This window comes from Panthera pardus, unplaced genomic scaffold (assembly GCF_024362965.1).
Source record: "Panthera pardus isolate Hobbes unplaced genomic scaffold, ASM2436296v1 HiC_scaffold_16, whole genome shotgun sequence".
In the NCBI taxonomy this organism is placed as follows: Eukaryota; Metazoa; Chordata; class Mammalia; order Carnivora; family Felidae; genus Panthera; species Panthera pardus.
Window position 1 is genome coordinate 73,302,875 of NW_026526721.1, and position 142,363 is coordinate 73,445,237.

The following is a 142,363-nucleotide window of genomic DNA, read 5'->3' on the forward strand; positions in this document are numbered from 1 at the left end:
TGCTTTTCATTCAGCCCCCCCCCCATTCTTCTCTTCCAATCACAATTCAAACACTTCTTGGGAAAAGTCTCCCCTAACCCCCTAGACTGGATCAAGTCTCCAGGCCCTAAGTGCTCATGACACCCTATGTTTCCCTTCATATCACATCTCCCAATATCTAGCAGGAGCCTAGCAATAAATGTCTATTACGTGAATGAATTTCATTTTCTAGGTTTCCAGGGGGGTAAAAAGCCCCATTGCAAAATGAAAAGAGCACAGGAATGGGTGTCCAGAGATCTGCATTTCAGCCCCACTCCGTTCCAGTCAGCACTATGACGTTAGGCAAGGCTCTTCCCATTTGGGGACTTTGCGTGATACCAAGGAGACCAAGGGGTCTCTCAGGGCCCTCCCAGCTCAGCTCATGTTGCTGAGTGCATGGATTTTGGACTCCTCCTCCCCTGGGTCACATTGGACCCAGCAGTGACATGGTAGGAGTGGAGGGGACATGAATACCCCTAATGAAACAAACCTTCCTGTTCCCTCTTGTGCTTGACAGCGACTTTCACAACCAGAGCCAAGGGAATACTTGGTCACCTGCAGTTTAATTGTTGGTTCCATTACTTAAACAGTGACTGAAACTTTCCATTTCCTCTTGAAACAGCCAGAAAGTAGGCATAGCTCACCACAGCATGTTCCTAAGGCAAAATGCACAACCTATAGGTGGACGACTCAACATAGGCAGTCTTTAAAATAAAGCGTTTACCATTGTCGATGTCATGTTCAAGAATAAATAAGGACACGTCCCGCAAATCAGCTTTCGGATCTCCTTTCTGTCCTAGGATATATTCCTTCCCCCCGTGAACTTTTATTCCTTCTGACTTCCATTGTTAGATCTCCAGAATTAGAATGTCTAGCCTTCTTTTGCTCAGAACACAAAGTAATAATTATTGCCACTTTGTTTCCACAGAAGCAGCCCGTGTCTCCTATTTGCACACTTGATTTCTAAACATCATTTAAATGCAACAGCGAGAAAATAGAGTAATTCAGGAGCAGCAGATAGGAACCTGATTCCAGTCACTCTCTGGACAAGACATTTTCTCTCAACAATTCAGAGGCCCTTGAAATGTGCACTTAACCATACAACGTGTTTTGTGTGTCAGTGGCACAGTCTCTTTGTTGAGAATTAATTGTATGTGCTTTCACTCCTGTTGAAACTACCCTCTAAGAAGCCTGGCAGACTTCCAGGGACCCCGGCCCCTGGGACTGACACCCAAGTTCGGGACTTCTTAGTGACTCGGAATCTGAGAGCCGGACATTCACACAGTGTTCTTGCTTAAAGGTTCTCTTTGCTGTAAGCTACCCGAGAAGTCATCACAACGTACAGAGGACAATGAGCTCTTCACTTCCCGTGAAGTCACCCCACTGTCACTCCAAGGGCACCTTCTTTGCGTTTGTGCACATCAAAGAAGCTTGAGGGCAAGATCATAGCCCCCTGGCCCAGCCCTAGATTGCGAGCACACAGTGAGGTCAACAACAACAGAATGCTTTCCTGATTCATGGTAATTCATCTTCAAAGGACCAGTCCCCTCTCTGGAGGATCCTCAGGCATTTTAAGATGAGTTCCATCTAATCGGGCTCATAAAAGCCCTTCCAGCTTAATTAATTTGCTCCAGGTAACTTGTATAGAAAGCCTGAACACAAAAGAAAATTAAAATATGTCCCAAAGTGGTGGTGTTCTCCATCCCTTGTTGAACAGGGTAAAGAAATTTGGACATTTCTCTGAAAGTGATAGCCGTTTAGATTTTAATCAGAGCAGTAACTGAAGTACTTAACATCTCCACTGTGCACTCAGGAAAATGGAGAACAGTTTCTCGGTTGAACATCTCTGTCGCAAAATTTCTACAGGATCACGGTGGGGATGACAATCATCTGTGATGTTGCAACAGCTAGTCTCCTCCCAACACACACCAAACGCTGACAATATTCATCTCTCAAATCCGAATCGTTCTTGGCACTGTACAGATAGCTTTGACGTGGGTGGACACCAACACACAGACAGGTGACACAGTTAATCGGTGAGCTGGTTCCTAGTTGCCATCTGAGGGTACTTACTCCATTACCAGGTTGATTGATATTCATGTCCCTTGTGGTAAAGTGAGGCTTTTAGAGGGAAAAGAAGCACAAGACAATTAAGACGAACAACAACAACAAAGAGTCCGGTGTCTGTTCCCAAGCTTATTCTCTTTGAACATGGCTTTGGAAAATGGTTTAGTCAGCATCTTTCCTACTTCTCCCACCTCTAACATTTCAGGTGAGAGTCAGAGGGAATTTTAGAAGACTGGAAGTTCTTGGCTGGTGTTATAGCCCACCTTGGAACAGAAAGTCCCAGTACAGCCCAAGTTTCCCCCATCTCCTCTCCCTCTCTCTCCTTCTCTCCCTCTCTTTTTCTCTCTCCCTCTCTCTCTTTCTCTCCCCACCTCTCTCTCCTTCTTTCTTTCTCTCCCTCTCTCTCTCTCTTCCTCTTTCTCCCTCCCTCTCATTCTCCCTCTCTCTCTCTCTTTCCCTCTCTCTCCCTCCCTCCTCCTTCTCTCTGTTCTACCTCTCTCTCTCTCCTCCCACTCCCGCCCCCTCTCTCTCCCCATCTCCCTCTCTCCATCTCTCTCTCTTTCCTTCTCTCTCTCTCTTCCCCATACATACACAAGATCACTCAGCCAGAGGGAGTTTGGGGAGAAGACAGATAGGCCAGCAGACTTTTAGTGCCTTTCACATTTCCCTTTCAATGAACTTAAGTAAAACATCTGTCTTTTTCGGCATATGGCCCAGAGAGTCACCTGCTAATACTATGTATCTAGCAGGGGCTCTTTAGCTAAGGCAAAGTGCAAAGAGGCTGAAACGCACAGGTAATTTGTATTCCCGCAGAGATGGATCACTTGGTGATGCACTGAGTTTCCATCTGTGGCATGGAGGAGAGGAACACTTAAAACTTTAAGTGTTCTTTTTATAAAATAACATTGAAACAGAAAAACAAAGAGCTAAGCCCTAACAGCCTAAGTGATGCCAAAATAGTGCAAATCATTCAATGTTTTTCAAAATCCCTAAAAGTAATAGTCCACAGACACACCAACCCCTCCCACCTGCTTTCACGAAACCGCACCGATGGTGGAGAGGAAGCTGAAGGAGGGTCTGTCGAAGAAGATGTGCCAGTTAAAAGCCAAGGCAACCCCACAGGCACGTTGTACTGCCCACTTCGCCATGTCCAGGACCCTCTGACACCCAGACTCTCTCCGATTCTCTCCCTCCCCCACCCATCTCTTTTTTAAGCAGATTATTTAAAGAGATCTCAATAAGAAGAAAAATCCCTCTTCTTTCCAAGGTGGAAGGTAGGGGACAATTGTCCTCGAGAACACAGGCTTCACTGGGTTAGCTTGTGGTGGTTGTGATAAACTGTGAACACCCCCAAATGAATGACTTAAAAAAAAAAAAAAAAACCCTAATCAAGGGGAGGCGTCAGTCAGTAAACAAGCACTTTTTGTGCACCTGCGCGTCAGGGCCACGAACAAGAATAGAGCTTGGCCGCCATGGGGGCCCTAGGTGAAGCCCCCGCTCATTCACTTACTGTGCGCCCTGGGGCAGGTTTTCTCATCTTTGGAAGCATCCGATTCCTCATCAGTAAAATGGGGATAGTAACAGCACCTCCTTGGAAACGTTGTCGGGAGGACTGAATGAGGTCATTCACGTGAGCGCAGCTAGTCACACGTGGCCCAGGGTGAGTGCCTAATGCATGTTAATGCTGATCACTTATCTTTTATTATCTTCTTTGAGATAGCATACAGGATATGGGATGGGGGCCCATGGATGATGGATATCTCTAAGATTCACAGAATAATGAAGCTCATCCTGGCTCCCCTGAAATTTCAGGGCTCAATTAATTTCCGAACATCAAGCGTCACTGTCCTAGGGACTTCTGGGAAGAGCTTGAGGAGCAAGTGTTCACAGCGTCCACAACTTTTGAATAGAAATGAGTATCATCATGATGCCTCTGAGCAGATGTATTCTGTATCAGCCCCTACAGGGAAAGCTGCAGGTGTTTTCCGTGCTTGCCTTGTTGAATTGCTTTCTTGCTTTCTTTCTGGTTTTTTTTTTTTTTAATGTTTATTTATTTATTTATTTATTTTTGAGCTAGAGAAAGAGAGAGAGTACACAGGGGAGGGGCAGAGAGAGAAGCCAAAGCAGGCTCCATGCCGTCAGTGCAGAGTCTGACACGGGGCTCAATCCCACAAACTGGGAGATCATGACCTGAGCCGAAATCAAGAGTCTGATGCTTAACCGACTGAGCCACCCAGGCGCCACACCGTAGACAAAAAATTGCAATGTGATTGCCTTCTTTTAGTCACGTGGTCTGTGATAGAAAACTGGACTCTCCATACTTGGGAGGAGCCCCGGGGAGTGAGGTAAAGAAAGGTCTACCTGTGCCGGAGCAGTGAGAACTTTCTAAGGAGTTTGCCCCTTTTCCTCTCAAGTAGTCACAAGCAGGGTTCAAATCCTAGCTCTGCCACCTTCTGTGGAAACCTGAGCAGGCCGCTCATCCGCTCTGAGCTCATTTTCCATCTGAAAAATAGGGAGAGGAAAAAACAAATAAATACATAAATGTGCAAAAGGGACTAGAGGTAATAATACAAGGTAAGCACATGACACGTGCAAACATATGACACAAGGTATATGGCAGTGAGCACGTACTTCGTAAACAGTAGTGCTCATTATACAAATTGGAGCGGCGTGTGACCATTCCTGGGTCAGAGAGGACAGTTTCCTCGTGTGAACACTAACAGGTATTTGGCCAGCGTTAGCCCCCAAATGAGGAGACCTGGAGCACGGACCCACTTCCTCGCGGTGTGACTTTGCAAACGTCGCTTCCCCAGCCTGAGGGTCAGGCTTCTCGTATGAAAATGAAGGGGCCGGACAAATCATCTCAGACGCCTTGGAGCTCAGAGACTTGGACCGTGGGGTTCCAGTGTCTAGGATTATACTCCTGGGCGTGCTTCATAACAGTAACAGGATCAAAATACACGTAGCACTTCAATCTATGACCCAGCATCTCACTCTCGGGTACATGTCCAGCAGAAAAGCGTATACGGGTTCAACAGTGTATGCAGGAACCTTCACTATGGGGCTATTTGTCAGAGCCAGGAGCCAACAACAAACCAAACGTCGAGCCACAACATGATGGGGAAGTAACTGTGGGCTATTCTTCACAAAGTGGAATACAACACAGCGGAATACAACACAGCAACGGGGAACGAGCGAAGTATTGCTACATGCTAACAAAGGGAACGCAGAGCAAAGTATTGCTACATGCTAACAAAGGGAACGCGGCACAGAAATCCGAAGCGGGTGAAAGAAGTGGGACGTGAAAGAGTACACACTGTTTGATTCCATTTACATGAAGTTCAGAAACAGGCAAAAGTAATCCATGATGTTAGAAGCCCGGATCGCGGTTACCTCTGCATGACAATCGCAGCGGAGAGGAGCGGAGTTTCAGGGGGCCAGTGAGGCACCATTTATTGGCACAGGTGTGTTCACTTTGAAAACACAAAGAGCTACACATACACTTTGTGATTTGTGGGTGTGCGCATATGTATACATGTTATAGTTCAATAAGAAGTGTATGTAGAGTATGCACACAACCACATTTGGGGGCGTCTGGGTGGTTCAGATGGCTAAGTGTCTGACTCTTGATTTCAGCTCGGGTCATGATCTCATGGTTTGTGAGATCGAGCCCCGAATGGGGCTCTGTGCCGATAGCTATCAGCTGATAAGCTATCGGCACAGAGCCTGCTTGGGATTCTCTCTCTTCCCTTCTCTCTCTGTCTCTCCCCCTTCTCTCTCTCTTTCTCATGAATATGAGTAATATGAATAAATAAACTTAAAACACAAGGATCAAGAGTAGATGAGGAAGGAGATATAACCTGGGGCCAGAGTGTTTATATTTTAAGTCCTTGTATCCTAGGCTGAGCTTTATGGACTCTTTGACATAAGGCACAACAGGGAGCCACTGAAGGGTCTGTAAGCTGCTGAGATCTTCCAAAAGCACTTCCCATCATATCAACATGCTTTCTTTTATCTTCCAGTCTTACGGATGAACCGTGCTCTCCAGGCACAGACCAGCTCCTACACACCTACACGCAACCCCGTTCCCTCTCGCCTACCCAAGAACATGACCCCAGCCATGCTTCTTCTCTCTCCTGCATCATCAACACCTTCTCCTGATTGGGCCTTTGACCCTAGCACACAAATGTGCAATTATTTCTCCCGTCTGAAAAATAAAGGTGTGCTCAACCTCATTTTCCCCCATCACTTCCTCTGTATGGCAAAATTCCTAACAACATTGTAATGCTGGACACTTCTACTTCCCACCCTCCCATTCTCTATTAAACACGTTTCAGCTGAGCTTTCACCCCTCCCCAGAATTCCATCAAAGAAATGACCTCCACACAGCCCCACCCAGTAGCCAGTTCTCCAGTCTCCACCTTGCTTGACCTTTACACAGTAGTGACCTAGTCAATGACTCTCCTCAAAGCAACGCTCTTTACTTGGCTACCAGGGCACTCTGCTGGCTTTCCTCTTACCTTACACCCTGCTCTTTCCCAACCCTTGCTGCTTCCTCCTCTTTTCTGGAGTTCTTTATCTTGAAGTTGCCCCAAAGCTCAGTCTTTGGATCCCTTCTCTATCTACACTTATTATCCTGGTGATCTCATTCATTCCCATGCTTTTAAATTCTGTCCACAAGCTGATGACTCCCAGATTTATACATGTGATCTATGTTTCCCCTCTGATTTCCAGACACATAAATCCAATTGCTGCTGACATCTCCACTTGGACAGTTAGTAGGCATCTGAAACTGAGCTCATGATCTGTCCCTCCTCGTACAAGTCACCCTCATCTCAAAATGGCATCTCCGTCCTCCCAGGTCCCCCAGTCAGATGGTCATCCTGACTCTTTTCTCACAGAATACATCCAATCTATTAGCGTCACACTGCTGAATGGTGGGAAATAACAGGACAGAGAATGGTCATGTCCTGTGCAGCATTCTAAAGGACGGCTGAGCACAAGCCTAAACATGAAGGTTGGACCTCGACCATTGTTCTCTGAAACAGAGTGTGGCCTCTTGCACTATGTACTCAAATACCTCACACATACAAAAAAAAACCTCTTTAATATGAATGAAAAAAATAGAATAATTGGTAATGGATACCAATCATTCAGCCTTAGATGGAAAGGATTGTGCAGACCTTAGTGAAATTAAATGCTTCATTTTATTAGGGAATCTCTCCATTGGGACTCCTAGCCCAAGGTCCCCAGGCTCTGTACCACACACTGAATTTCCAACATGGACACACAGCTGTTTAGAAAAGAAACAGCACTTCCTATGACTAGTATAAAGCCTACTGGCTAACCCAGAGTGCTTGTCTGTCAAAAAAAGAGTCTAACAAAAACCAGATGATTTTACTCATATGCTCATAATGGAATCTAAAAAACAAAACAAAGAAACACACAAAAAGCAGAAATAGACCCAAAGCTGTGGAAAACAAACTGATCGTTGTCAAAGGAGAGGGGAGTGGAGGGATGAGCAAATGGGTGAAGGGGAGTAGGAGATACAGGCTTCCAGTTATGGAATGCATAAGTCACAGGGATGAAAGGTCCAGCATAGGGAATGTCGTCAATGACATTGTAATAAGGGTCCATGGTGACAGATGGTAGCCACGCTTGTGGTGAGCATAGCATAATGTACAGAGAAGTTGAATGACTACATTTTACACCTAAAACTAATGTAACACTGTGTGTCAACTATACTCAAACAAATTTTTGGAAAAACTTTTAACGGGTCTAAGGGGATCTTAGCAAATGCCTGGCATCGTGCGTCCATTCCCTCCTCTCATGTGCTCTAAGAAATTACTAATCCATCTTGCTACCCTTTCCCTTTCAACGTGGATTTGATTTCCGAATTACTTTCAACCCAGTAGCCCAAGGAGTCACTACCAATTGATCTATCACCTTTGGCAGACAAGTCGAAACCTAATGATCCTCTCTTGTCTGGTCCTTGACAAGTATTTGTGTAATCACATATACATACTCAAAAACAAAAAAAGAAATGAGAGCAGTAATGTTATGCCATGAAAGTTAGGCTCAAAACCCAGCCACCTCCGGGATAGGGGGTATTTCCACCCTCCACTCATCCCTCCCTCAAAACTATCCACATAGCATCTAATAGCTCATGTGACGATGAACAATCCCTGCCCTCTACCAAGGTATATTTCTGATAATCATATTGGTTTTTTTTTTATTTTTTTAACGTTTATTTATTTTTGAGACAGAGAGAGACAGAGCATGAACGGGGGAGGGTCAGAGAGCGGGAGACACAGAATCTGAAACAGGCTCCGGGCTCTGAGCTGTCAGCACAGAGCCCGACGCGGGGCTTGAACTCACGGACCTCGAGATCATGACCTGAGCCGAAGTCGGCCGCTTAACCGACTGAGCCACCCAGGCGCCCCTCTGATAATCATATGGTAAGTGGGTTATATTTTCTTATAATAACAATAGAATAACTGGAGGTTGTGTGTCTGATTAAGAAGTCGGCAGCAAATAAATCACAAAGATGATCCAACAATAGCCTCCTATAATTAATTAAGGTCTGAAACTTTAAAGTCCCTTAAAATGGGCCTCCATATACCATATATATGGATTAGTCAGTGTTTATGATGTGCTCACATACCACGTGAGAGCATCCAACTCTCCCGAATCACCAGTTAACCCACCTAAAATGAAGACAGGAACTTCAATAAATGGTAATTAACTTTTTAATTTAAAGAACTGTGTTTGCCTTCTTAGGAATTAAGAAGGCTTTAGGGGATGAGTTGGGTGATCCAGATTTCTTTGGAGAAGAAAAGAAGCTTCCAGGGGAAGTCTGAACCACGGTTTTCTCATTTTCCTAAACAGACCTCATTGGCCAATGTTTCTTGAAGGCGTCTTTGCGCCAGGCATTGTGCAGGGGGCTCCCGCAAACAAAATGCCTCAAACTCACTCCACTGACCTCAGAGCTGCACCTGTAGGACCATTCTTTCCAAAATAGCTGTTGTATTCTCCACGTATTTGAAGACTTTACTACAGAGTTTGATGGCATCCTAAGTGTCACCTTTTTGTTTCACTTATTTTCTCTCTTTTTTTAAATTAAGAAAGTTTTTTTGAATTTATTTTTGAGAGAGGGAGAGAGAGGGCAAGTGGGGAGGGGCTGAGAGAGAGGGAGACACAGAATCCGAAGCAGGCTCCAGGCTCTGAGCTGTCAGCACAGAGCCCGAGGCGGGGCTCGAACTCACGAACCGTGAGGTCATGACCTGAGCCGAAGTCGGATGCTTTAACCAACTAAGCCACCCAGGAGCCCCTTTCTCTCTTTAATATATAATGTTTTTACTAATTTTCCTTAATTTAAAGTAATCACACAGTAAAACAATCATCTGGAATCTCCAGGTAACTTTTACTAGTGCTTCTCAACCCAAACTGCACATCAGAATCACCCAGGGAAGCTTTAAAAAATCCTAATGCCTGGCAGCACCCCATACTACCTAAATGAGAATCTCTGGGGTGGGAGCAAGGCATCAGGATTTTAAAAGCCCCCGGGTGCTTCTCATGTGCCCGGGTCCCTACACGGAAGAAGGCAGGTGTCCTTTCTTCCCACTCCATAAATACCTGACCATGCCTGAAGCAGACCTCCTACTGCTGCTGGATTCAGTCAGCTCTGTTCTCTAGGAAGAGCCTCATTTTTCCCCAATAAAAGTGGTATTTTTTTGGCCTAGAGTTAGCAGGGAATACGGTAATCAGGCAACAAGAGAAAAGCCTTCGTGGATGTTGCCTATTCTGACTTCCAAGAACGGTCACATTCTGTTTGGGTTCCTTTTTCTCACCACGTGATGACAGGGGAGACTGTGTGGAGCTCACTCCACCCACATCAAGTCCTCAGTGCAAGGGGGCTCTGAAGAAGGTAGAAGGAGGTCCGTCCAGATTCCACCGCAAATTCCCTTATTTTACTTTGGCTGGGCTGCTGTAACAAAGTACCATAAACTGGGCGGCATAAGCCAACAAATTGATTCTCTCATAGTTTTTCTCTCATATGCTAGAAGTCTAAGAACAAGGTGTCAGCAGGGCCACACTGACCCAAATTCTCTAGGGGAGAACGCTTGTCTCCCCCAGCTTCTGAGGTTGCTGAGTCCAGGCTCTCTGGCCCACAGCCATGCACCCGCACCCCCATCAGGGGCCCTTTTCTCTCTGTGGGGCTGTGTCTTCACATGGCCTTCTTGTAAGGACAGCAGTCCTTGGATTTGGGGCCCACCCTCATCCAGTGTGACCTCATCTTAACTAACTACATCTGCAAAGACACTATTTTCTTTTTTTTTTTTTTTCAGTGTTTATTTATTTTTGAGACAAACTGAGCATGAGCAGGGGAGGGGCAGAGAGAGAGGGAGACACAGAATCTGAAGCGGCTCCAGGCTCTGAGCTGTCAGCACAGAGCCCAACAAGAGGCTCGAACCCACAAACTGTGAGATCATGACCTACGCTGAAGTCAGAAGCCTAACTGACTGAGCCACCCAGGCACCCCGACTCTATTTGCAAATGAGGTCACATTCCCAGGTTCCAGGAAGACATGGATTTGGGGGACCCACTGCTGAACCTAGTACACCTCATAAACTACTTGTGGGTATTTTCATCCCTAGGAGGCAGGCAGGAGAAACGTGTTATCCCAGTCTACCTGTAAATCTAGTTAGGCAATTAATCTGTCTCTAGAATATTGGAAAGGAAACCATCTGTGCATAGCAAAAGAAAACAATTTGGTTAATTAGGTTGGCCTTTTAAATGTTTTTAAGACAGACAAAAAAGGCAAGGATTATGCTTGTGTTTTTTTCACGTTTTGTTCCAATTTTTAGCCATTTTGCTAGTTACGGGCCTGTTTAGAAAGAGCAAACGTAATATTTACAGTGTAACCAACTCATTTTTTTTCTCCTAATGAAGCTTGACAGAGTATATCTCTCTCGCACAGGCACAGAGGAACTGAACTGCAAAGTCCTTTTATTGTTCAAATATAACATTGTAACTATTCATTTAGGTGGCCCCAGGAAGCTGGAAAGGAGCACAGGCGGATGGTCAGACTTGGTAGGAATTCCTGTGAGATAATCATTTAACACTATTTGCTTCTACTACAAGCAACCTTCTTCTGCAAAATCTGAGGCAGGCCAGGCCTATTGTCTATATTGCTCTTCAGCCACCCGCCCCAGGTGTATTTGCAAAATTAAACTGTGTTAGGCTTTGAGGAATGAAAGGCATTTATAAAATGCCAACAGTCCCCGAGGTCCCTGTGCTGACCTAGAGGTCTGGGTTTGGGAATTCACTACTCCCACCCCCATTTCTTCCTGTCATTTGAGCTGTCGCCTTGGAGATGTCACAGCCCATATGTGCTTCCTTCTGTGAAATGAGGCCCATGATCATTGGCTCTGGAACATCAGGGGAGCGGGAAGAGCAGCCCGGAGACGTTAACTTATTCTCACCCCCAAGTCGCACCAGCTCCATGCTCAGAAAGGCAGCCGGCAGATCAGGGATGGAAGATGGACAGCAGTGAAGAATCAAAAACAAGGATGCGGGCTCTGGAGTTGGACTGCCTGAGTTCAAATCTAATCTTAGATCCATTTTGGGGAAGCAGGGAGACACGTAACTCCTCGAAGCCTATTTGCTCATCTGTAAAAGGAGGATGACAGTGCCTGCTTCATAGAGTTGTGCGGAAATAATGTGATAGTGAACATAGCAAAGTGCCCAGCACATAGCGAGCACTGAGCAAACGCCACCAGTGTCTTAAGAGTACGTGAGCCAAAATTAAGTAGAAACATTCCCTAAACACAGATTCTTCACTGTTGGCTTTACTCAGCTGGCTCTGCCGTCAGATGTTTATTTCAGATCTGTGGCAAAGGAAAAGTGAGCCCTATGGGCAGAATGGTAGCTGGGCCCCAGAAAAGATAGAACAGAAGCACGTATCAGGTCTCAGAGGAAACTTCAGTTTGCCCCCCTCCCCCGGGCACCTTGGGGGTGTTTTCTGTTCTGCCTACCACACGAGTCGAAGTTAAGGAAGGACTCTGTGAAGGACTTGTAAATTATTAGATGTTTTCCAAGAAAGAACCTGGTAAATGGAAAAAATGAACACATGGTCATTGCTTCCCACTGTTATGATGACAGGGAAACATCCCAAGGAGGGAAGGAGCTCAAGAGAAGGTTGTGGTGCTTACAGGGATTAGTCTTAAAATGGACCTTAGGATCCACTGCCTGGGGTGGGTGTGGTGAGGTAAAGAAAATACAGTGCCTGGTGCACCGGCCCCCACCCCAGACCAACTGAATCACATTCTGTGGGGGTAGGCTGTGGTCTGGGGCAAAGAGGGGTGGGGGAGTGTTTGGGGGACTTGGGTGTTTTTTTTCTTTAGCTCCCTAGGGGGTTCAAAGGTTCTACAAGGTCAAGAGTTGCTGTTGGAAAGTCTTATGCAGAGCTGGACGCTGGGGCTTAGTCTGTTTTGTCTGAGCCTGAGTGGCCAGAGCTAAACTGGGGGAAGGGAGTTTGGGGAAGAAGCGAACAGAGGAAGGAAGAAGGGAAGTAGCTTGGTGGGAAGGAAGAAAGGATCTGAATCTGAAAGGCCCGCCAACGTTAATTGCTAAATTTGACCTTAGGAAAAGTTAAATTAATGTGTTGTGTCTTGTGCAGACGCTGTGCTTGGAACCTTGACAAGCGAGACATTATGCAATCGTGACATCATGCCAACCCTGTGAGGCAGGCATCCCTGCCCCATTTACCAGAGGAAGAAAGGGAGGCCCAGAGAGGTGACAAGGTTTGCCTAAAGGCATCTGGCGGCTGGCAGGCTGAGCTGGGATCCCAGAGCAGGTGTCCCGATTCCAAGACCTGACAGGAGCACTGGTGAGAAGACCCAGTTTGGATTTTCTTGGAATGTTGGCACCGACCCGGACTGGACTCATGTCCCGAGGAATAAAGAAGATGAGACAGACAGATCAATAAGTACACGAAACCAAAACACTGAAGACCCAAATACCTGGGAATGCCTCAGTTAGATAAAATAATCAGGATCTCCAGGCCTCCGAGATTCCCTTGCCCCTTGGCAGGAGGTGGGCGTGAACTTGTGCTGTTCTTGCACAAGACCCAGAACTACAAAGGCCGGAGCCACCCAAGGAGGTGCACACGGCCAGAAATACACCTGTGCGAAGGTCGTCAGGAGCTGAATCTCGCTGGCGAGACCTGCAATTCCCAGCAAGCAGCGCGACGGCGAAGCTGCCAGATAGGACTTGGAAACAAGAAGGAGAAATAGGCGCCACATGGGTTGGTGGGCGGGGCAGGGAGTGTGCACCACGCAGGGCGGCGTCCAGGGCCCCCCCTGCGGGCACGCAGCGGGTGTGACCACATCGCAACCCAGGGCACCCCAGCCCGTCCCTCCATGGTCACCTCCCCCTGCCTCACTCGGAGCATCCTGCGTCAGTGACCTACTTTCTATTTGTTACTTTATTATTTTTTAAATGAATTCTTCCCAAAAGGCACAAGAGTATAGTGAAGAATATAATTTGTGCCCACCACCAGGCTTTGTCAAATCCTAACATTCTTTTCCATACTTACTTCAGATGTATTTTTTATTTAGAGCACGAGTGGGGTAGGGGCAGAGAGAGAGGGAGAGAGAATTCCAAGCAGGCTCCTCACTGTCTGTCTGTGCAGAGCCAGACCTGGGGCTGGAACTCACAAACTTGGGAGGTCATGACTTGAGCTGAGCTGAGCTGACTGAGCCACCCAGGCGCCCCTGGATGTATTTTTTTTTTTTTTTTAAACAAAACTTCGAAAATACCTTTGAAGCCTCCATGTACCACTCCCTGATTTCTTTTCCCTTCTGTTGATCCCAAGGGAAACCACTCTTGGGAATTTGATGTTGATTATTCACATGCATGACTTTTCCTTTTACCACATGTAGACATCCATAAATAATTAGTGGTGTTTTCACATACTTTTAACTTAATCTTACTGGAATCATGCTATAAACTTAATAAAACCTATATAATATTAATAGATTGTGATAATAAATTTTAAAGAAAATAAAAGCTAAATAGATAAATACTATATGAAATATGGTTTTAAAATAAATATTAATAGAGATTAAATCAAACTGCTACTTGCTTTATTTTTTGCTAACACTAGGGATTCCTCTATGTTCATGTTAATTCATTTATTTTGATGCTATACAGTATCTCGTTGTATGAAAATACTATAATTTATGTATCCCTTTGATGGACAGGCAATTTTTCCACCTTTTCCCCCAATTTGTTCCAATTGGTTACTGTTGCAAACAATGGCAGAATGAGTATTCGTGCATCTGTGTGGGTTTGTCCTAGGAGTGGATGCGGCAGGGGAATGTACATCCTTCACTTCTTTTCAGCCTCTTTTGCCTGTTCCTTGCTGTCACCGGTATTTTCCCAGACAGGATAAGATCAGGAACAAAGGGCCACTCTGGAACTCCTGGAACCGAGGCTGGGATCCAGAAATACTACCTACTCCAGCAGAAACTGCTGGACATAAGCACTCAGTACATTGGAGTGTCCACTCTAAGCTAGGTGGGCTGTGTGTACAGGTCATCTGGGCCAGGGCCTCCAGCCCAGATGATCTTGAGGAGCTGAGGAAGTCAAGCTGCTCAACTCAGATTGAAGCCTGCAGCACCCCCATCTGTGTTTTGGGGCCCAACCTAAAACAGCTCCCCTATTTTTTTTTAATGTTTATTTATATTTGAGAAAGAGAGAGACAGAGACAGAGAGACAGAGCACGAATGGGGGAGGTGTAGAGAGAGAGGGAGACACAGAATCCGAAGCAGGCTCCAGGCTCCAAGCTGTCAGCACAGAGCCCAACGCGAGGCTCGAACTCACAGACTGTGAGATCATGACCTGAGCCGGAGTTGGACACTTAACTGACTGAGCCACCCAGGTACTCTTTCAGCTGCATTATTTTTACTTTTTCCCTTTTATTTATTTTTTCTTTTTTATTGTTTTTATTTATTTTTGAGACAGAAAGAGACAGAGCATGAGCAGGGGAGGGGCAGAGAGAGAGAGAGACACAGAATCCGAAGCAAGCTCCAGGCTCCGAGCTGTCAGCACAGAGTCCGACGCAGGGCTCGAACTCACAGACTGTGAGATCGTGACCTGAGCCGAAGTCGGACTCCCAACCGACTGAGCCACCCAGGCACCCCACTTTTTCCCTTTTAAATATTTAACTTCATTTTCCCCGACTGTCAAAGTAATATATACTCTTGACATAAACTTTACAATTTTTAGAAAAATGTTTTTACACTAATCGTAAAATTTCACTCATCAGACACATTCACTATTAACATTTTAGCCTATGTGTCTTGTTTTTTTCTAAGTATTGTCCCCTTGCCTGTATATTCTATTGTACTCTGATTTTTCACCTAATATAAATTTCTATATCGTTAATACATTATAAACATAATTTTAATTTATTCAGGTTATTTGATATTTTACATAGCGTTTTATTATCTACCTAGTCACTCCTTTATATTGGATACTCAGGTTATTCCTAATTTCCGTTTTCACAATTAAAACACAATGGGCATCTTCAGAGATAAATATTTGATGGACTTTTGGATCCTTAAGATTCTAAGAATCTTAGAAATCTAATTCTTAGAAGGCCAAAGGGCATTTTTAAAGCTTTTGATAGATATTACAAAACTGTTCTAGAAAGACAACTATATTACAGCCCCACTGACAGTGTTCAGAATGCCCAGCTGGCCTGCCTTTACCCAGTCAATTCATTGTGAGCTCTCCTTACACTGGGGCTCAGATGTGGAAGGAAAGGGAACCTTTAAATGCTGGCAGGTTTGGTGGAAAAGAACGTTGGGCATCCTCCCAAGCGGTGTGTATTAAGCTGCTTCCTTCCATGAGAACCGACAAGACAGCAAAATGGATGAATCATACTGTGGGAAAGTTATACTCCAGAACCAGGTCTCTTATATATAGTAGACAGTTGAAAGAGCCCACTGGGACAGTAGAAGAGGTACTATTTAAATTTCTTTAGTTTGAAAGCAACAACAACAATGAAAAGACTCTGGTTAACTTAAGCAAAACAAAAAAGAATTTATTGGAGGAGACTGAAGCCAAGGGGCTGTGTGTACTGTTGGGCAGGTTGTACACTGTACAACTCAGGCCATGGGGAATCATTCATTTTATCACCTATGTGAATGGCACTTGCTAGAATTGTACAGTGCACTGCCTACACAACCATATGCAGCAGCCCTGCTGGAATAGCTCATAAAACAGGATTGCTCAAAGTATCTGTGCTTAAGGACTGGGTTTATTATTGTTGTTGTTGTTACGAAAAGCCATTGTAGATCAATACTTGGGTAAATTAAATTAATATGAATTACTAGAAAAATGAAATGCCACTTGATGTCTCTACAGGGCCAATTACTACAAAAGTTCCTAAGTGCTCAGTTTCCGAATTTACCTCACTGTAGACATGTAACACGTAGTTTGGGAAACAGAACTGGTCCACAAACCATAGCATGATTACATTTGAGGAGTCCTGATGTAGATTAGACAAATGCAGAAAGGTGGGAGTGGAATGAGGAATCTAGAACAAGCAGACCCAAGACGTCAATCTCCTGTCCATCTCCCATTACAGTTTTCTCTCCTCCTGCCAGTACGATGAAACCTCGCTGCAGAATGGCTTTCTGCAGATGGCAGAACGTGCACCAACTAACAGCTCTTTCATCTTATGTCTTACAGCCTCAGCCGCCGGAGAAAGAATTATTGGTCCCAAATCCAAAAATTCCAGAGAGGGGGCTTCGTGGCCTAGCTGGGGTCTGGGGCTCACTCCTATAGCTAGAAGGTGTGTCACTTGTGGCCGGGGGGGGGGGGGGGGGGGGCGGGGAGGAGGGGGGGAGGACATGTAAGAAACCATGGGAACCATGGGAACCATGTGAATGTTGCTGGGAGCAGTTCTCAGAATAGGGGTACGGTACCCGAAATAAGTGAATGTGCCAGGTAGATAAAACAGTACACATTTCAATTATTAGGTATGCATTTTCCTTTATCTATATTCTAGTGCAGTCTTCCTCTGAAATATATTCCCCTTCCCATAAAAAGGGCTTATGAACAAATAAATGTGGGAAAAACTACAGGTTTCAGCACCCTCCCAGAAATTCAGAAGACAGACATATTAGCATATTAAAGGTTCTGAGAAGTCCTGCAAGAAGGAAACCTGTTTAACTGTGCTTAATCCAGTGTTGCCTGAGCTCATTTGATCACTCAAACCATTTTTAATGTAACATCCAGGAACATCCCACAGATTAGTCTTTCAAGAACACGTTCTGGGAAAGCCCTTCTAGGTGATGAGATGTTCCCCAGAAAGATGTGACTCAAATCCTTATAAAAAGAAAATAGGGGCATCTGGGTGGCTCAGTTGGTTGAGCCTCTGACTCTTGATTTCAGTTCAGGTCATGATCTCACGGTTTGTGAGTTCAAGCCCCAAGTCAGGCCCTGCACTGGCAGCATGGAGCCTGTTTGGGATTCTCTCCCTCCCTCCCTCTCTCCCTTCCCCCGCTCTTTCTCTGTCTCTCAAAATAAAGAAATAACCATTAAAACAAAACAAAACAAAACAAAAAAGTTTTAAACAAACCAGAGAGCCGGGTATTTACAGAAACTGGCAAATTATTTGCAAAGAGGCATTTTATAACACAAGTTAACCACCATCAAAGAGACCAGCTTCTAGGTTCAGAGTTTTATATGTTCAGCCTTATGAACATGGGGTACATCTCTGCAACTCCAAACCTTCCCTCTCTGGGACATTCCTTTCCCAAGGCCCTCTTCCTTTCCCAAGGCCCTCAGAACCCTTTGCATGTGATGTCTGGTACCCCGCCTCCTTCGAGGTAAGGCGTATCTTTATGCCATTAGGTGGCTGGCCATTGTGGTTTGCAAAACCAACTTAATAGCACGGGGCACCTGTTCTTCCCTGCGTGCTTTGTGATAAAAGGCCCCACTGGGGTGAGCAACACACTCGAGAGCCGCGTTAACAATACGCCACGTCTGGGGAAGCTTGGAGGTGGGGCCCATATTAGTAAGTATAATGAAGGCCTTCTCCTGTTTAAAGAGAGATTAGAATCTTATCCCAGATCATCCAGCTGGATTACAGGCACAACTAAAGGACAGAGTAAGCTGCCTGGGCAATCATCATCAGAGGACAGACTATAGGTTGGCCCCCAAGTCTGGAAACACAGGCAAATGTATCATCAATGGTTGATGGTATATTATAATGCTATTGATTGATACTACAGTATAATGCATGATAAAATAGAATCTATGTTTTCAGACTTTGTGGCCAAGTAGCCAAAGCCAGTATTTATATCATGCAGTGACCAAATGTCCGAAGGCACTGTTCTAAATGTTTCACCTGAATTAGCTAATTTAATTCTCAACAACCCTGTGAAATGGGTACGCTCAGTCATTCCCCTGGGAGTAGGTGAGGCAACAAGGCCCACGGGGAGTCAGTATCTGTCCCATTGGTGGGCAGTGGAGCTGAGTTTCGAGCCCAGAAAGCCTCACTCTAGACTGCAAACTGATACCCACCACACTGCAGCTGCCCCCTCCCCCCCACCCCCTATGCTTTGCTGAATAGCCATCAATTAGCAGGAACAATCACCAATCACTGCAACTAATAACTGTATTGTTCTTTGCTTTGGTCCTCATCACAAGCCATTATGGCAACCCAGGCAGAAATTATAGTTCCCGTTATAGATGAAGAAGCTGAGCCTTTACTGGGATCCCTACCTACCAAATGGCAGAACCGTGTCCTTGGACTTCAAGAGTCTCATGGGTTTAACTCATTTCTTGCATTGGGTCCTATGGTAGCCAACATCCAAGATGGCCGCCAATGATCCCTGCCTCTTGCATTGCCCTCTCCCACACTGAATGAGACTCACTTGTGTAACCACTAGGATACTGTGAAAATGATGATGACTTCTGAAGCTAAGTCATAAAAGATGTTGGAGATTCTGCTTCAATCTCTCTGGACCACTCACTCGGGAGGAAGTTGGCTGCTGCGTCATGAGGATGCTCCAGCAGCTGCCGAGAGGCACTCCAGCAAGGAAGTGAGCCTCCTGCCTGCACCAGGATGAATGGGCCAGCCATGTGAGTGAGCCCCCCTGGGGAAGTGGATCCCCCAACTTCAGCCAGCTGAGTGCAGCCCCAGATGACACCTTCACCGACGTTTCATGAGAGACCCGTGATGGTGAATTTTAGTGTCAATTTGACTAGCCTTGGGATGCCCAGATTAAGCATTATTTCTAGGCATGTCTATGAGAGTGTTTCTGGATGGGATTAGCATTTGGATTGGTGAGTTCAGTAAAATAGACTGCTCTCCGCAGTGTGGGTGGGCATCATCCAATCCATTAAGGGCCTGAACAGAACAAAAGGTAGAGGAAGGAGGAGTTTATCCCTTTTTTCCCTCTGCCTCACTGCTTCAACGGGGACATCTCATCTCATCTCCCGTCCTCAGACCGGGATTTATACCATTGGCTCCCCTGGTTCTCGAGCCTTTGGACTCAGACTGAACTACACCAGCAGACTTCCTGGGAATCCAGCCTATAGACAGCAGATAGTGGGACTTTTTAGCTTCCATGATTGTGTGAGACAATTCCTCATAATATACCACTTATTCATATACTATGCTATTCATTCTGTGCTATATTCATACAGTGTATGTTTGCCATGGTCCTGTTTCTCTGGAAAACCCTGACTAGCACAGACCTCAAGCCAAATCCACCTGGCTAAGTCACTCCTGAAGTCCTGACTCACAAAAACTATGAGATAAGAAATGTTTTTCACTGTTTCAAGCCATACTTAAGCCATTTTTTAACTGCTTTTTTTTTTTAAGTTTGGGAGAAATTTGTTTTGCAGTTATAGATAACTAATACAAGTTCCAACTCCAGAGTTCTTATCTGTTAAGGATCACTAACCAGCTGTGATCTTGAGAAAGTCTTTGAAGCACTCTCTTGGACTTGGTTTCCTCCCCTGCTAAATAATAATCTAGGAAAATTTCTCCGTCATTCTTAAGGTAACTAACCAACCATTACAACTGGGTTCAGGGAATACTGTAAAAATGAACTTCTGGCACAAGTAGGCCAATTCATGATAAACCTGCATCATATACTGTCTTTAAGGAACATTTCATTTGTGCATCTGATCTATCAACTCTAATTCAAGATCTGATTCAAGACTCGGCTAGCAATAGTCCACAAATCTCTTCAGTTCCCTGCTCCATGCTGTGTTATTCCAGAAATAGGTGGGCCTTTGCTCACACTGTGAGGTTCACTGAAAATGCCTTTCCTTACTCTCCACCTACCCAAGCCGATCCCTTGCCCAAGGCGCATCTCAAATGCCTCAGACACTGCGCCCTGGACCACCCACAGCAGGAGAAGCTGCAGGTGTCTCAGCAGTGGTGGGTTGGTAGATGTTTAACAACCAGTCTCTGGGGAGAAAAGGTCCAAGTAAAGGTCCTGATTTGCAGTCTTTCTTGATTTCTGTGGTATTGATGCTTCTCCTGTAGCTGACTAAAAGCTCCCAACACGGCACCCCTGAGCACAGAGTTGGGAAGAGATGGACACAGTTAGTCTACTCAGCCAGTACCGGCTGGCCCCAGGGCACCCCTGTGTTTTGGACACCTCACCTTCCCTGACTGCCCTCTTGATCATTTTGAAATGTCCCGGGACCTGTCCCCCTTCCCCATCCCCAGCATCTACCCCTGAGCCCAGACCTTCATCATTTCCTGCCCAGACTACTGGGACAGGCTCCTCCCTGTTCTCTCTACCTGCAGACCCTTCTCACTCCCATCCCTTCCACCTGCCACTACTGAGTGAGCATTTCTATATGTCACCTCATGGCCCCATGCTTCCTATCCTCAAAGTCCTTCAAACCCATGGTTTTCAATGGAAAGGTCAAAGATGTTGAATATACAAGCTCTCTATGACCTGACCTCTGTCTACCTCTCCATCACCACACTCTCTCTCTCTCTCTCTCTCTCTCTCTCTCTCTCTCTCTCTCTCACACACACACACACACACACATATACACACACACTTCTCTGATGAACCATGGTGCTCTTCATGCCCCCGATATTCTTACAGCCTAAAATGCCTTCTCCCCAGTCACAAATCCCACTCCCCGCTCTGGACTCATCCTCTTTCCCCAGACCCTGTGTCACCACAGGCATTTTATCGAGAAATCATGGGGGGAACCTACCATGGGAAATCATGGCCTGATTCTGTATACCTCTGACTTTCACTCCCCTCTCAAAGCTACAGGTTCCTGGAGGGCAGGGCCCTAGAGCAAGTCTCCTATTCTTTGGTGCCTGGCATGGTGTCCTGGCCTGATGGGACAGCCTCTCTGGGTCTGCAAAGGGGTGGCACTAGGAGGTCAATGAGGTGAAGCAGTGGGAATGGGCAGAGCCAAGGACCTCTCCTACCAAAGCCTAGGAAGGCTCCCAGCAGACAGAGGTACAGGTTTCTGAGGCCAGGGATTATAGAGGGAGGAGACTAAGAACTCTCTGTAGTGGCTGAGGCTCCCCAGATGCCACCACGGTTTTCTCTCTGTCTTCCTGGGTGGACTGAATGCTCCACTCTTCCTAGTTAAAACCCCATCTCTTAGGCTCTGTGTCTTTTCTGTTGCATTAAACTGAGTAATTATGGGCTTGCAGCAACCACTTGACCACATAGTAAAGGCTCTTGTCCATGCCTGACCCCAAGAGTGGAGGGCAGCCATCACCCTTTCCCCCAAAGCATTCAAACTTAGGTCATGGATCACATGGACAATGTCTTGGATTTCAGGTAGTTTCCTTTAAATAATTGCAAAAACAAAAAACAAAAAACCCCCCACCCTTGGTATGCCAGCTCTGCTCCAATTACTAAGAGACCAGTCTCTTTACAACAGCTGGTTTTCCATTGAAAAAGGGAAGTTAGGGGCGCCTGGGTGGCTCAGTCGGTTAAGCTGACTTCGGCTCAGGTCATGATCTCGCGGTCTGTGAGTTCGGGCCCCGCATCGGGCTCTGTGCTGCCAGCTCAGAGCCTGGAGCCTGTTTCGGATTCTGTGTCTCCCTCTCTCTGACCCTCCCCCGTTCATGCTCTGTCTCTCTCTGTCTCAAAAATAAATAAACGTTAAAAAAAAATTTAAAAAAGAAAAAGGGAAGTTAGTGACCAGATGATCCCTATTACCTCTGACACTGTGATTCTAAGCCAGTTCTCCCTCTCTGAACCTTAATTTTCTTATCTTCAAAATGGGAGTAATAATACCTACCCATCTCAGAAGGCTGTTGAAGAACAGATGAGATAATAGATATAAAAATACCATTGTAACTATAACTATTAGTTGTTATTTATGAGATTTAATTATTTTTTTTAATTTTTTTATCTATCTTGAGAAAGGAAAAGCATGTGCGAGCAGAGGAGGGGCAGAGAGAGACGAGAGAGAATCCCAGGCAGGCCCCGAGATGTCAGCACAGAGCCCAATGTGGGGCTCAAACTCTCGAACTGTGAGATCATGACCTGAAATGAAGAGTCAGACGCTCAACCAACTGAGCCACTCAGGCACCCCTGTGCTAAAAGTTCTCTATAAACATTCCTGGGTGATTTAACTATATTTCAACATGATTGTAGTCATCATGGAGGTGTTAATGTAGGAGAAACACAAGAATACATTAAAGTCCCCTAAGTGGGGACTCTTCACATCGCTGGGCAAACACAGAGGTGAGACATCTGCTGGGTGAGCTATGACAGACGCTGCAGACCAAGCCTGGTTCGTTACTGCATTTTTATTCCCCAAGATCTACACAAAGGACTGGCCATTAGAATCCAGGCATGCCTGTTTATTCTAAGGCTTGTCCTGAATGTTCAGCCAGGCTTTGAACAGAGCTGCTGAACAGAATTAAAGTAACTCATGCCTGTTTGCCTTTCCCAGGTAGAGCATAATGAGGTCACTCTAGTATTCCAGAACACCCTCTTTCCATCATGATCATTATTATGAGTGGTGCTGTTATGATTCAGCCCTTTGGAAGCAAGGTCAAGGTTCAGAAGTAAGCCAGGTCCCACTTTGATCTTCAAGATCATGGCCACACTCTGCCCAGCAACGTGCCCTTCATCCCCAGGTCTCCAAGCACAATAAGAGTCTAATTGGGAAATCTTTATAGTGTCCTTGAGAATTAGTAATCCTGGAGTGGTTGAAGCCAGGGACAACATGAATGACACCATGTCACTCCCCAGCCTTTGCCTGAAAATTCTTGCTGACCACTATCCCAAGCTGCCAACCAAAGAATGACACTCCCTTTAATTTTCTTTGTAGATTGGCAGAGAAGCTCTTGTTAGTAACTAGCCACTGACCCAAGCCTCCCTGGGATATTCCTTCCTTTTTTTGAAAGTATCTATTTATTTGTTTGTTTGCTTGCTTGTTTGTTTGTTTGTCTTTGAGAAAGAAATAGAGAGAGCATGAGCAGGGTAGGCGGGGAGAGAGAGGGAGAGAATCCCAAGCAGACTCTACACTGTCAGCACAGGGCTCAAACTCACCAACCATGAGATCATGACCTGAGCCGAAATCAAGACCAGGCCACTTAACCAACTGAGCTACCCAGGCAACCCTGGGGTATCCCTTCTTGAGTGACCTGGCCACCCAGGCCCTCCCGCTGAAATCCCCCACCACTCCGCACATGATATTGGGTGTATAGTTTCTGTTATAGTCATTCCAACTGACATTCAGAATAAAAAGTTGAATTCTAAGCAGCTCACTTTTTTTTATCAATGTACAGTTGCTTTATCATCAAAGATAGGCAGGAACAGATGGCCAGATGACCAACGTACAGGTGACTGTCCTATCTTGCAACAGTGTAAAAACCCCTACTGGTAGAAGATACTGGGTACAAAAGAGTGACCCTTCTCCCACCACCCCAAAAGCAAGAGTTAGATGAGGTCCCCAGTCCACGGACTAGCAAATCAGAAACATCTTCTTGGTATTAGGAAGTCAGCCCGTTAGAAAATAGGCAGGATAGGGGCACCTGGATGGCTCAGTCAGTAGAGTGTCCAACTCTTGATTTCAGCTCAGGTCATGATCTCATGGTTCATGAGATTGAGCCCCACATCAGGGTTCCTTGCTTACTCTCTCAAAATAAATAAGTAAACTTAAAAAAAAAGAGGCATAACAACAAAGCCCAATGGTGCCTCTGTGAAGGTACTAAATATCATTATTAATAAGGAAATATTGTTATTATTGTAAAAGCTTTGATATTTGTAAATCAATTTACAAATTTTTCAAAAAGTGCTCTTCTCATGGTTGACATTCTGCTAATCCAGCCATACAGATTGGTGAAATGTTGAATTGTTTCCTTATCTGTTAGTAAGCAGTCACTGAACCCAGCTTCCCTGCGGCATTCCTTCTCATGTCACCCTGGCCACCTAGGCTCTTCCTCTGGACACCCCCCTGAAACACACACCTGTCCAAGACCCAGCGATCAAAGAGTGAACACCTGGCCCAACAGGCGCCCCCCGGGATTTGTGCTAGGTCAGTGCTATGGCTAATGTCCATTCAGATGTGTGGGTGAATTTGCCACGCCTGTTGTTAAATATTTTAATACCTCCCCTGCCTAACTGCACTGAGATGTTCAGGATGGAACAGCCTTCAGGGTTTTTACGCTCTGCACCTCACACTCTGTTCTCTGGATCTGGGGCGGCCCCAGTGTGGGAACACAAGTCAGGTGGCTCCAGAAAGCCATAGGGCAAATGCTGAGTGCCTGGCCAGGCCCTTCTTTAACTGTGAGGGAGGAGTGGGAAATGTCCTCAGTGACTAGCACTTAAAAGTGGCCTTCCCCCTCAGCTGTGCCCCAAAGCCCCGGGTTGGGTGCCTCTTAAAAACCAGAAATAATAACACATAACTGCCACATGGGCAAGTCCCCAACCTGCCATCTGCATCAGTTTCCCTCTGTTCGGTCCAATGGAGGGAGATAATAACCTATCTTAGGCTTAATTAACATCTGGGCCCTGCTGCTGGGTGATTCCCAAACCCACGTCTCTCTGTAATTGCAAACCTTTATTTATTTGGGCACTTTGATGACTGCCACATACTGGGAACTATGGCCCCAACCCCACCCACAACCTCTTACTTGCCAGCTGCCCACCTCCCCTCCCCACCCCCAGCGGCCCTTCTGTTGCCTGTCTACCCACTAGCCCCCTAGTATCCCTTGCCCCTAATCCCTCTGTCCTGTGACATTCTGTGTTACAGCACACTCAGAATCTGGACTGCGGTCCCAGATCTGCCCATTACTTACTCCGCCACCAGGAGATGCCTGCACTTGGAGTGCCCAGCACTTTGCCTTGCATACAGTAGGTACTAAACACTTGTCAGCAGTCTTCCTTTCTACTCCATTCTACTCTTTCATCCCCAGATCTCTCATCTAAAAATTGAGTTACCGATGCTTCCCTGCCTGCCTACCTGAGTCGTTATGGGCATCAGGAAAGAAAGTGGCTGAGAATGTCCTCTATAAGTTATTTAAGTACCACCGAAACACAAGGGCAGGGGACAGGGTTGGATCGTGGCCAGACACGCCTCCCACGGGGACAGTTCGTGGTGGGGCCACCCCAGGCCAGGGTCTGGCCTGCTGTAGTGCAGATCCTGGGGAAATACTGGGTCTCCATCCTCAAGAAGTTAGGGGGAAACAGCCTCCCTGGAAGGAACTAGAGAAGGGCTGAGAAGACTCAGCTGCCATGTGGCCCGAAGCTGCCTCAGCCACACTCCCAACTCGCCTGAGACCCAACCCAAGCCTGCCCTTCAGGTCCCTCCAAGAGGACGGCAATGAAAATTCCTCACGCTTGTATCACACTTTGCCATAAAAAGTGGCTTATAGTCACGATGTTCTTTGAATTGCACAATACCATAAGGTAGCAGAATGATCCCTGTTTACAAACGAGGGCACTGGGCCTCAGAAAATTGAACTTCTTTGTGGTGTGTCACACAGGGAGCCTTACAGAATGGGGCACAAACACAGGAACAGGGTGCAAACCCCAAAATGGGGTGCGAACCCAGGCCCCCGAGTTGGAATCCTGCACTTCTCCCTCATGGTGGTTACCTCCAGAAAAGACATAACTTACTGCCTTTGTTTTCCTCTTTCTTTTCTTCCTTCCTTCTTTTCTTTCTTCCCTTTTTTCCCTTGATAATAGCACATTTATTTTAACAGGTTTAACAGATTTAACAGTTTGCAGGTTTATCCCTAAACTTACCAAAGAATAAAAACAAAGAAAGTAATGCCATATTCCATTAACACCTGTAACAGTAAATTTCCAGTAAAAAAAAAAAAACCAGTAAAAATCCTGTTAGGTACCAGGAGGCTTTTTTAAAGTACTGTTTTGAGGGGCAGCTGGGTGGCTCGGTCAGTTAAGCCTCCGACTTCGGCTCAAGTCATTATCTCATGGTTCGTGAGTTCAAGCCCCATGAGCTGTCAGCACAGAACCTGGAGCCTGCTTCAGATTCTGTGTCTCCCTCTCTTTCTGCCCATCCCCTGCTCCCACTCTCTCTCCCCCTCTCTCTCAAAAATAAATAAGCATTAAAAAAAACAGTTTTAAATACCATTTTGAATTAAAATATTTCTAAACTGCATTATACAGTTCTTTATTTTATTTAAAAAAATTTTTTAACGTTTATTCATTTTTTTGAGACAGAGAGAGACAGAGCATGAATGGGGGAAGGTCAGAGAGAGAGGGAGACACAGAATCTGAAACAGGCTCCAGGCTCTGAGTCATCAGCACAGAGCCTGACACGGGGCTCGAACTCACGGACTGTGAGATCATGACCTGAGCCGAAGTCGGACGCCCAACCGACTGAGCCACCCAGGCGCCCCTACAGTTCTTTATTTTAAAATTAAATTAGGGTATTGTAAATGTAACATGCTAATAAACCAAATCAACAGTTCCACCAGTACAGTGTAGTATAAACTATAAAGTAAAAGTTCCCCTATCCTGCCCACCCTCTGGGCCAGTATGCAGACGTGGCTGGCTGGTAAAGACGTTTCTGACAGGAGACAGTGGGACCTCTATCAGACCTCTGGCTGGGGCTCCGAATTCACTTCGGCCCTTCCCAGGACACACAGCGATCACAATCAGAGCTGTCCCTCTCCCTGGTGTCTGGGCTCGCTTGTGGGAAGAGCTGAGCCCTCGGTGGGAGAGAAGAACACAGACATCTCCCCGCAAGTGGCCAAAAGCAAGCGGAACAGGACCCTTCTGGCAGGGCTTCTGATCTGCCCCCTTCACACTGGGGAAGACTGAGCTCTGTGCAGCCTCACAGGGCGGTGTTGCCGGGAGACAAATCATAGAACTTTTCAAGAACCAGAGCTGCCCCTCCACCTGGGCTGTCTCTGGAGAAAGAAAGGTCTGCTCCCAAAGACAGCAGGAATTTGCAGACTCCTGAGGGAGGAGGCAGCCCACCTCAGACATTTCATTTAGTCTTGCGCGAATGTTTGCAGCATCTGTTTCTAAAAAGTTACTTGAATTCTGGGTCCTGAGCTATGCAAAGTGGCCCTTAGGACCAGGTGCCAACTGAATGATGCATGCCTTCACTAACCCTTATAAATAATGATACCCCCTTAATCCCCCCCAAGGTCTTAGCTCAAATAAACCTGGGCCTGTGGTCATAAGACGAAGAATCTGTTGCAGAGACCGTATACACGTCTTGCCCAAGCCCATTTCCCTCTGAGCACACCGCTAGACTGCATTGTCCAGCTGCTTTTGCAGTTACATGGAGCCGTGAGCTGAGCTGTGGCCAATGGAACGTGGTCAGAAGTTGTGTGTGTCACTTCTGGGCCCGCCCGTTAAAATCTCCAAAAGATCATGCACGCTCTTTCTCTATCCAATGGAGGATATTGTCCAGTAGAAGCAGAAGACCCAGAGAGAATTCTGAGGTACTGGGGTAGGGTCAGCAAACGTTTTCTGTAATGGGCCAGAGAGCAAATATTTTAGGCTTGTGGGCTATGTGGTCTTTGTTGCAACTATTCAACTGTGTTGTAATACAAACACGCCATAAACAATAGGTAAATGAATGAGCGAGATTGTGTTCCAATGAAACTTCATACACAAAAACAGTCAGCAGGCCCAATCTGGGCCACAATTCCTGCTCTAGAAAATGGTGGAGCCACAATGCAGACAGAGTCTAGGCCCCTGAATGACTGTTTAACAACCAAGGCTATTCATTCAGAACATTGCATGTGATAAACTCTTACGATGTGAAGCCAGTGAGAGTATGGGATTTGTTAAAGCAGCTAGCATTCTTTACCTTATTCAATTATACCCACCATATTCTATTATTTCTGGTTGCCAAGTTCATGGATCAGGAAATGGACAAATGAGAAAGAAAACCCAAATATTCTTCTGAATTGGCCTTTGAAGTACAGGGCTAGGGGTGCCTGGGTGGCTCAGTCAGTTGAGTGTCCGTCTCTTGATTTCAGCTCAATCAAGTTATGATCCCAGGGTCATGGGATCGAGCCCCATGTCAGGCTCCATGCTGAGCACGATGCCTGCTTAAAATTCTCTCTCTCCCTCTGACCCTTTCCCCTCTTCCCGTGCATGCTCTCTCTCTGTCTCTCTGTCTCGCTCTCCCTTTCTCTCTCTAAAATAAAAATTTAAAAAAATAGAAGTACAGGGTTGGGGAGAGGTTGCAAGTAGGAGATTTTCAAACACATCCTCCAACCACCTCCCCCCTCCAAAAAAAATATTCTAATAAACAATGCTTCTTCTAGAACCTAGATCAGGCAAGGTTTTATGATTCAGTCAGAGCTTTTGAGGAGACCACTTTGATGGTTGAAGAGGATGATCATCTCTTTTGTGAGGCCCTCTATGACTACCTCCCTCCCTTGAATGGATTGAGATGGGTTGGCTACCCCTTCTCTGTGTTTACTATACACATAAACTGTGTACATTTTTATGATGGATAGATACCACATATTTTGGTCTTTTCCACTGGATTCTAAGCTCCATGAGGGCAAGGACAGCTCTAGTTTCAGTCCTTACTTCCTTCTTGTTTCCCTCCCCCACCCCCCACCTCATACTCCCCCACCACACCCCCACAACCAGCACAGTGCTTGGCACACAGTAGGTGCATTATAAATGCACACGGTAGATACATTATAAATGTTTCTTCAGTGAGGGTGAGAACAGGAATGAATTAATGAAGACATGTGAAGGTTAAGGTCAAAATTACCTAGGTATTAGGTTGGGAAACTATATCATTTATCATCCAAACTAGGACACCTTGAAAGTGAAAGGTGGCTCTGCTATAATTATGTGATGACCTCAGCCATAACTGGGACCATCCTGAGCAAACCAGAATCGACGGCCATCCCGGCAGTAGGCTTCTTTGGATCACGGTCTCCAGCAATATAGAGTATTCTCAAAGGAAATTGGTGATTTCTGTTAGGTTAAGGACCTTTTAAGATTAAAAACAAACAAAAAGCAAAACTCAGAGTACAATGGAAAGGAAAGGGTGATGTGATTTGAAGTTTTTCTTGGCAGAAATCTGGGAGGATCAGCATAGCTCTCTCATTGCGCTATGAGTTTTCACTGATCATTTCACACTTATGCCAACCACAACAACTCGAGTTTACAGTACAGCTCATATTCACCCTTGAGCACAGTCCCAGGCATACCCACAGGAACAAACACACACACACACACACACACACACACGCACACACACACACACACACGCACGCACACACACACACCACGGTTCTATTAGGACAAGAGGATCCTAAGTATTCCCGTGTGTACTCTAGCTATATAGAGTGTGTTCAGTAAAAACCTAGAATCTCTACATTTCTACAAAACAGTCTAAAGAATTACTTTAAGAGGACTGTGTCCATTTCAGAAACATCTGTCTGAGAGGTGAATTAAATTACGATTGCAAATATTTGTGGGAAGGTTTTGGGAAAGGGTGTGTGTGTGTGAGTACATGCATGCGCCTGAATATAAAACACTAATCACAGTAGAAATAGTGATCTGGGCTGATAATCACATGCTGACAAAATGAACCCCATTACAAAGAACAAATACAAATCCCGCCAGAGAACACAAGAGGCTGCCATGCTCTCCTGCGACACCTGATGGAAGAGATTGGGTTGGAGACAGAGCCACATAGTACATGGGGATATCTAGAGCTTCAGACGGAAAGTTAGCCCATAATCTTTCCACATAAAGCATGCCATTTAGATACCCACCTACTGTTTCCTATTCTTAATAGATTACTTCTCGTTTTTGCCTGTTTTCCCTCCTTGGGTCCTGGAATATGCCTCATGGAAAATGTTCCTGCCCATGACACATTCACACTATGAGGGAGCCCCACTGAGCCTCATTCATCCCAACTGTGTTATTTCAATCTGAATATTCCAACAGCAACCACTCCTTTCCTGCACTACCCTTGACAAAGCATTCGCTCATCCAATTTTTAGATTTTCAGCCTCAAAAGAATCGGAGAGAAAGTTTAAATATTACTATCTCCATTTCACAGAAAGAACTGGCCCCAAAGGAGATTTGCACAAGGTCATAGAGCTACCGTACAGGAAAACCAGCGCTGGAACTGGATCTCAAGCCCAGTTCTCTCTGAGCCATACCTTACAGACTCACCCACAGGAATACTGCCTGTCATCCACCCTAGGCACCCAGTCCCACATCCATCAGTTAATACTGGACATTTGCTAAGACCTGGGTCAAAGGAATGGAATGGTGAAAATAACAGTGTAAGACTAAAACCTCTTTTGACTTCAGCAGTGTGAACATGTCCAAACACGTCTGACCAGCCACGGACTCTGGGAGCTTTCCTCATTGGCAACGACTGCTGTAGATATGAGGGGAAGGGCCTCTACACCTTGGCGTGTCTACGCATCTCTTTGAACAAGCAATGTCGTTTGGTCTAAGCACAAACAGGAGCACCTAATGTTGTGGTGCTCTTTTAAAGAGATGTGCTCCTCTACTGGAAACCAGGTGGTGAACAGTTTTCCCTGGGATTTGGGGGCACTGGGGGCAGGTGGGCAGGCAAAGGCTAAGATAAGTTTCTCTGCAGGGGCGCCTGGGTGGCTCAGGATGTTAAGTGGCCAACTCTTGATCTCGGCTCAGGTCACCATCTTACAGTTCACGAGTTGGAGCCCTGCATCAAGTTCCGCGCTGACAATGCAGAGTCTGCTTAGGATTCTCTCTCTGTCCCTCCCTCTCCGCTCCTCCCCCCTCCCCCCCCCACTTGTACTCTCTCTCTCTCTCTCTCTCTCAAAAATAAATAAACATTTTTTTAAAAAGACAAGTTTCTCTACAGAGGAGGCCGAGGGGAGGACAGACAACAGTCATAAATAAGGAACCAATGATGGTCTTGCAGATCTGTAAATGGTACCTGGGAATCATTTGCAAGCCTTGAACTGGAACACAGAACTGAGAGTGTGCTGATGCGGGACCCTGTGGCCCTACGCACCCTCCTTCCTTGAACTCACATGACCTTGGAAATACCACTTTCTCTTTCTCTGTGTAAGAGTTCAGCTGCAAGAGTGGAAACTTCAGGAATATGGCTTATGTCAGGAGGACATCTGTAGTGTGAGGAGAGGTACTCCCAGCACCACAATATTTCTTCCTGCCTCCTCCCATCATGGTGCCCCAAATACCCTTATTATTTGACGTTTTACTGCTCAAAGTCTTTAAGTGTTCAAGAGTCCCATATTAAAATGTCAGTTCCCTCAGAAGGCCATTTAGGTAAGAGACATCCACTGTAGGCTGAGGAACAATAGCTTGGGGGCAAAATTGCAAACCTTACCACTTGCAGAAAAGAAGGGAACGCTGCACTTCACAGACACACAACTGGCCCATGGTACCAAGGAAGGGGGCTCCCCATATGACTGTTGAGAGTTTCTGAAAGAGGGCAGTGTGGTGTCTTGGAAGGAGACTGGGGGAAAGTAGGAGCCTGAGTTCTAATCCTGGCTCTACTATCAGCAACCTGTGACACGTGGACAAGTCCCTTCCTTTTCCTGGGCCCCAGTCTCCTCATCTGCAAAAGGAAGGGACTGAGCTGGAGGAGTAGTGTTCTGTCTGGCTCTCAGACTTGCAGGGCTAAGGAGGGGAGGAGATCTTGGAGTGAGCCGGTGACCCCTTGAGTTGATTGTTGGCCAGTCCTGGAACAGAGGGGAGGGAGAATCCCCGAAAGGCAGCTAAGAAGAAATTGTCCTAGGAGGAGAATCTGGAATTGGGGTGGGTCCTGGAGCAGGAAGTAGCCTACCACAAGGGGGAGGTGGGGAAGCATGCCCCAGGTTATCAACTCCCTCTTATTCCCAGACTTGCTGCAAGTGGGTCCTGTTCTCCATTGTTAGGAGAGCAAACACTGATGCCAGGTGCCCTTATGGCCTTTGATCAGATGCCTGGGCTCTGCCAGGTTTCTCTTGACAGTGGCCGGGTTGCTTCCAAATGAACTTAACCCGAAAGACACAAGGAAAAGAGTAGAGGACTTGGATTCAGGAGACCTGTATTCTGGCCCCATCTTGCCGAGTGATCGATTTCAGGCAAGTCCTTTTATGATCCGTCACCTGGCCCTACTGGCCTTTAGATTCAATGTCAGTCCCCATTTTAGGACCCACTGTTGCCTCTAAGTTTTGGGGTAGTGAAAGGGCTGCCTCACAAGCAATCCCTGCTCTGCTTTAGCCAAGAAGACCTCCAAGTTAAACTCCAGTGGAGGGTCCAAGCCACAATGTGTCCTAAAGATGAGCCCTGTTTCCCAGAGCTCCAGATCAGGGGTTTCTTCTATTCTGTCTCACTAGGGAATGGAGGAAGGCAGAAACACACTTGACCTTAGCCTTTGCTCCTTCTTCAATTCAGGACATTAATGCTGAAAGTCTTGCTATCATATAATCGAACCTATCCACTTTACTCATGAGGATCCTGAGGCTAGTGGGGGGAAGTGACTTGAGTAGGTCAATGAGAAGGGATTCCAAGTCACTTCGAGGCCTGGATCTGAGGCTCTTCCTGCAGGCTTTCTGCTGTACCACATTATTTGGGCCTTCATTTGACTCAGATTAGAGGGATTGGGGCCATAACCTTGGGGCTGAGATGAGCAGGAATGGGACTCCAATTCCATCCAGAGCCGATTCCAAATAAACCATCCTTCTCCAAACCAGAACCACCCCTCCCTAGGAAGATCAGGGAAGTTCTAAGGAAAATCTTGGGTCAGTTGAACCCCAAACTTCCCTTTTTATAAACATATGTCCTTAAAAGCTTGACTCCTCTATCCAGGTAATAGCCTTGAGCTTTATCAGACCTATTCTCCTAGCCTGAAGTAGAATCACTCCTTTCCTCCTTAGCATTTCCTGAGTACTAACTAGGCACAAGGCTCTGTGCTGAGTTTGGTGAATCAGAGATGCCTAAAAACACATGCCTGTCCTTGGAGTATTCAGCCAACCAGGAAGGATACAGATGATTCATAATCGTGATGCAATGGAAAGAGCTCCCCCCCCCCCCCCGCCCCCACCAAACTAGACCTGCTCTTCTAGGGTGAGATCTTGCCAGACCCAATCTCAGAGTAGAAGCAAGAGGAGACCAGGTTCCTCTGGGGGCCACCACCCCACCCACCAGGAGCATTGTTGCCAGGAAGACATCACCCGCCCTCTCTACCTCCAGCATCATGCAGCTAGTAGATATTCATTCACACTTGGTGGCAGAAGGAGGCATGTTGATGAGTGGCATGGCAAATACTTATCCTCAAGCCTCTACCATGGATGGAATGTAGAGGTACAAAAGAAAGGGGGAATCAAAGAAAAATTCAACAGCCAGTTTCTGCCATCCCAAAACCAAAACTCTGGTTATAAGCCATTAACACTGGAGGAGCATGAAAAGAGCACGGGTTTCAGAGTCTGGACCCCTGGTTCTTCATCCCTCCTGTGTAACCTTGGGCATGACCTCACCCCTCTATGGCTCAGTCTGTTCATCTGTAAGTGGGGGACAGGGCCAGAGCATGCCCAGGGACTGCAGGATTGGTACTGACCGATGACTATGTGTTTGATTTGTCTGTCCCTTAAAGTTTGGGCTTTCTTCCCTTTTAGCTTTGATTTAAGGTCTGAGCTTGGCTTGCGGGCAGGGGGAGAAATGAAGACAGGATCAGGTGGGGAGCTGGGCAGTAGAAGAAGCCAGAGAGAAGTGATGCATTACAGGAGGAAATGACGCATTACAGGAGAGATGAAGAGGGGAAGCATCAGAGGACGCATCAGAAGGGCCACCCTCCATGCAGGTCAAAAACACGGACCATTGCTGGTGCCATTACACAGACCTAGAGAAGGGAAGGAATGGGTGCCAAGCTCCGGGGCCACCCAGTCATTCAAGCCACCAAAACAGTGGTTAGTCAGGGCTGCTCAAATTGGGTCACCTCAGAGCAGATGGGGGGGGGGGGGGGTTGGGAGGGTGGCCTGGCTGGCCTCAGGCACACTGTGGCCTGTGAACACTGATGAGCCAGCAGGAGCAGCAAAGGCCCCAGCGGACAATAAAGCCAGATCCAGATGTGGCCACGTGTGGAAAAACCTGGTGTCCAGAGTACAGAGTGCCCTGGCCCGCGTGGCCTCCTGGCCCTTCTGGAGCCCTGAGTAGTCTCCCGCGTGTCAGATGTGGCTCCCAGGTGCCCGGTCCACACACACTCCCAGCTCTGTCATGCATCGCTCGCCAGCAGATTCGAGGACCACTGATGCATACCACATGGAGGAAAGAGTTCTGCTTATTAGATTACTAAATCCTCCTAGAAACGAGGGCAACTTGCTCCTAATAGAATTTTTTACGTTTCTCGAGATCCTTGGTGACTCCTGTGAGGTTTTTCCATCTCTGGAGTGGTGCCAGGGGTGGATTCTACCAGCCAGTCCTCTCTCCTTTCAGGAGCAGGGCCCTTGAAAGCAACTCTGTCCCTGGGAGGGAACCGTGCTTTCTTAGTATAACAGGCCCTTCTAATTTGTTTAAAATCTGTCCTGCTGACTGTGGGGGCAGTGGGGGGGAGGTCTGCTTTCAGGAGGGGGGAGGACGCATGTGTGCAGAGTGGGTGTTCTCTGAAACTCTAATCGTTGAGAGGGTAGGTAATACTATTGTTTATTTTGCTGGGTCCTACCTCTCCCTCGCTCCCCATCAACACACAAAAGAAACCGTACAGATGAACAGGGGATGATGTTTTTGCAATTGAATGTCTCCTCTGCGGACAATGCCATCCTGCAACGGAGGCTCTTGCCACCCGGAAGTCACTTCGTTTTTCTCCAGGTCAATGGTGCATTGTTGGACACCGAGGATTTCTTAGGCTGGGGAAGAATGTGCCAAGCGTCTCACTGCATTTAAAGTGCCGTCAGGTGACGCAAAGGAGAAAGGCGAGCCTCGCCTTGCCAGGAGGAAAGAGGGTAAATGTGGCGAGTCAACCACACCTCAGGTGCTCTCTGGGACATGCGTTTCATCTAAGTACTTGGTTTTGCTTTGGTCACAACCCTCTTTTCTCTCCGAGTGTCAGGAGCAAATTAGTGTTCAGTTTTTGTTTTCTGCATTCAAACTTCTCTTCTTACACTAGTGATATCATCCCTGGAAGACCGAGATGTAAGAAGAGGCGAATCATGTATCACCTTCGCATCTCTTCTAGAATTACATCAGCCAGAGTGCTGTGGGGTGCAGTGGGGATAAAAGCCAAAAAGTAGAGGGGAGGAAGGAGGGAAGGGGAGGGCACCCAGAGGGAGGGAGGGAGGGAGCCAGTTCTTTTGCAGTTTTCTTATTTTCTCCTTCCTCCTTCCTCAGCCCCTAACCCCCCTTCCCTATTTATAAATCAGACAAGTGGAAAAATTAGACTTTAAGGAGACAGTTGCCTTATATTTATTGACGGCGTTGGTTTAAAGGTCATTTCTCTGAACTTTCCGGCCAGTCGCCATACCCCCATCAATCACAGGCAAAAGCCAACCCTGGCATTGTCACTAGCCACATAAATTGGTTAAGAATGAAGACACACAGACCCTGCGCCACCACCAAGTATTAGCCATATGGTCTTCACCCTGTTTAATGTTGCATCTGGTTCAAAGAGCAGAGGGACTTGGCAATGTGTGAAAATAATTTGAAATGTGAAATCTAGTCATGCAGGATAGTGATGGGCCACACAAGCTGCCTGCCAGTCAGCTGAGAGCTGTATGGAAGGCACACTGTGAGCATCTGGGGAGGGTGGGATCTGACTTTCCTGACCTCTCTCCACCTGGGGGTTTTAAATGTCATGCAGTGATGTGCATCTGAGGTTTGTGGGGAGAGGGGTAGGGACTCAAGCGAACCAAAATATAACAGATTCAAAGGCCTGGACCTTATCCTGATGCCCTTAAGAAGTGATTCTGAGTGTCTTTTAGTTATTTCCCACCCACCCACCCCTTTCTTTTCATTTCTAAAGCTGATCTTATGCCTGAACCACTCCTATCAATTAATAAGAAAGTCTTTCACCCTCCCTTCCTCTATGGTTTCAACAAATTCCACCCTCCTCAGGATCTCTGTGTCTAGCTGCTCAAGACAGAATTATGATTTGGGGCACCTGGGTGGCTCAGTCGGTTAAGCGTCCGACTTCGGTTCAGGTCATGATCTTGTGGTTCATGAGTTCAAGCCCCATGTCGGGCTCTGCACTGACAGCATGGAGCCTGGAGCCTGCTTCGGATTCTGTGTCTCCCTCTCTCTCTGCCCCTCCCCCGCTCGTACTCTGTCTCAAAAATGAATAAAACATTAAAAAAAAGAGACATAATTATGATGAAAACAAAGCAGCGGCCTCAGGACAGCAGGGAAGGCCAAGAGTGGGATCCATTTCTGCAACACAGGAAACAGAGCCCAAAGGGGCGAAGGGAAAACATAATTTGAGGAAGGCACAGTTTAGGCAGCTTCTTATTACAACTTCCAGCTGATCGGGTGTAGCCAAGCCAGAGACATCTGTTTGGAGTTTACAACAGAAACAAGCACACAGAAAGCCTGAAAAGCCGGAGACAAACACACACACAGCTCTGACAGTTCTTGTCTGCCTTGACCTCCACACCATTCCCCCTCTGGGTCACGCTGGGTTGTAGAAGGGAAGGAAATAGGTTCTTCCGCCGGCCTCCCCACCAGCCCCACCTGTGCCATGACTCATTCACGCCATGATCGGAACTTACCAACCTCCCTCCCTCTGTCCTTGATTTTCCTCCCAGGGAAAACAGTGACGGTCCCACTCCTCACAGAGCCCCATGGACACTTTCTTCAGGTCTCCAGTCGATCTTTAAAGTCCCTTGAGCTGTTTGTAAAGGAATAGGTGACCCACAGAAGAAGGTGGTAAAACCTCAGAAGACCCTGAAAGTCACTCCGTCCCTAAATAACTTCACAAGTCTGGGAACGAGGTCCAGAACTCACCTTGCATCTCCAAGAATTAACTCAGAGAGACCAGAAAAGGCCCACACCCCCACAACTCACTGAGTGAAGAATACGGGAGGATACACTCAAGGAGAAGGCCAGGGCTGTCACCAGCCATGGCACCCCCCATAGTGGAGGGCCACAAAGACCCCAGACTATCAAACAGTGGGTTCCCCTTCTCCAGTCACCTCCAAGCACTGCAAAGGCCGAACCCTGTCCTACCACACCATCCCAGAGATGGACAGATCCTCTATCAGCCCAAGGGCCCAGGCATTTTCAGCAGACGCTCACCTGTTCTGTTACATTGTCCTCTTTATTCTCTCGCCGCTGGATGTGCAAACAGAACCAGAGCAGGGCTACTCTTAAAAAATAACAAAATGTTTTATACACATTTCTGTATGTACAACTGAACAACATTTTACATGTCCCTTTTGCACAGCAAAAGATATAAACATTTAGCTCTGAGAACACAGTTATGTACAAAAAAAAATGTCAAAAATACTTCACAACAGTGCAAAATATTTTACACAGTATCATGGAGGGAGATCTTTTGAGCAGGAGTAAAGTGTGTGTTTTGAAAGGAAAACTCCTTTTTCAGATATTAGATGTCTTTAACTGTAAACAAAATGCAACTTTCTTTCATCCCCACCCCCCCCCAACACCCCTAAACAGTTATTTGAGGAATTTGGCAGAATTTCAAGGGTCTGAGTCTGAGGTAAACAACCCAAGCTCTCGCACCAAAAAGACTGGGGCAAGGAGGTGGCATTAGAGCCTCAAACATTGTGAGAGCAGATTTTTTTTTTTTTTTAATGACATGTCAAGGACAGCGCTAGGCGGCTCCCAGTTACTGTTATTCCGGCGGGTCGGTGGGGTGGAGAGGAAATTAACCCCTCCTCCTCAGGCCCCAGCTGCCCCACAAACAGGAAACTGGCCGGCAGGCACCTCTTGCCTGTGGGACTGCTAACCAGCGGGCCAGCTAACAAGCGGGCCCTTCCCTCACCCCTGCCTCTCTCTCCTTCCGTGCAGGGTTTGCCCCCTCGCATGACTCCACCCACAACCTCGGCCCTCTTCACCTCTTCAAACAGAGCCAAATGTGCCGAAGGAGAGGGGCAGGGTAACTCTGGGCCTCAAGTGTCCCATTTCCCCGCTTCTGGGGAGGGGGGCGGTGGGATGGGGGAGGGGGGGAGGAGAACTGCGGGTAAGGAGGTTGTCGAAAAGACCCGTGGGGAGTCACGGTGGGGCGCTAGGGGCACGCGCAGGAGGCTGCTGGGATCTCAGCCCTAGTGGGGCTCCTCTGGGCCCGCGCTGTCGTCAGGGCCCGACCGGTCCCCGGCGGTGGCCGAGGAGGCGTCCAGGCCCCCACCTTCGATGGAGCTCTCGCTGCCGGTGCTCTCGCCGGACAGCAGGCGCGTCACCCGCAAGTCGGCCTGCAGGCTGCGCACGTCGTTGCCGAAGCTGAGCTCGCCAAGGTCGTTAATAAGCTGCGACAGCTCGGCCTTCACGTCAGAGGCGCTGCCCAGCAGCAGAGGCGGCGGCCCAGCCCCGGGGCCCACCGAGTCCCCGCCACCCCCTAGCGCCTCCTCGCGGCCACTCTCCAGCGTGTCCAGCAAGTCCCCGCATTCCAAGTGCATGGCCACCACCAGCGCCCGCTGCGCCTCGGCCTCTTCCGCTGCCGGGTCCTCCTCCCCAGCACGGTCCTCTTCCTCCTCAGCACGGTCCTCTTCCTCCTCCTCTTCCTCCTCCAGGCAGCCCTCGGTGTGCTCCTCTTCCTCTTCTTCCTGCAGCTCCTGCTCCTGCTGTTCGCCGAGCAAGTCCTCGGTGATGGAGCCCAGCTTGGGCGCGCTGCGGCTGCGTTCCACCGGCGGCTTGTAGCAGCAGGGTCCATGCAGGAGCAGCTTGCGCAGCGGCACTAGCGGGATGGTGTGCGCGCCCACCAGCTCCTGCTGCTGGTGACGCGCATCGTCCCGCCGCTTGAGCCTTTTAAATTCCGCGAGTGCGTTGGCCGACGTCTGGTAGAGCAGCAGGGCCATGGCCTGCGCTTTCTCGGGCTTGGACACCAGCACCGCGTGGCAGCGCAGCATTACCGCCTTGTGCTTGAGCTCGTGCCGGTATACCCAGGCGAAGACCTTGGGCAGCCGAGCGTCCGCCACGCAATAGGTAACGCGGTGCAGCAGGTAGAGGTGGCCCGGGCGGCGCAGTGCGCGCTCCTCGGCGTGCACCATGCGGATGCCCTGCGCACTCACAGTCAGCTTCATCTTGGTGCCCTGACGGCCCGCCTCGCTCTTGCTCCAGATCTTGCCCACCGCTAGGTCAGTGCAGCCGTCGCCGCGCGCCTGGATGGTGGTGGCATTGCCCAGGTAGAGCACGGTGTAAGTGGGGTCCTCGCTGGTGATGTGCAGCTTCTTGCGCTTGGAGCGGAACATGCTGCCCACCCGGCTGAGCGCGCCTTCGGGGCACGCCCGCGCCAGCGAGCTGAGCGCGGAGTAGTGCAGGCTCACCGCGTAGCCCTTGGGCTTGGACGCCTGCCGTGGCGGCGCCTCGGCCAGCAGCTCGAACTTGTGCTTCTTCCACGGCAGCATCTCCGGAGGGCGCCCCCGCGCAGCTGGGCGGCGGCGGCGGAGCGCCGGGTGCGAGCCCAGCTGAGCCACCCGCCCCGGCCGGGCTCGGCCCGGGCAAGACAGAAAAATAAAACTCTGCTGAGAGTGGCCCAGTGGTAGAGAAGTGGGTAGAGAGTAGAATGCTCGGGGACCCCAACGAAGAGGGTATGGGTAAAAATTTTTAATGGAAAGAAAATATTCAGCTGCGAGGGGCGGGGGGGTGGGGGAGCGCGCACAGATTTACCCCAGCTCGGGCAAGGACCAGGACTAAGAGTCTTAGGCAAGCAAAAGGAAAGACGGAATGAGAGTAGAACGGGAAAAAAATGCGCGCGTGCAAAGAGAGGGGACCCCGGCCAAAGCAGCCGGGACGGGGCGAGAATATGCAGGAACTCCTGGGCGAACGTGGAACTCCCCCGCGCGCTCTCTCTCTCTCTCTCTCACGCACACACACACAATCCCCTGGGCTGAGACTAGAAGCTGCGGAAACTGGATGGCGAGTGTGCCCAGGGGCCAGTGCTCCCCCACCCCAAGGAGTGCGGAAGACCGAGAGTCCCTCGACTGGGCTGGTCCCAGAATCAGCTGCTTGCCCCAAGTGCAGTCAGACGCTACTCCCGCTGGCCGCGGTGGGCCCGGCGCAGCACTCCTGCTGTGGCTCACTGCATCTTCGCTCCGGCCGGACGCGGGGTACTCGGGCTCGGCCGGCTCACTGTCCCGGCTGGCTCGACCCGGGCAGCACGGGGCGCCGAGGGCGGCGCGCGCGCATGGTCGGCTCTGGGGACGGTCGCTACCTCATTTCTTCCCTCCGGGGGTGTCCGACTCCGCTCCCGAGGTCCCCTCGGACTGCTGTCCGCCCGTGCGGCGTGCCCGTCCCGTGCTGCGAGCGGTGTCCGGCTGGCCAGCCTCACATCCTTGCGGTCTGGGAGGAAGATCTCGGGTAAATATAGGCCGGCGCGAACCATTCGGCGCGCGGGGACAGGGGAGGAGCAGAGAAGAGGATGCGTTTCGGGCTCGGACGCCCGGCGGGTTCCTGGTCTCTTAAAGGGACCTGGCTGCAGCCATTTGCCAAGGGAAAGGGGAAACCGGTCCAATCCCGCAATTACATCTCAAATTTACCAACATCTCATTTATCTGCAGATATCGCCAAGACCTGGGGTTACCCCTCGGGAAAAGCAACTTGTATTCTGGCACTCCACCCCCAGGCTGAATTGCAACTCACTAAATAAACCTATGTCTACATCGAAACTTCTGGGGGAAGTGGTGGAAGGTGGAATTTAGAGTAATTTACTATGCAAAAAAGTTGGGGAAATAGTGGTTCTTTCCTTGTGTGGTAGCTCTCTGAGAATGACTGGGTGCTGTTTAATATTATATTTTTTTCACAATTTTATTTCGTTAAAGGAAATAGAAGCAAAGAAAACACTGAGACTTTTACTATTTGGAGCTCTTTCTGCACAGGCAAGCAGATAGTGAAAAACAAGATTGAACATAATGGGGTGGCTGGAGTGAACAATATGGTATATAGTGCATAAATAAAGTGCTTCCTGACCCCAATCCCTTGCAGTGGCTGCTCTTGCTCTCAGGCCTCAGAGGAGAGCAGCTTTCTGAGCTCTATACAATTTCTAAGTATGCTTATGTGTGTGGTTAGAACTCACTTTACTTTGGTAGGCCGGTCATTCAGTTTTATTACATCATTGACACAATTTGGATGAGAATTCCTGGTAAAAATTCAAATGACATTTTCTATTTCAGCATCTGATAACCAGGCACCCTCCACAAAGAATGACATTCACATTAGTATGCTTTTCTCTTGTGCCACCCAAACAGTGTAGTGTTAATCATCTGACCAGCTTGGCCCTTGGCTTGTAACTCATTTCTGGGCCCTCAAGAAAACCTGCTTGCCTCCATGGTCTGCTCAGTCAAAGCCAAAAAAAACCTTTAGGCTGGAATGTGTGATAAATGTCCAGACTGGTCCTGCATCTAACTCCCAAGTTGGTCCTGGAAGAGGACAGTGGACCCTCTTACCCCACAGGCCCAATCCACTGGGGATCTCAGATGTCTCTGGCTTCCATGTCAACACTGCTGATTTCAGAGCCACTGTAGCCCCTCCTGGAAATACTCTGGAGCTACCTTTGTTAACTTTTAACTTTTCTTTGAATTCTAACCCAATTTTCTCAGAGTCATTGGTGCTGAGTTTCAATGTAACTTTTCCGAGTACTTTTTGCTGCCAAGCCCTTAGCTGGGAGCAGACCCAGGTCCTGTCTCCAAGAAGCTCCCAGTCCAATAAAGGATGTAAAAATTCCACCCAGCTCTGGGCTTCCACTGAAACTGTGAGAGCACCCTGTATCCCCCAGTGCCTAGTACAAATAGGCACTACTTGATCATTGACCTAATGAATGAGACATACATGTGAGCCAGAAGGCAGAGCGGGCTAAATGCCCTGAGAAAGACTCAAAGTACTATGAGAAGCCGGAAGAAGAGAAGGTTTGTTATGAGTAGAAAAATCAGAAAAGGCTCCACAGAAGGTGGTGTTTGAAGAATGAACAGGATTGCTCCAAGCAGGGAAAAGTTGAAGGGCTTTCTGGGTATAGAGGACAGTGAAATTACAGAACATGAAAATGCATGCACATGGGCAGATTGGGATGGAGTTTAATGATTATAACAGTGAGTAAAGAAAGTTTCCTGATCCTGCTTTTGGGGCCCTCCTAGTCTCTGAGGGATGGAATGGCTTTTTCATGGCTGACTCGCCCCAGGGTGTCATTAGACCAGAGCTGTGATGCCTTACTCCTCAGCTATATTAATGGGCTAAGGGAGGGATACCAGGCCTGGTGCTGGAATGAACCAGTTAGGACTATAATAAGCCATTTAAGCCAAGGTTAATTCCTCTTCTGCTCAAAGTTCTGGAATATCTTGCAGTGGCAACGAAGTACACTGTATGTGCTCCAAACCAAAAATTCCGGTAAAAACACACCAAATTAACCTGGGTTAAGTGACCTTTAGCTGGTCCATAATCTCGAAGCCTAAACTCTGAAATAGTAGATGTCATGTTCAAGCAGATAACGCTTCCAGGTTGCTCGGAGGTCCAAGGGTCAGATGGGTTTAGGGAGGACAAGGAAGGACCAGTGGTGGGGTCTAAGGCTTGTCTCATCTCCTGCAAGGGGCCCACTGGGAGTCACATGTTAGCAGGGAGACCAGTGGGGCCCAATGAGGGGAAGGATCCCACTGGCAGGCCAGGCTTTTCAGAGGCAGCTAGAGCATCGTTTCTGGGCAGAGCTGCTCCTGCAGACTGGTCTCTGCCACACCTGGGCCTCCTTCTTAATAAGTTTGTTTTCAGCCTCGAGAGGACAGAAAGGTTCTAGGCAAACGTGAATACTCTGAGGTGTGAGTCACACTCGGTGCTGGTGCTCACAGACCCAGGAGGAGAAGGACCAGGCTGTCTCTTGCCGGTCTGGGCGTGGGCCAGCCTCTGGGGCCCGCCTCACCTTGTGAAGAAGCTGGCTACCCCCTCAGAAAGCACAGGTCACAACAGAGGCTGGGGGCTGGGTTTCTTCAGCGGGGAAAGCTGGTGGCACCATTTATGAGCCCACACCACAGTTCTGAGACACAGGACAGCTCCAGAAGCAAACATTAGCAGAGTCGGTTGGGAAACAGGTCAGAAACTACATCAGACCACAGACTGTACTGTTTTTGTGTGATGCTGCCCCATCTACTGGTACCAGGCAGAAGTGCCACTCGGTGGGATGGTTTCTCATAGAACCGGATAAGGCAGTGGTTGAATCAACACACGGCCAAGTCAGAGCTGGAAAGAAACCTGGCCTCTAATTTGACATCTGACAGTCAGACTTTGAGCTCATAGAAAGCTTTCAGGCTGGTTTTCTCCCACCTTAATTCTTATGTAATGATCCGCCCTCTCGGTTCTCCTCCCCTAACATCCCCCTAAATGAATGCTGGCTTCAGAGACAGCAAATGACTCATCTGGGAGCCTCCAAGTCATTCAACAAACATTTGTTGACAGTCTATGGTGGATGTGATGTATTTGCTAGGGATATTGCATTAAAGAAGACAAACAAGTCTTTGCCCTTATGGGATTTATATCCTACAGGGAGGCAGATAATAAGCAAACAAATAATAAAATATCAAACAGTGATAAGTCTCAGTGCAAAAAAAAAAAAAAAAAACAACCCAGCAGTGTTAGGAGCAGACAGTGATTGGTTTCAGACAGCATGGCCAGGGAAGGTGTCTCTGGGCAGAGATCTCAACTAGATGGAGTCAGCTATGCAGGAACATTCTAGCCTGTGTTGACCAATAAGGCAGTCCCAAGCCACATGTGGCTACTGAGCACTTGAAATGTAGTTGGTCCAAATTGAAATGTGATGCAGGTATGAAATACACACTGGGTTTTGAAGACTTAGGAAAAAAATAATATAAAATATCTCAATAATTGTATAGTAATTATATATTGAATGTTAATATTTTAGCTTGGTTGAGTTAAATACAATATATAGTTAAAATTAATTTTGGGGGCACCTGCGTGGCTCAGTCGGTTAAGCGTCTGACTTCAGCTCAGGTCACGATCTCGTGGTTTGTGAGTTTGGGCCCTGCGCCGGGCTCTGTGCTGACAGCTCAGAGCCTGGAGCCTGCTTCAGATTTGTGTCTCCCTCTCTCTCTCTCTCTCTGCCCCTCCCCCGCTCGTACTTGGTCTCTCTCTCTTTCTCTCTCTCTCTCTCAAAAATAAATAAAACATCAAAAAAAATTTTAATAAAATTAAATTAATTTTGCCTGTTTCCTTTTACCTCTTTAATGTGGGTACTAGAACACTTACAACTATGTATCTGGATGGCATTGTGCTAAGCTGATGTGCAGGCCTGAAGGCGGGGATGAGCTCAGCAGGTTGAAGGATCCTCCAGTTTCAAAAATCCTGCTGTGTGATTACAGCCTCTGACTCTTAAGCCCTCCTCATTTCTGACTCTTATTATATCAATTCTTTAACCTCCTCAAGACCTCCAGGATCTACAAGAGCATTCCTCACATAGTGGACTCACCCACTAGCTGCACCAGAATCCCCTGGGCCAATTTCTGGCTCCCTTAAATCAGAATCTCTGCTTAAACTCCTCTGTGATCGAATACATACTAAAGTTTGGAGAACCCTGCCCTGGCCCACTTCATTTCTCCCACTATCAGCTCCTTCGTGGCTTCTTATCCTCCCTTCGCCCCCTTCTAAGGGTCTTTCAAAGTGAAAGCAGAGGCCTCAAAACCTTTATGCTAAGTGAAAGAAGCCAGACAGAAGAGGTGATATATTGAAGGAGTTCATTTATATGAACTATAGGGAATTAGGTGAATCCATAGTGACAGAACACAGATTGGTGTTTGCCAGAGGCTGGGGAGAGAGAAGAATAGGGAACGACTGTTTAATGGATATGGGGCTTCCTTCTGGGGTGATGAAAATGTTTTGGAACTACATAGAGGTAGTGGTTGCACAACGTTGTGAACGCCCTAAGTATCACTTAATTGTTGACCTTAAAATGGTTAATCTTATGGTATATGCATCTCATCTCCATTTTTTTCTTTTTTTTTACAGCAGAGAGAGGATCAGAGTGATGTGTTGTGATGTGAGAAGGACCCACCCCTCCCTTGCTGGCTTTGAAGATGGAGGGAGGGGCCACAAGCCAAAGAGTGCAGGCAGCCTCTAGAAACTGGAAAAGGCCAGGACAAATCCTGCCCTAGAGCTTCCACAAAGGAGAGCCTATGACACCTTGGTTCCAGCCTGGTGAGACCTGCACTGGAGTTCTAGCCTGTAGAATTAGAAGTCCATGTTGATTTACACCAAGTTTATGGTTAATCTGTTACAGCAGCGATACACCTCCCAGCCCGCCATCTCTTCTCTTATCCTAATTCCGTTTCCTCCCCCGGTCTCCTCAGTGGGCACCCTCTGGCCTCACCACTCTTCCAAAGCTGCCCACTCCCCACCAGAGCCAAGCACAGCACCCGTGCTTCCTCAAGAAAACCATGGCAGTCAGGGCGATGTTAACCACGCGCCAGTCCCAACTAACCCGCTCACTGAGCGCATCCACACCTTCTCCCGCCCCTTTCCCCCAGGCTTGAAAGTCTCTCTTGAGACCTGTCCCCCTCAAACCCACCCTTCACACTGACGCCGAACCACACATCTGACCTGGTGACCCTTCTCATTATAACCGTTCAGTGGCTTCCCACCAACCACACGTTGCGGCCTCAGCTTCGCAGCGTAAGATGGGTATTTTCAGGTCTGGCACCTGCCCGCCTCATTCGCCACTTCTCCGGGCCTCCTTATTTCTGCTCCAGCCATGGAGGAGGGCCTGTGCTTCTCACCATGCTCACGAAGACAAAACTGTTTCTTGTCTTTGTGTCACTGCTTAAGTGATTCTAACAGGAACGACCTTCTCCTGTCCCCTCCCCTGGCTGATGCCTACTCATTTCTAAAGAGCCAGCTCAGCTACCATCTCATCCAGGAGAAGGGCCCGGCCTCCCTAACTCCTTCTTCACGCTCCTTATGTGTATCTCTACCTTTGCACTTGCCTTATCGTAATTTATTGTCTTTAACTCTGCCTCCTATACTGGACCGTGAGCTCTGGGAAGGCAGCAACTGTATTTGATTCATCCTCCTGTCCTCAGTTCCTAGCACAATGCCTGCCTCCAAGTCAGTATGTAGAATGAACAAACATTAACCGCATGTTTATTTTCACAGCAATCGGACTATCATATGCACAGGCTGTCAGAGCTGGAAGGGCCCTTCAGGACGATCTAGTCAACCCCCTCCCTGGGTTCACAGATGAGGAAACTGAGGTCCTGAGAGTGCATATACATGGCTATGCTGTTATTTAGCGGTGAAGCCAAGATTAGGACCCACGTGGCCTGAATCTCAATTCAGGGCACTTTCCTTCGGCTAACCATAAAGCTGGAGACTTTAAATACACAAGTGTATAGAACACATGTCCTGCTACTCTCCCCTTCTCTGAAGGGCTATGTTTTGGGGGCTCATGGCTTCATTTGGTAGACTGGGCAGGTGCAGCTCTCACCAACCAAACGCTTCTCCCTGTGACCTGACTAAGCTGCTGCTCACTGGATCCCTTAGTGGAAAGTCCCCTTGTTACTGGCTGTCACTGCCACCAAAGAGGTTAAAGTCAAGCAAGACTGTCATGGGATCTACACAGTGAGACTTTGGTCTCTCTAGCGGTCAAGATCACGCCCAGGTCCAGGAGAGTCTGGTGGCCCATTGGGCTCCTCCGCTCTGCCCAGTGGCCCTTAATCTCTCTGGGATTTTCACTTGGAAAACAATGAGAAATGTGGCAGTTCTTATTTTACAGAGAACAGCATAAAGAAGTACCGATGAAATTAAACGTGTATGTAAATGCTTGGAGGTTTTCACACTGAGAAAGGTTATTATGCAACCTGTGTTTTCCTTTGTCTCTTGTTTTTGAACTTCTCTCTGGGCATGTGGGCCTGGCACATCTTTAGCTAGGCTATGCAAATCAGCTGGCAAAGTGACAGCTATTCAGTCACAAATGTTAATGCACAGGCCTCTCCCCACTAGGTGCTGTGGAAATGCATACGGTCTCACCTTTAAGGAGCTTCTGAGTCCACTGATTCAGAAAGGTACTTTTGGTATGCTGTAGGAGGTGAAACATAGGTGCAAATAAGTGTGACCTGAGCTTTGTTAACACAAAGTACTGGGGGCTCAGAGGAAAAGGTAACTTCTAGTGAGGGGGGAGGGGTGGAATGGGCTCCATGCTCCACTGAAAGACAGGCAGGTTGCTTTGGGCAAAGACAGAAGACAGTCCAGAGGGAGAAAATGGCCCATGCAGAGGGTGGTTACTGCTGAGCTCTGAACGACTGGGCCCAAAGCAGGGAATTCAAGCATACTGAGCACCTACTATGTGTCAGACACTGTGCTAAATGTTTTGGATCCATCCAGATGTTTCATCCTCATAAGAGTGTTGTGAGGTCCATGATACGCTCTTCACTATACAGAGAAGAAGGACTGAGGCTGGGAGGAGTTAAGAAACTGGCCCAAGATCACCGAAGCCTGTGCTCTTGGTGTTCAAGTTGGCTCAGGGCCGGACTCTGGAGGGCCTTGAATGGCACTGTCTCCCAAGCTGTGGTGAGTCACGGGGCATCTGAGCAGGGACTTGCTGTGATGACAACCGGAGCTTAGACACCCATATCCTAGCCCTGAGTCACAGAGGGTCCCAGATGCTGCCCCTGTCTGGGCCCTGGCTTCCCAGTAGGTAACCTAAGCAAATTCCCTTCCAGTCCTGAGACTGCAGGAGGCTATATTGGTTTCCTAGAGCCGCCATAACAAATCGCCGTATACAGGGGGGTGAAAACAACAGAAACTTTTCCTCTCACAGTTTTGGAGGCCAGAAGAAAGGAGCATCGTTCCTTGCCTCTTCTTAGCTTCAGGCAGCCGCAATCCGTGCGTTCCTTCACTTACAGAATCTCTGCCTCCGTCTCATATGGCGCCCTCCCTCTGTGTTTTCTCTCTATGTGCCCAAATTTGTATCTTCTTATAAAAACACATGTTACTGCATTAGGATGCACCCTAATTCAGTATGACCTCATCTCCACTTAATTACATCCGTAAAGACCCTATTTCCAAATAAGGCCACATCCACAGGTATCTAGGGTTAGGACTGTAATCTATCTTTTTTTTTTTTTTTAATTTTTTCTTAACGTTTATTTTTGAGACAGAGAGAGACAGAGCGTGAACAGGGGAGGGGCAGAGAGAGAGGGAGACACAGAATCCGAAACAGGCTCCAGGCTCTGAGCGGTCAGCACAGAGCCCAACGCAGGGCTCAAACTCACGGACCGTGAGATCGTGACCTGAGCCCAAGTCGGCCGCTTAACCGACTGAGCCACCCAGGCGCCCCTGTAATCTATCTTTTTGAGACACACCATTCAACTGAAAACAGAGGCCATGGCAGGGCATTTCAGGAGTGAGAGAGAAACAGTAGACAAGTAGATTTCTCTGAACTCTGGAGGTCCCTGTGGCACACGCTTGCCTTGAAGCCCCTCCTTTCATGGACTGCGTGCTTATGATGTTCGCCACCCAGACAAAACCCAGGCAGAAAAGCAAAGGCAAGAGAAAGAAGTCAAAAGAAGGGAAACCTTGAGCCTTTCTCACCAGTACCACCAGAGACAGGAACCAGATGGGTTTGTCCCCTCTGAAGTTGGAGGGAGGAGAAATCGGTAACCCCTGCATGGTTAGCTTAAAAACAGAAACCTAGGACCCTAACACTTTCCATTGTGATAATAGCATTTGTAACTGACGGACGATGGCTGAATTTGCTAGTTGATGGTTCACAGTACCCTCACACTCACGTGACAAGGAGGGCAGGACAGAGTCTTTTCTCAGAGCTACGTGGTGAAGGCACTGCCCCGCTACTGCCAGTCTAGGCACCCTTTTTTTTTTTTTTTTAAGTTTATGTATTCATTTTTTTGTGTGTGTGTGAGAGAGAGAATGGGGATGGAGCAGAAAGAGAGAGGGAGAGAGAGAATCCCAAGCAGGTTCCATGCCTTTAGCACAGAGCCCGACACAGGGCTCAAACTCACAAACCATGACCTGAGCCGAAATCAAGTCAGATGCTTAATTGACTGAGCCACCCAGTCAATTTCTGAGGCCATCGCTGTTGCCCTGTTATTTCAAATACCAGGGTGACATAGAGTAGTGTGAAGGGGAAGGGAAACTCTCAGGGTAAGAACTCTGTTAAGCACCTTAGTAGTCATCTATTCCAACCCCCATTTTGAAGCATGAACCTGCTTTAGAACATCCTGGCACTTGGTTATCCATCCTGTGCTCGAATACCCTTGGTAGCAGAGAGCTCACTGCCTTATAAAGCTGTCCACTCCATCTTTGAATCACCCCGATTGTCAGAAAGTTCAAACAAATTGAAACTAAATTTGCAACTTTGTATTTTCTACCCATTTGTTCTAGTTCTGCTCGCCTTGTGTCTACTCAGAGCCATCTTCTCTCCCTTCCCGATGACAGTCCTTCGCATAAACAGAAATGGCCCCCCCACAGTCTTGGAGGCCCCTTTCCTGAGGCTAGTAACACTTCCTTCACCTTTTTCTCATTCCCTCACCATCCGAGTGGACATGCCAGCACTTCTTAGTGTACTTATCAAGTGATTTAAGGGGAGCGGTCACATTTAGAAACAAAAGTAAAATCCCAGTGGTCAGAAGGCCATCCTGGTAGAGTAGGGTCTAACTGGTGGTGTGGTTCATGGCTCCACCATTGACCTGAGCAACTTAACTTTGGATGAATCCCTCTGCAGTCTGATAACCACCAAAATGTAAGCTCATGGGGGCAGGGTGTTTGTCCAGTGCTGACTCCCCAGAGCCTCATGATGAATGAATGAATGAATGAATGAATGGGGAAAACGTGGCACTTTCTATCTGCAGATTTTAGAGTTGGCTATTATTAATTCTATTTCTACTCTCCTATGTTGAGGAGTGAGTCACTTTGCTCTTTGCTTCAATTTATTGGGTCTCAATTTCTACAACTGAAAGTTCAGAAAAATAAAAGTTCCCTTTCTCACTTGACTGTTGTGAGGAAACAAAATAATTACAAAGTCATCTGTGAGTAAAAGACCCTGGATATCCTGCATAAAACAGTTTGGTAGAAAATTCACAGGTTCAAATATAGTAGAATCTTGCAGTATTTATCACCAAAGCAAAAGGTCTTTTATACTTTTCATTCCGCGTGGAATGACTTGCACAAGCAGGCAATCAATGTTTGACTGAAGTGATTTAAGTTAATCACTGATAATGACCACAAATAAAAGGCTGCTAGATTATTGAAACTCACTCATGTGTAAGAATCCACCCATTTTCAATGGAGATAAATCGAGAATGGCAGACAACCGGAGGGAGTTTTCCTTACTGAGTCAGTGGCTGTGGAGACCGCCAGGCTTCTATTTTCACAACTCTCAGCCTCATGCAAACCGCCTTCATGCCCTTCTGGAATGAGGTGCTGTAGAGAATGGGCGAGAGGGAGAAGCAGGGCAGCAAGCCTGCCTTGGAACAGGGTTTCTGCCACTGACACGTTTTTGGCCAAGGGGTGAAAATTAAAACCAGAAACCCACCCACTCTCCCTTCTCCCTCCCCAGACAGATGTAACACCCAGAGGCACAACAGTGCAGAGATGGAGAGTGGAGAGTCACTCCAAAATTTGTTCCTTGGGTGTGGGTTTCAGGGCTCGCGACTACATTGTTTAGCCACAGTAAATCAAGTGTTACGCAACACCGTCAACGAGGAACGCTCTCTGTTGCTATTTGGAAGCTGGCTATGAATCAAAATCAATGCAACCTCCTCCAGAGGTCAGCTGTCCAGAGAATCTTGGCTTCAACAGAAGAGCTCAGCTATGCGGGGAATCAGGAGAATCTGACCAGTTTTCAGGCACAGGCCTGGTGGATGAGCATTTCCACTGTCGTGACAGAGTGATGAGAGGAGTTTGGCTGGGTCGTGTGGTTCCCTGGTGTGTGTGGGAGGAACGGCTTCTACAGTTGGCCGGCAGAGACCTGGGCTGATTCATCTTTGCAACACCCCTCCCTTGGTTTGCAGCCAGCGCCTTGCCCCACCCTCCACCACCACTATCATCACTCTCCACTTGATCTCACTTTGTTCCTCCAAGTCTGGACCCCGTACTCTTATCTCATCAGCACCCTCAATCCCCTTCCTCCTCCTTCTTCTCAATGAACTGGCCTCATAATCCCACAACATGGGTCAATTATACATGTGGACTATTACCTGCATCATCCAGTTGTTGGGGGGGGGGGGTGGTTATTACCTGCTCAGCTTTATTACCTATTACCTGCTCAGCTGTGAAAAGTGGTACCCCACAAACTACCAGGCAATGATCTTTCAGCAGTATCTCATTTGCTGCCTCTGCAGGACTGGAATTATTATTATCCCCATTAAACACGTAAGAAAACTGAGGCTCGGGTCATTCTTTTTCAGTGGTAGATTTGAGAAATGTCTTGAGGGAAATATTAGAATTATGTATGCCTTACTTATTTGTCAGCCAAGGATAGCTGCTGCTATGATAATCTTACAATGCCAGTGTCTGACTCTCTACTAGTCTTGATTAAATGATCACTTTACTTGGTTAAGGTATTTTGGAGAAGAACATGAGAAGAACGACAACAGGAACCCAAAGTGTTTGCTTTCACTGAATCTCTGGAGATGACAAAATCTGGAAAAGGAGACAAGGGAGAAATCCCAAGTTCCTGATTGAGTTCTAGTAATGAGATGGCAGGTTTCTTCATATCATCTACTGTTGTTATTAGAATGTAAAATCCAGGGCGCCTGGGTGGCTCAGTTGGTTAAGTGTCTGACTTCAGTTCAGGTCATGATCTCGTGGTCCATGGATTTGAGCCCCGCGTCGGGCTCCATGCTGACAGCTTGGACCCTGGAGCCTGCTTCAGATTCTGTGTCTCCCTCTCTCTCTGCCCCTCCTCCACTCACCCTCTGCCTCTCTCTTAAAAATAAATAAACATTAAAAAAATTTTTAAAAAAAGAATGTAAAATCCATGTAATCCTGCTTTATGAGTTAGTTTTATCTTTCACCACTCAGCTTCAAGAGAATTCCAGGAACTGTCTGCTAATTCTCCTCCATGGATCTTTCCCATAACTTACTTCTAGAGATTATGTTCAAGTTCTTTAAAGATATACCGTTTCTACGCTAGGAAATGGGAGAAACCATGTTCTGATGCATTCATTCACTGATCTGTGGGCACTGACTTCCTGAAGTCAACTACTACATGGCTTTTCAGCGATCCTTTGGTTGTTTCCCAAAGTTCACTTCAATTCAGTATGGGTCAGCAGTGAGGTGTAGCACACGTGGGCTGGGAATCCAAAGATGGGTGGGCAGTATGGTCCCAGCTTTGCATGCCCCTAACTTGCTGTGATTGACTTTTTAGACGGTTCAGCGCCTTCATGTGAACAGGAAGGGAGTGGACTTCTCTTGGTACTCAAGGTGTGGCCAATGGACCAGAACGTTAGCATCAGTGCCACCCCTAAGCTTGTTAGAAGTACAGAGTACTGGGCCCAGTCCCAGACCTTATTAATTAGAACTGCTTGCTAACAAGATTCCTGGGAGGATCCACAGGTATGTTCAAGTTTGAGAAGCACTGGGTTCTTCTCACAATGCCCTCTCACAACCCTCATTCTTCCCTCTCCCCAAGAACATATAAGGTAGTTGATGACATGTGGGTTTGGCTCCTGACACCATATAAATTCCACCTATGACTTGAGCAAGCTGCTTCCTCTCTGAGCATGGTAACACTGAGGTGGTTCTCACAATTAATTAAATGCAGGTAAAACGCCCAGCGCCCACACAACTCTAACCCAGCATTCTACATTCCCAGCTTTGGGAAATTAACGATGAAGTGAGGATCAAAAGCCCAGGCCGCAAAGAGTGGAGCCGGCACTGTTTTCACTTTAATTATAGGAAATTTTAATGCAATTCTAAGTGGAACCTTTTTTTTTTTTAACTCATTAAAGTCAGATCCTGTGGGCTCTCCATGCAACCTTGCCAAATTCTGGAAACAGTCATCCTTCCATTCCGAACTCCCATCGAGGCAAGGACTTTTCTCCCCAGTTCGCAGCTAGGAAAGACTAAGTAAACAAAAACTACTTAGATTCCGGACTTGAAGGTGTCAGACCATACCTCCAGACGCAGGCCGAAAACCAGCGCCAGGAAACAGCGCCTCTTCGCGCGGCTGTAAGTCTCCGCCTCTTCAATGACAAAAAACAGCTGGGAGGCGGAGTTAGGACCCAGAATACGAGCGGCCATTTTTTCAGGTCTCCTAGTTCCTCGCCGGACGCTAAAGATCAACGCACGAATCTGGAAAGTACCATTCTTTTAATTCAAACATTTTATCCAAATTTGAGATATTCGCAGATATAGTCATAGAAATTCAATTATAAGGCCATTTTCACATTTATATTTTATAATAGTGGCAACGCGAGATGTACAAAGGGCAGTTTGGAGCAAGTTATTCCGTTTTCTCTTCAACTCGGGCCTCCACCACTTGGGCTCGCTTTACGTCACTTCCGGGGGTCGAGCTCTTGAATACCGGAAAACGCGCGTGCCGGGCGGAGAGTCCTGGCGCGAGTGCTGTGCCACCATGGGCCGCAGAAGAGCGCCCGATGCCGGGACTCTCGGCCGGGCCCTTATCCGCCAGAAGACTCAGCGGAGCCGTAACCACCGTCACGCCGATTCCTGGGTAACACAGAGCTTTTCCTCTCTCTAAGCCTTTCTTTCTAGTCAGGAGATCCGCCTGGGGTCAGAGGTCACAGGAACATTTTCTAGGGAAAGTGACGCCGAAGTAGGGTTTTGAAAGATGAGTTGGTGCATCGCTTCTCGGCCTTTTGGCTAAGATCAAGTGTGAAAGATGAGTTGGTGGAAGTTACTGTCAGAACGATAAGCAGTCGTTCTAGCAAGGCGCAGAGGTAGAGGCTTGAAGGGAGGGCTAGTGTGATGGTGAAGCTATTGTGAGAACTTGGAAGGATCTCGAATGCCAGGGACGTTGAGAGTTTCTGAGTAGGAAAGACAGAAAAGCTACTAATTTTGGTGTTGTTCAAAGAATGCAACAACCCCAGGAGCGGCTGCTTGCCACCAGAAATAACAAAATAACGCAGATGCTTGCTACATCCTTATTATTCCCTAAGGGTTTCGCTTTGGAAGATGAATCTCCAAAATGTGGCGAGCTGGCCTAACATTTCCCAGGGCCTGGGGATGAACATAATTTTAAGATCCTTGAAAAATGGATGAGGTAATTTGACTTGTTTGGTCAACTCATACTCCCAGGTATTTGAGATTCACTTGGTTTTCCGTAAGAACCTACGCTAAAATAAAAAATATCCCTAGTGCTAACTCCCTGCGAGCCACCCTCACACCCTCCGATTCCCATCCGTTCCCTGGGCAGAGTAAACGCATACAGGGCTCTGCAACAGTCAGCAGGTCCAAGTTACTCCGTAGATTACTGATAACTTTTAATTGATTTTGAAGGAATTTGTTGTATATCCTTTAGGAAGTGGTAAGAAGATTGAATATGAATTCTAAACTGGATTCTAATCCTTACTCTGATTTTTTCTTTTTCTTTTTTTTTTTTTTTGCTGGCCTGTGGCCTTAGACCACCTAATCTTTTAACCTTCAACTTTGCAATTTATTTGTACCTGTGCTGAGCATGTGGCTAGAATAGTGTTTATCAAACTCTGTATTGCTCCTGGAAATTAGTTATGTAAGTCCCATCTACTGGTTTTTTAACCCAACAGGATAGAATTCAAAATATCAGTGTATTACATGTGATGAGGTAACTCTGCTTCAGGATTCTGTCGTTTCTATTTTGCCCTACTGAATGGCACAGAATTGTATCACTCTGCGGATCACAGCATTTGGAGGACTTTGTAACATGTTAAAAAAAAATTTTTTGTTTAATGTTTGTGTATTTTTGAGAGAGAGAAAGAGAGACAGAGCATGAGCAGGGGAGGGGCAGAGAGAGAGGGAGACACAGAATCAGAAGCAGGCTCCAGGCTCTGAGCTGTCAGCACAGACAGAGCCCGACATGGAGCTCGAATTCACAAACTGCTAGATCATGACCTGAGCCAAAGTCGGACGCTTAACCAGCTGAGCCACCCAGGCACCCCTAAACATGTATTTTTTACTGTGGGTCTCCATCAGAAATTTTCTACGACATCTGCCAGGATCAGACAGTCTGGATTCAAATCCTACCTCTACCACTTATTAGCAGCAACTCTGGGCAAGTTATTTTTATTTATTCAAGACTGTTTCCTCATCAGTAAAATAGAGTTAATAAAATTTATTTCAAAAGGTTTTGAAAATGGAAAGGTTTTGAATGGAAAGTGCCTGTTAAGAGGTAAACAGATGCTCTTTTAAGTGTTAGCCAGTATTAATATTGACTCTAAAGGGCCTGACACCACTCTTAAGACCACAGAATAGTTCCTTGGGAGTGTAAAGTTTCTTCAAACGTCAGAGGCAGAAGAGAGCAGCTGTCTTATTTACCCTGTGTTTTATTCATAGTTGCACACAAGTGAGCTCAATGATGGCTACGATTGGGGTCGTCTTAATCTTCAGTCAGTAACTGAACAGAGTTCCCTCGATGACTTCCTTGCAACTGCAGAACTTGCAGGGACAGAGTTCGTAGCTGGTAAGTGGCTTATTTCTGAGTACATGGGACACTGGTCACCTTTCCATCTTTGCTGACTAGGTACAAATATGTCTGCTTGGAAGTGTTCTGTGGACCCTAGTAAACTCATAAACAGGGACGCCTGGGTGGCTCAGTCGATTAAGTGTCCGACTTTGGCTCAGGCCATGATCTCATGGTTTGTGAGTTCAAGCCCTGCTTCGGGCTCTGTGCTAATAGCTCTTCTGTCTCCATCTCTCTGCCCCTCCCCTACTGGTTCTCCCTCCCTGCCCCCCACCTCTTGAATAAACCTTTAAAAATAAAATAAACTCATAAATGAGCTGTCTTTAAGCAGAGTCCCATATCCCAGAAGAACGTGGGAATGTCTACTCAAGTAGAATCAAGCTGTGAGGTTCAGAATGTGCCACAGTTTTAAAATTAAGTCTAGGGGCACCTGGGTGCCTCAGTAGGTTGAACAACCGACTTTGGCTCAGGTCATGATCTCGCGGTCCATGAGTTCAAGCCCCGCATTGGGCTCTGTGCTGACAGCTCAGAGCCTGGAGCCTGTTTCAGATTCTGTGTCTCCCTCTCTCTGACCCTCCCCCGTTAATGCTCTGTCTCTCTCTGTCTCAAAAATAAATAAACATTAAAAAATAAATAAATAATAAAAAATAAAATAAAATTAAGTCTAAAAACACCTTCAGATTATGTACCTCATTATATCAAAAAACTCAATCTCTTGTGGGATAAAGACCAGTCAACATGGTGGACAATACCAGCACTTTCCAGAAAATGTTTTTTTTTTTTTTAAAGTTTGGTTATTTTTGAGAGAGAGAGAGAGAGAGGCAGAGTGCAAGCAGGGGAGAGTCAAAGAACGAGGGTTTTTTTTAATGTTTATTCGTTTTTGAGAGACCAAGAGTGAGTGGGAGAGGGGCAGATCCCAGGCAGGCTCCAGGCTCTGAGCTGTCAGTACAAAGCCTGACTCGAACCCACAAACCACGAGATAATGACCTGAGCCCAAGTCAGATGCTTAACCGATAGCTACCCAGGCACCCCCAGAAAATGTTTTCTGATACCATAGTTAGAAGCAAAATCCTGGGCCTGGTGCTGTTACTTAGGCAGTTTGAATTGTGTTTTAAAGTACTTGTTGACACAGGGTTGTGAATTATCCATGCACGTAATCTGTTTTAGTCACTGCTGTCCTTTTTTTTTTTTTTTTTTTTTTTGGTATCTGTCTTCTAAGCACAGAGAGGTAGCATTATAAACTATTTCTATTGCTCTTTCATTATGATAAGTGTTATTGTGTTGTTTAGCAAATTCATTGATTTGTTTAGATGCTTTTATTGGGCTTCAGCTACTATCAGGGATTGTCTTGGCTACTGAGAGTACAATGTTGAATACGATGATTTTATTTCTGCCAACTTTTGTTTTAGGTGCTATGAAAGAAGTCGGTAAAAAACAATGGGATCACAAAAGATGTAGTTAGTATTCATTCTGTCTGAAAGAGGACTGGGGCCACTCAAGAAAAGCTCTATGCTTGGGCTGAGTCTCAAAGGGTGACACAGGTGAGATGACACAGGACAGTATACGTGAGCAGGCAGAGGACTCCAGCTAAGATGTGAGCAGCAGCTTACTTTGTTCAGAAAATGGCTAGAAGTTGGCCTTGCAGGTGCTTGAAGTACACAGACACAGGATGTGATGAGCAAACACAAGGGAGGTGGGCAAGGGTTTTATTTTATTTTATTTTTTAATGTGTATTTATCTTGAGAGAGCAAGTGGGGGAAAAGGAGAGAAAATCCCAAGCGGGCTCTGCACTGTCAACAGAGAGCCCGATGCAGGGTTCTAACTCAACGAATCGGGAGATCATGACCTGAGCTGAAATCAGGAGTCAGACACTTAACTGACCCAGGCGCCCCAGCAAAGGCTTTAAATATTAAAAATATTGAAAAGTAGGGCTTTTAAAGGAGTCTTTCTAGAGGCTTAAGCAGGTATGAAACATGATTCTAGATTTCATTGTTTTGAAAGGTCACTGATAGATTTTGAAGAGGAATGACTGTCCAGCAAGAAAAGCAGGCCAGACAGAAATAGTAGTAGAAAAATGGCACAAAAAATTGGAACAAGATTACTAGGGAGATGTAATAAACCAGACTTTGTGGAAGGGAGTGGAGTGAGTGAAGAAGAGTGAGGAGAGGTAGAGCCATCATTGGAGGAGAGAGAAAAAGGAGTAGAAAAAGAGGGAGGTGGGTGGGGCACCTGGGTGGCTCAGTCAGTTGAGCATCCAGTTTTGGCTCAGGTCATGATCTCATGGCCTGTGAGTTCAAGTCCCACATCAGACTCTGTGCTGACAACCTGGAGCCTGCTTCGGTTTCTGTCTGTCTCCCTCTCTCTCTGCCCCTCCCCCATTCATGCTCTGTCTCTCTCACTCTCAAAAATAAAATAAAAACATTTTAAAAACTGAAAAAAAAAAGGATAAAGAAATCGAGTTAATGAGCGTGTTGTATTCTTTTGAGATACTTGACTATGGCAGAGAGGTTGTGTGTGTGTGTGTGTGTAAAAGTTATCAAGGTTAATAAACCTATGCATAGGTTATAGGGTGAGAGTGAGCAGAGAGAGGTTGAATATACATTTGGTTTGACAGGATCAAAAATTTAAAGTACATATTTCATGACCTGGTGTTTCCACTTTTCAATACTTGTCCTAGAGCAGTGGTTCTCAAATTTTAGTGAGCATCACAGTTACCTAGGAAACAGATTCCTGGGCCCCTCCTCTGGAGATTCAGTAGGTGTGAGTTGAGCCTGAGAATTTGCATTTCTCAAAAGTTCCCAGATGATGCTGTATTTTAGCAATGAACACTTGGAAACAACCTAAATGTTCAATAGGTGGGAAAATGGCTAAACTGTGGTATAAACACACTGAAATACTCTGTGGCAGTTAAAAAGAATGAGGTAAGTTTCTGGATACTAAAGTGAAGGATCTCCATGACCTGTTACACTAAAAGACCCAAGTTGGGGCACCTGGGTGGCTCAGTCAGTTAAGCGTCCTGACTCTTGATTTTGACTCAGGTCATGATCTCGTAGTTCATGAGTTCGAGCCCTGCGTCGAGCACTTTGCTGATGGTGCAAAGCCTGCTTGGGATTCTCTCTCTGCCACTCCCCTGCTTGCGTGAGCTCTGTCTCTCCCTCTCCCTCTCAAAAAAAAAAAAAAAAAAAAAAAAAAGATGAAGTTGTGGAATAGTGCATATAGTGTGGTACCATTTACATTAAGAAAATAATATGACCAATCTGTATGTGTATGTGTGTATTAGGAAACAACTTGGACGCCCACCCATGTAATGGATAATCTCAAGGGAGGGAACCAAGTTTGTAGGGGTGGGCAGAAGGTTGGGAGTTGGCTATAGAGAATGTTTGCCTTACTTTATTTTTGAATGTTTTTACAAGGAAAGTTTATGTATTGTGTAATTAAAATTTTTAATTTTTTTTTTTATTGTTTTATTTTTGAGAGCAAGCAGGGGAGGGGCAGAGAGACAGACACAGAATCTGAAGCAGGCTGCAGGCTCTGAGCTGTCAGCACAGAGCCCGACATGGGGCTCACCTTTGGGGGAGGGGAGAGGGACTGGAGATGAAGCCAATCATAAAGGCCAGTGATTTAATCAAGTGTGCCTACATAGTGAGCCTCCATAAACCTTTCAAATTCCATTAAAATTTCTCATTAAAATTTATTTCGTACATTTTTCTCTCTCTCCCTCTGGGCCTCTCCCCTGCTTACATTCTCTCTCTCTCTCTACAATAAAAAAATAATTTATTTTATACTTTTTCTTCCTTTCCCTTAATAATGAATGTGGAGGTGATAGAATTTTGTTTCAATTCTCTGTAGCCTGCAGACACTGCTGGACACACAGGGATAGGGATTCTTAACCAGGAAACTACATATTTCACCTGTGTGTGAACCCTGCAGATTGCATGCTAAATTTACGTGTGTGTGTGTGTGTGCACGCACGTGTATGTTTTTGGATTGGTTGATGATCAGTGATTTTTAAGTACATTTTCATGTGAGTTCCTGACCTAACAGAGGATTGCAGAATAATGACAAATGCTAAATGTTCTTTGGGAACTCTTTACTTTTAAAAGATGGCACAGGTAGTGCTCACTCCTTTTTTTCAGCAAATAAGGAGAAAACGTGATGTTGTGGTAACATATATTTTGTCTTCACCCCCTGATTCCTGATACAAGAGCTTCTAAAACCCTTGTTGGTAACTTCCTGAGTCAGGGGTGAGAGGAGTGTCTTTTGTTACTCATAATAATCCCCTTACAATTTATTAACTTCCTGAGTTTATGCTAATGAGGAACTAGTGGGTCCCTAGGTAGGTTCTGCGCAGGGCTGGCTGCAGTAGGAACCAACCCTGTGATTATGGGTTGCAATTTTCAGGACCTCAGAAGAGGTGCTAGAGATTGGGCTAAACACCAGTAACCAGTGATTTAATCAATTGTACCTGTGCAATAAAACCTCCATAAAAGCCCATTCAGAGACTTGGCATCTGAAGTGGAACAGTCTTGTGGGACTGAGCCTTTAAACCTGTAGAGTGTGACACTAACTCTTGATAGTGTCAGAATATGATGGAATTGTAGGACATCGAGTTGTTGTCAGAGAGTTGGAGAGCTGGTTGCTGGTGTGGAAAAATGCACCCATTTGGTGTCAGAAGTGTTGTAAGTAAAAACAGTTCAGAGACAAGTGGCTGTATTGTGTTACTTGCAGCAACCCTGAGAGCATTGCTACTGAAATCAGAAGGGATACTTGGCTTTTTTAAGGTTAGGAGGTTTGGTAGCGGGTGCAGTAGAGTAAGGAATTTTAATGTTGAGTTGGAGGGTGGTTGTACCATATGGTTTTAGCCAAATAAGGAAGGAAATGAAGCTTTGAGCTGGATGTGGGACTGGGAAAAGAGGAAAGAATCAAGAGGGTAGAGGCATGGACAGAGGTTAGACACAGCAAAGTGGGAACGTCAGGTGGGGGATCACCATTGGAAGGAGAAAGAATTACCAAATATGGGGCTAAAGGGGTGTGTGTTTTGACTTGGTTGAAGATGGCATGAATGACAGTAACGGTTGGGTGGACTGTACTCTATGTTACTGGAGTGTGCAGACCAAGGTCATAGATGGTGTTGTTAGTCTGACAGGTAGCAGGTAGCACTCTGCTTGAAGGTCAAGAGGAACACTCCTAAAGGTGTTCTGTTGTGTTTGAGTAGGACCTTCCCTTAGCAATTAGGTAAGAAGTTTAACTGGCTTCTCTCAATGGAATCCTCTGCCCATGGAGACTAGGTGGCTATGTGTGGTGAAATAGAGAGGCCGAGAGCAACTTGGGGGGATAGGGCCCTAGAGCAGGGCTCTCCGTAGTTTATACATGATCTTGACATTTATTCCTTTCAGTTGTTATACAGCATTAATTGTGGGCATTCATCATAAATATCTTACATAAATTGTAGCTGTGTGGTAGTTGACTGGTTTTAACTGGAGTGAGTCTTTTTGCTGAATCTTTGCTTCCCCACCCACTCTTATTGTCTTTAATTATTCTCTGTGTGTAAAATGAGATTGGTTGTGCTGAATCTTTGTAATCCCTTCCCACTCTTACGGTTTGCTTCCTTGAAATGCATTCAGTATATGGAGTTTTATAAAATTAGTACTTGAAAAGATGGTTGACCTTTTGAAAGCTTTAGTAAAGGTTTTTTTGTTTTTTGTTTTATTTATTTATTTATTTATTTATTTATTTATTTATTTATTTTTGAGAGAGATCAAGCAAGCAAGCACACACACAAAGGAGGCGGGCAGAGGGAGAGGGGAAGGATCTTAAGCAGGCTCCACGCCTAGTACCATGCCCAACGTGGGGCTCAATTTCAAGACCGTGAGATTGACCTGAGCCGGATGCTTAACTGACTGAGCCACCCAGGTGCCCCAAGATTTTTTCTTTCATTCCTTTTTTGGAAATTATTTATCCAAGGCTGGAGGCATCTAAATCAAGAAAGCTTAAAGGGGCACCTGGGTGGTTCAGTCAGTTAAGTGTCCGACTTCAGCTTAGGTCATGATCTCACGGTTTGTGGGCTCTGACCTTGAGTCAGGCTCTGTGCTGGCAGCTCAGAGCCTGGAGCCTGCCTCAGATTCTGTGTCTCCGCCCCTCCCCTGCATATGCTCGCTCTCTCTCTCTCTCTCTCTCTCTCTCACTCACTCTCTCAAAAATAAACATTTTTTTTTTTTTTAAATCAAGCTTAAATTCTGTTTTAGGTACTGTATTTTTAGTTTTGCAGGTAGTGATCAGTATTCACTATCTATGTTGTCACTTCAGTAACAGTATTTTCTTTTCTCTAAACAGAGAAGCTGAATATTAAGTTTGTGCATCCGGAGGCTAGAACTGGACTGCTGTCTTTCGAGGAGAGCCAGAGAATTAAGAAACTCCATGAAAAAAACAAACAATTCCTGAGTGTACCACGGAGGTGAGTTGAACAAGAATGTGGGACATTATAAGGCATAACAAGACCCCTGAGTATAAAATTTTTAATTTGGTGTTCTCTTTTTGCCTGTTTCCTTTTCTCAGCTGTCATTATTAAATCCAAATCCCGTTTTATTTTGGTAACTCGTGGATTGTTTTTTCCCTCTGTAATTGTTTCAGGCCAAAGTGGGACAAAAACACTAGTCCTGAAGAACTCAAACAGGCAGAGAAAGATAACTTTCTAGAATGGAGACGTCAGCTTGTCCGGTGAGTATTAGAAGATAGGAAGATTTGTCTTGAAATTCTGAGTCTGACATTTTGGTGTGTTTGCACTATTTGCATTTTGAAGGCTTGATTCTTTTAGAAGGGAAATGGTAGATTTCTTCTTATAAGTGTGGTTTCTTTGTGCAACCAGCATTGCTGGGTACTCATGCATCTTTGCCCAGAGATGGTAAATTGATTACTCTGCTCCATTCCTGGCCTTCTCTCTTTTTCATACCCTTCTGTAACCATTAGTCATCCTGGAGTTGATCACCGCTCTCTTGAGCATTCCTCCAGAAAGAGGTGTGTGGGAGAAATGTCATTTTGTGTGCTACACTTCCAGGGCTTAAATAGATTAAGTATACAATTTCAAATTTGATTTTCATATTGACTCAGTAGAAAGTATATAAAAACAATTTGATAGTATTTGTGTGCGTGTGTGGGGGTGTGTGTGTGAGCTTATTTTTTAATGCAATTAATTTGAGTGTTTATACTACTTGAAACCATCAGTTATAATCTGGCAAAGATATAAACTTTTCATTCTAAAGCCAGGCTAGAAGAGGAACAAAAGTTACTATTGACTCCATTTGAAAGAAATTTGGACTTTTGGCGCCAGCTGTGGAGGGTGATTGAGAGAAGGTAAGTTACCATTTTCTTTTTGTGTAACCAAGACATTAGTAGTATTATATTAATCATATCTGGATGTTGATAAATGCTCATAGGCTCACGGGGCGGGGTGCTCAGGGCTTAAAGTATGCAAAAAGCTATTGATAATTATTATAAAAACTGAAAATAAGATGCTGTATTTCTTTTAAAATACTGATTTTTTTTTTCTTTTTTAGTGAACACTTTGAGAGCATGTAGGAATGGTAAATGTTTTCTGTAAGATGAGTTCTAAAGTACCTACAGTTATTTCAGCAAATGTCTGTTGAATCCTATTGGAAATATGGAAACTATGGGTGTGAACAGGAGTAGGTGTCTGACCACAAAGAGAAAATATGTTGGGCAGTGGGCATCAGGGGCACACAAAGGAATGAAGTGCAGTCTTGTCAGATGATTCAATACCCAGTAAATCCAAAGTGCTTATGATTCTTGCTGTGTTACAGATAGAAAGGCAGTGGGCTGTGTTCTTACAGAGGAAGGAGCAGCTGATAAGGATTGGGCAGAATCAAGGAGTGGTTTATTTTAATTGGAATTAGTGGTGATGGTTGCACAACTTTGTGTATATACTAAAAACCACTGAATTGCATACTTTGAAAGGGTTAATTTTACCTCAATTATAGGTAAGAGGTGGATTATACCTCAATTTTTTTTTTTTTTAAGTCATTTACATGCCTTCCCCATCCTGTTCCCTCAGGGGCAGAGACAGGGCTATTGGGCTGGAATATGGGGAAGTCACAGTAACAAGGCAAATCTCTAAGTCTGAAAAAAAGTAGAAGCTTGCTGCTGGTTCCCAGGCTCTGTGCAGGCCCCTTTGATTCAGTTAGGCTTCAGTGAGGTTTGGGAAGACCCACTATGATTCTTCTGGGAACTTCTTTGGAGCAGAGTGGATCTCTCCTTCAGTGTCTCATTAGCAGTTGAAGATGTGGACTGCTGAAATGCCTGTTTTATTATTTCCAAAGAGAAATAATAAGCTTTAAAGTAATGAAACCTCACCTTGGAATACTCCCATCTGCACATTTACAGTATTGTTTTTTCTGTTTTTTTTTATTTTAGATTTTCTATTTATTATATTGTCTGTCTTTCCTCTCTGTTCCTTTTTTTTTTCCATTTATTCTGGTTTCTGACTTTTATGTAAGAGGCCTTTCTCACATGTCAAGCGATGTTTATTGCCTGTTTGTATCTAAGAATGAAGCGTTACAAAGGGGATTGACAAGACCACCTGTTTGGATGGAATTTGCCAACTGGTGACTTCACTGTATAGGACTGAACAGGGATCAGTTTTATTTTGTTGGAATACCCCAAGATGTTAGGCTCTAGGGGTGTTTTCCCTAGATCCAGTCAGTTTCTTAAAGATAAAAATTCTCTCCTACTGAGAACGTCGCTAAAGGTGGGAGTATAATGCAAGGTGTGTGGGCATGTTCACCATTGGGTATGTAGGCTTGTTTAATCCACCCTTTTTCAGTATAGCATCTCTTTCCCATCTTCTCCTGTTGCTTGAGGTTCCAATTCTGGAGACTCTTGGGTTCATTTTCTCTATTAAGAAACCCTAGCCATCTGCTATTGGAATAGGAGAATCAGGCGGTGTAACTGCCAGACTGAATGGAACAGAAGAGAAGACCTAAGAGCTCCTCACCAGATTGATGTCAGTCCCATTCTTCACCCTTGCCTCAAGGCCTTCATCTGATGCCTCTAGTCCCGAGCTCCCTCAGGGCTCTGAGGCGTGAACAGGCTTCTTGATTGCGCTACCATGTCTCAGTTGCTGCTGTTCTTTCTTTCTCTTTATCCTAACGAGCATCAGAGTTTGCTTTCGTTTTTGTAGGTTTTAAGAGGGAACAGAGGTAACCATATGTGTTCCTTCTTCCACATTTGACAGACTTTTTATGTCCCTAAATAAGCTACTGGTTTCCCCAGAGTGAGCCTGTAGCTTCAATAGATTTACAATATTGTTCTGTTAGTTTTATTATGTTGTATTTTTCTGTTTATAAGAGAGAGTGTATTTCTAGCTCAGTATAGTTTAGATCACATGGAAGTGGATCTGAATTACATAGAAATATTTATTTTTAATTTTTTTTTTTTAACGTTTATTTATTTTTGAGACAGGGAGACACAGAGCATGAACAGGGGAGGGTCAGAGAGAGGGAGACACAGAACATGAAGCAGGCTCCAGGCTCTGAGCTGTCAGCACAGAGCCCGACGCGGGGCTAGAACTCAACGGACCGCAAGATCATGACCTCAGCCGAAGTCGGCCTCCTAACCGACTGAGCCACCCAGGAGCCCCACATAGAAATATTAATAAAGGGACTACTGCCACATTTTTTAACAGGAAATATTTATTGATGTGTTTTGCATAGCAGATGTCTCCTGTTTGGTAATAGGCTAGCTAAGCCATCTGGCTCTTTAATTTTGAGAGTCGTTATTGGAAAAGATTCGATGTATACCCTGTAATTGAAATGCAGGAAGCTGCTGGGGCACTGAGGGCAGAACACCGTATTCCAGTAAGATAAGGCATTATTGTGCTGCATGAGCCTTTTCTGGTATACAGCACTTTGCATGTGCTAATTCAGCACATGAAGCAACTGGCCTTTTTTTTTTTTTTTTTTTGATGTTTAGTTTATTTTTGAGAGCAAGTGTGAGTGGGGGAGGGGCAGAGAGCGAGGGAGACACAGAATCTGAAACAGGCTCCAGGCTCTGAGGTGTCGGCACAGAGCCCGACGCAGGGCTTAAGCCCATGAACCATGAGATCCACCTGAGCCAAAGTTGGACCCTTAACCAACTGAGTCACCCAAGATCCCCAAAGCAAGTAGTCTCAAGTTTGTCTTTTCTTCCTAGCGTTTCTGAGCTCATTATTGTTTCTCCGTGTTTGCTGGGTAGACCTAATGTTTGTGGACCTTGCAATTTTAGTTTATTAGGTTTTGTCCATGTTTTGCAGTCATTGTTGCATTTACTGTTAAATCCTCCCAGTTTGAAAGTGGTAGCTATTACCTTAAAGAAGAAATGCTGGGACCCACTTAATTACAGAACTTAACAACAATTTGTCTTAAATTAGCAAGTCTGTGAGTTCCTTTGAATCACATTATGAAGCTGGAAATGGAACTAGTCTGAAAGAAAATGAACTGTGAGGGACACCTGGGTGGCTCAGTCCTTTAAGCATCTGATTCCTGATTTTGACTCAGGTCATGATTTCTCCCTGTTTGTGAGTTCGAGCCCTGCATTGGGCTATGAGTGCAGAGCCTGTTTGGGATTCTCTCTCTCTCTCTCTCTCTCTCCCTCTCTCCCTCTCTCCCTCTCTCCCTCCCTCCCTCCCTCCCTCTCCCTCCCTCCCTCCCTCCCTCTCCCTCCCTCCCTCTCCCTCCCTCCCTCCCTTCCTTCTCATCCCCCTCATGCACGCATGTGCACACTCTTTCTCTCTCAAATAAACTTAGAAAGAAAGAAAGAAAGAAAGAAAGAAAGAAAGAAAGAAAGAAAGAAAGAAAGAAAACGCACTTTGATTGTCAAAGCCCTGCCTTATATGATAAGCTTGACTTAATACATTTTCTCAATGTCCAGCCTAGTTACATAAGCATTACCTCAGAACAGGCCAACCAGACATGGATTTTTAGGAGACTGCCGTAAGTATGTCTGCAGCTTATTTCCTTCCTTCCTTTCTTCCTTTCTTCCTTCCTTTAAATCCAAGTTAGTTAACATATAGTGTAATAATGGTTTCAGGAGTAGAATTTAGTGATTCATCACTTACTTATAACACCCAGTATTCATCCCAAACAGTGCCCCCCTCAGTGCCCATCACCCATTTAGGCCATCCCCCTGCCCAACACCCTTCCAGCAACCTTCCGTTTGTTTTCTGTATTTTAAGAGTCCCATATGGTTTGCCTCCCTGTTATTTTTCCTTCCCTTCCCCTATGTTCATCTGTTTTGTTTCATAAATTCCACATCTGAGTGAAATCATATGATAGCTATCTTTTCTGTGACTTAGTTCGCTTAGCATAATACATTCTAGTTCTGTCCACGTTGTTGCAAATAGCAAGATTTCTTTCTTTTTGATCACTGAGTAATATTCCAGTGTGTGTCACACACATAGGTATACCGCATCTTTTTTCATTCATCAGTCATGGACATTTGGGCTCTTTCCATAATTTGGCTATGGTTGATAGCAGTGTTATAAACATTGGAGGGGGGTGCATGTGCCCCTTCGAATATGCATTTTTGTATCCTTTGGATAAATACCTAGTAGTGCAATTGCTGGGTCATAGGGGAGCTCTGTTTTTAATTTTTTGAGGAACCTCTCCCTACGGTTCTCCAGAGTGGTTGCACCAGTTTGCATTCCCACCATCAGTGCAAAAGTGTTTCCCTTCTCCACAGCCTCACCAACATCTGTTGTTTCCTGAGTTGTTCATTTTAGCCATTCTGACAGGTGTGAGGTGGTATCTCAGTGTGGTTTTGATTTGTATTTCCCTGATAATGAGTGATGTTGAGCATTTTTTTCATGTGTCTGTTAGCCATCCAGATGTCTTCTTTGGAAAATTGTTTGTGTCTTTGGTCCATTTCTTCCCTAGGTTATTTGCTTTTTGGGTGTTGAGTTTGATAAGTTCTTTATAGATTTTGGATACTAATCCTTTATCTGATATGTCATTTGCACCTATCTTCTCCCTTTCTGTCAGTTGCCTTTTAGTTTTGTTGATTGTTTCCTTTGCTGTGCAGAAGCTTTTTATCTTAATGAGGTCCCAGTAGTTCATTTTCATTTTTGCTTTTGTTTCCCTTGCCTCTGGAGACCTGTCTAGTAAGAAGTTGCTGTGGTCGAGATTAAAGAGGCTTTTGCCTGCTTTCTCCTCTACGATTTTGATGGCTTCCTGTCATACGTTTTGGTCTTTCATCCATTTTGAGTTTGTTTTTGTGTATGGTGTAAGAAAGTGGTCCAGGTTCATTTTTTTTGCATGTCGCTGTCCAGTTTTCCCAGCCCCATTTGCTGAAGAGACTGTCTTTATTCTGTTGGATATTCTTTCCTGCTTGGTAGAAGATTAGTTGGGCATACATTTGTGGGTCCATTTCTGGGTTCTCTATTCTGTTCCATTGATTTGTGTCTGTTTTGTGACAGCACCATAGTGTCTTTGATGATTGCAGTTTTGGTACACAACCTAACCTTACGCCTAAAAGAGGTGGAAAAAGAACAGCAAATAACGCCCAAAAACAGCACAAGAAGGGAAATAATAAAGATTAAAGCAGAAATCAATGATAATGAAATTAAAAAAAAAATAAACAGATCAACGAAACTAGGAGCTGGGTCTTTGAAAGAATTAACAAAATTGATAAACCTCTAGCCAGATTGATCAAAAAGAAAAAGGAAAGGAGCCAAATAAATAAAATCACGATTGAAAGAGGAGAGATCACAACCAACACCGCAGAAATACAAACAATAATAAGAGAATATTATGAGCAGTTATACGCCAACAAGTTGGGCAATCTGGAAGAAATGGATAAATTCCTAGAAACATATAAACTACCAAAACTGGAACAGGAAGAAATAGAAAATTGGAACAGACCCATAACCAGTAAAGAAATTGAATCAGTAATAAAAAATCTCCCACAAACAAGAGTCCAGGGCCAGATGGTTTTCCAGGGGAATTCTACCAAACATTTAAAGGATAGTTACTACCTATTCTTTTGAAGCTGTTCCAAAAAATAGAAGTGGAAGGAAAACTTCCAAATTCATTCTGTGAGACCAGCATTACCTTGATTCCAAAACCAGACAAAGACCCCACTAAAAAGGAGAACTACAGACCCAATTTCCCTGATGAACACGGATGCAAAAATTCTCAACAAGATACTAGCAAATCAAATCCAACAATACGTTGAAAAAAAAAATTACCATGATCAAGTGGGATTTATTTCTGGGCTATAGGGGTGGTTCAGTATTCCCAAATCAATCAGTGTGATACATCACATTAATAAAAGAAAGGCTAAGAACCACATGATCCTCTCAGTAGATGCAGAAAAAGAATTTGACGAAATACGGCATCCTTTCTTGATAAAAAATTTCAAGAAAGTAGGTATAGAAGGAACATACGTCAACATCATAAAGGCCGTATATGAAAGACCACAGCTGATCTCATCCTTAATGGGAAAAACTGAGAGCTTTCCCCCCAAGGTCAGGAACATGACCGGGATGTCCAATCTCACCACTGCTGTTCAACACAGGACTGGAAGTTCTGGCCTCAGCAATCAGACAACAAAAAGAAAAGGCATTCGTATTGACAAAAAAGAAGTTAAACTTTAACTCTTTGCAAACAACATGATACTCCACTTTTGGAAAACCCAAAAGACTCCACAAAAAAACTGCTAGAACTGATTGATAAATTCAGCAAAGTCACAGGATATAAGCTCAATGTACACAAATTGGTTGCATGTCTTCTATACTCTAATAATGAAGCAGCAGAAAGTGAAATCAAGGAATCAGTCCCATTTACAGTTGCACCAAAAAGACCTAGGAATAAAATACATAGGAATAAACCTAACCAAAGAGGTAAAAGATCTGTACGCTGAAAACAAAGCTTATGAAAGAAATTGAAGAGGACACAAAGAAATGGAAAAACATTTCATATGCTCATGGATTAGAGGAACAAATGTTAAAATGTCTATACTAACCAAAGCAATCGACACCTTCAGTGCAATCCCTATCAAAATACCACCAGCATTCTTCACAGAGCTAGAACAAACAATTCTAAAATTTGTATGGAACCATCTATCTCTTCCTCCCCCACTTGCACTCTGTCTCTCTCTCAAAAATAAATGAAGATTAAAAATAAATGGGGCGCCTGGGTGGCTGAGTCAGTTGAGCATCTAACTTCGGCTCAGGTCATGATCTCACAGTTTGTGGGCTCAAGCCCTGTGTCAGGCTCTGTGCTGACAGCTTGGAGCCTGGAGCCTACTTCAGATTCTGTGTCTCCCTCTCTCTCTGTTCGTCCCCTGCCTGCACTCTGTCTCTGTCTCTCTCTCTCTCAAAAATAAATAAAGTTTAAAAAAAAAATTTAAATTTGTATGAAACCAGAAGAGATCCCGAATAGCCAAAGTAATGTTGAAAAAGAAAACCAAAGCTGGAAGGATCACAATTCCAGACTTATTTCCTTCCAGTGGCAGTTGCGGCTCCCCCTTAGAGCATCTTTCCTAACCACAGAGGCAGGATAGAAGGGTGATCCTCCCAGGGAAGTGAGATACTTACTCTTGTAGTGCTAGGGTGCTGTAGTCCCCACTATATTTGTGAGGGCTTTAAGGAGCTTGTATCAGCTACAGAAGGTTCTCTTACTACTACATCTTCTATGTGACAGAAGTTGGACTCATCATTCCTGCTTCAGTGTGGCATCTTAAGTTGATATTTTCCTGTTTTGTATTTGTGCCATTTAAACACATTGTTGGAACTGATGGATGATGATTTGCTGGATGTATGCTTTCTCTTGTCAGCCCTGGGTTTAAAAAACTTACAGGCTTTGATAGTGGCTGCTGTCAGCAAGTGATTTATTAGTTTTCTTTTGAGGTCTTAACGCCAGTGTGGATTAGGTACTGAGTATGCAGTAGACCTCATCTTGGATTGAAGTATTTGGAATACTCTTTTGCCTCACCAGGAGAGTTTACTAGAGGATCCAGTTGAAGTTTTAGCAATGAAACATCATCAGGGTCTTCTCGGACATAAAATAGCAAGAGAATGTTATGATTACAGGCATGTTCTCTGGTCCAGACAAAGTTCCCTTCGAGCTCCATCAGGAGTAGCTGGTGACCTTAGACAAGTTACTTAACTGTCCTAAGCTTCAGTTTCCTCATATATAAACGGGATAATTATACCTTAAAACGATTAATGTGCCAAGTGCTAATATATGGACAGTGTTTGCTATTATTATTATGTGGTCATGTTTCACTTCACAATGATTGGAGTATCTCATATTTCTTTTTCAGTGATATCGTGGTCCAAATAGTAGATGCTCGAAACCCACTCCTGTTTAGATGTGAGGACTTGGTAAGTAAAGTGTGACAAAATTCAAATGTGCAGTCCTCGGAGCCACGGTGGGAGGACAGCCTCACTGACAGCAGTAACTGTAGGCAAGCGTTCTGTTCCCTCCTCTAGCTTCAAGTAGGCCCCCTCTCCCAGGGTCGGGCGCTTACACACTGCTGCTGTTTAGACAGGTGTTTTCCTTCTAAAACAATTATTTTCATCTGTAGGAAGGGACAAACACATGAACTCTCTAGCTTTTAGTTTAGAGGCCAATTTGTTAATAGATATTTGCCAGTGTTTCTCATTTTTTAAGAGACATCGGTTTAAATAACATTGTACTTTTTAGTCCTATCTTACCCATCCTGTCATGTTCTCTCTCCTCACACCTTACTACCTGCTGTGATATTTTACAGTGAACTGTTTGTAAAACACCACAGGTAGTAATAATTAAGGAGTGAAGATTACATGAAAGAATGTAACACAGGCTTTGAATTAGTATAACACTGTACACATGTGAAGTATTCCTATTTGTGTTTGAGGACCATGATAGTAATAGTACAGGATATTTTTAAATCCATTGGTGAGAGACAAAAGTCTCATTTGTGAAACTCTTGTGAAGTCACACTCTGGTGTGTTCCCTAATGAAGAGCTGTGTTTGGGAATTAATATCAATTAATCGAGTCTTGTTTTTCTTTTAGTCCCTGCTGGCTGACAAATCTAGCTCTGCAGTTCTTTAACTGTGTAAAAGAAACACTTCGGCAGTATCAGAGAGAGGAACAACAGTATTTAAAGTGGAAAGATCTATTACCCTTCAGGAGGACAGGAGAGCATTTCATTTTACCCTTTCCAATTTTTTATGTTGAGGGTACTTCTGAGTGTATGTGACCTACCTTTGTCAGAGCTTACTGGAAGGATCATTAGAATGTAGCAGGATAAAAACTCTTTAAATTAGGGTTGACTTAAAACTAGGGGCAGTAAAAACTTTTAGTCATACTTGGGGGTCTTCAGTATAATTTGCCCAATATTTACTTGTTTGAAGAGGCCTTTCTAAATACCTTTGTCTTGCCCAGGAATGTTACGTGAAAGAAATAGATGACAGTAAGGAAAATGTCATTCTGATAAATAAGGCAGACTTGCTGACTGCTGAGCAGCGGAGTGCCTGGGCCACATACTTTGAAAAAGAAAATGTGAAGATTATCTTCTGGTCGGCTTTGGCTGGAGCCATTCAACTGATTGGGGACTCTGAGGTAACCTGAGGGCTTTTTCAGGTTGGGTTTCTGGGAGGAAGATTTCAGTTTCTGGTTAGTAAGCTTTGGGTTTGTTTGTTTGTTTGTTTGTTTGTTTGAAGTTTTGTGGGAATTCAGGGATTTTTGTTGGTTCCCTAAATGCTCTGATAGTAGGATGAGCTATACTATAGAAAAATGAGTCACAAGGTTGCTTTCTCTGGTTGTCAAATAGTCTGACATCTCTGGGGCTCTGTGTTACACACTGACACTAGCTAGAATTTTTAATTCTTTTAGATTTTCGGCAGGAAGTTGAATAGGAAGTTTCATAATGACTTTAATAATAGTTTTTAACAGGAGGCGGCGACAACCAAAGCCTGTACCTCTACTTCTCAGGACTTGATTAGAATCTCTTTTGACATTGTTTTCAAAACAAAATGAAGTAATCCTAAAGCTATACCGTGTTCTCTTTTAACCCAAATTTTACAGAAACAATTTGGGGGTGGGGTGGTGGCGTGAATGTGTGTGTGTTTTAAGTTTATTTATTTTGAGAGAGAGAGCGAGCGTGCACAAGCAGGGTAGAGGCAGAGAGAGAGGATCCCAAGCACAGAGCCCGATGTGAGACTCGAACCCACAAACTGCGAGGTTATAACCTGAGCTGAAGGCAGATGCTTAACTCACTGAGCTTCAGGCGCCCTGTGTGCTTGTTTTAAGTAATCTCTACACCCAATCTCCACCCATCGTAGGGCTTGAACTCACAGATCGAGTCACATGCTCCACCAACTGAGCCAGCCAGGTGCCCCTGGGGTTTGTTTTTTAATAAAAAATATAACTAATAACTAATAATAACTATGAAATGAAATTAGTAGTAGAATCTTAGATCTGGAAGAGACCTAAAGTAATATTTTTTTTCCTAGCCTTCTCCTTTTATCTCTGTCAACCATGTATTGACTTGTGTGTTGAGCTGGGTATCAGTGAATATAATACCCTCTCCTGATGAGTTTATAGGTTAGCTCACCTCCATGGCAAACAGTCATATAATCTCTCTGTGACTACATTAAATGACAGAGACCTGGTAGCTCACTGTTCCTGACTTCATTTAGAACGTTCTTCAGGGTTGTCAACGTGGCTCAGTTGGTCCAGCTCTTGATTTCAGCTCAGGTCATGATCCCAGGGTCATGGGATCCACCCCTACACCCCACTTGCTCGCGCATGCACACACACAGTCTCTCTCAATAAAAAATAAAAAATAAAAATGTTAAAGAAAGAAAGTTTTTCAGTTTAGTGAAGCTAAGTTGGCCTCCCTAACCCTTGATCTAAGGACTCTTCCTTTGTCCCCTTAGTTCTCTCTTCTGCAAACTGTATGTATTTTCTGCCTTTCTATTCATTATGGACACAATATCTGGGGCACTCTTCATCTCAAGTGCCTGTTTGCCTGTGTCAGGATAACATTAAAATTGGTGGCACCTAATTGAATATGTTATTCTAGATATGGTTTGCCCAGGATGTATACAGAGAGACTATTAACTTCTTGTAATCAGGATACTCCTAGTAATTCAGAGTTTTTGTTAATTCACCCGTTTCAAAGGAGCTATATTATGGTCTTGGCTAATTTAACCTGTGAACAACCAAATCCCTGAAATATCTTTTAGAAATGAGAAGACTTAATGCAAATCTCGCCCCATATTTACATATGGAAAAAGTTTTTGTGTTTGTGGTTGTTTGTTTTTGAGAGAGAGCGCGCACGAGCACAAGTGAGGGAGGGGCAGAGAGAGGGGGCGGACAGAGGATCCAAATTGGGCCCTACACTGACAGCAGCAAGCCCAGTGCGGGGCTCAAACTCACAAACCATGAGATCATGACCTGAGCTGAATTCAGATGTTCAACCAAGTGAGCCACTCAGGCTCAACTTAGGACAGTATTGTTCCTCTGAAATATTGTTAGTATTTGGGGCTAAGGTAGAGAATTCATTTTGGTTGTGCAATTTGCTTTTCTCTCCTTCTAGCTTTGAATCTGCAGATGTTGTGTGTTTGTGCTTCTGTATATTCTTTCCAGTCATTGATGTTAAACAGGTCAGAACCAAGGGGAGAGCTCTGTAACCTTTTGTGAACTTACTAAGCACTTGGTACTAATAAGCATTCTGATGTGATGAATATAGATGTGTTTGCAAGGATAGAACAGTAAGGATCATTCTGTTGTTACTATTGTTAATAAAAACTAACCCATAAAAAGTTTATTCTGTGCCAGGCACCACTAGGATAGGCTTAGGATAAGCACTTTGTATATTTTATTCATTTAATCTTCTCAACAGTAAATGTAAGTGCTTATTATCCTCAGGTAGTCTGGCTTCCTAATTTGTCCTCTTAACCATTATTTCTGTTTCACCTCTTTCCTGGAAGCCAGCATCTTACTGAAGGTTTTTGTTGTTGTATTTTTAAATTACCAAAAATGAAAAAAGGATTAGTTTCTACATCTGTAGTCTTCCCTGAACTGTTACCAAGTAGTACGTTCCACTTTTTTACATAATCTGTTCTCAGGAAACCCTTGTTGCCTCCTGTTGATGACTATCTTTTTAGGGCTCACCAGCTGCCTTGTGGACTTACTCCCATATCCAACTCCGAGTTAACAGTGTGTGGTTATGGAAGATATTCTTTCTTCCTTCTTAAGTTAGCCATCATTTACTCCTCCCAAGTCTTCTGAAGTCTCTGATGTTTTTCTTGATTTCTCAAGACCAATAACTAACTACTGTTGTGATGTATCAGTAATCACATCTGTCATTTGAGTATCAAACATGAACTTACTAGAAATAGTTTGATAATCACTGTACTCGCCTATCTGAAGCTTGGTTCTTCCTTTACAGTTGTTTAACCCCTTCTTATTTGAAAGAGCATGACAGTTTTCAAGCCGAGTACCTTAGTTTTTTCTTGGCCATCTGTTAAATTGCACTGTTTTCCTAAGAAATTGGCTTTCCCCTTATTTTTATTTTACTATAACTGCCACAAAGTCCTTCTGTTGTCCTTCTCATTTTTCCTGAACCTAAACTGCTTCTCGTTTTAGGTGGGGTCTTTTTTAAAAGTCTTTATTTATTTATTTTGAGAGAGAGAGAGAGTGCACGTGCATTGGGCGGGGCAGAGAGAGAAATTCCCAAGCAGGCTCTGCACTGTCACCGCAGAGCCTGATATACAAACCCACAAACCAACTGAGCCATCGAGGTGCCCCTGGTTCACATTATTGTTACCTGTTTCTTTCATATTTTGAAATGATCCAGAAGAGTTCACGGTGAAGACACACCATCTTCTTTACACTCATTGTTCATTTCTCATAGAAATTGCTCCCAGTTCTGTAGTTCTGTTATAAGCCATACTGTTTTGTTGTGGGTTGTTTTTTTTTTTTAAGTTTTTTTTTTTTTTTTTTTTTTTTTTGAGAGAGAGAACATGAGCAGGGGAGGGCCAAAGAGCGAGAGAGTGTGAGAGAGAGAGAGAGAGAGAGAGAGAGAGAGAGAGAATGAGAGAGAGAGAGAATCCCAAGCAGGCCCTGCACTGTCAGCACAGAGCCCAATGTGGGGCTCAAACCCACGAATCATGAGATCATAGAGTTGAATGCTTAACCAACTGAGCCACATAGGCACCCTCATGCTGTTTCTTTTTGACTCACCAGGCTTGACTGTGAAATCATGCCTATTTTCTGTGATGGTTTATGTCACTACTTTCCTAAAATTTAGGATACCTGTTTAACTCCCTGTGTCCTCTTCTGTGACGATTACTCATTCTAACATTAGGTAATTTAGAAATGATACCAGGTTTGCATCACTTCTAAATCCAGACCAATTCACTCTTGTTGATACAAATCAATATAGTAATACCATAAATTGTCTTCGTTTTGCTTTAATATCAGTAGGAATTCAGAAGAATTTACACATCCCTAAAGAGTAAATGATTTTTATCTTTTTTTTCTTTTTTGCATATGTGAATAATTTTCGCATGTGGAGTTGAGTTTTGTTTATTTCATCCGGAGGGAGCTGTGCTGCACAGCACTTTGATTTATTAAAGGCAATTATAAAGGAATAGCAGTTTCCTTAAATATGCAAACCAGAGTCTTTAAAAATGCAAATGTAAAAAACTCAAATTATAAATTCTGCCCTTCTTGCTTTGTGCAGAGAAGAGAATGTTAAATGTTTTATTGTTAACGAGAAATGCTTTGTTCTATAGGCCGTTGTAAAATGGCATACTGACAAAGAATTCAGCTTGACATGGGCTTTTCTAAGCTCTTGCTTTCTTTAAAGATGTATCTATTACAGAAGTAACGCATGTTGTTTGTACAGAGTTCAAATAATACAGGAACGCATAAAGTGACGATCCACTGTTCCTCCCGTCCCCAAAGGGCACCACTGTTGATAGTTTGGTTGTGTCCTCGCACTGAAAGACTTACATTGTCTCCCTGTTTTCACCTTTTCTGGTCTCCTTCATGGCTTTTCTTGTCCTCTGTTCTTCAATAACCAACTCTGAATACTTTCATTAGAATGAAAGATGCCATTGTTCTACCCTTCTGAACTTTTGCGGTTTCTGTTATTTCATCAGGAACATGTGAACGAGGGTGCTGGAGAAGCCAATACAACTGAGTCTGAAAACTCCAGTTGTGATGAGGCTGAAAATCCTCACAGTGAGACCGAACAGCTCCTGGACGGGGGATCCCCGCCACTTGGTGAAGTTGCCAGTAGCGATGAAGACAACAGTGAGTACGAGGACTGTCCGGAGGAGGAGGAGGAAGTTTGGCAGACGTGTTCGGAAGAGGACAGCAACCCTGACGAAGAGCCCTGTGGCTGGGACAGGAAGGAAAGCTGTACTGTGGATTCTGAGGCTCAGGACAGGAACACCCTGGAGAAGAGGCACACACGCAATTTCAGCCACCTGGTATCAAGGCAGGAGTTATTGGAGATCTTTAAGCAGCTACATACCGGGAAGAAAGTGAAAGATGGACAGCTTACTGTTGGACTGGTAAGGTGAAATAGGTCCTGAGATTGTTACCCCATGGGTATCTTTATATCCAATCCATTGGTAGCTACACTGGAATCCAAGGGACTACTAACCAGGCTTCTGGCATCATTGGGAACGTTATTGCCCTCTTGTTGCCCACTGGCATTGTGGGAGTAGGCAGTGTGACAGGAAAAGTCAAAAGTGTACTCTTTCAAGGCTTACATTGGCTATACCTCTTTTCGTGGTAATTATCTTCTCCCACCTCCTTCCAGTTCAGCGCTACCATTCATGTGACTTCCCAAGAAGTACTTGGAAAAGAGCACTTTTAAGCCCATTTTCACTCTTCCAGGTCAATATTCTTACCTTCTGGAGGCTTATGGTGTCATGTGATCCTTGCGAATTTGTACTGTAAATGTTCCAGATGCATTCTAGGGAGAATCCCAACATCTTTGGGCCAGGTACAACAAGATTGGTGCTTTGGTTGCATAAGAATAGGGGAAAGGATTCTGTGTCTCCCTCTCTCTGACCCTCCCCTGTTCATGCTCTGTCTCTCTCTGTCTCAAAAATAAACGTTAACCAAAAAAAAAAAAAATTAAAAAAAAAAAAAAGAATAGGGGAAAGGAGGGGCGACTGGGTGGCTCAGTTGGTTGATCCTCCGACTTCGGCTCAGGTCATGATCTCACAGTTCGTGAGTTCCAGCCCCATATCTGGCTCATTGCTTACAGTGTGGAGCCTGCTTCGGATCCTCTGTCCCCCTCTCTCTGCCCCTTTCCCGCTCGTGCACATGTGTGCGCACTCTCTCAAAAATAAACAAAAAACGGGAAAGGAGATCACGTCCCTAGCTACATATACACTAATTCTAGAGGTGGCTGTGAGAAGTACCCAAACCTCAGGCGTGTACAGCAGAGCTCCAGACAGCCATATCTTTAGCTAAGGAAGTGTAAGATGTTAGAGAAGGTATTTTATAGATCTTCCATCCAAGCAAGAAAACAAAACAGTGAAAGAAAGTAGATCATGGCAGCCTTAAAATCTTCTAGCTTTTAAGTTACGTGCCGAGTAGAGCAATCCTAATTGTTTTGAAGCACTCTCCCCCTCCCAAAGCGTACTTAAAATGATTATAGCAGATTGACGTTTTATTTTAGAACACTAGGTAAAGGAATTGTCCCTGGAGCCAGGCAGACCTAGTGTAATTCCCAGTTCTACAGTGGAACTGATTTACTTGCTATAAACTTTGGGAAATGTAGCTAATTTCTCTTAGCTTTACAGCTCCACTTCTATATATTATTGCTAAAAATTCATTTTCCATATGCCACCAGAAAGCCCAGCTTCCCTAAAAGCTAGTTTATTTCTCACATTTACGGACATGCTAAGCAGCGTCGCCACTTTCTGAATGTCTTACTCTAGAAATCTTGAAAATAGGTTAATTTACTCATTCTGTGAACATTTATTGATCACTGGCCACATGCCAGGCGTCCTGCTGGGCCATGACAGTCAGTGTATCTCCACCCTCCCAGAACTTCTAATTCCAAGTGTAGGGAGTGGTAGAGAAGACATCCAGCACCCTATAAGAGTTGTATAATGAGGAGCCTGGTCTGCAGGAGGTGGGGGAGATGACAGCAACAGAAGTCCCCTGCCCCCAACAAAGGACATGTAAACAAATGGTAACATGTTATGCAATCAAGATATAAATAAACACAAAACATGAGAATATTGAAATTAATGAGCAGTCGTCTGAAATATTTATGTAAGAGGTTGCACCTTAAAGTACAATGTGACAATGGAAGGAAGGGCCTTCAGACAAACAGAAGGTAAAGGTTTAAACCAAGCCCCAGGAATGGAAGTATGTCCATGGACCAGCAGGTGGCAGTATGGCTAAGCATAGAGAGGGGCAAGAGAGAAGCTGAGCAATGGAAGTGATGTGTTACGAGGCCTGTACTGGAGGTGGAAGGTTTGGGGTTTTATGTTCCATGGGATCAGTATTTGTAATCTTCCAGTCGTGCTGACGGAGGATTGTTTGAACCAGGTAAGAAGGAATTGGATTTAGAGGTGCAGGGAAAAAAACCTAAGAAAAAGCCTGGAGCAAGACTGGCATGATTTGAGCATTTATTTGAGAATCTTTATATGATCCTGCTAAGACTCACTGAAGAGTTTTAATAGCTTGTTAACCCACAGCAAGTCCATGTGCCATTTACCATTGTTAACCAATAAGATAGAAGCTTGCTGGTAAGTTACTAAAAATTAAAAGTGATTGTATGTTGTGATGATTAAAATACCTGTCTGATGCTTGACTTCACCCACAGTGTGGAAAATATAACAGAAACTATGCCTGTAAGATGGGACATCGTGGGTCGTGGGAGTGACACAGGGGGAACCTCCCTATTGACCAAATGAGAGCTCGTGGGAGCTGAGAACAAGGGGCTGAGGTGTATAATATCTGCTGTTACAGCAAGACCTCTACAAATAAAATGTACTTAGCTTGACTGTTCATCACTGGAGACCTGTCTGAATAAATACATCCACACTGCAGGGGAACAAATTGTCCACAAACAGCACCTATTTCAAATAATCTTTTGAAGCAACCAAACACGCTGGAGTTGGACTATTTATGTATTATTTTTGGGTTTGATACACGTACTGTCAGACGCTAGTAACTTAGGTGTCTCTTGCAGGTGGGCTATCCGAATGTTGGTAAGAGTTCCACAATCAACACCATCATGGGCAACAAGAAAGTGTCTGTGTCTGCCACACCTGGTCACACCAAGCATTTTCAGGTATTTCTGCAGCATCAGCCTGTTTCCTCCTTAGTTCCTCTGGCTGGGTATTTCTGAGTTCTTCACCACTCGCGTGTTGGTCTTTTCCCTTCCTCTGCTGTGTGCCCAGCGTAAACCTCTCACTTGTCTTTCAGACTCTCTATGTGGAACCTGGCCTCTGCTTATGTGACTGCCCGGGCCTGGTGATGCCATCCTTCGTCTCTACCAAGGCAGAAATGACTTGCAATGGAATCCTCCCTATTGACCAAATGAGAGACCACGTTCCCCCTGTGTCACTAATATCCTTTCTGCTTTGCAAAGACTGGTTGTTATGTGTACACTAGGGCTTCGAGTTTGTTTTGGACTTGGCTTTGCATTGGATGTATTGAAAAACCTGAAACACTTAACAGTAACCTGCCCAAGTTTATATGTGAGGTAGCATCAGGATTACAGAACCTCATGTCCTGAGTGCAGCAGTGTCGCCTGGAATCAGTGGAAGAGCCCAATCTTGGATCTCAGCCCCGAGTTGCAAACCTGAATCCTGAGACTGCCATTTGACTATTTGTGTGATAAGCTTGCTTAACCTTCCAGAAACTCTCTTTTCTGAAAAGTGCCAGTAATAACAGCTCCTTCACGGTTGATAAGACCTGAATGAAGAGATATACGTGTTTATGGTTTGAAAGACTTCATACTCTTAAAATGTCAATTCTCCTCAAATCGATACATCAGTGCAATGCAATGCAATCCCAATCAAAATCCCAGCATGCTTTTAAAGTATGCATATAGGCGTACCAAAAAAAAAAAAGGAACTCTGCTGCTTCCCGGCATAATGAGTTAACTTATGTGAAGCACCTAGGATAGTGTGTGACATGAAAAAAATATTGTTAAGAACCACAGTGTCTTAAGATCTTACCCTACTTACAACCCAGCAGGTTAGTCTGTTACTGTTCCGTGGATGCTGGAGGAAGATAGGAGACTCCATGAAACTGACATGCCAATTTGTTAATTTATAAGTAGCGTGAAATTTCTGGCCCTGTACAGTTCTTGACAAGATTCTTCATGACTGCCCTGAAGGCCACCGCATTTTATTTACCCCAATTTGATTTCTCCTCCTGTAAGAAATAATGAGAATTCATCTGCCAGGATTGATAAAATATAGTATATCGCTAAAATAGAATAGTATATAGTTGTTAAAAATACTGCACTAAGTCTGCCTGTGGTAACCTAGGTAGATCTCAAAAGATCACATATACGGTGTGACACCCATTTCTGTAAAAATTGTCACCTCACAGAACAGTACTTTGCATTAATAGATAACATGCGAGTGTGAAAGTGGGAGAAGCAGACCAGTGGAGGTTTGCATTTGTAATACAATTTTTTAAAAAAATGGTTTTTTTAACATTTATTTATTTTTGAGACAGAGCATGAACAAGGGAGGGTCAGAGAGGGAGACACAGAATCTTAAACAGGCTCCAGGTTCTGAGCTGCCAGCACAGAGCCCAACACGGGGCTCGAACTCACAGACTGAGATCATGACCTGAGCCAAAGTCGGATGCTTAACTGACTGAGCCACCCAGGCGCCCCTGTAATACAATTTTTAATAGACGAAATTGTTACCACTTCTTGATAGTTGGGAACACAGTTGTTACATTATTTATGCTTTTCTGTATATTTTCCATTTCTGTTTGAATTAATAATCAGATGTGTATTGAGCATTCATTACAAGCCAGATAAGGTTGGGTTCTGTGGAAGCTATGAGCATGAATCAGCCATGGATCCTGCCCTTTCTGGATTAGGTCTCGGGGGCATATGGGGCATGTGCATGAATAGCCGGTACAAGGTAGAATGGTATTTAAAGAGAAAGCATTTGAAAATTAATGAATAACTGTACTTCTTTTTTGGAGACATAAAAAGGCTTTGGTCATAGGAGTGCTAAAGTACCATGGTCTCAGAATTAGAGGCATGTGTCAGAAGCCGTGGTGGGAAGGGGTCAGTTCAAGGTAATGGATTCCTTGACAAGCTTATGTTTGCCAGAATATTCCAAGATATGTTTTAGAAGCTACCTATGGCATTAATATCATAAAGCCTAGAGAGGATGAAGATCCCCATCGACCTCCGACATCAGAAGAACTGTTGACAGCTTACGGATGTGAGTTGTGATTTATTTTAAAACATGAACAATTAAATGAACAAAAAGTAACAACATAGTTAATGAGAGCAACTACTCCTGCAGAGATAGAAATTTACATTTTTCCTTAGCATTTGTCATGTCATCTTCCAAGGTTTGTGCTTTCGTTGTCTCTGTTGGCCTTGCCTCCAGCTACCTGGTCTCCAGGTAGCTGCTTTGGTGGTGGGTTCAGAGTGCAGCAGTAAGGGAGGGGAGCTGACTGCTCCGTGAGTAGCATTTTACTTCAGTGTGGTAAGTGCTTTCTGGAGTTAGAGGAGGAGATGCTTTGAATCCCTTGCCTCTCCTCAGGTCTGCCCTTTGCTTTCACTATAGCAGTCAGGCCCCTCCCTGTTGAATGCCTAGATGCAGACTGTTGAAAGCTCCCACAGAGAGCACCAGCAAGAGCCAGCAGTTGTCACATGCCTCTAAGAAAAGGCCCTGAGGGCATTCACTGTTTAGAAGATAACCAGGTGTAGTAGACACGATTCAGATTGAGGCTGTGCTGGCTTTTTCTGGAGTCTTCTCCCAAACGGGGAAGAAAAGGGATGTTGGGAAGAAAATGAATATGCTGTCAGAGCAGGTAGGAGAGTTGTGAGGGCAGCATTGGAAGGGAAAGCCCTCAGATTGGGACGTTGCTGAATGTGGTCAGGGTAGGGACACAAAACAGCCTCCCTCCCCTTCCATCAGTCCCTTGGAAACCTTGTTTGACATTAACTTGAACTTAGCTTAGTTGAGAGACTTTAAAGAGGATAAATATTAAGCATTTGTGATGAGACCAGTGTAGTCACAAAACCGCGTAAGAGACCTTAAAGATCATTCTGCCTCTCACCTCTTTTTTTTTTTTTAAGACGAGTAATCTGAAATCCGAGCATGAAATGACTTGCCTACAGTGGTGTCTGATCAGTGGCGCATAGCCCGAGTTTCATATTCCAGACCTCTTTCCAGTAGTGGGCTTCCACCAGACTTTCCATTTGATTGGACTTCCAGATAAAACTAAAAGTAATCGTTTTTTAAGATTTTTCATCTAATGCTGATAAAATCAGAGTAAGGAAAAAGCCAGTTTGTAAAGATGGATGACCACATACATATAGTTTCTGAAATCATTTTGCAGGTCTATAAAGAATAGTCTCTGACAGGGGCGCCTGGGTGGCTCAGTTGGTTGAGCGTCCGACTTCGGCTCAGGTCGTGATCTCACAGCTCGTGAGTTCGAGCCCCACGTCAGGCTCTGTGCTGACAGCTCGGAGCCTGGAGCCTGCTTCCAATTCTGTGTCTCCCCCTCCCTCTGCCCCTAACCCACTCACTTTCTGTCTCTCTCTCAAAAGTAAATAAACATTAAAAAAAAATTTTTTTTTTTTTTAAATAGTCTCTGATGGTTCATAAGACATTGCTAAATAACTTTAATTTGCGTATCTTTACTAATGAAATGGAACATCTGTGCATATGCTGGCCATTTCTGTTTCTTCTGGGAATCACCTTTTTCTATGCATCTTGTGTTCTTTTAAGGATTTGTAGGACTTCTTTGTGGTTTCTTTAGCCTTATATATGTTAACAATTTTAACAGACTTTCCTTTTTGGCTTGATGGTGTTTGGTGTTTTACTTGGGAGGGCCTTCCCTATCTTAAAAGGATAAAACTATTTTCCTGTAATGTCTTTTTTTATGTACCTTTAGATTTTTAATCTGCCTACGTGTTTTTTTATGTATTGTGCAATCTAGGGTTCTAACTATTTTCTTCTGAACTGAAAGAGCCAATACACAGCTACTAAGTGAAGGAGCTATTTTTAACCCAACCCGTCTGCCAAAGGCCATATTCTTAACCACTAGGCTCTGCTACCCCCTCTAGTTGAGTTAGTATTAGAGGGATCTTTGTTGTATGTTTGGGAAATTGGGCAAATGCATAGATACATTATTAAACAAGAAGACTTACTATATTGCTTTTGGTTTTGCTAATTGTAGTGACGGCATAGCATTCTACAGGTGGCCTCCGTATGTAAATGTTTAAAATCAAGAGATGAAAGAAATAACTGGAGTGGAGAGAGATTGAATGTGTGTGTCAGCCCTTGGTGCTAGGCTATCAGAACAGTGTGGTCTGTTCACCCAGATTGTCGGAGGTCGTTATAATTGCTACCAGAATGTCTTCTACCACGACAGTTGCTTTTTAAAGCTAGAGAGTAAGGATGCGTAGTTGGTGTGGTAATGGACTAAACTTCCTTCACCTCAGTTGTCTTTGTTGTGATTTGCCGTCTTCTAACTTCAGTTTTGCACAACCCATTTCTCCTCACAGATATGCGAGGATTCATGACTGCGCACGGACAGCCAGACCAGCCTCGGTCTGCTCGCTATATCCTGAAGGACTACGTCAGTGTAAGTGAGCCCAGCTCCTCGATGCTCTTGAGTGAGCAGGCCTCCTCTCTCACGGCACCTAGACGCCAGCAACCTGTTGCATCACAAAGGAGGGATTTTCTCATTGAGGGTGTGTTGTAATTGGCAAGATCCAGTGTTGGCAAGGTTGGCGTGGGTCTTCTGCGGGAGGAGATCGGCAGCCTCGGCGTGGCTTTCTTGATCCAGGGGAGTTGGCGTCATGTGAGCCAGAGATGGAACCAACAGCACAATTACGAGAGAGAAAGCTCTCTGCACGTTGTCAGCGAAAGTGATAAATGTGTGCCTCTGGCTTTGCCATCGCCTGCAGCTCCTCTTGCAGCTGTGTCACAGTCCTCCTGGGAGCGGAGCGTCCGTATGCCGTTCTCCCTGCGCTCGCCCGGTAACGGTACTCACAGCCCTGCCGAGAGTAGTGCTGTTTTCGGTGCGTCGTCTCATTAAAGATACATAACGAGTCTGTCCACATCACAGATGAGGACATGCTAAGTTTTGGGTTTTCCTCATCAGTAAAATAGGAACGAATAGTAGCTGTCTCACAAGATTATTATGGGAAGTAAATGAGAATAACGTGTGTGTGGAGACACACACACCACTAAGCTCAGTGCCTGGCGCATAATTAGCCTCCAGTACTTGTTATGTATTAAGCTTAATTCTTTCTGCAAACAAGCATCTTGGGTCTCCCGTAATAACTGGTTGTGAGGATTCCCTCTTCTGAATGCCACATCAGCAGAGCTCTTGGAAGCATAGGAGTAAAATTGAACATCCATACTCTCTTGCCTTCAGTTCAGGAAGAAAGTAGTTAATCAGTAGAGTATTTGTATGGATAAATTATTTATTCATTTGCCATTTATAAAACTGGAAGATGAGAAGATGAGTTACAAACCATAGTTTATAGAGTGTTTATGGTGGGAAGCAGGAAATTTGCATCCAGTGAGCGACCGCCCAACATCTGCATTAGTATAATCCTGCTGTGCAGTTGTGTCCTGATTTTCATTTTGGAAAACGCTTAGCCTAAGTATAGTCACATAAGTGCACCGAAGAACATGAGTAGAAATGCAAACAAGGTAAAAAGGAGCACAGAGGAGAAAGATTTCCTCCTGGTCTGCGGGCTGTGGGCAGGCTAGGCCTTCAGAACACTTTAAAGGTAAGTCAGTGTATTCATTAGGACTCTCCATTTGCAGGTGACCAGAAGTCAGCTTGGTTAATCGAAAAGCAGGAAGGGGCGCCTGGGTGGCTCTGTTGGTTAAGCGTCCGACTTCAGCTCAGGTCATGATCTCATGGTTCATGGGTTTGAGCCCCGCGTCAGGCTCTGCTGACAGCTCAGAGCCTGCTTTGGATTCTGTGTCTCTCTGTGTGTCCCTCCTCTGTTCACACTCTTACTCTCTCTAAATAAATAAACATTTTTTTTTTTTTTTAATTGAAAAAAGAAAGCTGGTCAGAGGGTGCTTGGCGGAGATGTCTTCTTTGAGGATTTTTCTTTCTTCGGGGAGAACACAGACAACACATGTGATGTGCTGTTACGCTTCTTGTCTTCGTAGGGTAAACTTCTGTACTGTCATCCTCCTCCTGGAAGAGACCCTGTGACCTTTCAGCATCAACACCAGCGACTCCTAGAGAACAAAACGAATGGTGGTGAACTAAAAATGCATCCAGGCGGAAATAAAAAAGCAAAACAGATTGAAAATATAGTTGACAAAAGTTTTTTCCATCAAGTAAGTTTTAAAGTTTTTCTTTAACTTCTGATCAGCATATATTTAGCAGTTCTATTGAAATAACCATTCACATAGTGTAAAATCCACCCTTTGCAAGTATAGTTCAGTAGTTTATAGTATATTCAGAGTTGTGTAGCCATCACCATAATTTTAGAGTGTTTTCATCACTTCAGAAAGAAACGTTGTACCCATTATCAGTCACTCACCGTTTCCCACTCTCCCCAGCCTTTTCCAACTACTGATCAGCTTTCTCCTGTATAGATTTGCCTATTCTGGACATTTCATATAGATTAAATCACCCACTATGTAGTCTTTTCTGACTGGCTTCTTTAACTTGGCATAATGACTTCAAGGTTCATCCATTTATCAGTACTTTATTCCTTTTTATTGCCAAATAATATTTCATTGAGTGGATATGTCACATTTTGTTTATTTCTCATAGATGGAATTTGGGTTGTTTCCCCTTTCTGTTATAAGATAAATGATTTTTTTTTTTTTAATGTGTATTCATTTTTGAGAGAGAGACAGAGACAAAGCGTGAGCGAGGGAGAGGCAGAGAGAGAGGGGGAGACCTAGAATCTGAAGCAGGTCCCAGGCTCTGAGCTCTCGGCACAGAGCCCGACGACGTAGGGCTCAAACTCATGAACCATGAGATCGTGACCTGAAGTCAGATGCTTGACCGACTGAGCCACCCGAGCATCCCCCCTTTTCTATTATAAATAATGCTGTGAACACTCATGCACAAGTTTTTGTGTGAACATAGATTTTCAGTTCTCTTGGGCATATAATTAGGGGTGGGATTGCCGGGTCATGTGTTAACCACATGTTTAACATTTGAGGTACTGCCAGACTTTCCAAAGTGTCTGTGCCATTTTACATTCCCACCGTCAGGGTATGATGGCTCTAATTTCCTTATATCCTTACTGGTATTTATTTTCCGTCCTTTTTTACTTTAGTCGTCCTACTATATGAAGTGGTGTCTCATGATTTTGATTTTGATTTCCCTAAGGATGTTGGTAATCTTGTGTGCTCATTGGCACATGTAGATAGATCTTCTTTGGAGAATTTCCTATTGTTGAGTTGTAAGAGCTCTTTATAAATTCTGATAAAAACCTTTATCATATTTATAATTTGCAAATATTTTCTACTGTTTAGTAGTCTTTCTGAGCCAGTACATTTTAGTAACTTTCATTGTTTACATCACAGCTACAGTTTATATGCTGCACTTTAAACAACAAATTTAGGAGCACCTGGGTGGCTCAGTCATTTAATTGTCCACCTTCGGCTCAGGTCATGATCTCACGGTTCATGAGTTCAAGCCCTACATCGAGCTCTCTGCTGTCCGCGAGCAGCCTGCTTCAGATCCTCTGTCTCCCTCACTGTCTGCCCCTCCCCCACTCACATGCACTCTCTATCTCTCCCTCTCAAAAATAAACATTTAAAAAAGATGTTTTAATATAAGAAAATAAAGAAAACTTATATGCAGAACAGTTAAATCCTATAACTGTACTTAATATATTTTTTAAATCCTTTTGTGACTACTACAGCCATAAAAGGGTGGTGGGGGGAGGGGTGTCATCTGTATCCAGAGTGATTTCTTTCTGTATTTATATGATGCTTTATTTGTGTGCCTCACACAGGCCAAGCAGATAGTGCTATCCACCACTGGGGCCATTGAGGCTTAAGGAGGCAAAGTGACTTCTTCAAGGATACTTGTCTTAAATGGCAAGGCTGGGCTAGAACTTGATTATTGTGGCTCCTGGTTTGAATTATTTCCAAGTCTGCCAATATTTAGGAGGAAATTTACTGATAGGCAGAAAGATCATAGGTTCTTCCTTGGACCCACTACTATTAAGACAATCATGAAATACTGCTTTGCACTTGCAGAATCATATGGGATTAATTTTATTTTTACTAAGTAAACTTAATTGTTCAGTTTTTTGTTTCATTTTGCTCTACTTAAATAAAATCACAAGTTTACAGAAACTTTTTTGAGCACTATTACGTGTGGATACTACACTAGGACCTAGGATATCAAAAGGAAGAAAACATAATTACTGTTTTCAGGGAGATCACATTCTAGCTAAGGGGAGATGGGCAAGTTAACAAATAACGTGACACGTTAGGTCTAGGGCAGAGGTATAAGTCAGGTACTTTGTGAACCCAGATTGGGGAGCAGTTCCCCCTTGGGGCCGGGAGGAGAGTAGGTGAGTGAACGCCACAGAGAGGAGGTGATACCTAAGCTGGACTCTAAGGGCAAATATAAACGTACTGGTTGGAAGGAGTGGTGAGGGCGATTCTCCAGGCAGAGAGGGAGTAGTGTGAACAAAGGCATAAAAAGATGGGAGTGTGGATTCTATCAATAAGAAGCCCATGTTGTAAGTGGTCTTGTGTACCCTCTGAGGGAATACGAACTCGGTTCCCCAGGCTACAAGGAGCCATCAGAGGTTTGTGAGGAAAGAGAGATATGTGATTGTTAAACTCTAGTAGAAGTGGGGAGTGTTGCAGTGTTCCAGTGAAAGCTAATGAATACCAGGGCTAGAACAGGGTGGTGGAGAACAGTGGATAGGTACACCAAATGCTAGAGCCTGGAGCCCACAGAACTTATTGGCTGGCTGTATGTGGTAGATGAGGAAGGCAAAGGGAGTGCTTGCTCAGTGGCTAGTTACAGATGGCATTTGAAGCAATGGGACTAAGCAAAGTGAAGGACAAAGAGAATGCACTCAAGATAGAATGCGGAGAAACTTACTTAAGAATGGGGAGAGAGAGAGGAGCAGTGAAGGGGGTGGAAGTCCTCTGTCTTGGAGTTCTCCATAAATAATACTGTGCTTACATCTCCCATACTGCTGTCTTCACTTCCTAGGAAAACGTGAGAGCTTTGACCAAAGGAGTCCAGGCTGTGATGGGCTACAAGCCAGGGAGTGGCCTGGTGACTACAGCTGCTGTGAGCTCTGAGGGCAGGGCTGGGAAGGCCTGGAAAAAACATGGCAACAGAAATAAAAAAGAGAAAACTCGTAGACTCTATAAGCACCTGGATACGTGAACTTGGGCTGCAGTGGAAATGGCATCTGCGTTGTGCACCTGGAGAAGACACAGAAGCTGCTCTCGGCCGTGATGCTGTGAAATGGACCCTGCTTCTTGTGGCACACAGCCACACCAGACAGCCAGTATCAGGACGCAGGGGCTCCGTGGAGCACCGAGTCTAACACAGTCATCTTGGAGCCCCAGAAACTTTGTCCTTTAGAAGGCTGAATTTAAGATGAGGGAATGAATGATTGCATGTGTAAACAAATACACATGCATACTAATTTGTAAATTGGGTTTAAAAAAAAAAATACTAAAATTAAATGGTCACTAACAGACGTTTTATTGGTTTATGTAGATACACTGCCATTTGGACATTTCGCATTCTTTAAACAGTTGCAATTTGCCAAAGCATGACTGGGATTTTAGATGGATTCTTTTGAGAACATTATATAGGTTAGTGATTCTCAACCTCACATGCATACCCAGCAGTCCCCTGGTATTGCAGAAGGCACATCAGGTCTTGGAATGAGGGGGCTAGCAGATGTAGTTTTTAAAAGCCTCAGAGAGCCCACCCTTCTATTGAAGATCCCTGTCAACATGAGCCACTACTATAGAAAGTAGTGTGTGTTTTTCTAAAGCTCACCACAGGCATGAGGAAATGGGCAGATGATCAGCTAGTTCTTGTTTTAGGTATAGTTGCCTGATCTCCTTAGTACTTAGGACCATCAAGAGTGAGACAAGGACAGTTTACCTTTTATAGTACCATTCCTGTTTTAGTCTCTCACTTTACTTTTGTCTCCCTTTTTCTATGAGCCTCATTATTCCCTTAGCTCAGATCCTTTCCTTGTGTTGTGTGGTAGATGTTTTTGGAAATCTAACGGACGTTATGGACGCCTTCTCCAGAAAAATGCACATGCCCATGAACAGTCTTGTGAAATGTATCAGAAGATGACAGACCCACGGTTCGTCCACAGTTTTGCAGTTAAGCCTTGCCCGATGTGACCAGAGTGTATTTTAAGATATAGTTGAAAAATGTGTTCCACCTGGGGAATAAAAAATATATACTTGTTTATTTAACAGATAGCACCTTCTGTGTGGCAGGAAAGGCACTGGAAACCGGGGACAGCAGGAGTAGGGCCCTGATGCAGGAAGTTAGCAAGAGCCATCACATGGCCTTAGAGCCTGTGAGGGGATTCTGGAGGTTTGCTCAAAAGCGGTGGGTCAGCCAAGGAAGAGTTTATAAACAGGTAAGGAATTAGTGTTCTAGTTCTTCATTTGAATATCGGGTGAAAGGTTATTCCAGATCAAGCCTGAGGCAGAGCTAGAGAGGTTCCGCAGTTGTGTTCATCCATCTGCAACAATATACTTCTAGTTCTTCCCTTTGATCTGAGGAAAGGGACAGTCTGAAAAGCCCATGAAAGAAGAGGAACATGCATCAGCATGTTAAAGCCTACTTTGTTCCATTCACTGAAGAACAGGCACGGTTGTCTGGGAGAAACTTCCATGCTGAATGGACAGAGCATGTACTGATTTTGAATAAGTTTTGCTTTAATGATAGTGTAATAGCTAAAACATGAGACTTCTTAGAAAAAGTAATTACATACGCTTCACGTTCCTGATTATTTTTGTAAGTTTTATTGAGATACTCACCATGCAAGTTCACCAGTTTTAAAGGATACAATTCAGCGGTTTTTAGTATATTCAAGAGTTATATAACCATCACCACAACCAGTTCTACATTGCTGCCACAAAAAACCCAGGACCCTTTAGCCAGTGGCCCCCAATCCTCCCAATCCCCCCCAGCCGTAAGCAAACCCTAATCTACTTTATATATGGATTTGCCAATTCTATATGTTCATAATAAAGGCATCATAAGCTATGTGACCTTTCGTGACTGGCTTTCACTTAGCCTGATGTCTTCAAGGTTCATCCATGCTCTAACATCTCTCAGTATTTCATTGCTTTTTGTTGCCAAATAATACATTCCACTGAATGGGTACACCACATTTTGTTTATTCATTCATCAGTTAAAAGGCATTTGGTTTCCACTTGCTGTCTATCATGAATACAGTGCTGCTGTGAACGTTTGTGTACAGGTTTTTCTGTGGTTTTTAATTCTTAAGTATATATCTGGGAGTGGAATTGCAATATATTTAACCTTTGAGTAGCTACCATACTGATTTTCAGAATGGGGGTACCATTTTACATTTTCCATCAATGGTGTATAAAGGTTCTAGTTTCTCCGTAGTTCTGTCAACACACGTTACTGTCTTACTGTCTTTTTATGTTTTGCCATCCTAGTGGGTATAAAGCGATACGTCATGGTTTTGATTTACATTCCCTTGATGCCAAATGACGTTGAGCATCTTCTCATGTGCTTATTGCCCACTTGTAGATCTTTGGGAAAATGTCTATTCAGATCTTTTGTCCATTCTTTTTTTTTTTTTTAATGAGGATTTCTTTTATTTTTTAATTTTTTTTAATGTTTATTTATTTTTGAGAGCGAGAGAGGCAGAGCACAAGCAGGGGAGAGGCAGAGAGAGAGGGAGACACAGAATCCAAAGCAGGGTCCAGGCTCTGAGCTGTCAGTGCAGAGCCCAACGTGGGGCTCGAACTCATGGACCATGAGATCATGACCTGAGCCAAAGTTGGACGCTTAACCGACTGAGCCACCCAGGCGTCCCCTCTGTCCATTCTTTAATGGAGTTATTTATCTTGTTACTGAGTTATAAAAGTTGTTTGTACATTCTAGGTACAGGTCCCTTAGCAGATGTGTAATTTGCAAATGTTTTCTGCCATTCAGTGGGTTGTCTTTTCATTTTCTGATAGTGCCTTTGAAGCACAGTTTTAATTTTGGTGAAGTCCAAATGAATCCATTTTTTCTTTGGTTGCTTGTGCTTTTGGTGCTAAATTTAAGAAACTATTGGCAGATCCAAGGTTATTAAGATTTACCCCCGTGTTTCCTTCCAAGGGTTTCAGAGTTTTAGCTCTTACATTTAGGTCTCTGGTCTATTTTAAGTTTTCATATCTGGTGTGAGGTAGAAGATGGACCTTTTGCATGTGGCATCCAGTAGCCCCAGAGCAGTTTGTTGAAAAGACTAGTGTTTACCCACTGAATTGTTTCAGCACCTTTGTTGAGAATTGAACATAAATGTGAGGGCTTATTTCTGGATGTATGCCTTTGGTATTTAACCTTCATGAATGTGCAACAGTTGTGAAGAGCATCCGACTCCATCTTCTAGCAAGTATTCCTGGTAAGAGACGTCTCTCTGTGTAGATGCTCCACACCCCTCCATCCCTTAGCCACTTTGAGTTCACCTGCAGCCCCAGTGGATGGTTCCTGTGCAAGCCCTTCCTCTGCAAGCCCTGTATCTCCTGCGTTCCTTTCTCCTGCACCACAGGAGCCTGCTCGCTGCACACACAGGGCAATCTAGACGGCCTGGGGATTTAACAACCCCCGGAGCAACCCCCAACTGGTCAAGAATGGGGGCTGGGTGCTAAGTGCCCCAGCTTCCCTGTCACTTGGTGCATACACTGTACATTTTCCACACTAGATCCTCCATGGAAATCATCTCACTAACTCGCCCGCTGCCCTCCTCCCTTCCCTCACGGTCCACTCCCTCACTTCTGCTTCAGGGGGTTGCCTCCCAGATTAACTAAATCTAAGTCCTCTGCTTAGAGTCTGAAGAACCCAAACTAGGACACCCCGGAAGGTGTTTGTTTTTAAGTATCCTCACCCTTGTAGCGAGGAGTACGGTAGACTTACAAGTTCCAGCCATTAGCATGATCACTTCATTGTTTTGAAATTTTTTCCCCAGCATTTTATTACAAGGAATATACCGCCCTTTTAAAGTAGAACCTGCTATACATCTGTCCTCCGTTTCCTTTTCAGGAAGTTAGGAGGAAGTGGAGGTTTCTGTCAAGACATCAATAGCAATATAGGTTTTCTTGGCAGGCAAACTGGGAAATGTGGCCACAAGCCAGAAATCGACCTAATGCCACCCCTCTAAAGTCCTTGTGGAGCAGTGAGGAAAATCATTCAGAATGAACAAACGCCTAACAGTTCGTTGTCTGTTTTGTTCAACACACCATAGGCCAACTGAGGGTGAAGAGAGGGCCACACAGGAAAGAACTTGCTATCAAAGGCTCCAATATGAAGGCAAAACAACAATTCTGAGCAATCCAAAAGTGAAGGGCATTATGTAAGTGAAGAGTGCCCAGTGCACTGAACACTGAATACATAAGTGTTCTGTTGAAGTGTGATACGTATACAGAAAGAACACAACTGTGAGAGTATAGATAGCTGACTTTCACCAACATACTGATGCAACCGGCACCTTGACTGAGAACACGGTTAACACTTCGTACCTCCTTTCAGCAAAGACTGACCACCCCAAAGGCTACTGCTGTTCTCACCTTTTCACCACGTTTTGTATGATACGTAAGCAGAATCTACGGGGGTACCTGGCTGGCTCGGTCGGTCGGGGTACAACTCTTGATCTCGGGGTTTGAGTTCAAGCCCCACGTTGAGTGCCGCGATTACTAAAAAAAAAAATCTTAAAAAAAAATTGTTTAAAAAAATCTACACAGCGTGCACTCGTGTATCTGGCTTCTTTAATCCAACATGGTGAGGTCCGTCCACAGTCTTGCATTTGATAAATAAATCATTGTCACCGCTGTAGGGTATTCTGTGGTGCGAATATGTCACCATTTATCTGTTCTATTATTGATGGACATGTAGACGTTTTGCAGGTTTGTGGTTTCTTAAATTTTTAACAAACCGTATTTTGTAGAACAGTTTTAAGTTCGCAGCAAAATTGAGCAGAAAGCATAGAGAGTTCCCATATTCCCCAGTCCCCACGTATGCACAGCCTCCTTCACCCTCAGCATCCCCCACACAGCGGTGCATTTGTTAACATGAACCTACACCGGGGCGTCTGGGTGGCTCAGTGGGTCAAGCGTCCGACTTGGGCTCAGGTCACGATCTCACAGTTTGTGAGTTCGAGCCCCGCGCCTGGGCTCAGTGCTGACAGCTCAGAGCCTGGAGCCTGCTTCGGATTCTGTGTCTCCCTCTCTCTCTCTGCCCTTCCCCCCCCCCCTCCAAAATGAATAAACTTCAAAAAAAATGTAAAAACAAAACAATGAACCTACACTGACAACATTACTCTCCAGAGGGTTTTGATTTTTAAAAATAGCGCTGCCATGGATACCATAATAGTGTGGTCAAATAGAACTTACTACTACAATGCAAATAAATCTATAATCTGTGCTATCCCATAGTTAACTACAGCCAAACACTTAAAATGTGGCTAGTGACAACTTCAGAAGTTCACTGCTAACAGTAATGACTTTTAACTCCTTCCTGACCCAACAATCAAAGGTCAGAATGGTGGGAGTTTTTCAGGAGAGTGGGGGAAGAAGGGTAGATTTCATATTTATAACTTCTACATCTTGGCTACTTCTAAAGCAGGTTACTAAAAGTATTAAAACACAATCTTTCGTGTGAATTGTAAGGCACTGAGTTTTTTTTTTTTTTTAAAGGATTCTTGAATCCATAGTAGTACTCTAAATAAGGAGAGGCAGGGCAACTTTTAAACAAAAGCATCTCAATGAAACAACGTAGAAGGGATGACGGAATCACCATTTTGGAACCATCAACAAAATCATGGATTCCAGCAAAGTGCTGAGACCACTGACGGAAAGGTCCCGGGGGATGGGATAGTGGCCCCCTTTTAAAGTATCACCACTGCTTTATTCAATGCCAAGGGAAAGTGCCTTTTACAATGGAGCGATCCAGCAGACACTACCTTAAACAAGTGACCAAACTCTGTCACCAGTGCTATGCCAGTATGTTCTGCACCTCCTGATGTGGTGCAACAGGAAGTCCACAGGATAACCCTGTGCTGCTTTTGCAGAAACATTTCGGCTCAATCTAATCATAAGAAACCAATTAGACAATTCCAGATTTGGAACATTCCAGAACACAAGGGACCGGGACTAAAGAGACACAGCTAAATGAATGAATCCTGAACCAGAAACACACATTCACACTCTATATATTTGACATTCTTGGAGCGGCCGAGTAAATTTTACCATGGATTACACAGGTGATAGCGTTGTATCAGTGTAACAGAAGTGTGGCGAGGTCGCGAACACTGCTGGAGATACATGCTGAGGCACTGGGGGTAAGGTGTCACAGCTGCCACCTCCAATGGTTCCACCGGAGCAAGGGACAAAACAAATGTGGCAAAATGTCTGCAGCTGGTGTTAGGTGGGTAGGTAGGTAGGTCCTAGGTGGTTTTCACCTTTTTGTAGTTTTGAAAATTTTCAAAATAAACAGTGGGGAGTGGGGAGAGGTCATAGAAGTAGACAGTTAAATTCCAGAAGGGCTCAGGAGCCATTCAGGAGAACAGACAGAACTGAACTGGGAAATTAGAATCAAATAGGGACCACAAGCTCCTGTCTTTACTGTCTTGGCTGGCTTTGGGGAAGCAGGTTAATCCAGCTCCCTTACTGGCCCGCATGGAACTTGGCAGGATGCCGATTTCCTTGTGAATTGTAAACTGCGGTGAGAACACCCATTTCTTTTAACTAATTATTTCAATGCAAGTATTCAAGTACTGAATTCTATTTAATTGGCTTTTTAAAAGGTGCGTAGCCTGGTCCGCCTGGCTGGCTCAGTCAGGAGAGCATGCAACTATGTGTCCCAAGTTCCAGCCCCACGTTGGGGGTAAAGATCATGTAGGAAAAAAAAAAAAAAAAATAGGGCTTTCCTTGATGTAACATTTCAACATCTGTGCATTCCATTAGCCCTCGCCCAACTTCTAGCATCGTGAAGTAAGTTGCTTTCAGCAATAGGATGTTATTAATGAAGCATTCGAGGGTGAAAAAGGTAAAGAAACTCTCACAAGATCAAACAGTAAGCTGATGATAGTTTTAAATAGAACCCAGGAACTCTGTGCTGACAGCAGGGAGCCTGCTTGGGATTCTCTCTGCCCCTCGTGTGTGTGCTCACTCTCTCTCTTTCTCTCTCTCTCTAAATAAACTTAGATGATGGATGGGTGGGTGGATGGATGGATAGATAGATGATTAACTAGGTGGGTAGATAGATAGATAGGTAGATAGAAGATAGATAGATAGATAGATAGATAGATAGATAGAACGAACCCAGGACCCCACCAGTCCTACCACCTGCTTCTCTCATGATAATCCAACATGTCCACAATGGGATTGATTCAGATTTGGAAATGCCATTATTTCAAAATGCATTCTCAAAGAATTGATTTCTCTATACTTACAGCAGGTAAATCAAACTGGCATAGAGCCTTTTTTAATGTTACCAGTTGAGTAGTAGCCACAAACCCTCTAAATAACGCATTTTATAAGAACATTGGCAGGAGGTAGCATGTCCTCAGAAGCAAAAGCTGTTGAGCTGCTGGTCTGTGCCCCCAGGTGGCCAGGACCTAGGGCCATGATTGGCCAGCAGGCTCCCACAAGGACAGGCCAGGCTGATCAGCCCTTCCTTCTTCAGGACAATGCCTGTGGGCTCAGTGCCTCTGCCAACAGGAAATGCCTACGAGCTGTGGCCCTCCTGTTAGCTTTTCTTCTTGGCAAACTCTGAACCATGGCCAAAGAAACTTTAGCTTTAGCTTTGGGGTGGGGCAGCCACCAAGCCTCAGAGGAGCCTGCTAAAGGAACTGATTCACTTCCCGAGGGCCGACCACGGAAAAAGCCCTTTGGAAGGTCCTGGCAGAATTTGGGAGGGGTCCTAATTCCAGGAGGGAGGGGAGTAGATTAGCACATACAATCCTGAGTGTTCCCCACCAGATGAAGAGCTGGTGGGTGCCGGGAGCCTGCCTCTCTTGCCCCACATCCGCCCTCGCTGCAGGACCTCTGCCATTTGCAGGCATCCGCCAGCCAGCGTCTTCCTGCCGCCAGGACAGCTTTCCAAGATTGCTGCCGCACTAATTGCCAAAAGCAAACTTGTTCTCCAAAGCCCAGCTCGTGGGTTTCTTGAAAGCCCTCCCAACACCCCCCCACACACACACACACACAATGGTAGGGGCCACCAAAGCATTGTAAACATGCTCTCACTACCTTTTTACAGCCTATCTAAAAATCAATTCATTCGGTAATTATGTTCCTTATTACGTGCTAGGCAGTGAGTCAGGTGCTGGGGTACAGATCTGAAATCAGCAGCCCCGGCTGAAGACTCTCACAGCCGGGTTGAAAGACAACACCTGCCACACTGTAAGGGGTGCCCTGCTTGAGGAGGAGCACAGGCCCAGGGGCTTGTGCCTGTCCCCTATAGGACCAGGACACAGAGGCAGCCTGGGCAGGGAGGACAGCAGGTGGAGGCGCCTCGGGAGGGAAAATCACAAGTCTGGTTGTAGACGTGTTCAATCGGACATGCGAGTGGAGATGTCGAATAGGCAGCTGCGTATATGAATCTAAAGTCTGGGAAGGAGGTCTGATCTGGAGATAGATGCTCAGGAGGCACAGGCACAGGGGCGGTATTTAAAGCTAGAAGTTCAGATGCTTCAGGTGTCACCAAGACCCGAGCTCTGTGTCGCCACGCCATTAGCTATTCATATTTTCTTTGAACCATTATTATTATTATTATTTTTAGTGGATCAGAGGTTCTTCCCAGGAAAGACAACAGCAATAATAACTTCCAGATGCTTCACCTCCAGGGTTTCTACTAATCCCAGTTGCCCTGACGGAGGCACTATCATCCCCACTTGACAGGTAAGAATACACAGTTGCAGAGGACCCATGCTTTGCCCCAAGTCACAGCTGCAAGGAGGCAGAGTGAGAACTGCAGTCCGACTTGCGGGCTCCGAAGCACCCATTCTTCCCATTGCATTTTTCTCTGAGCCAGTGTGTCCAGTGACTGGCAACGGCTCCCCACACTTGTCCAAGCCACCGAGGGCCATCTCCACAAGCCTGTGTTCCTCGTATGAATCTCACAGGAAGCTTGCGGGAAGGCAGTTTAGTAGGCTGAATGATGGCCCCCCAAAATACAAGGTCTTAATCCCTGGAACCTATAAATGTCACCTTCTGTGACATCCAAACTCTTCACAGACGTGATTAAGGATCTTGAGATGGGGTGCGTAACATAAATTACCTGAGCAGGTCACAAGGGCCATCTTTATAGGAAAGAGACAGAGGGAGATTTCACACACACAAGACAAGAGGGAAATGTGACCACGAGAGGAAGAGATTAAGTGACGCGGCTGCCAGGCAGGTAGTGCTGGAAGCCACCAGATGCTGGATAAGGAGAGACAATGAAGAGATTCCCCTTCTAGGGTCCCCGGAAGGGTGGCAGCCCCGCGGCCACCTTGACCGTGGTCCAGCGGACCTGATTTCAGAATAGGGAGAGAATACGTTTCTGTTATTTTAAGCTGCTAAGTTTGTGGTAATTTGTTAGAGCAGCCACAAGAAATGAATCCATGCAGGTTCCAAGGACACACGCCCAGAGAGTTGGATTTCGCCGGGCTGGTTTTTGACAGGCAGTCAGAGTGATCCTGAAACCATGATCCATGATCTATGGACCACACCCCTTCCAACTGCTTTGGAAGGGGGCTCAGGATTTAAATGCTTAAACTAGGGGGTTTAGTCTGGGGTCTAGCCCTCCACGAAATCCACAGTTGAATTTCAGAGACTATAAATTCCTAAAGATTGTATGAACACTGTGTGGGGGTGCATAGATGTTCAGATTTTTCAGGGACGAGGTCTTCCTCAAATTCTCTGAGTTCACCGCAAAGGCTGAGAACTAACCACTCTGAGGAAAAGCTGTTGAGGTGCGTAAACCTGGTCCAGAGTGTGGTGGGAGGAATGAAGCAATTTTTCATTTATTTTGTTTTTTGGTGTTTATTTTTGAGGGAAAGAGAGAGCATGAGAGGCAGAGAGAGAGGGACCGAGGATTCGAAGTGGGCTCCACACTGACAGCACAGAGCCCGACGCGGGGCTCAAACTCACGAACCATGAGATCATGACCTGAGCCGAAGTTGGATGCTTAACCACCTGAGCCACCCAGGCGCCCCAGAATGAAGCCATTTTTAAATTGGGTCCAGCCTCCAAGGGCTTATACTGAGCCTGAGGGAGAGGAAAGTCATCATAAGTGAATCAAATCAAATAGCGGTATCTTCAAGTCTCAACAAACAGAGCATAAGGTAGCCCTGCCTAGGGCATGAGACGGGGAAGGTGTGTCCTCATTTCAGCAAGATAGTTAGTGCGATGGATTATCTTTCCAGAATAGTAAATAGGCAACGTCACTAGAGAAACCGGGAAGCTGGGCAGTCACAGATCAGTATCCACAGGTCGGCTAGAAGAACCCACAAAGAATCAGCAGGCAGGGACTTCAGGGTACTTGGTTATCATCTATGAGACGCTTGGCTACTGTATGTTTCCCCTTTTATTTTAACCTTTCAATCTTGTCTTCGCTGGTACTCATTTTGTATTACTTTATCTTATCATCATTTTTATATTTTAATTTTGGCCCCTTTTGTCGAATAACCTATTTTAATTTTACCTTTACTCGCTCTTTTGCTTGTTTAGTGTCGCTCTCTCTCCTACTGGACTGTTAGCTCAGTGAAGGCATGGACTTGTCTGTTTTTCTCAAAAATGTGTCCCCAGCTCCTCGTCTGACAATGTCTGACAAATTATGTTTCATGACCAAAAGCGGTCATAACTTTAAAAATAAATGAAACAGTAAAATAATGTAGCCCCTTTAGAAGAACAGTCTGGGGGTGCCTGGGTGGCTCAGTCCGTTAAGCGGCTGACTTCGGCTCAGGTCATGATCTCGCGGTCCATGAGTTCGAGCCCCGCGTCGGGCTCTGGGCTGACGGCTCAGAGCCTGGAGCCTGCTTCCGATTCTGTGTCTCCCTCTCTCTCTGCCCCTCCCCCCGTTCATACTCTGTCTCTCTCTGTCTCAAAAATAAATAAAAACATTTAAAAAATTAAAAAAAAAAAAAGTTCACCTATTGGATGGGATTGCATTAATAAGGAATTTTCCACAACAGGCAAGTCCGTAGAATCCTAAGGTAGATTTGTGGTTGCCTAGGGCTGGGAGTGTGGAGAAGAAAGTTAACCGCTAATGAGTACTTGCTTTTTTAACAAGTGATGAAAATGTTGTAAAATTAGATAGCGGTGGTGGTAGCACAACTCTGGATACACTAAAACACTGTACACGTTAACAGGGTGAGTTTTATGGTATATGAATGAGATCTCAGGAAAACTGCTGTTTTTAACAACGAAAATAACGAAATGACCGGGTCACCTTCTTTAAGCAAACTTACTAAAATCAACAAGGACATTTTAAAATTATAATAGCTTGTTTTCAAGAACAGCTCTGCGTGCCAGGACTGTGTGGCAACGTGGCTGGATGGGACAGCATGACGGCCAAGACCACGGGCCTCCTGGGGCATCTTCTAGGGTGACTTCTGGAAGTCCGGCTTGGGCGACTAGAGTGGGGGTGGAGGGTGCCGCTGACGCCTTCAGACCAGAGAGTGGGAGAAGATGCGTTGGGGGGCGGGGAGGGGGCTGTATCCTTCTGCCGCTCCCCGCCACCCCCCCCCTCCCAGGACCCCTTTCTTTTGTACCTTTTGAAGGATCAGACCAGCCGCTCACGCCCGGGATCCCCAGCACCCAAGAGCTGCGTCAGGCGCGAAGCATGTGTATTGTTCGGGTCAGAAAAGGGGGCGCACTAATGGGCGGACAAAGCGCCTTACCGTGGCCGGGCAGGTCACGGTATTCGGCCCTGGCCGCCGGGAGACCGCAAGGGGTCTGCGAGCGGCGCCGCCACCGCTGTCGGGGAGCGGGGGCTGGGGCCGCAGCCTTTGTGCCGAGGCCGCTCCCAGCTCCCGCCGCTGGGGGGCGGCCTCCGGCCCGCCGACCCCCGACAATAGCGCGCCGGGTGGGGAGCCGCGCGGTCCCGGAAACTTTTCCCTCGCGCCTCCGCCGCCGCCGCCAGCGCCCGTCTCCCGGCCGCGGTCGTGCGCTGGGCCGGGGCCGCCGCCGCCGCTGCGGGAGCACCGGGCCGGGGGAAGGGGGCGCGGGGAGGCTGCGCCCCGGCGGGGCCACGCGGGAGGCTGGGGCCCGGGCCGGGCGGAGCCACCGAGCCATGGGGGAGGCGGCCAGCCCCGCGCCCGCGCTCTGGGACTGGGACTACCTGGACCGCTGCTTCGCCCGCCACCGCGTCTGCATCTCCTTCGGCCTGTGGATCTGCGCCTCCTCCTGCTGGATCGCCGCCCACGCGCTGTAATGGGGACTGGGACCGGGCGGCGCGGGGGAGGGGGCCGGGTCTGCGGCGGGGGGCGCGGGGCGACGCCTCCCGCCAACTCCCTCCTGGAAACCTGGAGGGAAGGGGGCATAAAGGGGGGGAGGTAGGAGGCAGCGCGGTGCCAGGATCGAAAGGACCCTTCCGCTGTGGACTGAAGTCGGATAGGACTTCTTTCCGTATTCCGTGCACAGGGAGGGGGAGGCTGGGCTGTGGGCCAGTAGGAAGAGGCCGGGTCGTGCGGTGCGTGGAGCCCTCGAAGGCAGCTGTCCTGAGTCCTGGGTTCTATTGTCACCCTTTCCCCATCGACCAGAGGTGTGAGCTGGGCAAGCTGTAAAGCCTCAGAGCCTCATTTTCCTCACCTAAACGGGGTTAATAACTGATGGGACGGATGGCAGGATTAAATGAGTTAGTTTCCGTAAAGCTCTTAGTATGTGCTCATTAAACATCCTTATGATTGCTCCTGTCCTGCCACCAACCTTTGGCAGAGGGCAAGGACCTTGGACAAGGCTCTTGGCGTTTCTGGTCTCCCTTTACCCCAGGCCCTCTGATCTGGGGAGGGGGACTGGCTGTGATCTGACTCTGGCCAGTACCTGGAGCCTTCTGGTCAGGTGGTCACCATAACCTGGGTTCTATGAAGTCTGGCTAAAGATGGCCTCCAGGTCTTCAGGTACCCTGTCCCAAGCAGGTGCAACCCAAGTATTCCCTGGCAGAGGAGAAAGGATCAGCACCCCCGGGGAGGTTGGCACCTGCTCATCTTAGGCACTCTTAAGATGATATTTGATATTGTTGCAGAGATCTGGCAACCCCCCTACCCAGTCATTGGAAACCAAATAAAAAGACACTTAGAACATTTAACGTGGGCCTAGTGTTGCATTTATTAGCTCGTGTCTTCCCTGCCACAACCCCACGAGGGAGGGACCGTTATTACTCCCATTTACCCCCCCCCCCCCGAGGAAGCTGGAGGTTCTGACAGCTTTACTAACTTGCCCTAGCGAATGGAAAGAACCGGACCGCCAGACCCTTTTTGAAAGGGGCAGACTTGTGAGGATTAAACTGTCCAGATCAGAGGTGGACACCAACAAGCCACTCTCTGTGCGTTATCTCATTTGGTCCTCACAGCCGCCCTGAAGTCAGCAGTATTAGACATTTCCTGAGCTGGAAACTAAAGGTGGGAGAGGTTAGGTAACTCCGTTGAGAATGCCCAGCCAGTCAGTCTGATGAGAGCCAAATCTGCTTTTTCAGCCTGCCTCAGTCTGGACGCACCCATCTGTTGTCAGGACTTTGCCATCCCTGAGCCTCCTCTTGTCCTTGGGGAATGTGTATCCTCGGAGCTGTGTGTGGCCTGGGGTAGGGTCAGCCTGGATCCCTGACCTGAGGGCTGGGGAAATGGCTAAAGAACAGCAGGGTACAGAGAAAGCCTCCACATGTGAAGCCAGAGGGTCGGCCATTAACTCAGCTGGTCACCATCGGCCTCACTTTTCTCCACTCTCTAATGGGAAGGTTGAAATAAACTATTTCTTTTCTTTTTCTTTCTTTTTTTTTTTTTTTTTTTTTTTTTTGAGCCTTTGTTTTTTTGAGAGACAAAGACAGAGCATGAGCAGGGGAGGGGCAGAGAGAAAGGGAGTCACAGAATCTGAAGCAGGCTCCAGGCTCTGAGCTGTCAGCACAGAGCCCGGCGCAGGGCTCGAACTCATGAGCCGTGAGAGCATGACCTGAGCCGAAGTCGGACGCTCAACCGACGGAGCCACCCAGGCGCCCTGAAATAAACTATTTCTAATCTGAATCCAACTCAGAGAGTCTCTAGAGCCTTCACTCTTAGGCTTTGAATTGGTGCCAGGAGCCCAGGGCCTAGATGAAAGGTTGCTGTTCTCACTGTGAGCTCTGGGCTTCGTCTGACAGATCAGGAAATGTTCTGGAACCCAGCAGCCTTCCATCCCCATCCCCTGCTCCCAAGGGCCGACCCTCAGAACCAGGCAAACAGTCTAACCGTGAGGAGTGAGTACCACCCTGTGGTTGATGGAAATAAAACAAGAACTGCAGTTATCCCGGCCCAGATATGTAACGTGGAAACATCTAGAACAAAGTGTTTCTGAGATCCGATCAGGTGTTTCTGAGCGACCTCTGACTCCTTCCATCCTGTTGTGCCTTTCTGTGCTTGTTCTAGGGGAGTGGGGTGGGGCAGGAAGAGGGGAATAAGGGAGAGAAACCAGCAGTGGGCGACTCTAGGGAGAGGTCAGCCCAAAGTGCCATGGCATCTTCGAGGAGTTTTGCTCAACGTGTATGTTAAGAACATGCTCGGGGCGCCTGGGTGGCTCAGTCGGTTAAGCGGCCGACTTCGGCTCAGGTCATGATCTCGCGGTCCGTGAGTTCAAGCCCCGCGTCAGGCTCTGTGCTTACAGCTCAGAGCCTGGAGCCTGTTTCAGATTCTGTGTCTCCCTCTCTCTGACCCTCCCCTGTTCATGCTTTGTCTCTCTCTGTCTCAAAAATAAATAAACGTTAAAAAAATTAAAAAAAAAAAAAAAAGAACATGCTCAACTTGACAAGGGCCAGCAAAAGCCCAGCCACCCCACTGCACACATGAACTCCTTAGCAGGATTTCACTTTAATTGAAAAGAAACAAGTTGCTGTTTTAATTTAGGCAATTAACTATACTCTGCAGTTAACCACAGTGATTGGGTTACTTTTATAATCCACATGCTTCCTTTCAAAAAATAAAACCCCATAGCTAGTTTGTTAGCACTGAGTGGTGGGTCATGAACTTGAGTTGGCCAGATTTGTAGGAGGAAAGAAATGCCTCTTCGTTAGAGAGGCAGGTCTGGCTCCTGCCATGGGCTGGTTCTGGAGTCTTTGACCCTTTATTTTCCCATCTGTAAACTAAGTTCAAAAATACCTGCTGAATATCTGGGGGAGAGAGTGCCTCACGAGGACACAAAATCACAGTTGCCCTTTGCAGACACCTGCATTGGGAACCCACTCATGGCTCCCGCGTTCCGTCCATACCCATCCACACCCCCGTCTGTCACCACAGGCTTCTCTATCTGAGGTGTACAAAGAAATCCGGACGGGACCAGTCAGCGCTGTGCGCGGCATGCTGCCTCCTGACCAGCCTGTGTGACACCATCGGAGCGATTCTGGCCAGACAGCTCACGATCCAGGTGCGTAGGGCCCACAGGGTGACAGTAGCTTCTGTCTAGTTCCCTCACCATTGAGGTACGGTCTCACCTCATGCCCGCGCCCCTGTTGGTCTGTCTGCCCCTGCCTAGTGCTCCTGCCCTGATAGCCACAGGGCTCACTGCTCACCTCCTTCAAGTCTTTGCTCAAAAGTCACCTTCTCGATGAGGCCTAACAAGAGCACTCATGTAAACTTGTGCCCTCCCTCTACCACAGGTGCTCCGGACTCCTTCGTCCTGCTCCGTTTTTTCCCAAAGCGGACCCCCCCCCCCCAATACACCATCTATTTTACTGAGTGTGTCTGTTGCTCCTTGAACTACTAGTGTGCCAGTTCTCCGGGGGCAAAACTTTGTATTCACTACCATATCCCCATCCCTTAAAACAGCAGCTGGCACATTGTAGATGCTCCATAAGTAGCGATTGTTGTGGTCATTGTTTTTAGAGCCTAGAGCCCAGCCTCAGTTCAAACAGGGGTGGCTGAGTGCTTTCCCAAGTGGTAATGCAGGCCTTGGGGCAAGTGAGAAACAGTTTCAAGCTCTTCTGAAGTCTAGGCCCTCAAACCTGTGTAGATGGGGCCTGTCCCAAAACACATATCCCAAAGGAATATGCCCTGGAGAGGCACCTCATGGGGCTGGCACCCACCCAGGTAGACATGGAGGAAGGCGGCCTCATGGCCGGGACACACACCTGGGAGTTCTAGACCCTGCTTCAAACAGTATTGTCTCACAAACAAACCACCTTTTATTCTGGGTGCCCATTCTCATTGGCTGCTGGAACCCAATGATGCTCAGCCCGAGTCCAAGAATAATAGCTGATGTTTATTAAATCCTTTGCTGCGGGGGCGCCTGGGTGGCTCAGTGGGTTGTGCGTCTGACTTCGGCTCAGGTCATGATCTCAGAGTTCGTGAGTTCGAGCCCCACGTTGGGCTCTGTGCTGACAGCTCAGAACCTGGAGCCTGCTTCGGATTCTGTGTCTCCTCCCTAACTTGTGCTCTGTCTCTGTCTCTCTCAAAAATAAATAAATGTAAAGAGAAAAAAAAAATCCTTCACTATGTGCTTGGCAATGAGGGCTTGGCATGCATTCACTCATTTAATCCTCGAATTATATTAGGACGTAGGCTCTCTCCTTATCCCTGTTTTACACATGTGGACACTCAGACTTAGCGGCTGAACAACTTTGGGAAGGATCCAGTAAGCAGCAGTGGCAAGATCCAGACTCCAGAGTTTGCTCCTCACCACTGTTACACTGGCATAGTAGCTGGTGCGTTTGTGGGTAGGAGCCTTGTGCTTTCCTGCTTGCCGGTGCTGGTCTAAGCACTTTCCCTGTAGTGCTTCATGTAATCTGCTTAGCACTGAGAGAGGCACCATGACTACCCCTGTTTTACAGACGATGAAACAGAGGCCCAGAGAAGTCCAGCGGTTGGGCCAGAGTCACACAGCAAAGAGTAACCATGCACCGGAAAGAGCGCGGCATGGGAAGTGGAGGGCGGGTTCTGCCAATGGGCCTCCATGTAAGGGATTGCTCGTTTCAGCGCCCCGTTCTCCTCGTCAGGCAAATAGAGGTGATAACCAGCCTTTCCTGGGGTTGGCAGGCGGCTTCGGTGGAAGTACCTCATCAGGGGCAGAGGAGATCCAGGATGACAGGTGCTGTGATTGCTGGAGAATGTTTGGACGCCATGACTCTATTTCCTTTGCTCCCAGGTTTTCACAGGTGCCTACCTAGCAGCTGTTGACTTGGTGAACTTTGTGTTCATCCTCTTCCCGGTCTGCGGCTCCAAGTTGAAGTCTAATTTGGGTGAGTGTGTGGCCATCTGTTCCTGTCTTCATTCATCAGTGCACCAAGCGCCTACCCCCTGTCAGGCTTCAGCTGGGTCCCTGCCAGGCACGGACACGTGAATGAGCTCGGAGACCCCACCCAGGGCCGAGAGACGGGGCCCTAAACGGTCATTAACGCTGCTTGCGAGGAGGTGCGTGCACACCGTGGGCAACCAGAGGGGAAGGATGGACGTTAGATCAGGGGCCGCAGGGAAGGGTATTCCAGGTGAAAAGAACAGCATGAGCGAAGGCCAGGAGGATGGGTGTGCATGACTGTGGGGATGAACAGTGATATCTCAGTTTGTGAACCCGGGTTGGCCAAACACAGCCCCGTAACTTCCAGAAATGGATGCCAGGAATGGGCGCAGGCCACCTCAGGCAGAGTGGGGGCTGGAAGTTACTGAGGTAGGATGGGTCGCCCTGAGTATGCCAGACTGGGCGTTCTGAGAAGGGGCAGCCGTGTGCCCCCACCGTGGTGCAAAAGGGGAGTGCTTGCATCAGTGGGGTAACGTAAGATCCCCGAGCTGCTCAGCGCTGCCCAGAGGAGACGTGTTCCTACTACAGTTCTCGGAGGACTATCTGTCTCATATTTTAAGGAGACTTCCAAGACCGTGCTCCTTTTTGGCTCACAGCTTCAGGCCCTGGCACAAACACCGTGATGCATTCTCCAAAGCTGTGCCGGTTCAGCTCTGTGCCAGGCTCTGTGGAGATTACAGAAACTGCCGGCCCTCGGGGGTTTCCAGTCTCACAGAGGCAACTCTGTGTGCACAGACACGTGTGAAAAGAAAATGCTTTGAGGGCCGAGGAAGGAGAAGAGCGCCAGTCATGCGAGTGGGTGGGATGAGGTGGTGGGGAGGAAAGATTCCTCCAACGGGGTGGCAGAGCTACGGGGCCTTGAAGGGTGGAGAGGATCTGGCCTGCCGAGCAACGTGGGAACCCGCTCTGGCATCAGAGATGGGCGCACACCGGAGATGCAGCTCTCCGCTGAGTTCTAGACCCCAGGGGCCTGTGGGATTTTGGTGTTTGTTGCAGGTCGGGGCTCCCGGGAGAGGAAGAGGAGGCAGCGGCTCAGGGCCAGTGTCTTTGCTCTGGCCCTGCCGCTGAGCCTGGGGCCAGGCTGGGCTCTCTGGGCCACCGTCCGGAAGGCGTCAGGCCCTGTCCGAGGGCCCCAGCGGAGGCTACTGGAGAGCCTGCTGCAGGTGAGGCCGAGCCTGCCCAGGAGGGCGTGGGGATATGCATTCCCTTCCCTCTTCATGGCCCCAACAAATGCCCTGGGCAGGGGCAGGGGCAGGGGCAGGGGCAGCCCTAGCCAGAAAGTACTAAAAGCCGGAAAGGATGGGCTGTCTCCTCAGGGCGCTGAGTGTATCACCTGTTCCCTCAGGACAACACCGAAATCTTCGGCTACCTGCTGGGTGCCATCGCTGCCTTCGGCTCCTGGGCTTCCCGAATCCCCCCGCTCTCCAGAATCGTGAGGCTGGGTCGGGGCTGGGACTGTGGGTCACCATGGCAGGTCTTAGGGCATCTGGGAGCGTCTTCTGAGCTCTGAGTCCTGGGGTGGAGGGGTTGTGTCGTGTGTGTGCATGTGTGCACGTGCAGGGGGTGGGGCGCCCACCCAGGGGAGGTCCTGAGGTCTGCGAGAGCCTCTCACAGGGGAGCGCACTGAGTTCTCTCCAGAGCAAAGGAAAAACAGGCTGTCAGGAAGAAGGCATTGGGGTTCGATAAACAAACATTCCACTAGGAGACGAGAAGGTTTTAGAGGAGAGAATCCTGCAGGTATTTGGGTTCCATCTGGGAGCATTTTGCTGCAGATGCTGTCCAGGCATCCAGGGTGAGGAAAGCCCTGTGTTGGCCAGTTCTGTAGGGGACTGGAGATGTGACTGGAGATGTGACGGGAGATGCTGTGCTTACCCTTGGGAAGCTCCCAGTCTCATGGAAGACACGGAAATGCAAAGCAGAATATTTTAAATGTTTATTTATTCATTTTGAGAGAGAGAGAGAGGGAGAGAGAGAATTCCAGCAGGTTCCACACTGCCAGCACAGAGCCCTACTCAGGGCTTGATCTCAAGAACCATGAGATCATGACCTGAGCTGAGATCAGGAGTTGGATGCTCAACCGGCTGAGCCACCCAGTCGCCCCAAAAGCAGGTTATTTTAATGCTCGAAGAAAGATAGAATCAGGTGTTAGGGGGTTCGCAAGAGGGAGAGAAGGCTCCTATGCTATTCCTATGAGTGAGGGTGAAAACTTCACACTGCCTGGTGGACGGGGCCAGAGACGCTTCCCGTTGGCTCCGAAGGGAAGGTGAGATTGGAGGAGGCAGAGGTGAGGGAGGGAAAGCGGAGAGCATGCGGGGAAAAGCCACTGAGGCAGGAAGAGCAAGATATCGTGGGTGTGCAGAACTGCTCTGCTGTGCCGGGAGGGCCTCCCTGACAGGAATAATGGCCAGGCCTAACACCGGAGACGTGATGGGCCATCACTAGGTCTAAAGAAACCACTTGCCCCAGAGCATCATTTAACAGCAGTTCCAGGATTTGGGGGGTATGGGGGGCAGGTGCTTAGTTGATCATTGGTAGGAAGCTGATGCCTGTGCTGTCATGGCCAGAAACCTCACGGGTGACGGGGCCTCCCAGCAAAGGCGCTGCCTCCGGATCAAGGGAGGGGAGAGTGGGGAGCCCCTGGGACGGTGGGGCTTGAAGCTGCGTCACGTGAAGACCTTCAGAGGGGCTGGTACAGTGCCTGGCTGTATTAGTTTCCTGGGGCTGCCATTAGAAAGTATCACAGACTTTGAATAGCAGAAACGTATTGTCTCAAAGTACTAGAGGCCAGAAGTCCAGTATCAAGGTGTCCGCAGGGCCATGCTCCCTCTGAAGGCGCTAGGGAAGGATCTCTTCCAGGCCTCTTTCTAAATTTCTGGAAGTTCCTTGGCTGATGGCCGCGTAACTGCACAACTCCAGTGTTCGCATGGCGTTCTTTCTCCCTGTATGTGTCCTCACATGGCCTTCCCTCTGGTCGTGTCTGTGCCCAGGCTTCCCTTTCATAAGGACACGGTCATATTGGATGAGGGTGCACTCTAATGACCTCATCTTTAACGTGATCATCTGCAGGGATCCTATTTCCAAAGAAGGCCACATTCACAGGTTCTGGAGGTTGGGACTTCAACAACTTTTGAGAGAGGGGAACGCAGTTCAACCCCTGACACCACCCACCTAACATAGCCCCAGGCCAGCCCCACCACTGACCTTCACTCAGCTACATTTTATTCACGGCCTTGGTCACAACCTGAAATTAGCTCCTTCAGTTATTTACCAAGTTGGTCCCAGGTAGGACATCAGCGCCATGAGAGCAGTGGTCTTGTCTGTTTAATTTCCACTGTATTCCAGGTGCTGGGAGCCTGCTCATGGTAGGTGCCAGCACACTCTCAAATGAGTTACCTAAGGGGTACCTGGATGGGTGGCTCAGTCGTTTGGGCGACCGACTCTTGATTTTGGCTCAGGTCATGAGCTCATGGTTTGTGAGATGGATCCCTGAGTCGGAGTCTGGGCCGACGGCATAGAGCCTGCGTGGGATTCTCCCCCTCTCTCTCTCTCTCTCTCTCTCTCTCTCTCTCTGCCCCTCCTCCACTTGTGTGCGCATGCATGTGTGTTCCCTCTCTTTCAAAAGAAATAAATGAACATTTAAATAATAATAATGATGATAGCGAGTGACATAATGTGGTCTGGAAAAAAAGAAGCTTATGGATGCAGGAACCAGAAGAGCCGTTTGGGGGCAGAAAGAGCAGCTTTGTTCTCTGTGGTCTTGGGAAATAGAAGCAAAACCAAGAGTGGAGAGAGGTTATGGTGGGTCCACATCCACTTATGGGTTTGATGCTTTGCATGGCTTCTGGCATATTGAGAGCAATTAGTATTGTTATTCTTGCCTTAGGAGCTAGTGGACTCCCCATCACTAAAGGCATTCAAGCCTGATGGCCCCTTGGCAGGAAGATAGAGTTAGATTGTATTAAGGATTAAGTTGGGCAATCTCTGAGGCACTGCCAGCCTTGAGTATCTCTGGTTCCATAAAGAAGAACCCAGAGCTAGGGTCCCCTTATTAGGGAGAAACTCAGCAGGGTTTGGGGTGTTCTAGGCAGCCTAGCCAGCATGGCCTTGAACCCTAGATCCCCCAGAAGCTGCTTCTAATTTATCCCTGCTGGGGGTGCTGAGGAGCAGAATGGCTGGGTGGCTTTGGTGGAAGAAGTTTCCATTCTTTCAGGAGTGCTTGAACAGAGCAAAGGGCATGACCCACCCGCTGACCAGTATGGGGTTGTGCTGGCAGCACTGGGACCCGTCGCTGCTGCAGGAGCTGACACACGTCCTGCTTCGAGCACCCCGCAATGGTTTCGCCAGGTAGCCACCCTGAGTTCTGTGTGACCAGCCAGACGAAGCCCACATGTGCTGGACAAAGACCTGCCGTATCTCCAGTCGGCAAGCCAGTCCCAGTCTTCAGCAGCTGCTAAGCACCTACAGTGTGTCCAGCGTGTAGGCAGACAGAACCCAAAAGGCCCCAGGACTGACCAGGAAGAGAGATGGAGTTTTGAAGTCAGTGAGCTCTGTGCGTGGGTTGGCACATGAATGACGGCAGAGAGCCCACGCAGAACAGCAGCAAGTGTGAGTCAAGAGGCAGAAGGCAGTTCTCAGCCCTGACCCTGCAAGTCACTGGCCATCAGTGTCCTCTGTAAATGGGGGTCAGTAGCCTGGGGGACCCCTGAGGGTTTCTCACCACAACAGTGCTGTCTGGGACAGAGCCACTTCCTGGGCTGAGTCAGGTGGAAGGGGACAGGGCTGCTTCCCGGGCTGTGTCAGGTGGGAAGGGCCTCTGGGGCCGGCAAGTCAGGGGCCACCCTCCCCAGCCTGGCTGCTGTCTCTGTTAACCAGTCTTCAGGGCAAGGCTAAAAACAAAATAACCAAAAACAGGAAACCCTGGGAACCAAACCTGAAGAAATGCAAAGGAAAGTGTAACACTCGCAAGGAATCTTTTTGAGAGTTAAAATAAAAATGGGGAAAATCAGCCAAACTTGCTTTTTCCTCTGAAAGTTTTTCAGTCTCTAGCTAATACCTGTATATCTCTAGATACAGTTATTTAATGAGTAAAATAAATTACATGTAATTTATACTTCTATAGATTTAAATATACTATGTTATTATATATAATTGAAAATATACAGTATTTGTGTATATACATATAAATGTATATATAAGGTGACTTCATACCTGTAAAAGGTATTTAACATATAAATATTGACTATGTTTCTTTTTTTTTTTTTTTAACCAATATTGCCATCACTCTTTTTCCAAAAATATTCCCTTGGCTTCAAAACTTCCAGAATGTCACCTGACTTTCTCCGGCTGGCCAGGTTGAGGATTGGCGGTCCCAGGAAGAGAAGTCAATCCTTAGCTGTTCATACTTCATGAAAAGTCCCTCCCGTTATCCCAGGTGACACTCGTGAGCCACTACACAGTGCCAGGGGTTAGGGGTGCCAAGATGGGCAGGACCCCAGCCCTGCTCTCAGGAGCCCTCTGTCTGTTGAGATGTGTCATGTGTAATGGAGCCTAGAATGGGAGTTATTCACCCCTGTTAGGGTGGAGGTGTATGGAAGACTTCTTTTTTTTTTTTTTAAGTTTATTTATTTATTTCAAGAGAGAGAGAGCGAGCACAAGTGGGGGAAGGGCAGAGCCCAACGTGGGGCTCGAACTCACCAACTTTGAGATCACAACCTGAGCTGAAACCAAGAGTTGGACACTTAGCCGACTATGCCACCTAAGTGTGGGGGGGTGGGGGGTGGGTTTGTTAGAGTTGAGTTTACGCCAGGTTTTGAGGCATGAATAGGAGTTCACCAGGTAAAGGAAGCAGCTTGAGCAAAAGCTGGAAACCTAATAGAAGCAGCACCTTTGGAGACTGGCCATGGGCAGAAGGCTTGCGCTCCAACTTGCCAAGGGCAGGACCAAAGGCCTAGATCTTAGAATCCTGCTCCGAGGGGGCTGGAGGACAGCAGTGTTCTTGCACAGCTCCCTCCTCTCTCTGTCCAGTGCCAGGGTAAGGCATTTCCCTCCATCCACCTGTGGACCCGGCTCCTGTCGGCCCTGGCGGGCCTCCTCTATGCCTCGGCCATTGTGGCCCATGACCGGCGGCCTGAGTACCTGCTTCGGGCCACACCCTGGTTCCTGACCTCCCTCGGCCGTGCTGCACTGGACCTCTCTGTATCCACGCTGGGCCTAGGGGGCTTGACTGCTGGTGTCTCATCTCCCCCTATCCCTGCGGTGCCCTCCTTCCCTATGGCTAGATGGCACTCTCTCCCAGGGGGGGCAGGGAGGAGGTTTGAAGCCTGGGGCAGACAGATGCAATGGCAATCATTTGCAATTTTGTATTTTGTTCCCTTTATATATATACTATATGGAGCAATTATCTCTTGGCTGGAGCTCTGAGAAGCCGCAAGGGGGGGTGTGCAGGCCCCAGGAGCAGACCCAGGTTCCAGTCTCAGTGCTGCTCCTCACGTGGGCCGGTCCCCACCCTCCTGTGAACCCGTTTTCCTCATCTTTGCCCTGTCTTTCTCACAAGGCTAGGAAGGGGCTTTGCAAGCTGACCTGCCACGCAGGGGTGATCATCCCATTCTGTTGTCTTTGGCACTGGAACCTTGGGTTGAGGAAGCAGAGATCAAAGCTGACAAGGGCCGCCCTTTGTCAATGACTGCTTTCTGGTTCCCCAGGGGTTGTCGCCTGATGTGATGACACCCCAGTGACCTTGACGTGAGAACCTCAAGGGCAAGCTAAGCTCAGACATTGGGCAGATAGAGAGGTGGACAGCGGGTAATTTGTGTATGAAGCACCTGTGGATTTATCATAAATAGTTTAGAAATCGCTAGAAACTGTGATTTTCTCCTGTGCTGTAGTAGTTTTCTGGGGCTGCCCTATTAAGTTACCCAACGTTGGTGGCTTGTCACAACAGAAATGTGTTCTCACGGTTCCAGAGGCTACAAGGCTGAAGTCCAGGCAGGGCCACACTCTCCCGGACGCCCTGGGAGAGAATCTTCCCTTGTTTGTTCCAGCGTCTGATGGCTCCTGGTGCTCCTGGGCTTGTGGCAGTGTAATTTCATTTTTTACCTCAGTCTTCACATGTTCTTCTTCCCTTCACGTAGCTCTGTGGGTCCACCCTAATCCACTGTTACCTCATCTTAATTATATCAGCAAACACCCCCCCTTTTTTTTTTAAAGATTTTATTTTATTTTAAGGGGGAGATGCCTATTTTCTTTTAAATGTTTATTTTTGAGGGCAAGTGACAGCAAGTGGCAGAGAGATGGGGACAGAGGATCTGAAGCAGACTCTGCGCTGATGGCCCAAAGCAGGGCTTGAACTCATGAGCTGTGAGATCATGACCTGAGCTGAAGTCGGACGCTCAACTGACTGAGCCACCGGGGTGCCCTTTTTAAAAGATTTTATTTTTAAGTAATCTCTACACCCAGCGTGGGGCTCAAACTCACAATCCTAAGAGTTGCATGCTTTTCTGAGCCAGCCAGTTGCCCCAAGACCCTATTTTTTTTTGAAAGTTTATTTATTTATTTTGAGAGAGAGAGAGAGACAGAATGAGTGGGGGAGGGGCAGAGAGAGGGAGAGAGAGAGGATCCTAAGCAGGCTCTGTGCTGCCAGAACTCACAAAACTGAGACCGTGACCTTAGCTGAAACCAAGAGTCGGACGCTTAACTGACTGAGCCACCCAGGTGCCCCTCCCCCGGACCCTATTTTTAAATGAAGTCACTTTTGGAGTTTCCAGATGGATATGAATTTGGGCAGGGGAGGAACACTATTCAACCCACTCCATGTACTGTCCCTTCAAGGGACAAGCCAAGCCCTTCAAGGAAGGTGTTTTTCAAAATGCTTTTGATTAACAAGTATTTACTGAGTGCTTGTTGGGGGGCAAGGTATTGCTGGCTGCTGAGTCCTCGTGGGGGAAATGTGGAGAAAGTCAGACCTGGCTCTGTTCTTAAATGAGCTCATGTCTGTTTTGGGGCCCACCCAGGCAGGATCATCTGGGGAGAGAGAGCCCTCGGGGTGCAGAGGCGAAGGTAGCCCTGGGTGGCTGAAATGCTGTGCTTTGTTGCACCTTAACTCTACCTCTCAGATCATTTTCCTTTCCTGGGTGATGAAGAGCAAGATGAGACGGGCCTTGGGGTTTGCCCCTGAAGCCAGAGGGAGCCCCGACACCCAGGCCCTTTTGACCTGCACAGACAAAGAGGAAGAAAGCCAGGAGGCAAGGTCTCGCCGGTTGGAAAACTGCTGGGCCCACCGGGGTCTGTGCGCAGAATGCTGGGCGTTTCTCGAGCTAGGACAGTTGGTCACTTTAAAAAACTACTACTATTTTTTATGAAAAAAAAAAAAAAAAAAAACCCCAAAATGCTACTGTTTATGCCCAGTGCTAAGGATGCCCTGAATAAATAGGATCTTCCAGTTTCCCAACTGCAACATATTTTTAAATGGGTTTTTGAGATCATTTAATAAACTTTAATGTATTTTGAGCAATGTAGACGAGATAGTTAAATGTCTGCTTAAGCTAGTTAGTAACTTCCTCATATATATAAGTTCACATACTACATAAATTAATAGGTTAATTTAGAAATAATATGATTTTACCCTGTTTCATAAAAACACGTATTCCTAGTTGCACATGCGTCTCTGACGTATACATCGTCACCATCACTAACACAGCCCTTTTTTTTCAGTTGATCTTGCCAAAAAGCTGATCTTTAAAGGTGCTGTTTACAGTAACATCCCCCATATACATCGTACCAGAAAATGTGTTTGTCTCCTTACCGATTTTAACAGGTGACCTAAGTAGGCAGAACTTACTCTAACTCTCAGTTTGTCTTTGTCAAAAGTCCTTGGTTCCAAAAAGCTGAGAAATTGCTTCATAATACAAGAGTGCTTATAAAGACTTGAACATAAGGCAGCTCCCTCTTTTCTAAGATAATTTCTTGAGGAAAAAGTCTCACCTGTTACCTAGGCTCCTTACTGTCCTTGTTTTTCTTCCAGAGAAGGTGAGTGAGTGAACTGGGTCCATCCCTTCGAATATTCTAGGTTTAACAATGTAATCTGACTGAGTTAACGAAACAAAAGATAGTGGTGGGTGAGGCCAAGGTAAAGGGGTTTATGTAAGAGCTTGGACCAAAGCTCCACATTCCCGTGGAGGCTCTAATGGGAGGTTATTTTCATTCCATTCTAGAAACTTGACGAAATTCTATCCCCAAAGGGAGCTAAAGTATTTAAAGAGAGAGAGCCCTGTGTGGCTTGGCATTCTGAAGGGATGACACAGAGCCTTTGCAATGGCTTCCACGGTTCTTTACGAGCGATGGTTTTCAACGTGAGGTCCCCACACCAGCATCGCCTGGGAACTTGCAGGAAATGCAATTCTAGGGCTCCATCAGCTCTACCCAATCTTAAACTGAGGGTGTTTTATTTATTTTTTTAAATTTAATTTTATTTACTTTGAGAGAGAGAGAAAGAGCAAGGGAGGGGAGAGAGAGGGGGAAAGAGAGAATCCCAAGCAGGCTCAGCTCAGATCCTGACAAGGGGCTCAGTCCTAAGACTGAGATCATGACCTGAGCCGAAATCAAGAGTCGGACACTCAACCGACTGAGCCATCCAGGCGCCCCAGACTGAGGGTGTTTTAATAAGTGCACTGGGTGCTTCTGATGCACACTAATGTTTGAGAACCATTGCTTTACAAAAGCATTTAGCACCTACTGCAGTGGTTCCCAAACTTGGCCCAAACTTTAGAATCATCTGCAGGGGAGTGAGGGCCTTTGAAACTCTCCAGGTCACGTCCATACCAATTAATCAGAACGTCTGCTGGGAGAGCTAAACATCAGTTGTTTTGTTTTCTAAGATGCCCAGGTGACTCCACTGTGCAGCAAAGTTTGGGAACCCCTTACCTACTGTGACATCAAAGACAGAGATAAGATACAGCTTATAGGAAGCAGAAAGGGAGATGGGCCATGAAAAAACAGAAATAATATTTTAGAGATGCTTTTGAAGGAACGGGATCTTGTTTTTAGAAAAAGTCTCCTGACTGAGAATTCTTTTTACCTCCCCGTCTCCACTTGAAAGAATTCAGACTGGGTGCCTCTCACCACATTACCACCCTGCAAATCACTCAGGACAATGGCAGCCATCAGTCGCTACATGGAGCTGACCATCGAGCCCGTGCAGCAGGTAAGCGGCCGGAGTCCAGAGGGGTGGGAAGTGGCCATGGAAGGCTTCCCGGAGGAGGTGATACTTTAGCTGCAGGATGGGCAGGATGAGACAAGAAAGCATGTAAAAGGAGGCAGGAGGTCTCCAAGGCCTCAGTGGGGGACAGATGAAAGGGTGGAGAGGAGGCAAGCGAGAGATCCTCGTACCGTGCCACCTGACTGTCATCCTGAGGGACAGGAGTCCAGGAGGCATCAGGACTAGAGACTCAGGGTCAGATGCGCCTGTTAGAGGTGTCTCTCAGGCAAGGTTGGGGGGCAGACCAGGGGAGAGGAGGTAGAAACAAGGCAGTCAGTGAGGGGCGCCGATAAGTCTAGGTGAGAGGTGGTGTGGCCTGAAGCAGGGGCAAGGCTGGGGCAGGTGGAGAGGCAGAGACCAAGTGGGGGGTTGGCGGGCAGAGTGCTGAGGGCGTGAGGGTGTAGGGTGAGAGAGGCTGAGGGCTCCCGATGACTCCCGGGGTTCCGGCCTGCACACAGGGCTTCCCAGGAGCAAGAACGTTAGAGAAGTGAGGGAAAGAGCTGACAGGAAGTCCGCCCCGTCGTCCCACACCCACTGCGACTTCTCGTGGAGGTTTCCAGTGGCCTCAGGGTCACTAAATCCTGGGTTAGCTCTGTCTTTGTTGAGATTCAACACGCTCGGCCACCGGCTGCTTCTGGCTTATGGGGCGCTCGCGCTCCCAGCTCCCCATGCTTTCCTCCCCTCAGTGTTCAGTCTGGGCACCCGTCCCCACATGGATTCTCACACTTGCGGTGTCCAAACAGAACGTGGGATTTCCGTGCCCCCTTCCTCCCCCATGCTCTCATCCTAGGAAATGAATTCCTCTCCCCCCCCTCAGTGCATGCCTATGCCCGTCCTGTCCATGTGTGAGTCTCCTATTTATTTGGTGTAAAATAGATCCCACAGCCTCCTACCTCGTTTCCGTCTCCACTGTTAATCTTGTCCCACCCCCGCCACCTGCACCCTGCAGCCAGGAGGGGTGATTCCTTGTGTTCCTCCTTGGCTTGAAACCCTCTGGCTTCCCATTTCATACAGAAGAAACTCTAAAGTTACACAGACTTGCAAGGCCCCACGAGCCGAGCATTCCCTCTCTCTCTGACTGTGTCCTCGTCTCTTCTCTCTTCGTTCACTCCTCCTAGCTGCCTGGGATTTCCCTCCGTTCCTGTGCCTCCAGTGCTCTTCCTCCCCATTTTTTTTATACGACTGCCTCCTTCCTTTCCTTCAACCTAAATGTCACCTTCTCCAAAAGCCACCCCCGACTGCACACTCAAAAGTAGCGCGCACCCCTCTGTCCTATTTCTCTATGTTAAATGTGCCTTTTTAAATGCTCTGCAAAGTACTTCTCGCTGTCTTTTACTTTTGTTTGTTGTCTGTCTCCTGCTGGGGTAGAAACTTTGCCTCTGTCTTGTTTGCCGAGACCCTGGTGCCTCGGGCCACAGGCCCTCAGTAAAGGATGTTTGGAGCGTAGCATGAAGTTCAGTGGTAGCAGCCGCCGCTCAGCTGCCCGTGGGACCTACGGGTGCTCAGAGAGTTTGGGCCTGAGAGATAGGTTTCAGTCTTTGCTGTGGTTCCTTGGAAAGTGGGTACAAGTAACACTATGTGACATAAGTGTGTTCAGGGAGATTCAGCGCCTGCTTTCACAGGCCCACAGGTTTGAGAGCCCATTTCGGCCATGAAACCCCTCTTAGATGGGAAGTCTGGGGAAGGCACAGGGAACCCCGGCAGCATCTGGCCAGTGTTTTGCACTAGAAATTTTTAAATCCTCAAACCTCAGAAACACAATAGTGCAAAACTTGCATTCACTCTAACGCAATACCTGAAGCTTGAGTGGATTCTTCCTGCAGAACAGACTCCATTAAAGAAGAGTGTGTCTCTCTTTCTCATTCTCTTCCACTGAGGCCTCTGGCACGTTTTTTTTTGAGCAAATACTCGCACTTGGCCTCTTCCTTCCGTGTCCACCAGAGGGCGAGTGGTGTCCCCGAGACAGCTCCCAGCAGGGAGTCGGCAGCCTGGCCATCCAGGGCTAGGGGCACCCCTTCTACAGTAGCCTGTTTATTGAGGGTTATTTGCCAGTCTCTGAGAAAATAATAACAGGCAACACTTCTGTGATGTTTATTGTGCTGGGCATAGTGCTTAGAGTACTGGTCTACGTGAGGTATACTCACGTAAACCTCACCGCCAACCCCTGAGGTATTAACCTCATTTTACAGATAAGGAAAATGAGGCACAGAGACATTAAGCAAGTTGCCCAAGGTCACAGAGCTTGTCAGTGGCAGAACCAGGATTCAGAGTCTATGCCCTTGACCACTGTGCAACACTGCCTCTTACTTGGCATAATGTCTGACACCAAGGAAGCACTTGATAAATGGTTGGGTCTTTAAAAATTATTATTAATGCAAATTCTCATTAAGTATTATTATTTATATTGTTTTATTGTCTAATAATTAATCATTGTATTAGGATTTTAAATTGAGGCACAGAGAGGGTTAAGTAACTTGCCCAAGATCTCATAGTTAGAGAAGCACAGGAATGGGTTTCAGATAAAGCCCGTCTGATTCATAAAGAGAGCATGTTTAGGACGCCTGGGTGGCTCAGCTGGTAAAGCATCCGACTTCAGTTCAGGTCACAATCTTGTGGTTTGTGAGTTCGAGCCCCGCGTCAGGCTTTGCTGCCAGCTCAGAGCCTGGAGCCTGCTTTGGCTTCTGTGTCTCCCTCTCTCCCTGCCCCTCCCCTGCTCATGCTCTCTCTCTCTGTCTCTCTCTCTCTCTCGAAAATAAAATAAACATTAAACAATTTTTTTAATAATAAAAAAAAGAGAACATGTTCTCTGTGCTCATTTCATGCCTGCTCAGTTGGCAAAATTTTCCTTTTTTTTCCATGAGAATGTTCCAGTGGGCAAGGTTGTGGTGAAATAGGTCCCCTGTTGGCAAGTGCATTGATGTATGTCCCATCTGCACAGCCACCTGGAAGTGGACAACAAGAACCACAGGGGCACTTATTGTCTGCTCAGCAGGCCCCCCTGGGCACTGGGCACTGTCCTAAGGAAGGGTCTTCTAGAAGATGCAGCTGGGTTCAGCTGAGCTGAGGGGCTAAGGACCTTGGGGTCCTGGGGATCAATGGCTTGGAGCATCTGAAAACTCCATTTTCCCTCTTGATTCAGACCTGGTCGGGCCCTGGGAATTTATAGAATCTATCGTTGATGTTGCCTGGGAGGCCCGTGCCCCCCGCCCCCTAGCCTGTCTAGCCAACTCTCATGTGAAACTGTGTACTTAACCCATCCAGGGCTAGAGCCCCACGTGATTTGGGGCCCAGTACGAGTAGCCATTCTCATGTGTCCAGGGCATTACATCTGAGCCCTGTGACACCCCTTCAAATGAGGCAAGGCAGGGATTACCACCCCCTTCGCTAGATACATACCTTGGCATGTGCTTCATTGCGGAAGATGTGGATCCAGAAGGCAGGCTGTTGCCCTGTGGTGTGTCAGTGGAATGACCCAAATCCTGCCCACTCTGAAACCCTAGCCAACAGAGCTTCCCGGAGCTCTGACAGCCCCAGGAGCTCTGTGGGGGAAGCTCTCTCTGAGATGGATGGATGGATGGATGGATGGATGGACAGATGGATGGATGGATGGATGGATAGACAGACAGACAGATAGATAGGTGATAGATAGAAATCTTGTAAGGCTCTTCCTCCCTTTAACCTCCCCACCTGTTGGTGGGTATGAACCCATACAGTGCATTTTGGCAATTGCTATCCAAATTACAAATGCACATATCCTCTGATCCAGCAATTCCACTTCTAGAAATTGGTCCTTTAAAAACGCTGAAACCTTGGGTGTATGGTATAATTTATTGCAGTCAGTGTTGTAAAAGCAAGAGATTGGAGGGCTCCTGGGTAGCTCAGTTGGTTAAGCATCCAACTTCTGCTCAGGTCATTAACTCACGGTCTGTGGGTTGGAACCCTGCGTCGGGCTCTGTGCTGACAGCTCAGAGCCTGGAGCCTGCTTCGGATTCTGTGTCTCCCTCTCTCTCTGCCCCTACCCCACTTGCACTCTGTCTCTCTCGGAAAAAAAAAAACAGCCAAGCAAACAAGCATGAGACTAGAAATGCCTTCAATGTCCATCAGTTTGAGGACAGGTTACGCAGATTGTGAACACTTACATGATGCCACAAAAGAAACAAAAAGAAAAACAAAAGCCTCTGCTCTAGAGCTATCTCTAGGACACATCGTTAAGTGAGAAAAAGAAAGGTGCATAGGAGAGTGTAGATGTGCTGGCAGCCTTTGTAGAACTAGGGAAGTCATATATCTGCATTTGCTAGGTTATGTATGGACTATCTGGACAGATACACAAGAAACTGAGCGCTGGTTGCCCCTGGGGAGAACTGGGTGCCTGGGGGATTCAGGTGGGAGCGGACCTCACATTCTACACCCTTTTGTACCTTTTAAAAAACGTAAATGTTCATTTATTTATTTTGAGGGGGGGGCGGGGAGAGAGAATCCCAAGCAGGCTCTGCACTGCCAGCACAGAGCCAGATGCAGGGCTCGATCCCATGAACCAGGAGATCGTGACCTGAGCCCAAATCAAGAGTCCGAGCTCATCCGACTCAGCCACCCTTTGGTACCTTCTGAACACCAGCGCATGTGAATGCTTCGACAATTCAGAAATAAAGTAGACTAAGTCTCCCTGCCTGCCCTTTGCCCACACACCCTGCAGGCAGGCTGCAGCACCACCCGGCTGCCTGGCGATGGACAGATGAACCCTGGAGACGCGAACCTGCAGGAGCCGCCCTCTTACCCTCCCGTTCAGGTCATCCGGGCCCGCGTGTCTTCCAGCAGCTCCTGCGAAGTCTCCTCCATCAACTCCGACCTTGAGGTACTCACACGCTGCTGCCCGCCAGGTGCATGGCTTGTCCTTCACTGACACTGGCCGGGGCTTCCACGGTGCTCGCGCTGCTGTGCCCTAATCCGCCCACGCTGGCCTCCCGCCTGCCAAGCAGTGAAGGGGCGTGCATGGGGCAGCGCCCATGCGGGGTCTGTTGAGAAGAGGTTTCCACGGTCAAATGAGTCAGGGAAGCACTGCATGTCACGGTCCCATCTTAAAGAGTCATCCGCACGTTCAGGTCTTACAGAAATAAACACACGCGTAATTAACGTTTATTAGAGTCTGGGTGTTCCCCAAACCCACTTGACCGTGGAGCATCCCTTCCAGAGAGGAGCAGCAGCTACACCTGCAGTGTCCTCAGGGTCATACACAGGAGCCCCGTGGTGGACACCATGCCTGGCACTGTCATCATTTTGAGTTTTTGGATCTGTGAGCAAGACACATGTCATATTTTGGACACCAGCGACAGGTGTAACTCCCTGGTCCGAGCTCTTGGGTCACTGCCTGTCCCCCAGCTGTGGCTCCCAGCCCTGTTCTGTGAGGAAGTTTCCTGTTGTGGAAAATGAGAGCAAGGACAGGGGGCACATGATGTCAACAGGAGAGTGTCCGCTGTCTTTTGGCAGGGGTTGGGTGGGGGAAGGAGGACAGTCCTTCACCCTGGGTTTGCCTTCTACTATTTTGGAGTTCAAATGCCCTTTTATAAAATGATGATAATAGTAAGGGGGTGGTTGGTGTTGGTTTTAATGGCCTTATTTTGCAAAACAGCCACTTCGCCATCTTGGATAAGCCCCCAAACTTGTTGAACTCGTTGTGAAACCCCAAATCCAAAAGACTCAGAGCCACTGATCTGTGGGATAAAGTCCCGATTTGTTAATGTGAGGTTCTAGACCTTTCACAACTACCCCAGCCTTATGTGCCTTGCCCACCCACCCCTCCCCACTGCCCTAGCTGTCCACCTTGGCCATGGACTGTTCCCTGTACCCAGGCCTCTGGGCCTTTCTTCCTGGGGTTTTCCCTGGCCCGTGTGTCAGTTTCTCTTTCCATGTGTCAGAATCCTACTCAGATGCCACCTGCTGTGTGAAGTTACTTCCATCCCGCCAAACTCACACACACACACACACACACACAAGATTAATGGCTCTTTCCCTTGGGTGCCAGAGCACACACGACTCTCTTACACAACTTCCATTGTTCGCCGTGTCATCTGGTGAGCTGTAGCGGCTTGTTCCCTGGCCAGGCTGGGCATGAGCTTTTTAGGAGTGGGGCCTGAGCCACCTTCACCTTCCTCTGCCCCTTGATTCCAGAACACAGCTAGCCATTAAGAGCTGGGTTTTGAGGGAGCAATTCTGCACCAGACTGAGGACCCTTTGGGGTCCGTGTATCCCCATATCACTCGGTGTTGTTTATTTCTTGGATCCAGTCTCAGAATCTGTAGGACACCCAGCGCACGTGGCTTGGCAGCCTGGATCCCGCGGCCTTGGCAGAAATCTAAGGTTCAAGAGGAAAGAATGAGCCTGAGGGCAAAGTGTGTTCAGTGAGAAGAAAGGACAGTTAAGTCAGTGAGTCAGGGAGGGGCTGGGGAGACCCAGAGGCAGTATTTGCTCTGTGGAAACAAGGGCAGCAAAAACTGAGGTAAGGATTAGACAGTGACCTTGAACCGTTGGGAAGTTGGTCTTGGCGGCAGGTTTATGCCCTTCTGTGATTTGTGGTCCTTGTCCTTCTCCCTTCTAGTATCTCTATCTTTTTAGACATCCATGTTTTTCAAACTAAATAAGTTCCAAGGGGACAGGGTCACACTTTTAAATTAGGCAAATGGGGGACTCCTGGGTGGCTCAATCAGATGAGCATCTTACTCTTGATCTTGGCTCAGGTCATGGTCTCATGGTTCGTGGGATTGAGCCCTATGCTGGGCTCTGTGCCAACAGCACAGAGCCTGCTTGGGATTCTCTCTCCCTCTCTCCCTGCTCCCTCCACCCCAAATAAATAAATACACATTAACAAGATAAATTAGGCAAATGGAAATGAAGGCTTTTGCCCATGCTAAAAGGAATGTATGTTTATAAAGTCACCTGCCCCAGCTCAGCCCACAGAACAGCCCTCCAGCCCCACTCAGGGCTTTCCAGAGTGGCCTGGCCTTCTCACTTTCCGGGGCAGCCAGCACCTGTGTGCTGAGCGCCCGGTGGACTTTCTTCCAGCGTTGAAACCGTTCCTGTGCTTTTTAAAGGCTTTTTCTTTTTCTTTCTGCCTCTGGGATGCAAGCAAAGATTTGAGTCCAGCTTTGTGATGCGAGAGTGCTTAGTCATTTCTCCCTGCTGTGCTTCCTAGCAATGCCATAGACGTGGTAGAAGAAGCTTTGTAGAAATTTTGCAAGAAGGCTGTTTCTGTCTATGGAACAAAGTCTGTGTTGTGTGTACATGTGTGGAGGATGAGAAGAGGGCCAAACACAGACTGCTGTCTGAAGAAGGTCAGGTCCTTGTGTGTTCCTGCTAATTCTGTGCCTAAGTCTCTTGACAACCAAGATTGCTCGTTGCCTCTCCAAACCCTGCCTTTGCACCAGGAACGAGGACACATTCCTTTGGATGTTTGCCATTTTTAAATCCAAGTCATTCTTTTAAGGAAAAAAATTATATATATATATGACATATAGTTACATATGTAATAGAATATACTTAAATAAAAAGATTTTAAATATATATTTATTATATATACATTTATATTTGTGTACACATTACATATATTTTTATAAATATATATTTATATAGGCTATAAAAGTGCTAACTTTAGAAGAAAATACATACAGATATGAAAGACGCCAGAAATAGGTACCAAAGGTCAAAATCAAGTCCAGGAGGGGGCGCCTGGGTGGCTCAGTTGGTTAAGCTTCTGACTTCGGCCCAGGTCACGATCTCACGATTTGTGAGTTCAAGCCCCACGTCGGGCTCTCTGCTGACAGCTCGGAGCCTGGAGCCTGCTTCGGATTCTGTGTCTCCCTTTCTCTCTGCCCCTCCCCTGCTCATGCTCTGTGTCTCTCTCTCTCGCTCAAAATAAATAAACATTAAAAAAATAATAATAAAAAAAAATCAAGTCCAGGATGTGGTTTTACACCCTCTGTGCATCTGGGTCTTTCCCAGAGGGGGGCGCCACCTGCAGTGAGGCAGTGAGAAACAATACTTCCTGAAATGTGTGGTCAGTTACCTGGTTTCCCTGGGGTGAGCAGAGAGGCTCCCCGGAAGGCCTCCAAAGGGAGACAGGCTGTGGAGGAGACCCAGCCCTGACCCAGGAACCACACAGGCTCGGGGGCTTTTGACCTGCAGCCTTGGGTCTGCACCAGACCTCCTGAGTTTTAGCTTCTCCTGTGCATAGGTATCCTGAGACTTGCCCTACCTGTGTTGCAGGGTGATTGGGAAGATCAAATGGGTGCAACTGGTGCTTTGCAAGACTTCCAGAGGTGCTCCACATAGCGTCGTGGGAAGCAGGCTGGGGGTGGGCTCGGATATGCACTCTTAAGGCCGTGGAATTGGGCAGCACTCCTTCATTCCTCTGGCCCTTCTCTGAAGGTGGAGATAATGACTGCAGGGAGGGTGGTAAGGCTCCGACAAGGTTGGGATGTGAAGAGCACTGTTCCCATAGATGCTCACCCTGCAACCCCAGCTTGGGACCGGGCTGTTTTGAAGTGACCATGCCCTTAAGTGTAAGAGTGTCTTTGTGGAGGGGTCGCAAGTAGAGGCTAGCAGTGCCGAGTCACCTCCTAGAAGTAGGAAGGCTTCCATTGGGAAAACAAGAGTCAAACCTGTTAAAAGTATCATGATAGTACAGCCGCTCGGGCTGCTGGGTCTGCCTTGCTGCCGCCCTCTGAAAACTTCCTCTGGACCTGAAGTCCAGGAAAGAGCCTTCCACTTCCACCGGGACCAGCGCAGGCACTCCTAACTGCCTCCTGTCTCCATTCTCCTCCTTCCATTGCTGTCCTGCCGGGATCCTTGCAACACTGGACCTCCGCCCCATGCCCGCCCTGCCCTAAGGCCTTTGTGGCTTCTACCTGTTTATAGTGTAAGTCCAGCACACTTCACCTGCTGGCCTGGGCCAGCTCCCAAGTTCTTCTCTGCGTTCCTCTGCTTTTCCTCCCGCCTTTCAAGGCCCTGGCTAAATCCCACTCCCTCCAGGAAGCCTTTCCTGTATTCCTGAGTACAGTTGCTAGATTTAGCAGACAAAAAACACAAGATGTACAGTGAAGTTTGAATTTCAGATAGACACACTTATTCTAAAACATTATTTGTGATCTGAAATTCACGTTTACTGGGTGTCCTGTGTTTTGGGGTTGTTGTTGTTGTTTTTATTATTTTATTTTTAATTTTTTTAACGTTTATTTATTTTTGAGAGAAACAGACAGAGTGTGAGCAGGAGAGGGGCAGACAGAGAGGGGGAGACATAGGATCAGAAGCAGGCTCCAGGCTCTGAGCTGTCAGCACAGAGCCCGACGCGGGGCTCGAACTCATGAGCAGTGAGATCATGACCTGAGCTGAAGTTGGACGCTTAACCGACTGAGCCACACCGTCACCCCTGTTGTTGTTGTTTTTAATGTTTATTTATTTTTGAGAGAGAGAGAGAGAGAGAGAGAGAGAGAGAGAGAACAAGTGGGGGAGGGGCAGAGAGAGATGGGAACAGAGGATCTGATGTCAGGTCAGTGCTGACAACAGAGAGCCTGATTTGGGGCTTGAACTCATGAACTGTGAGATCATGGCCTGAGCCGAAGTCAGACACTTGACCAACTGAGCCACTCAGGCACCTCTCAGTGTCCTGTGTTCCTGAATCAAACTTGATCATGCCCACTCTGGCCCTTCCCTAGACCACTTCGGTTTTTCAGGGAAGCATCTGAACAACATTTACTGCAGTGAGGAACACACTGTTTGTCACATGTGTCAATTCTATCTCAATAAAACTGGAAAAAAATGGTTAAAAAAAAAATCAGGAATAGAAGCCAAAGCTGCCAAGGCCTTCCCACTGGGAATTGACCTAAATACAGTGTTTGTCTCTCCTTGTGGCTGGAGTTTGGAGCTGCACCTGCCTAACCCTGCAGCCCACTGTTTTAATACACAGGACTTCTCTGTCTCGGCCCCTTTGTCCCAGCCTCAGAATGTCCCTGACGTGAAGCTGTCTGTCGTCTTTGTAAAAGAAACCAGCCTGCTGTAGGTCAGAATTCTCTCGCTGATCCAGTTTATAATGGGCCCGTTCAGCCCCGAACAAGGAGAGGTTGAGCGGTTAAACGACCCAGAGCCACCAGTAACAAGGGGGGGTGTTGGGGGGGGGGGGCACTTTCTATAGAAGCCCAGCTCTTGCATACAGACTTCATGGCCTGTGAAGCATTTTCCCATCCCCCATTCCATCTTCCCCACAACAGCTGGGAAGGAAGGGCAGGCAGAGAGGGCAGTTCGGGCAGGTAGAGAGGAGGAAAGAACACGTGGGGAGGTGAATCCCTGCTCGATCTGGGGTAAGTGCTATGGAACTGCTTAATGAACTAGAGAAATAGGAAGGGTGCAATTTTGAAGCATACAGTAATTGTTTTAAAGTCTGTAAGGCTCCAGGTCAAAAGGAAATCCACTTAGTGAATTCTGGGAGAGAATCATAGCTGGTGTGTGCCTGGCCAGTCTTAACGTTGTATAGTCAGAGGAAGCAAAAAACTTTATGATCTGTCCTGAGTCCAACACCGTGTCACCTCCCCAGTCTTGGGAAAAGTCGCTTCTCCCTAAATGTAAGATGACACAGTCTAAAATGTAATCCTGGAAAGTGACCCTGTTTCCTCAATGGTTTCCTAAAAGCCTTCAGGAGCAAAGGAAAATATACTGCGTGCTTGGTAAACAGGGGCTACAGGTTGCTTCTTGGTTTCAGAAGCAGAAAGAAGTGTGCCTTTAGAAATGAGCTGAGTTGAAATATTACGTGCTGTGTGGTTCATGGAGGTGATAGAATCATGGTTCTAAAGACAATTTAAAGATCTGTGGTAATACTCAAGGGAGAAAAGCCATTGGCACATTTTGGTTTGTGTGTGTATGTGTCTGTATTTCAGAGGGCTAATCAATAACTGTTCATGGATGCTTTTTCTTGGGGTAAAATTCATGGGCTAGAATCATTTTGTTTTTGAAGAAAAATCTGTACAAAAATTAACACATTTTGCTCTTGAAATTAAGAAAGGACTAGAAAAATGTTATTTTATTTTTACTTTTACGGGCATGGAGAGAGATCTCAGTTACCAAGATTTAGGTTAATTGCACTCCTTAGGCACATTATCATCGTTGGCTTAAAAAAGGAACTTCTCCTACTTCCACTAGAGGGCAGGGTTCTTAAATTTTAGATTATGATGCTGAAGATTTGGAAAGGAAGTTTCAAGGTTTCTTATCAATCCATTTGAGGGACACGTAAGCCTGTTTAGTTGTTTGCTTATTTATTTGCTTGACTTTAAATAAAGTTTTTTTATTTTGAAATAATTTTATATTTACAGAAAAGTTGCAAAGGTAGTACAGAAAGTTCCTGTGTGCCTTCACCTGTTTTCTTATAATGTTAATATCAAAACTGAGTAATTAACACTAGTACATTACTATCATCTAAACTAGAGACTTTATTTGGATGTCACCAGTTTTTCCATTAATATTCTTATTCTCTTTCAGTATAGCACATTGCATTTAATAATTTTTTTAACAAACAAAACAGCTACTCACTGTGGTAACATCAGATTACTGTCGCTGTTTTTACATGAACATCTGTATTTTCTAAAGAAAGGTGAAAGTTATAATCTTTTCTTTTGTCTCTTTAGTTCGGTTACATTTGTAAAAGTTACTTCACTTTTCAACCACTACGTTCTCACCAACATTTCTGTCTGCAGTGTGTGTAGAACTGTCATTTTTTTGTGATTTCATATCTTTTCCAATTAGTCCTGTAGTTTTTTTTTTTTTTTTCAGTTTATGTCTCCCTCTCCCAGCAGGATGTCATTAAAAGATGAATACTATGGAATTATCACTAATTTTGTTAAGTCTAATAATGGCACTGTTCTTAGGATTTTTTAAAAAATGTCCATGGGGCACGTAGGTGGCTCAGTCAGTTGAGTTGTCAACTCTTGATTTCAGCTCAGGTCATGATCTCACAGTTCATGAGTTTGAGCCCCGCATCCAGCTCTGCTGTGCGGAGCCTGCTTGGGATTCTCTCTCTCTCTCCTACTCTCTCTGCCCCTATCCTACTTGCACTCTCTCTCTCTCCCTCAAAATAAATAAATAAATAAACACTTTTTAAAAATGTCCTTATCTATGAGAGACATACTAAAATATTTACAGATTAAATTATTTATTTAAAAATATTTAAACAAATAAACAAATTGGCGAGCTAGAGCAAATAAGATAAGGTATGTCCATGGGTGTTCATTGGATATTCTTTTGTTGATGTATGACTGAAAAATGTACAATTAAAAATTTGTATGTATACTTTTTTAATGTTTATCTTTTAGAGAGAGACAGAGACAGAGAATGAGCAGGGAAGGGCAGAGAGAGAGGGAGACACAGAATCCGAAGCAGGCTCCAGGCTCTGAGCTGTTAGCACAAGGCCCAACACAGGGCTCGAACCCGCAAACCGTGAGATCATGACCTGAGGCCAAGTAGGTTGCTCAACTGACTGAGCCACCCAGGTGCCCTTTTAATGTTTATTTATTCTGAGAGAGAGAGAGAGAATGAGCAGAAGGGGGGCAGAGAGAGAGAAGGAGAGAGAATCCCAAGCAGGCTCCATGCTGTCAGTGCAGAGCTATATGAGGGGCTCGATCCCTTGAACCATGAAATGATGACCCGAGCTGAAATCAAGAGTCCGATGCTCAACCAACTGAGCCACCCAGGTGCCCCTAAAAACTTGTTTAAAATGGGGATTTACGGGGCACCTGGCTGGCTCAGTAGGTAAAGCATGCAAACTCTTGATCTCGGGGTTGTGAGTTTGAGCCCCACATTGGACATACAGATTACTTTTTTTAAAGTGTTGGATTTGGGGTACCTGGGTGGCTCAGTCGGTTAAGTGTCCGACTTCGGCTCAGGTCATGATCCCATGGTTCGTGAGTTTGAGCCCCATGTCTGTGCTGACAGCTCAGAGCCTGGATTCTGCTTCAGATTCTGTCTCTCTCTCTCTCTCTTGCTCTCTGCCCTTCCCCCATTCATGCTCTGTCTCCCTCTCAAAAATGAATAAACATTAAAAAAATTTTTTTAAAAAGTGTTGGATTTTTAATTAAAAAATAATTATTAAAAATATTTTACATTTAAAACAAATCTTTTAAATGGAAATTTAAAATAATTGAACAGTAGAGGCTTTTTTAAAAATTTTTAAAATTTACATCCAAATTAGTTAGCATATAGTGCAACAATGATTTCAGGAGTAGATTCCTTAATGCCCCTTACCCATTTTGCCCATCCTCCCTCCCACAACCCCTCTGGTAATCCTCTGTTCTCCATATTTAAGAGTCTCTTATGTTTTGTCCCCCTCCCAGTTTTTATATTATTTTTGCTTCCCTTCCCTTGTGTTCATCTGTTCTGTGTCTTAAAGTCCTCATATGAGTGAAGTCATATGATATTTGTCTTTCTCTAACTAATTTTGCTTTGCATAATACCCTCTAGTTCCATCCGCATAGTAGCAAATGGCAAGATTTCATTCTTTTTGATTGCCAGGTAATACTCCATTGTATATAAATACCATATCTTCTTTATCCATTCATCCATCGATGGACATTGGGCTCTTTCCATACTTTGGCTATTGTTGATAGTGCTGCTATAAACATGGGGGTGCATGTGTCCCTTCAAAATGGCACAACTGTGTCTCTTGGATAAATACCTAGTAGTGCAGTTGCTGGGTCATAGGGTAGTTCTATTTTTAATTTTTTTGAGGAACCTCTATACTGTTTTCCAGAGTGTCTGCATTGGTTTGCATTCCCACCAGCAGTGCAAAAGAGATCCTCTCTCCCCGCATCCTTACAAACATCTGTTGTTGCCTGAGTTATTAATGTTAGCCATTCTGACAGATATGAGGTGGTATCTCATTGTGGTTTTGATCTGTGCTTCCTGGATGATGAGTGATGTTGAGCATTTTTTCATGTATCGGTTTGCCGTCTGGATGTCTTCTTTGGAGAAGTGTCTATTCATGTCTTTTGCCCATTTATTCACTGGATTTTTTGTGTTGTGGGTGTTGAGTTTGATAAGTTCTTTATAGATTTTGGATACTAACCCTTTATCTGATATGTCATTTGCAAATATCTTCTCCCATTCCGTCAGTTGCCTCTTAGTTTTTCTGTTTCCTTCGCTGTGCAGAAGCTTTTTATTTTGATGAGGTCCCAGTAGTTCATTTTTGCTTTTGTTTCCCTTGCCTCTGGAGACGTGTTGAGTAAGAAGTTGCTGCCGCCAAGATCAAAGAGGTTTTAGCCTGCTTTCTCCTCGAGGATTTTGATGGCTCCCTGTCTTACATTGAGGTCTTTCATCCATTTTGAGTTTATTTTTGTGTCTGGTGTAAGCAAGTGGTCCAGGTTCATTCTTCTGCATGTCACTGTCCAGTTTTCCCAGCACCACTTGCTGAAGAGACTGTCTATTCCATTGGATATATTCTTTCCTGCTTTGTCAAAGATTAGTTCGCCATGTTTGTGACCCATTTCTGGGTTCTCTCCTCTGTTCCATTGATCTGAGTGTCTGTTTTTGTGCCGGAGGATTTGTCTTAATGTGAGACAACAATGGCAAGTCCTGTGGACTGTGCAGGTTGGCAGCTATTCAATTTGACAGACATTGACAGATCGGTACGACAGACGTCTGTAGGTTCATAAGCGCTCTATGTCAGAAACACACATCTCCCAGGCACTGCGTGAGGTGCCAGACGAACCAGAGCGGACCGTCACACCACCCTTCAAGAACCCGAGTCAGGCATGTTTGAGCCTTGGGGTGGAACCACCCATGCAGTAAAGGCTGATTAAAAGTGAATCTTGGCTGGTAGCAAATGTCCTGTATTTTTGAGGTGGGGATTTTATTTGCATCTCTTTTAGTTTTATGGGTTTGAGTTGACTCATCTCAGCCATGTGGTTAATAAATGGAAGATTTATTATTATGCCTGATAATAATAATTCCTAATAATAGTAATTTTTAAATCTGTATAATTTTTCCAAGGACCTGAAGCCCTTCATAATTATCACAATTATCCTGTTGATCATTTAGCTAAATTGTAGCCACCATAGCTGCTGCCTTTCTGCTTGCTGAAGTCAGCTTTTCCTCTGCCTCCAGATCACTGAAGGGCCTGCCTCCTCGCTCACCAAGCAGACAGTGCTGGTGCTGAGCTCTGCTCTGCTCTGTGATGCTGGCAAAATCCTTCCAACACTTTTTTTTCCATCTCTTTTTTTTATTCTGCAGCAGAAGTATTGGGAAGCCTTAAACTTGGAGCAGGTATGGACAATCATACTCTATTCCAGAAGGGACATCCTGTGGCTTGATTCCATTTCCTGTTTTTGTTATCTCCCCCCCTTGGATGGCCGGGCCCATGCCACATTCCTTTAGTTAAAGAAAGAATGAAAACGGAGGCGAGTCAGAGGATCAGGGGATTTTCCAGGCTCTCTCAGTTCAGAGTTCTTTCTGCTGTGCCCAAACCATCTGGTAGGGACTCCGAAGATGTGTAACCCAAGGAGAAGCATGGTTTGGAACAAAGGTCCATGGACAAGTGGAGTAGCTGCAGGTTACCACGGGTGGCGGTGCTGGGGGTGGCTGCAGGGGTGGAGATAACCATTCCCCAACACTGTCACCTTGGGCAGCTGGCAGCTGTCTCCCTGCCACCCTTGCCTGCGAGGGACAGATAAGCACATGTTTTATGACAAACACCTGTGCATGTCGTCTCCCAGGATTATTTCTGGTAAGATCATCTTTTGCTCAAATTTTCTTTATGCCTGGATTCCAGCAATGTTTTTTTATTGCTTAAAGTGAGATTTTGAAACACGTTATTCTGGGGATTCAGAAGAAAGAGATTTAAAATGCTTTCAAAGGCTTAACCCACTTCAAAGAGTGCACTTGATCAAAGTGGCTCTGTTTTCCCGCAGCTGAATTGGTCAGGAGTAAGTAGCAAGAACAACTCTTAAGACGCCATTTCAGGAGCTGGAGCCAGGGTTCTGAAATATCAGGGCAGCTAAAAATCATGCAAGGAGCTTGGTAAAATGTTAAACCTTAGTTCCCAAACCAGATAGGGTCTAGGATGCCTAGCATCACCCTTCCTAATGAGCATCCTGGCTGCTTCTGGTGAGGTTGATCCATAGCACACTCAGAGAACTGTGATCTAGAACATGGGCCTCAGCTTGGAAACAGCATATATTGAAAAGCATACTATCCATCCTCAAAGAATGGAACAGGCCCCTATTTCCACTGCTGGGCATCTGTACCACGGAGGCTGAAGGGCCAGGGGGACTCTTTAACTTGGGATTTGCTTGCTGTTCCCCCAAGTCTGCAACCACAAGTAAATAAGAAGTTAGCACTGGAGGGGCTGGCAGAGCCCCAAACAGGTACTGGGGGTCGAGCAGCACCAACCCGATCAGCTTAGTCCCTGGCCTGCAGGGTCACTGGGGATGAGGTGGCTGTTTTAACATGATGCTATTTTTCAAATTATTATTATTATTTTTTAATGTTTATTTATTTTTGAGAGGGAAAGAGTCAGAGTGAGCGGGGGAGGGGCAGAGAGAGGGAGACACAGGCTCCAGGCTCTGAGCTGTCAGCACAGAGCCCAACGCCGGGTTTGAACTCACAAATCATGAGATCATGACCTGAGCCGAAGTTAGACGCTTAACTGACTGAGCCACCCAGGTGCCCCAACATGATACTATTTTTAATCAGCAAGTAGTAGAACTCAGTTATCAGTAAATCACTAATTGAATTGGGCTCTTCCTTTCTTTTCAAAACAAAGCCACATTTTGTATTTTACAACTGGCATGGTGGGGGCATTTCTCTCAGTGATGCCCAGAGTGGCTCAGGGAGCCTTGCAGACCTTATCCAGGACCCCTAAGGACTGGGGTGTTTTATTCAGCTTAAGTTTGAGCTGCTGGTGGAGTGTTTTTCGTGGAGAGCATGTCCACGACTGGCTACGTTTTCTTGTCCAAACAGATAGTCAGGTCTAGGCTAACACATCCTTTCCTATATTATTTCCTGGGTCTTTTAATAATGTCAAATGTAACCTTGTCATTCAGAATCATTAGTCATAGAAACTCAGAAACTAAAGAGATCATATGTAGTTACTGATCCAACACTCCAGGTTACCCCTGGAGAAACTGTGAGGCCCAAGAAAGAGAAAGCAAGTTAGTGGCAGAAAGAGGATTTGAGTCCAACCCCCACTTGCCCCCATGGCTAGACTCACCAAGGATTCCCTGCTCTTGGCCACGTGCAAAGTTCTCTCTGTCATTTGTCACATGAGAACAATAGGAGGACTTTGCAAACAGTGTCCTCAATGCTATGACTGCTTCTCTGTTTTTAACCTTTTATTCCTAACCTTTGCCATACTTGTCTGAATCAGAGTAATGAAATATTCTCTGCCAGTGACCACCATTCTGAATCAAGCTTTAAGTGTTTTGGACAAGTCTGCTGAGCCTCAAGTTAACAGGAAATGCATGGTGGGAGGAGGGGCAGGTAGCAAGGGCAAACTGGTGCCCTGCTCTTAAGAAGCTCATCATTTCCCTGGAAGGACAAGGTGGTGCCCAGAGAAAGGGCAGGGCTGTGCATGTTCAGCTGCAAATGAAGGGTATGGGCAGTACAAAGACAGAAGGGGGTGAGCTCAATGGGTGAAAGCAGTCAGGGTAAGCTTCCTGGAAGAGGAGGTACTTACCTGGGCCGTAAAGAAAGGGTTGAATTTGCCTGGTCTATTCCAGGAATGAGTTAGGCATGGAGGTGGGAAGTCTCAGGATAAAAGGAACATAACTCAGTCTCACTAGAGTAAAGATAGAAAAGGGGGGTAGGAAGGGAAGTGGGGCTGGTCTGTTCAGGGTGGCTGTCCATTAATTCCTTGATTTAAACTTATACTTGTCCCATTAGGCCTGATTAACCTGTCCTTATTTCTCCTTGTCTGTGCCTGGGTCATGAGAACCAGGACTGGAGCTATTGTTTGGGGTGGGGCATTGTAAGAGATGGGAAGAGTCTGTTCCACCAAGGTACCATTTGTGTCTTTTCTCCACAGTGGGACCCTGAAGATGTAAATCTTGAAGGGAACAAAGACAACGTGGAGATGCTCAGATCCCAGGTGCACAGGTGCTCCATGGGGCCAGTGGTCTTGACATCTGATGAGTAACACCTGGAGCAAGCCCATCAGCTCAAGAGCCCTTAGTCAAGCCTGTGTCAGGAACTGAGCAGGGATCAACCTGCAGTGACACCCATGGCGGGAATTTAAGCTTCCGCAGAGGCTGCCCGTGAAAGCAAAGAACCAGGAGCTGTCACTGAGCTTGGTTGGTCTGCATCACAGCTCAGAATGGAGCTAAGACCTTGGGTCCTGTGGACAGACCCGGGCATGTGGTTTGTTTTGAAGATCAGAAGTTCACAGACCACTCTTGCTTCGAAGTAGAAACCTTCATCTAAAGGGCATTGGACCTGCTCTTCCCTTTCCCTTCAGATTCAGCCATACTCTCAATATCTGCTAGGTGACAGGAACATCTAACAAATAGCTGATGTGTTTGGATCTCAGTACAGCCTCATTCTGCAAGACGTGGCTAAGCCCAGGAGACGAGAGGGGTGGGAACATGTGCTGGAGATCTGAGACATGATCCCTGGTATTAATGGGACCTGGCTCCTGCCCTTCCAGTCATCCACTTGGGTTTTCTTCTGGAAGCTAGAGGTAGGACTTCTTGGTCAACCAGGAATTTATAAGATTGGTGGTGTTGCAAGGGCAAGCAAAACAAATTGCCTTAGATACCAGCCCGTGCTCCAACTTGGCAAGGTGTGTGCTGGGCAGGGTTTGCAGGTGAGGGGGACTGTCTGCTTCAGGAGCTAACATGAAAGCATGTGGAGGGTGGGAGGCATGGTGGGAGGTGTCAAATTCAAGGACAGCAATCCCGTTTTAGGATTATTTTGATACTGTGATCATGGGAGGGGGTAAAGAGGGAGGGAATGGGGCCAAGGTGGGAGGAACACTGGAGTGAATAAATCATGATTGAGTGAGTTGAGGCATCTCACTGTGCAGTACAGAGATGTCTGAATCCCAGCACGGCCACAAAAGCCAGCCACAAGGGGAACTGGGAGACATGCCGAGAAACACAGCTCTGCTCCAGGATGGCCCCTGGCAGCCTGTGTGACTCAGTCACACAGCTGCCCAGTTTTCTCCAAAGGAGTAGTGCAGATCCCAGCACAACGAAGAGAGTGCCTCAGGGAAGCAGATTGGTTCCATAGATCTCTGTGGAGATACTAATCCTCTGAGTGCCTTCTAAGCTGGAAGTGAACTCTATCCCCTTTATCCAACTGCTTTGATCCCTGGGTGTCTTGTAATGGAGTTTGCTAAAGCCAGTTTTGCTTTGTTAACTTAACCACAGAAGCTGTTCTTTGAGAGAAGATGAAGATTTGAGTGGGGGATGGGGTGGGGAGAGCATTCCGGATGAAATCCTACAGAGGATTGGACACCAGGAAGGATGGAATCTCGTCAAGGAAGGATGAGTCTGATGTGGCCAGAATGGGTGGTGCAACAGTGGCTAAAAGGTGAAGAGGCTGGCAAGGAACCAGACCGTGGAGCCTAGGGAGCTGGCACTTAAAACTGTGGCTAATTGGTAGCCATGACTGATACCAGAGTAGGAAGGTGATGGACATGCCTCAGGTAGGCCACACCTGGTTGGTGAGGCTTTTCTACCTATGGCCACAACTTTTCAGGAAGCAGAAATGTAGTCCTGGATACAGTAGGAACATGGAGAACATTTAATCTGAGTGATAACAGCAGGGCAGGAGGAGGGCTCAACTTTAGAAAGATAAGGCACAGGGGCAGGATATCCTCTCTGGAGTCTGCCTGTAGCACAGCCTCCCTCTCTCAAGGGGAGGCTGGCCTGTGCTCCCTGGAGCATCAGAAACTGGCTGGATCCTGATGGAAGTGGCCACTTACCCAAGAACGTCAAAACAGTCTTGCTGATCGAGCAGCACAAACTACTTGAGCCCCAGATGCCGTCTGTCTCCCTAGATCCCATCGTCCCAGGCTTCCTTCACAAACCAGTTCCTATGGCTGTGGTCCAATCCTGCCTCAAAGCTGAATCCCAGGTCTCTTCACCCAGAGTGAACTATTAAACTGAAAATGTTGGAAGCAAAGTTTGGTCTCATTGTTCAACGAGAACGTGCCTGTTATGCAAAGCTCTGGAACCCTGGAGCCTCTGTGAAGAGGTGCCAGCCAAAATGCCTTTCTCCTAGTAGGAGTGTCCCTGCCCCCGGCCCCCACTGTAGCTTCATCCGCACTGTTAGTCACACTGGAAGGATATGGGAATTCCTTGCTCTGAAGACTCGCCAAGGGGTAACCTACACAGGGGACAAACTGCCCACTCATCCGGATATGAGAGATGGTGTAGTATGGTCTCAGTGGTGCTGCCTGTTATCTGCGTGGCTTGGAGCAGGTCACCTAACCTTTGTGACCTGAGGTAGACTGAGAATAATACCTATCTACAAAGCTTGTTGTGAACACTAAGTAAATCAACATATATGAAATGCATAACACAATACCTGACTCAAAGGAAGACCTTGAAGAGGGATTGGTTCCCTTCCTCCCTATACTTCCTGGCCATTTATGTGCTGAAAGGCAGTGAGTAACCCAAAATAGCAGCTCCACAGATAGAAGGGACTTCAGCAGTTTGAATCCCTTTAACAATCCTAAGAATTGACTAGCTAGCCCTTACTTAAGCTCCTCCCCTTCCAAAAAAGATTTCACCATTTTCTATTCCAAAGAAGTCTGTATCCTTTAGGGAGAGTTCTGATCACTAAGACTTTCTTAAAGTCCTGTCTAGACCCTGAAGAACCACTGTCTCCTTATCTCCGCCAGTACTTTAGCATGAGGAAGAGATCTTTGAACAACATCTGATGCCACACTCACATCATGTTTGTCACAATGGGGTATGAACTCCTCCTACAGAGTAAGGAGAGGCACTCAGCCAAGTAGCAGGGCTGGGCTCTAGCTCCCAAATCTGATTAAGTGTGATCCTGGTCATTTCCCTTTCTGGGTCACAGTTTCCTCATTTGTAAAACGGAAGTTAGGCCAGATTTCTTTCCTGTATTCCCTTTTATGAATATGCCAGTGAGTTTGTTTCCCACAGAAGATTGGCATTTTTATAAACTCTCAAAAAGATATTAAAACATAAAGACAAATTTCAGATTTATTGTGAAAATAGATTTCATTATATAATATATACTTTTGTTTGAGTTTTGCTATCCAATTAAGATAAAATCTGTCTATGCTAGAACACGAAGAGATCACAGCATTTGACATTTAAAAATTTTGCAGATTCCATGGTACCTGGATGGCTCAGTCAGTTGAGCACTTGACCCTTGATTTCGGCTAAAGTCATGATCCCAGGGTCATGGGATCGAGCCCCGCATCAAGCTCAACACTGAGCATGGTGACTGCTTAATATTCTGTGTGTGTGTGTGTGTGTGTGTGTGTGTGTATGTGTGTGTGTGTGTCCCCCTCTGCTCCTATCCCCCGCTCATGCACTCTCTAAAAATTAAAAAAGAAAAAATTATTATTATTTGCAGGTTCCTTCCAGTACTGAAAACCAAAAACTATTAACACCTTGTTTCCAAACTTGGGGATTCTGGTGACTTCATTTAGTTTATTAATACTAAGAGCCTCTATTATTGGCAGGCTCAAGGCTCACTCTTGCTAAACCATCTCTCATATTGAAGGATATATGAAAAATATTTTCCACAGTGCAAGAAAAGGGATCTGTATCAATCACTGAGGAAAAGGCTAGAGATGTCTTAGGAGTGTCTCAAGACTGACTTCTAAATATTTCCAAGATTCTGTCCACTTCTTTTTCAGTGCCTACTTGATCATCCTCCGCATTTTTCAACCATGAGGGCATTGCTCTACTCTCTCCGACTTTACACTGTTCATTGTTCACCTTTCCCCAAGTTCAGGGTGATGCTTTAGCAGAGACCGCTCTGCCTTGAAACAAGCCAAGCTATAATGCAATGTTGACAAAGATCTTTTTCAAGTTTACACATCCTGTGTGATATTACCCCAAAGGTCACCATCAGGTGAGAGGGACGACCTTAAACAAGAAAGAAGTTCAAGAAGCGGTGCTAAATCAAATGACTTAGAGAACATCTGATCTGCTTTTTCCTTACCAAACTCTGAAAGCTAAACAAGCACCAGGCATCCAGGACTGCTCCTCTGGGGCTGGACACTTCAACAGGGCGTTCACTTGAAGTGCCTTCAGATTCACTTCAAATTAATCCATTGCTTGGAGAACTCATCATACCCCCCACCCCCATTCCGTTGGAAATTTTCCACCAGCTGCCGGCATTGACGACAGAGGTTCCCTGCTCTTCCTTTCCGGGTCCTCAGTGTCTGCAGCTGTGACTGCAGCAGAGCTTAGTCCCTATGGGGTTCAGGTGCGCTGGCCCCTCTTCAAGCAACGTAGGACTACGAGGGGGGGTGCGGGACCGCTGCTGGCCCTGCCAGAACTTAACCCCGGTTCCTATCGGCGGACCTCTTTCCCGGGGAAGCCGCCAACCCCTCGGCGTCCAGCGGTCCACTCAAACCACCCGCCGGGCACTTCCGGGAGGAGAAGAACTGGGCGGTCTGGCGCATGCGCACTCTACACCCACCGCGCGGCGCGCAGGTTCCCGCCTCGCGGGCTGGCTGCGGTCGGGAGAGTCGGCCTGAGCGGCGGCTGGTGTGCGAGTCGCCCGGCTTGCGTTTTAAAGGGATGGCTCTAAGATTATTCTACCGTACCTAGCGTAGTTGAGGCCACTCGACATCCTTTATGGTGTACTGTAAGTCACTCTCATCTTTGTTTTTAAATACACATATTTTTTGAAAGAAAGGTAGTGCAGATACACAGTTTTTTAAAAAAGAAGCAGGTTGTAACAAAAAGTTTATGAAGAAAAGTAACAATGCCCTGCTCATCCCCTCCACCTTTCTTCCTTCCATTTTCAATTCCTCCCTCCCGTCCTTCCTACCAGTTTTACCTTTTTTTTTTTTTTAAATGCTTATTTATTTATTTTGAGAGAGAGAGAGCGGCCTATGTGCAAGCAAGGAGAGGGGCAGGGACAAAGGAGAGAGAGAGAATCCTACAGGGCTCAGTCTCACAGTGAGATCATGACCTGAGACAAAACCAAGAGCTGGATGCTTAACCAGCTGAGCCACCCAGGTGCCCCAAGAATTCCCAGTTCTAACACGGTTAACATAAAAACTTAACAAAAGACAATTTCAAGTAACAAAAGTAGTAGAACACAGAACAGTGTGCCACTGTTAGGAGCTATTTTGGGTTTTTTAGCAATTAAAAAAAAATTTTAGGTTTATTTATTTTGAGAGAGAGAGGGAGAGAGTGAATCCCAAGCAGGCTCTGCACCATCAGCATGGAGCCCAATAGGGCTCAAACTTACAAACCGTGAGATCATGACGTGAGATCATGACCTGAGTGAAAAACCAAGAGTCAGGTGCCTAACCGACTAAGCCACACAGGTCCCCCCTTTTTAGCAATTATTTTAAGAACATCATTCACTAGTAAGATCAGAAGAGCCTTATCAGTCATTCTTAGTCTTTCCATTGCAAAGGGATGATGTGAATTCTTGTAGTAGTGGCTTCTCCACTGTGGAAGCAGTTAAATACACCCCCAACTAAAAAATATCTCCCCCTAAATTCCCTTTCCTTTAACGTTTGCAGCATAAACATCCTTGTTTCAAGAGAAACCCTGTGGCTCAAGCAGATGCTGTTGTTCCCATCCAGCTCATTGCCAAGTATGTCCCCCAAGACCAGATAAAGGTAATGTAATGGGAGACCAGATAGTAAGTACTCCCAAACTGAGGAAAGTAAGCAGGAGAGAGCCCCTGGGAAAATATGACAGCCTAGTTGCTATTTAAAGGCAGGGCAGGAAAGTTAAAAGGACAGAACTTTTTCAGAGTTCTTAGTATAAATAAAAAAAGAGGCATATGGAAAAGAAAATGTATGCACAACTTTGCCCGGGATATGTTTATGAATTTTATAATTTTTAATGCTTTTTTGTTCTTTATAGACTTTTTCAATTAGTATATATCTATTATATAATTAGACAAAATAAAGAAAGTTGTAAATGAATATATGCTACCCCCCCAAAATCTGCATAAACATTAGGAAAAGGGGAAATTCATGTGTAACTGTACTGTGTGTTGTGCATGCATTTTTATCTTGTTCTCTCTGTGTATGTAGAAATTATATTTCCTTTATACTTTTTGGTATTTTACACCTTTTCTGTAGTGAGTATGTATTTTTTTTTAATTAGGTAAAGACAAAGTGATCTGCCATAATAATAATTGATAGGCAAGTATCTCAATAAATGCTAAAAGCATCAGGTGGAAGGTTATTGGGAATATTCACAGGGTCTCAAATATCACCCCACAAATTATGAATTACAAGCAGAAATGGGTTTCTTTACAATGGTAAAATCTGGAGGATGTTACCTTGACCGAGTAATCACATTCACATCACCAAAATGAGACAATTTGGCATCATTTCCCTCCTGGTGCAATATCCTGAACAGGATACAACATCACCTGTGAAATAGTCTTGTCCAGTATTTTGATTGGAACCTGTATATACTTTTGAGGAAACAACCAGACAAATCCAAATTGTGGGACATTCTGTAAAACAACTACCTTGGGTTTTTTTAGATGTCATGAAGGACAAAAACAAAACAAAACAAAACAAAAAACAACCAAACAAAAGAACTAGAAAGCTGTACTGGTATAAAGGAGTCTGAAGGGAGGGATGGGACACTATATTGGCATTATTGGGGCAATTGAGGAAATTTCAATACGTACAGCATATTAGCTAACATTGTTTCATTTTTTTTTTTGAGAGTGATAATAGTGTTAAGTTGTATAGGAG

At 46.1% G+C, this 142,363-nt stretch overlaps 3 protein-coding genes and 2 long non-coding RNA genes across 9 annotated transcripts; 2 read left to right on the top strand and 3 right to left on the bottom strand.

Moving 5' to 3' along the window:
* Nucleotides 1-1,681: 1,681 nt before the first annotated feature.
* LOC109266577 (uncharacterized) lies at nt 1,682-53,876 on the bottom strand. Its single transcript, XR_002079771.2, has 3 exons — nt 53,811-53,876; nt 4,447-4,587; nt 1,682-2,139 (listed from the first exon to the last, which is right to left on the bottom strand). It is a non-coding gene; the product is annotated as an uncharacterized LOC109266577 (long non-coding RNA).
* Nucleotides 37,880-41,282, bottom strand: FAM43A (family with sequence similarity 43 member A). The gene has a single exon (XM_019448790.2). The coding sequence runs from the start codon at nt 40,094-40,096 to the stop codon at nt 38,798-38,800; it is 1,299 nt and encodes a 432-aa protein (XP_019304335.2). The 5' UTR covers nt 40,097-41,282; the 3' UTR covers nt 37,880-38,797.
* A 332-nt stretch (nt 53,877-54,208) lies between the features above and the next one.
* On the top strand, nt 54,209-91,978 carry LSG1 (large 60S subunit nuclear export GTPase 1). The gene is made up of 14 exons (XM_019448789.2): nt 54,209-54,369; nt 56,187-56,313; nt 62,647-62,767; nt 62,944-63,030; nt 63,577-63,663; nt 71,626-71,686; nt 72,733-72,909; nt 77,463-77,879; nt 80,528-80,629; nt 80,764-80,907; nt 82,634-82,757; nt 85,058-85,137; nt 86,691-86,864; nt 89,728-91,978. Exons 1-14 carry the CDS (start codon nt 54,271-54,273, stop codon nt 89,905-89,907), a joined length of 1,980 nt encoding a protein of 659 aa, XP_019304334.2. The 5' UTR covers nt 54,209-54,270; the 3' UTR covers nt 89,908-91,978.
* LOC128777269 (uncharacterized) lies at nt 84,155-89,809 on the bottom strand. Its single transcript, XR_008422478.1, has 2 exons — nt 89,698-89,809; nt 84,155-86,762 (listed from the first exon to the last, which is right to left on the bottom strand). It is a non-coding gene; the product is annotated as an uncharacterized LOC128777269 (long non-coding RNA).
* A 9,730-nt stretch (nt 91,979-101,708) lies between the features above and the next one.
* Nucleotides 101,709-137,595, top strand: TMEM44 (transmembrane protein 44). 5 transcript variants are annotated; one of them, XM_019448795.2, is made up of 11 exons: nt 101,709-102,152; nt 105,203-105,329; nt 107,046-107,139; nt 108,192-108,358; nt 108,541-108,627; nt 113,220-113,390; nt 115,307-115,475; nt 117,289-117,393; nt 122,141-122,299; nt 132,706-132,738; nt 135,497-135,577. In XM_019448795.2, exons 1-9 carry the CDS (start codon nt 102,016-102,018, stop codon nt 122,296-122,298), a joined length of 1,215 nt encoding a protein of 404 aa, XP_019304340.2. In that variant the 5' UTR covers nt 101,709-102,015; the 3' UTR covers nt 122,299; nt 132,706-132,738; nt 135,497-135,577. The 5 variants fall into 5 exon arrangements, with proteins under 5 accessions (XP_019304340.2, XP_019304338.2, XP_019304341.2 ...); XM_019448791.2 differs by having other exon boundaries at nt 101,714-102,152; nt 115,307-115,435; nt 135,497-137,595; XM_019448793.2 differs by lacking the exon at nt 132,706-132,738 and having other exon boundaries at nt 101,710-102,152; nt 135,497-135,610.
* Nucleotides 137,596-142,363: the final 4,768 nt, after the last annotated feature.

Excerpts from the sequence above, each read along its gene's own strand:
- FAM43A (XM_019448790.2), bottom strand. The coding sequence starts at position 40,096 with ATGCTGCCGTGGAAGAAGCACAAGTTCGAGCTGCTGGCCGAGGCGCCG.
- LSG1 (XM_019448789.2), top strand. The coding sequence starts at position 54,271 with ATGGGCCGCAGAAGAGCGCCCGATGCCGGGACTCTCGGCCGGGCCCTT. Across the intron at positions 71,687-72,732 it reads TGTTTAGATGTGAGGACTTG|GAATGTTACGTGAAAGAAAT; the intron begins GTAAGTAAAGTG and ends TGTCTTGCCCAG. Across the intron at positions 86,865-89,727 it reads ACAAAAGTTTTTTCCATCAA|GAAAACGTGAGAGCTTTGAC; the intron begins GTAAGTTTTAAA and ends TTCACTTCCTAG.
- TMEM44 (XM_019448791.2), top strand. The coding sequence starts at position 102,016 with ATGGGGGAGGCGGCCAGCCCCGCGCCCGCGCTCTGGGACTGGGACTAC. Across the intron at positions 122,300-132,705 it reads CCATCAACTCCGACCTTGAG|CAGAAGTATTGGGAAGCCTT; the intron begins GTACTCACACGC and ends TTTATTCTGCAG. Across the intron at positions 132,739-135,496 it reads AAGCCTTAAACTTGGAGCAG|TGGGACCCTGAAGATGTAAA; the intron begins GTATGGACAATC and ends TTTTCTCCACAG.